This window comes from Triticum urartu, chromosome 6A (assembly GCF_056163025.1).
Source record: "Triticum urartu cultivar PI428250 chromosome 6A, HENAU_Tu73, whole genome shotgun sequence".
In the NCBI taxonomy this organism is placed as follows: Eukaryota; Viridiplantae; Streptophyta; class Magnoliopsida; order Poales; family Poaceae; genus Triticum; species Triticum urartu.
This window is the reverse complement of record NC_141878.1, coordinates 576,170,720-576,314,898: the sequence shown is the minus strand read 5'-3', so window position 1 is coordinate 576,314,898 and position 144,179 is coordinate 576,170,720. Positions and strand designations below refer to the sequence as shown.

The window sequence follows — 144,179 nt, the reverse complement described above, 5'->3', positions numbered from 1 at the left end:
GTCCCTTTATAAAGAGGGTGAATATCAAGCGTCCTCTCTGTGTCCGTTTGGACTTGCCTATAATCTAGGAGTCCTAGAAGCGGTTGGGTTACCCACGCCCGTATTGATGAGAATCCAGGAATAAGGGGACATGATCTCTGCTTTAAGAAGACGTGCCAAGGAAACCGCCTCGCATGACGCGCTGAGGTGGGATAATAAAATGACTCGGATAAAAGCTTGGCCGTGGTGTGTCACACTACGGAATACGTCGGAAGATTAGATTTGTGTAAATGTTATTCTCTCTATGGCGATATGTGGAAACTTATTTTGCAGAGCCGGACACTATATTTGTGTTCAAAATCTTCTATGAAGTACTTGGAGGAGGAACCCGCCTTGCAATGCCGAAGACAATCTGTGCGCCGGACTCATCGTCATTGAAGCCTAGTTCAGGGGCTACTGAGGGAGTCCTGGATTAGGGGGTGTCCGGATGGCCGGACTATACCTTCAGCCGGACTCCTGGACTATGAAGATACGAGATTGAAGACTTCGTCCCGTGTCCGGAAGGAACTTTCCTTGGCGTGGAAGGCAAGCTTGGTGATACGGATATCCAGATCTCCTACTATTATAACCGACTTTGTGTAACCCTAACCCTCTCCGGTGTCTATATAAACCGGAGGGTTTTAGTCCGTAGGACAACATACCCAACAACAATCATACCATAGGCTAGCTTCTAGGGTTTAGCCTCTCTGATCTCGTGGTAGATCTACTCTTGTACTACCCATATCATCAATATTAATCAAGCAGGACATAGGGTTTTACCCCCATCGAGAGGGCCCGAACCTGGGTAAAACTTCCTGTCCCTTGCCTCCTGTTACCATCCAGCCTAGACGCATAGTTCGGGACCCCCTACCCGAGATCCGCCGGTTTTGACACCGACAGGGAGACTGCCCCCCTTCTTCCTCTTCTTCCTTGACCTCCTCCCTAGATGGGAGAAGGGTTTCCCCTCTGGTCCTTGTCCTCCATGGCATGGGAGAGCCCCTCCGAGATTGGATCTATCTCTCTGTTTCTCTCTGGTTCTGTGTTCTGTTTTTTGTCTCTATTTCACCGTTTCGCGTATATATGGAGATCCGTAACTCCGATTGGCCTGAAACCTTCATCGTGATTTTTTTCCAAGTATTAGCTTTCTTGCGACAAAAGAAGAGCATCAACCACCTTACGGGTGGCTCACGAGGGTAGGGGGCGCGCCCCCCTACCTCGTGACCACCTCGGACACTGGTTCACGCTGATTTTCCTTCCCGATTTTCCATATTTTCCAAAAATAAGCTCCGTCCATTTTTATCCCATTTGGACTCTGTTTGATATGGATATTCTGCGAAACCAAAAACATGCAACAGACAGGAACTGGCACTGGGCACTGGATCAATATGTTAGTCCCAAAAATAATATAAAAAGTTGCCAAAAAGTATATTAAAGTTGAATAATATTGGCATGGAACAATCAAAAATTATAGATACGGCGGAGACGTATCACTTTGTTGCAATCAATAACAGCCCCCGCAGTATTCAAAAAGGGTCTTCTAAGAATAATAGACATACTATCGTCCTCGGGAATATCAAGAATAACAAAATCCGTTAGAATAGTAACGTTTGCAACCACAACAGGCACATCCTCACAAATACCGACAGGTATAGCAGTTGATTTATCAGCCATTTGCAAAGATATTTCAGTAGGTGTCAACTTATTCAAATCAAGTCTATGGTATAAAGAGAGAGGCATAACACTAACACCGGCTCCAAGATCACATAAAGGAGTTTTAACATAATTTCTTTTAATGGAGCATGGTATAGTGGGTACTCCTGGATCTCCAAGTTTGTTTGGTATTCCACCCTTAAAAGTATAGTTACCAAGCATGGTGGAAATTTCAGCTTCCGGTATCTTTCTTTTATTAGTAACAATTTATTTCATATACTTAGCATAAGGATTCATTTTGAGCATATCAGTCAAACGCATACGCAAGAAGATAGGTCTAATCATTTCAGCAAAGCGCTCAAAATCCTCATCATCCTTTTTCTTGGATGGTTTGGGAGGAAAAGGCATGGGTTTCTGAACCCATGGTTCTCTTTCTTTACCATGTTTCCTAGCAACAAAGTCTCTCTTATCATAACATTGATTCTTTGATTGTGGGTTATCAAGATCAACAGTAGGTTCAATTTCTACATCATTATCATTACTAGGTTGAGCATCATCATGGACATCTTCATTAATATTATCACTAGGCTCATGTTCATTACCAGATTGTGTTTCAGCATCAAAAATAGAAATATCATTAGGATTCTCAGGTGGTTCAGGAATAGCTTCACTAGAAGCATGCAAAGTCCTATCATTTTTCTTTTTCTTCTTTTTAGAAGGACTAGGTGCCTCTAAATTATTTCTCTGAGAATCCTGCTCAATTCTCTTAGGATGGCCTTCAGTATAAAAGGTTCCTGAGTCATTTTACCAGTTCTAGTAGACACTCTAACAACATAATCATTTTTCTTACTATTCAATTCATTGAGCAAATCATTCTGAGCTTTAAGTACTTGTTCTACTTGAGTGGTAACCATAGAAGCATGTTTAGTAATGAGTTTAAGTTCACCTTTAACTCTAGACATATAATCACCCAAGTGTTCAAGCGTATCGGAATTGTATTTCAATTGTCTACCAAAATAAGCATTGAAGTTTTCTTGTTTGACAATAAAATTATCAAACTCTTCTAAGCATTGTCTACCAGACTTATAGTGAGGAATATCACCTTCATCAAATCTATAGAGAGAATTTACCTTTACTACCTGTGTCGGGTTATCAAGACCATGATTTTCTTTAATAGGTATTGGATTAAGATCACAAGTTTTTTCAACAGGCGGTAAATTAAGACCATGTATTTCTTCAATACAAGGTAAATTCTTAACATCTTCAGCTTTAATACCCTTTTCTTTCATAGATTTCCCTGCCTCTTGCATATCTTCATGACTGAGAAATAGAACACCTCTTTTCTCTGGAGTTGGTTTAGGAATAGGCTCAGGAGCTGGCTCAGGAAGTGTCCAATTATTTTCATTTGTCAACATATTATTCAATAGAATTTCAGCTTCATCTGGTGTTCTTTCCCTGAAAACAGAACCAACACAACTATCGAGGTAATCTCTGGAAGCATCGGTTAGTCCATTATAAAAGATATCAAGTATTTCATTTTTCTTCAGAGGATGATCAGGCAAAGCATTAAGTAATCGGAGAACCCTCCCCCAAGCTTGTGGGAGACTCTCTTCTTCAATTTGCACAAAATTATATATTTCCCTTAAAGCAGCTTGTTTCTTATGAGCCGGGAAATATTTAGCAGAGAAGTAATAAATCATATCCTAGGGACTACGCACACAACCAGGATCAAGAGAATTAAATCATATCTTAGCATCACCCTTTAATGAGAACGGAAATATTTTAAGGATATAAAGGTAGCGAGATTTCTCATCATTAGTGAACAGGGTGGCTATATCATTTAGTTTAGTAAGATGTGCCACAACAGTTTCAGATTCATAGCCATGAAAAGGATCAGATTCAACCAAAGTAATTATATCAGGATCAACAGAGAATTCATAATCCTTATCAGTAACACAGATAGGTGAAGTAGCAAAAGCAAGGTCAGGTTTCATTCTAGCATTAAGAGATTGCTACTTCCATTTAGCTAATAACCTCTTGAGCTCGTATCTATCTTTGCAAGCTAAAATAGCTAAAGCAGCTTCTTTTTCCAGAACATAACCCTCAGGAATAACAGGCGATTCATATTTATTAGGGGGAGAGTCTTCATCATCACTTTCATCAATGTTATCAGTTTCAATAATTTCATTCTCTCTAACCCTATCAAGTTGTTCATCAAGAAATTCACCAAGTGGCACAGTAGTATCAAGCATAGAAGTAGTTTCATCATAATTATCATGCATAGCAGAAGTGGCATCATCAATAACATGCGACATATCAGAAAGAATAGCAGAAGCAGGTTTAGGTGTCGCAAGCTTACTCAAAACAGAAGGTGAATCAAGTGCAGAGCTAGATGGCAGTTCCTTACCTCCCCTCGTAGTTGAGGGATAAATTGTTGTTTTCGCGTCCTTCAAGTTCTTCATAGTGACCAGCAGATATAAATCCCAAGTGACTCAAGGAATAGAGCTATGTTCCCCGGCAACGACGCCAGAAAATAGTCTTGATAACCCACAAGTATAGGGGATCGCAACAGTTTTCGAGGGTAGAGTATTCAACCCAAATTTATTGATTCGACACAAGGGGAGCCAAAGAATATTCTCAAGTATTAGCAGTTGAGTTGTCAATTCAACCACACCCAGATAACTTAGTATCTGCGGCAAAGTATTTAGTAGCAAAGTAGTATGGAAGTAACGGTAACGGTAGCAAAAGTAATATTTTTGGGTTTTGTAGTGATTATAACAATAGCAACGGAAAAGCAAATAAGCAAAGAACAATATGTGAAAATCTTGTAGGCATTGGACCAGTGATGGAGAATTCTGCCGGATGCGGTTCATCATGTAACAGTCATAATATAGGGTGACACAGAACTAGCTCCAATTCATCAATGTAATGTAGGCATTGATACGTCCATTTTGCATCATGCTTTTATATCGATATTTATTGCATTATGGGCTGTTATTACACGTTATGTCACAATACTTATGCCTATTCTCTCTTATTTTACAAGGTTTACATGAGGAGGGAGAATGCCGGCAGCTGGAATTCTGGGTTCGAAAAGGAGCAAATATTAGAGACCTATTCTGCACAACTCCAAAAGTCCTGAAACTCCACGAAAGTTATTTTTGGAAATAATAAAAAATATTGAGCGGAAGAAGTATGTCAGAGGGGGGCCCACCTGGCCACGAGGGTGGGGGCGCGCCCTACCCCCCAGGGTGCGCCCCCTGCCTCGTGGGCCCCCTGTTGGCTCTCCGGTGGCCATCTTCTGCTATATGAAGTCTTTCGTCAAGGGAAAAATCATAAGCAACCTTTTGGGACGAGACTCCGCCGCCACGAGGTGGAACCTTGGCGGAACCAATCTAGGGCTCCGGCAGAGCTGTTCTGCCGGGGACACTTCCCTCCGGGAGGGGGAAATCATCGCCATCATCACCACCAACACTCCTCTCATCGGGAGAGGGCAATCTCCATCAACATCTTCACCAGCACCATCTCCTCTCAAAACCCTAGTTCATCTCTTGTATCCAATTCTTGTCTCCAAGTCCAGGATTGGTACTAATAGGTTGCTAGTAGTGTTGATTACTCCTTGTAGTTGATGCTAGTTGGTTTATTTGGTGGAAGATTATATGTTCAGATCCTATATGCATATTAATACCCCTCTGATTATGAACATGAATATGCTTTGTGAGTAGTTACGTTTGTTCGTGAGGACATGGGAGAAGTCTTGCTATTAGTAGTCATGTGAATTTGGTATTCGTTCGATATTTTGATGAGATGTATGTTGTCTATCCTCTAGTGGTGTTATGTGAACGTCGACTACATAACACTTCACCATTATTTCGGCCTAGAGGAAGGCATTGGGAAGTAATAAGTAGATGATGGATTGCTAGAGTGACAGAAGCTTAAACCCTAGTTTATGTGTTGCTTCGTAAGGGGCTGATTTGGATCCATATGTTTCATGCTATGGTTAGGTTTACCTTAATACTTTTGTTGTAGTTGCGGATGCTTGCAATAGAGGTTAATCATAAGTGGGATAGTTGTTCAAGTAAGAACAGCACCCAAGCACCGGTCCACCCACATATCAAATTATCAAAGTACCGAACGCGAATCATATGAACATGATGAAAACTAGCTTGATGATAATTCCCATGTGTCCTCGGGAGCGCTTTTCTCTATATAAGAGTTTGTCCAGGCTTGTCCTTTGCTACAAAAAGGATTGGGCCACCTTGCTACACTTTATTTACTTTTGTTACTTGTTGCTTGTTACAAATTATCTTATCACAAAACTATCTGTTACCACTTATTTCAGTACTTGCAGAGAGTACCTTGCTGAAAACCGATTATCATTTCCTTCTGCTCCTTGTTGGGTTCGACACTCTTACTTATCGAAAGGACTATGATAGATCCCCTATACTTGTGGGTCATCAAGACTCTTTTCTGGCGCCGTTGCCGGGGAGTGAAGCGCCTCTGGTAGGTGGAATTTGGTAAGGAAAAATTTATATAGTGTGCTAAAATTTACTGTCACTTGTTACTATGGAAGGTAATCCTCTGAGGGGCTTGTTTGGGGTATCTTCACCCCGACCAGTAGAACAAAGAGTTGCTCCTCGACCTACTGAACCTACTGAAAATGAAAATGTTCCCTTTGAAGTTCCATCGGGTATGTTAGAAAAACTGCTAGCTAATTCTTTTGCAGGAGACAGAACGACATCCTGATGAGCACCTAATCTATGTGGATGAAGTTTGTGGATTATTTAAGCTTGCAGGTATACCCGATGATGTTGTTAAGAAGAAGTTCTTCCCTTTATCTTTGAAGGGACATGCATCGACATGGTATAGGCTATGTGATGATACGGGGTCATGGAACTACAAACGATTGAAATTGGAATTTCATCAGAAGTTTTATCCTATGCATCTTGTTCATCGTGATCGCAATTATATATATAATTTTTGGCCTCACGAAGGAGAAATCATCGCTCAAGCTTGGGGGAGGCTTAAATCAATGTTATATTCATGCCCCAATCATGAGCTCCCAAGAGAAATAATTATTCAAAGTTTTTATGCTCATCTTTCTGAAAACAATCACACCATGCTCGATACTTCTTGTGCTGGCTCTTTTATGATGAAGACTATTGAATTCAAATGGAATTTATTGGATAGAATTAAACGCAACTCTGAAGATTGGGATCTCGACGAAGGTATGGATTCAGGTATGACACCTAAGTTTGATTGTGTTAAATCTTTTATGGATACCGATGTTTTCCGTAAATTTAGCACTAAAATATGGACTTGACTCTGAGATAGTAGCTTCTTTCTGTGAATCTGTTGCTACTTATGTTGATCTTCCCAAAGAGAAGTGGTTTAAATATCATCCTCCCATATAAGTAAAAGTAGCTGCACCTATTAAAGTTGAAGAAAAGACTATCACTTATAATGATCCTGTTGTTCCTACTTCTTATGTTGAGAAACCACCTTTCCCTGTTAGGATAAAGGATCATGCTAAAGCTTCAACTGTGGTTCGTAAAAGCAATATTAGAACTTATACACCTCCTGAGCAGATTAAAGTTGAACCTAATATTGCTATTGTTAAAGATCTCTTGGCTGATAATATTGATGGGCATGTTATTTATTTCTGCGGTGAAACTGCTAGAATTGCCAAACCTTGTGCTAAAGATAAACATAGACCTGTGGTAGGCATGCCTGTTATTTCTGTTAAAATAGGAGAACATTGTTATCATGGCTTATGTGATATGGGTGCTAGTGCTAGTGCTATACCTCATGACCTATACAAAGAAATTATGCATGAAATTGCACCTGCTGAGATAGAAGGTATTGATGTTACCATCAAACTTGCTAATAGAGATACAATATCACCCATTGGAATTGTTAGAGATGTTGAAGTCTTGTGTGGGAAAACTAAATATCCTGCTGATTTTGTTGTTCTTGGTTCCCCACAAGATAGCTTTTGTCCCATTATTTTTGGTAGACCCTTCTTGAACACAGTCAATGCTAGGATAGACTGCGAAAAGAGTGTTGTTACTATTGGCTTGGGTGATATGTCTCATGAGTTTAATTTCTCTAAATTTAGTAGACAACACCGTGAAGAAGAATTACCTAGTAAGAATGAAATTATTGGTCTTGCTTCTATTGTCGTACCTCCTAGTGATCCTTTAGAACAATATTTTCTAGACCATGAAAATGATATGTTTATGAATGAAAGAAGGGAAATAGATGAAGTATTCTTTAAACAGGAACCTATCCTGAAACACAATTTGCCTGTTGAAATCCTAGGGGATCCTCCTCCACCCAAGGGTGACACCGTGTTTGAGCTCAAACCTTTACATGATACTCTTAAATATCCTTATCTCGATGAGAAAAAGATATAACATGTTATTATTAGTGCTAACCTTTCAGAGCATGAAGAAGAAAGACTATTGAAAACTCTGAAGAAGCACCGTGCTGCTATTGGATATACTCTTGATGATCTTAAGGGCATTAGTGATACGTCTCCAATGTATCTATAATTGTTGATTGCTCCATGCTATATTATCTACTGTTTTGGACCATATTGGGCTTTATTTTCCACTTTTATATTACTTTTGGGACTAACCTATTAACCGGAGGCCCAACCCAGAATTGCTGTTTTTTGCCTATTTCAGTGTTTCGAAGAAACGGAATATCAAACGGAGTCCAAACGGAATGAAACCTTCGGGAACGTGATTTTCTCACCGAACATGATCCAGGAGACTTGGAACCCACGTGGGTGGGGGCGCACCCACCCCCCTAGGGCACGCCCCCTGCCTCGTGGGCCCCTCGTTGCTCCACTGACATACTCCTTCCTCCTATATATACCTACGTACCCCCAAAAGATCAGATACGGAGCCAAAAACCTAATTCCACCGCCGCAACTTTTTGTATCCACGAGATCCCATCTTGGGTCCTGTTCCGGAGCTTTGCCGGAAGGGGAATCCACCACGGAGGGCTTCTACATCATCGTAGCCACTCCGATGAAGTGTGAGTAGTTTACCTCAGACCTTTGGGTCCATAGTTAGTAGCTAGATGGCTTCTTCTCTCTTTTTAGATCTCAATACAATGTTCTCCCCCTCTCTCGTGGAGATCTATTCGATGTAATCTTCTTTTTGCGGTGTGTTTGTTGAGACCGATGAATTGTTGGTTTATGATCAAGATTATCTATGAACAATATTTGAATCTTCTCTGAATTCTTTTATGTATGATTGGTTATCTTTGCAAGTCTCTTCGAATTATCAGTTTGGTTTGGCCTACTAGATTGGTTTTTCTTGCCATGGGAGAAGTGCTTAGCTCTGGGTTCAATCTTGCGGTGTCCTTTCCCAGTGACAGTAGGGGTAGCAAGGCACGTATTGTATTGTTGCCATCGAGGATAACAAGATGGGGTTTTTATCATATTGCATGAATTTATCCCTCTACATCATGTCATCTTGCTTAAGGCGTTACTCTGTTTTCTTGAACTTAATACTCTAGATGCATGCTGAATAGCAGTCAGTAACAGTACTAGATGCAGGCAGGAGTCGGCCTACTTGTCTTGGACGTGATGCCTATATACATGATCATACCTAGATATTCTCATAACTATGCTCAATTCTGTCAATTTCTCAACAGTAATTTGTTCACCCACCGTAAAATACTTATGCTCTTGAGAGAAGCCACTAGTGAAATCTATGGCCCCCGGGTCTATCTTTACCATATTAATCTCCCAACACTTTATTATTGCTTTTTGATTTTTACTTTGCTTTTATTTTACCTTGCATCTTTATACCAAAAATACCAAAAATATTATCTATCATCTCTATCAGATCTCACTCTCGTAAGTGACCGTGAAGGGATTGACAACCCCTAATCGCGTTGGTTGCGTGGAGCTATTTGTTTTGTGTAGGTACGAGGTGAAGGAAATATGCCCTAGAGGCAATAATAAAGTTATTATTTATTTCCTTATATCATGATAAATGTTTATTATTCATGCTAGAATTCTATTAACCGGAAACATAATACATGTGTGAATACATAGACAAACAGAGTTTCACTAGTATGCATCTACTTGACTAGCTCGTTGATCAAAGATGGTTATGTTTCCTAACCATAGACATGAGTTGTCATTTGATTAACGGGATCACATCATTAGGAGAATGATGTGATTGACTTGACCCATTTCGTTAGCATAGCACTTGATCGTTTAGTTTGTTGCTATTGCTTTCTTCATGACTTATACATGTTCCTATGACTATGAGATTATGCAACTCCCATTTACCAGAGGAACACTTTGTGTGCTACCAAACGTCACAACGTAACTGGGTGATTATAAAGGTGCTCTACAGGTGTCTCCGAAGGTACTTGTTGGGTTGGCGTATTTCGAGATTAGGATTTGTCACTCTGATTGTCGGAGAGGTATCTCTGGGCCCTCTCGGTAATGCACATCACTTAAGCCTTGCAAGCATTGCAACTAATGAGTTAGTTGCAGGATGATGTATTATGGAACGAGTAAAGAGACTTGCCGGTAACGAGATTGAACTAGGTATTGAGATACCAACGATCGAATCTCGGGCAAGTAACATACCGATGGCAAAGAGAACAACGTATGTTGTTATGCGGTCTGACCGATAAAGATCTTCGTAGAGTATGTAGGAGCCAATATGGGCATCCAGGTCCCGCTATTGGTTATTGACAAGAGAGGTGTCTCGGTCATGTCTACATAGTTCTCGAACCCGTAGGGTCCGCACGCTTAACGCTTGTTGACGATATAGTACTATGAGTTATGTATGTTGGTGACCGGATGTTGTTCGGAGTTTTGGATGAGATCACAGATATGAGGAGGAACTCTAGAATGGTCCGGAAGTAAAGTTTGATATGTGGATAGTAGTGTTTGATCTCCGCAAGGGTTCCGGAATTCACCGGAAAGGGTTCCGGATGTTTCCCGAAATGTTTGGGCACGAGAACACTTTATCTGGGCCAAAGGGGAAAGCCCACGAGGCTTTTGGAAAGTGCAAAAGGAAGTTTTGCGGAGACCAGAGGCTAGACGCCAGGAACCCTGGCGTCTAGGGGGTAGACGCCGGGAACCCTGGCGTCTAGCCCTGGAGTCCGAGAAGGACTCTTGCCTTTCGGGTGAAACCGACTTTGAGGAGGCTTTTACTCCAAGTTTCGACCCCAGGGCTCAACATATAAATAGAGGGGCAGGGCTAGCACCAAAGACACATCAAGAAACACCAAGCCGTGTGCCGGCAACCCCGTCCCCTCTAGTTTATCCTCCATCATAGTTTTCGTAGTGCTTAGGCGAAGCCCTGCGGAGATTGTTCTTCACCAACACCGTCACCACGCCGTCGTGCTGCCGGAACTCATCTACTACTTCGCCCCTCTTACTGGATCGAGAAGGCGAGGACGTCACCGAGACGAACGTGTGCAGAACTCGGAGGTGCCGTGCTTTCGGTACTTGGATTGGTCGGATGTGAAGACGTACGACTACATCAACCGCATTGATATAACGCTTCCGCGAACGGTCTACGAGGGTACGTAGACAACACTCTCCCCTCTCGTTGCTATGCATCACCATGATCTTGCGTGTGCGTAGGAATTTTTTTGAAATTACTACATTCCCCTACAGTGGCATCCGAGCCTAGGTTCTATGCGTTGATGTTGTGCACGAGTAGAACACAAGTGAGTTGTGGGCGATATAAGTCATACTGCTTACCAGCATGTCATACTTTGGTTCGGCGGTATTGTTGGATGAACCGGCCCGGACCAACATTACGCATACGCTTACGCGAGACTGGTTCTACCGACGTGCTTTGCACACAGGTGGCTGGCGGGTGTCAGTTTCTCCAACTTTAGTTGAACCAAGTGTGGCTACGCCCGGTCCTTGTGAAGGTTAAAACAGCACCAACTTGACAAACTATCGTTGTGGTTTTGATGCGTAGGTAAGAACGGTTCTTGCTTAAGCCCGTAGCAGCCACGTAAAACTTGCAACAACAAAGTAGAGGACGTCTAACTTGTTTTTGCATTGCATGTTGTGATGTGATATGGTCAAGACATGATGCTAAATTTTATTGTATGAGATGATCATGTTTTGTAACCGAGTTATCGGCAACTGGCAGGAGCCATATGGTTGTCGCTTTATTGTATGCAATGCAATTGCGCTGTAATGCTTTACTTTATCACTAAGCGGTAGCGATAGTCGTGGAAGCATAAGATTGGCGAGACAACAACGATGCTACGATGGAGATCAATGTGTCACACCGGTGACGATGGTGATCATGACGGTGCTTCGGAGATGGAGATCACAAGCACAAGATGGTGATGGCCATATCATATCACTTATATTGATTGCATGTGATGTTTATCTTTTATGCATATTATCTTGCTTTGATTGACGGTAGCATTATAAGATGATCTCTCACTAAATTTCAAGATAAAAGTGTTCTCCCTGAGTATGCACCGTTGCCAAAGTTCGTCGTGCCCAGACACCACGTGATGATCGGGTGTGATAAGCTCTACGTCCATCTACAACGGGTGCAAGCCAGTTTTTGCACACGCAGAATACTCAGGTTAAACTTTACGAGCCTAGCATATAACAGATATGGCCTCGGAACACTGAGACCGAAAGGTCGAGCGTGAATCACATAGTAGATATGATCAACATAGTGATGTTCACCGGTGAAACTACTCCATCTCAGGTGATGATCGGACATGGTTTAGTTGATATGGATCACGTGATCACTTAGAGGATTAGAGGGATGTCTATCTAAGTGGGAGTTCTTAAGTAATATGATTAATTGAACTTAAATTTATCATGAACTTAGTCCTGGTAGTATTAGCATATCTATGTTGTAGATCAATAGCTCGCGTTTAGCTCCCCTGTTTTATTTTTGATACGTTCCTAGAGAAAACTAAGTTGAAAGATGTTAGTAGCAATGATGCGGATTGGATCCGTGATCTGAGGTTTATCCTCATTGCTGCACAGAAGAATTATGTCCTTGATGCACCGCTAGGTTACAAACCTATTGCAGGAGCAGATGCAAATGTTATGAACGTTTGGCTAGCTCAATATGATAACTACTTGATAGTTTAGTGCACCATGCTTAAACGGCTTAGAATCGGGACTTCAAAGACGTTTGGAACATCATGGACCATATGAGATGTTCCAGGAGTTCAAGTTAATATTTGAAGCAAATACCCGAGTTGAGAGATATGAAGTCTCCAACAAGTTCTATAGCTAAAAGATGGAGGAGAATAGCTCAAGCAGTGAGCATGTGCTCAGATTGTCTGGGTACTACAATCGCTTGAATCAAGTGGGAGTTAATCTTCCAGATAAAATAGTGATTGACAGAATTCTCTAGCCACCATCACCAAGTTAGTGGAACTTCATGATGAACTATAATATGCAAGGGATAACGGAAACGATGCCCAAGCTCTTCGTGATGCTGAAATCGACGAAGGTAGAAATCAAGAAAAGCATCAAGTGTTGATGGTAAACAAAACCACTAGTTTCAAGTAAAGGGACAAAGGGAAGAAAGGGAAACTTCAAGAAGAATGGCAAGCAAGTTGTTGCTCAAGTGAAAAAACCCAAGTCTGGACCTAAGCCTGAAACTGAGTGCTTCTACTGCAAAGGGACTGGTCACTGGAAGCGGAACTACCCCAAGTAATTGGCGGATAAGAAGGATGGCAAAGTGAACATAGGTATATTTGATATACATGTTATTAATGTGTACTTTACTAGTGTTTATAGCAACCCCTCAGTATTTGATACTAGTTCAGTTGCTAAGAATAGTAACTCGAAACGGGAGTTGCAGAATGAACAGAGACTAGTTAAGGGTGAAGTGACGATGTGTATTGGAAATGGTTCCAAGATTGATATGATCATCATCGCACACTCCCTATACTTTCGGGATTAGTGTTAAACCTAAAATAAATGTTATTTAGTGTTTGTGTTGAGCATGAATATGATTGGATCATGTTTATTGCAATACGGTTATTCATGTAAGTTAGAGAATAATTGTTGTTCTGTTTACATGAATAAAACCTTCTATGGTCATACACCCAATGAAAATGGTTTGTTGGATCTCGATCGTGGTGATACACATTTTCATAATATTGAAGCCAAAAGATGCAAAGTTAATAATGATAATGCGACTTATTTGTCGCACTGTCGTTTAGGTCATATGGGTGTTAAACGCATGAAGAAAATCCATGTTGATGGGCTTTTGGAATCACTTGATTATGAATCAATTGATGCTTGCGAACCATGCCTCATGGGTAAGATGACTAAGACTCCATTCTCCGGAACAATGGAGTAAGCAACAGATTTGTTGGAAATCATACATATTGATGTATGTGGTCCGATAAATGTTGAGGCTCGCGGTGGGTATCGTTATTTTCTGACCTTCACAGATGATTTGAGCAGATATGGGTATATCTACTTGATGAAACACAAGTCTGAAATATTTGAAAAGTTCAAAGAATTTCAGAGTAAAGTGGAGAATCATCATAACAAAAATAAAAAGTTTCTATGATACGATCGCAGAAGTAAAATATTTGAGTTACGAGTTTGGCCTTCAGTTAAAACAATATGAAATAGTTTCACTACTCACGCCACCTGGAACACCACAGTGTAATGGTGTGTCCAAACGTCGTAATCGTACTTTACTTGATATGGTGCGATCTATGATGTCTCTTATAGATTTAGCGCTATCATTTTGGGGTTATGCATTAGAGACAGCTACATTCACGTTAAAAAGGGCACCATCTAAATCCGTTGAGGCGACACCGTATGAACTGTGGTTTGGCAAGAAACCAAAGTTGTCGTTTCTTAAAGTTTGAGGTTGCAATGCTTATATGGAAAAGTTTCAACTTGATAAGCTAAAACCCAAATCGGACAAGTGCGTCTTCATAGGACACCCAAAAGAAAATGTTGGGTACACCTTCTATCACAGATCCGAAGGCAAGTTATTCGTTGCTGAGAATGGATCCTTTCTAGAGAAGGAGTTTCTCTCAAAAGAAGTGAGTGGGAGGAAAGTAGAACTTGATGAGGTAACTGTACCTACTCCCTTATTGGAAAGTAGTTCATCACAGAAATGTGTTCCTATGACTACTACACCAATTAGTGAGGAAGCTAATGATGATGATCATGTAACTTCAGATCAAGTTGCTACCGAACCTCGTAGGTAAACCAGAGTGAGATCCGCACCAGAGAGGTACGGTAATCCTGTTCTGGAGGTCATGTTACTTGACCATGACGAGCCTACGAACTATGAGGAAGCGATGATGAGCCCAGATTCCGTGAAATGGCTTGAGGCCATGAAATCTGAGATGAGATCCATGTATGAGAACAAAGTATGGACTTTGATTGACTTGCCCATTGATCGGCGAGCCATTGAGATTAAATGGATCTTCAAGAGGAAGACGGACGTTGATAGTAGTGTTACTATCTACAAAGCTAGAATTGTCGCAAAAAGGTTTTCGACAAGTTCAAGGTGTTGACTACGATGAGAGTTTCTCACTCGTATCTATGCTTAAGTCTGTCCGAATCATGTTAGCAATTGCCGCATTTTATGAAATCTGGCAAATGGATAAACAAAAATGCATTCTTTAATGGATTTATTAAAGAAGAGTTGTATATGATGCAACCAGAAGGTTTTGTCAATCCTAAAGGTACTAACAAAATATGCAAGCTCCAGCGATCCATCTATGGACTGGTGCAAGCATCTCGGAGTTGGAATATACGCTTTGATAAGTTGATCAAAGCATATAGTTTTATACAGACTTGCGGTGAAGCCTGTATTTACAAGAAAGTGAGTGGGAGCACTACAGCATTTCTGATAAGTATATGTGAATGACATATTGTTGATCGGAGATAATGTAGAATTATTCTGCAAAGCATAAAGGAATGTTTGAAAGGAGTTTTTCAAAGAAAGACCTCGGTGAAGCTGCTTACATATTGAGCATCAAGATCTATAGAGATAGATCAAGACACTTGATAAGTTTTTCAATGAGTACATACCTTGACAAGATTTTGAATTAGGTCAAAATGGAACAGTCAAAGAAGGAGTTCTTGCCTGTGTTACAAGGTGTGAAGTTGAGTAAGACTCAAAACCCGACCACGGCAGAAGATAGAGAGAAAATGAAAGTCATTCCCTATGCCTCAGCCATAGGTTCTATAAAGTATGCCATGCTGTGTACCAGACCTATTGTATACCCTGCCCTGAGTTTGGCAAGGGAATACAATAGTGATCTAGGAGTAGATCACTAGATAGCGGTCAAAATTATCCTTAGTGGAATAAGGATATGTTTTTCAATTATGGAGGTGACAAAAAGGTTCGTCGTAAAGGGTTACGTCGATGCAAATTTTGACACTGATCCAGATGACTCTAAATCTCAATCTGGATACATAATGAAAGTGGGAGCAATTAGCTAGAGTAGCTCCATGCAGAGCATTGTTGACATAGAAATTTGCAAAATACTTACGGAGCTGAATGTGGCAGACCCGTTGACTAAACTTCTCTCACAAGCAAAACATGATCACACCTTAGTACTCTTTGGGTGTTAATCACATAGCGATGTGAACTAGATTATTGACTCTAGTAAACCCTTTGGGTGTTGGTCACATGTCGATGTGAACTATGGGTGTTAATCACATGGTGATGTGAACTATTGGTATTAAATCACATGGCGATGTGAACTAGATTATTGACTCTAGTGCAAGTGGGAGACTGAAGGAAATATGCCCTAGAGGCAATAATAAAGTTATTATTTATTTCCTTATATCATGATAAATGTTTATTATTCATGCTAGAATTGTATTAACCGGAAACATAATACATGTGTGAATACATAGACAAACAGAGTGTCACTAGTATGCCTCTACTTGACTAGCTCGTTGATCAAAGATGGTTGTGTTTCCTAACCATAGACATGAGTTGTCATTTGATTATCGGGATCACATCATTAGGAGAATGATGTGATTGACTTGACCCATTCCGTTAGCATAACACTTGATCGTTTAGTTTGTTGCTATTGCTTTCTTCATGACTTATACATGTTCCTATGACTATGAGATTATGCAACTCCCGTTTACCGGAGGAACACTTTGTGTGCTACCAAACGTCACAACGTAACTGGGTGATTATAAAGGTGCTCTACAGGTGTCTCCGAAGGTACTTGTTGGGTTGGCGTATTTCGAGATTAGGATTTGTCACTCCGATTGTCGGAGAGGTATCTCTGGGCCCTCTCGGTAATGCACATCACTTAAGCCTTGCAAGCATTGCAACTAATGAGTTAGTTGCAGGATGATGTATTACGGAACGAGTAAAGAGACTTTCCGGTAACGAGATTGAGCTAGGTATTGAGATACCAACGATCGAATCTCGGGCAAGTAACATACCAATGACAAAGGGAACAACATATGTTGTTATGCGGTCTGACCGATAAAGATCTTCGTAGAGTATGTAGGAGTCAATATGGGCATCCAGATCCCGCTATTGGTTATTGACAAGAGAGGTGTCTCGGTCATATCTACATAGTTCTCGAACCCGTAGGGTCCGCACGCTTAACGTTCGTTGACGATATAGTACTATGAGTTATGTATGTTGGTGACCGAATGTTGTTCGGAGTTTTGGATGAGATCACAGATATGACGAGGAACTCCGGAATGGTCCGTAAGTAAAGATTGATATGTGGATAGTAGTGTTTGATCTCCGGAAGGGTTCCGGATGTTTCCCGAAATGTTTGGGCACGAGAACACTTTATCTGGGCCAAAGGGGAAAGCCCACGAGGCTTTTGGAAAGTGCAAAAGGAAGTTTTGCGGAGACCAGAGGCTAGACACCAGGAACCCTGGCGTCTAGGGGGTAGACGCCGGGAACCCTGGCGTCTAGCCCTGGAGTCCGAGAAGGACTCTTGCCTTTTGCGTGAAACCGACTTTGAGGAGGCTTTTACTCCAAGTTTCGACCCTAGGGCTCAACATATAAATAGAGGGGCAGGGCTAGCACCAAAGACACATCAAGAAACACCAAGCCGTGTGCCGGCAACCCCGTCCCCTCTAGTTTATCCTCCGTCATAGTTTTCGTAGTGCTTAGGCGAAGCCCTGCGGAGATTGTTCTTCACCAACACTGTCACCACGCCGTCGTGCTGCCGGAACTCATCTACTACTTCGCCCCTCTTGCTGGATCGAGAAGGCGAGGACGTCACCGAGCCGAACGTGTGCAAAACTCGGAGGTGCCGTGCTTTCGGTACTTGGATCGGTCAGACGTGAAGACGTATGACTACATCAACCGTGTTGATTTAACGCTTCCGCGAACGGTCTACGAGGGTACGTAGACAACACTCTCCCCTCTCGTTGCTATGCATCACCATGATCTTGCGTGTGCGTAGGAAATTTTTTGAAATTACTACGTTCCCCTACACGAGGGACTTGCGCGTAGCCTCCTACTGGAATGATACCTTGGTTCTCAAAAACTGAGGGAAATACTTACTCTACTCTCCTGCATCACCGTTTCCTCTTCAAGGAAATCCAACGCAGTGCTCAAGAGGTAGCAGGAAGGATTTTTGGCGCCGTTGCCGGGGAGGTCTTCGCAAAAGTCAACATACCAAGTGCCCATCACAATCCCTTATCTCTCGCATTACATTATTTGCCATTTGCCTCTCGTTTTCCTCTCCCCCACTTCACCCTTGTCGTTTTATTCGCCCTCTCTTTTCCGTTTGCCTTTTTCTCCCTTGCTTGTCGTTATGTCTGAATTTGGGGAAATTATTGCCGATATGGACAATAATAATATCATGAAAAATTCTGATGCTCCTACTGAAGAACCCCCTACCTTGCACACAAAAAAAATTCGAGTTGGTAGTGGTAATATTATTGGAAAAGGAGTTATTCAAGATTTCTTTACTTGTGCCGGTGCTTTGCCTTCTATGGGCGGTTCTATTCTTCATAGAACTAGTAGTCTTGTGGACGCTATTGCTATGCTTATAGTTGAACTTGAAAGGCAATTTATGCACATGCATCCTTGCATACAAAGAATTTTCTTAGAATTTTCTAATAATGAGCATTCTTCTATCAAGCGTGCCGCCACTATCTTTTTGGCTCATGAGTTTAGATTTATAATAAAAGAGGCCAAAGAAATCTTTGCGCATTATAGGGTAGATGCTAGTCATCCTCCCATTGAAGCTATCCTTTTTAATCAAGAAGACATGATGGGTTTACAATCTTTAGATCATATTGCTTATAGTGAAAATCTTAGGAAAAAGGTTCCTGCCGATGTTCTAGTCGATAAAATTTCCAAGCTTAATGATGATTTTGCTATTCAGAATAATGGACTAGGTTTTCCTCTTGAACGAAGGCTTGTATTCCAAAAGAATGCTCTTAATGATGAATTGGTCGTGCAATACAAAGGGCCTAGGGAGGAACCCATACCTCCCGATATTGATCTTGGGGACTTTTGTCCCATTAAATTTAGCCCTTTTGATTATTTTTGCTTGCCTCAAAGAAAACTTGCTGCTGAATGTAGAGAATATGAGAGAAGTTTTCATGATTTGCCATACCACTATTATGGCAATACCTGGATCTATCCTTGCTTTTATGCCTAGCTAGGGGCGTTAAACGATAGCGCTTGTTGGGACGCAACCCAATTATTATTTTTTTGCTTTTGCTTCTGTTTAGGAATAAATAATCCATCTACCTTCTATTTAGATGTGGTTTTATGTTTTAATTAGTGTTTGTGCCAAGTTAAACCTATAGGATCTTCTTGGATGATAGTTATTTGATCTTGCTGTAATTTCCAGAAACTTTCGGTTCACGAAAAAATTGTTAAAAATCACCAGAACGTGATAAAATAGTGATTCCAATTGCTGCTGATCAATAAACAAATTTCCTAGGTCTTACTATTTTTGCTGAATTTTTGGAGTTCCAGAAGTTTGCGTTAGTTATAGATTACTACAGACTATTCTGTTTTTGACAGATTCTGTTTTTCGTGTGTTGTTTGCTTATTTTGATGAATGTATGGCTAGTAAAATAGTTTATAAACCATAGAGAAGTTGGAATACAGTAGGTTTAACACCAATATAAATAAAGAATGAGTTCATTACAGTACCTTGAAGTGGTCTTTTGTTTTCTTTCGCTAACGGAGCTCACGAGATTTCTGTTGAGTTTTGTGTTGTGAAGTTTTCAAGTTTTGGGTGAAATCTTTTGATGGATTACGGAACAAGGAATGGCAAGAGACTAAGCTTGGGGATGCCCATGGCACCCCCAAGATAATCTAAGGACACCAAAAAGTCAAAGCTTGGGGATGCCCCGGAAGGCATCCCCTCCTTCGTCTACTTCCATCGGTAACTTTACTTGGAGCTATATTTTTATTCACCACATGATATGTGTTTTGCTTGGAGCGTCTTGTATGATTTGATTATTTGCTTTTTAGTTTACCACAATCATCCTTGCTGTACACACCTTTTGAGAGAGCCATTCATGAATTAGAATTTGCTAGAATACTCTTTGTGCTTCACTTATATCTTTTGAGCTATATAGTTTTGCTCTAGTGCTTCACTTATATCTTCTAGAGCACGGTGGTGGATTTGTTTTATAGAAACTATTGATCTCGCATGATTCACTTAGATTATTTTGAGAGAATTAAATAGCATGGTAATTTTCTTAATAATAATATGCTTGGTATTCAAGATTTGTAAGACTTTCTTTTGAGTGCGTTGAATACTAAGAAAAGTTTGATGCTTGATAATTGTCTTGAGATATGGAGGTGATAATATCAAAGTTGTGCTAGTTGAGTAGTTGTGAATTTGAGAAATGCTTGTGTTGAAGTTTGCAAGTCCCTAGCATGCACGTATGGTAAACGTTATGTAACAAATTTGAAACATGAGGTGTTCTTTGATTGTACTCCTTATGAGTGGCGGTCGGGGACGAGCGATGGTCTTTTCCTACCAATCTATCCCCCTAGGAGCATGCGCGTAGTGCTTTGGTTTTTGATGGCTTGTAGATTTTTGCAATAAGTATGTGAGTTCTTTATGACTAATGTTGAGTCCATGGATTATACGCACTCTCACCCTTCCATCATTGCTAGCCTCTTCGGTACCGTGCATTGCCCTTTCTCACATTGAGAGTTGGTGCAAACTTCACCGGTGCATCCAAACCCCGTGATATGATTCGCTCTTTCACACATAAACCTCCTTATATATTCCTCAAAACAGCCCCCATACCTACCTATTATGGCATTTCCATAGCCATTCCGAGATATATTGCCATGCAACTTTCCACCGTTCCGTTTTTTATGACATGTTCATCATTGTCATATTGCTTAGCATGATCATGTAGTTGACATAGTATTTGTGGCAAAGCCACCATTCATAATTCTTTCATACACGTCACTCTTGATTCATTGCATATCTCGGTACACCGCCGAAGGCATTCATATAGAGTCATACTTTGTTCTAGTATCGAGTTGTAATAATTGAGTTGTAAATAAATAGAAGTGTGATGATCATCATTTAATAGAGCACTGTCCCAAAAAAAGAAGGGAAGGCCAAAGAAAAAAAAGAAGGCCCAAAAAAAGGGGCAATGCTACTATCCTTTTTTCCACACTTGTGCTTCAAAGTAGCACCATAATCTTCATGATAGAGAGTCTCTTGTTTTGTCACTTTCATATACTAGTGGGAATTTTTCATTATAGAACTTGGCTTGTATATTCCAACAATGGGCCTCCTCAAGTGCCCTAGGTCTTCATGAGCAAGCAAGTTGGATGCATACCCACTTAGTTTCTTTTGTTGAGCTTTCATTCATTTATAGCTCTAGTGCATCCGTTGCATGGCAATCCCTACTCCTTGCATTAACATCAATCGATGGGCATCTCCATAGCCCATTGATTAGCCTCGTTGATGTGAGACTTTCTCCTTTTTTGTCTTCTCCACATAACCCCTATCATCATATTCTATTCCACCCATAGTGTTATATCCATGGCTCACGCTCATGTATTGCGTGAAGGTTTATAAAGTTTGAGATTACTAAAGTATGAAACAATTGCTTGGCTTGTCATCGGGGTTGTGCATGATGAGAGCATTATTGTGTGACAAAAATGGAGCATGACTAAACTATATGATTTTGTAGGGATGAACTTTCTTTGGCCATGTTATTTTGAGAAGACATAATTGCTTAGTTAGTATGCTTGAAGTATTATTATTTTTATGTCAATATTAAACTTTTGTCTTGAATCTTTCGGATCTGAATATTCATACCACAATTAAGAAGAATTACATTGAAATTATGCCAAGTAGCATTCCGCATCAAAAATTCTTTTTTATCATTTACCTACTCGAGGACGAGCAGGAATTAAGCTTGGGGATGCCTAATACGTCCCCAACGTATCTATAATTTTTGATTGCTCCATGCTATATTATCTACTGTTTTGGACCATATTGGGCTTTATTTTCCACTTTTATAGTACTTTTGGGACTAACCTATTAACCGGAGGCCCAGCCCAGAATTGCTGTTTTTTGCCTATTTCAATGTTTCGTAGAAACGGAATATCAAACGGAGTCCAAGCGGAATGAAACCTTCGGGAACGTGATTTTCTCACCGAACATGATCCAGGAGACTTGGACCCCAGGTCAAGAAAGAAGGGAGGCGGCCACGAGGGTGGGGGGCGCGCCCACCCCCCTAGGGCGTGCCCCCTGCCTCGTGGGCCCCCCGTTGCTCCACCGACATACTCCTTCCTCCTATATATACCTACGTACCCCCAAACGATCAGATACGAAGCCAAAAACCTAATTCCACCGCCGCAACTTTCTGTATCCATAGGATCCCATCTTGGGGCCTGTTCCGGAGCTCCGCCGGAAGGGGAATCCACCACGAAGGGCTTCTACATCATCATAGCCCCTCCGATGAAGTGTGAGTAGTTTACCTCAGACCTTCGGGTCCATAGTTAGTAGCTAGATGGCTTCTTCTCTCTTTTTGGATCTCAATACAATGTTCTCCCCCTCTCTCGTGGAGATCTATTCGATGTATTCTTCTTTTTGCGGTGTGTTTGTTGAGATCGATGAATTGTTGGTTTATGATCAAGATTATCTATGAACAATATTTGAATCTTCTCTGAATTCATTTATGTATGATTGGTTATCTTTGCAAGTCTCTTCGAATTATCAGTTTGGTTTGGCCTACTAGATTGGTTTTTCTTGCCATGGGAGAAGTGCTTAGCTTTGGGTTCAATCTTGCGGTGTCCTTTCCCAGTGACAGTAGGGGCAGCAAGGCATGTATTGTATTGTTGCCATCGAGGATAACAAGATGGGGTTTTTATCATATTGCATGAATTTATCCCTCTACATCATGTCATCTTGCTTAAGGCGTTACTCTGTTTTCTTGAACTTAATACTCTAGATGCATGTTGGATAGCGGTCGATGAGTGGAGTAATAGTAGTAGATGCAAGCAGGAGTCGGTCTACTTGTCTCGGACGTGATGCCTATATACATGATCATACCTAGATATTCTCATAACTATGCTCAATTCTGTCAATTGCTCAACAGTAATTTGTTCACCCACCGTAAAATACTTATGCTCTTGAGAGAAGCCACTAGTGAAATCTATGGCCCCCGGGTCTATCTTTATCATATTAATCTCCCAACACTTTATTATTGCTTTTTGCTTTTTACTTTGCTTTTATTTTACCTTGCATCTTTATACCAAAAATACAAAATATTATCTATCATCTCTATCAGATCTCATTCTCGTAAGTGACCGTGAAGGGATTGACAAACCCTAATCACGTTGGTTGCATGGAGCTATTTGTTTTGTGTGGGTACGAGGGACTTGCGCGTAGCCTCCTACTGGATTGATACCTTGGTTCTCAAAAACTGAGGGAAATACTTACTCTACTCTGCTGCATCACCCTTTCCTCTTCAAGTAAATCCAACGCGGTGCTCAAGAGGTAGCAATTAGTCCCACTCTATGTCAACATAAAATAAATCTGGAATAAGATGCCAAACCGGTTCGTGATCATCAACGAAGGCTGAATCCTAAGATAAAAGAAGTGGTAAGAAAAGAAATACTAAAGCTCCTTGAGGCAGGTATAATTTATCCCGTTGCTGATAGTCAGTGGGTAAGTCCTGCCATTGTGTCCCTAAGAAGGGAGGTATTACCGTCGTTCCTAATGATAAAGACGAACTGATTCCGCAAAGAATTATTACACGTTATAGGATGGTAATTGATTTCTGCAAATTAAATAAAGCTACTAAGAAAGATCATTACCCCTTACCTTTTATTGATCAAATGCTAGAAAGATTATGCAAACATACACATTTTTGCTTTCTAGATGGTTATTCTGGTTTCTCTCAAATACCTGTGTCAGCCAACGATCAATCTAAAACTACTTTTACTTGCCCTTTTGGTACTTTTGCTTATAGACGTATGCCTTTTGGTTTATGTAATGCACCTTCTACCTTTCAAAGATGCATGATGGATATATTCTCTGACTTTTGTGAAAAGATTTGTGAGGTTTTCATGGACGACTTTTCCGTCTATGGATCTTCTTTTGATGATTGCTTGAGCAATCTTGATCGAGTTTTGCAGAGATGTGAAGAAACTAACCTTGTCTTAAATTGGGAAAAGTGCCACTTTATGGTTAATGAAGGTATTGTCTTGGGGCATAAAGTTTCTGAAAGAGGTATTGAAGTTGATAAAGCCAAGGTTGATGCTATTGAAAAGATGCCATATCCCAAGGACATCAAAGGTATAAGAAGTTTCCTTGGTCACGCCGGATTTTAGAGGAGGTTCACTAAGGACTTCTCAAAAATTTCTCGGCCTCTGACTAATTTATTACAAAAAGATATACCATTTGTCTTTGATGATGATTGTGTAGAAGCATTTGAAATACTTAAGAAAGCATTGATCTCTGCACCTATTGTTCAGCCACCTGATTGGAATTTACCCTTTGAAATTATGTGTGATGCTAGTGATTATGCTGTTGGTGCTGTTCTAGGGCAAAGAGTTGATAAGAAATTAAATGTTATTCAATATGCTAGTAAAACTCTAGACAATGCTCAAAGAAATTATGCTACTGAAAAAGAATTCTTAGCAGTTGTATTTGCTTGTGATAAGTTCAGACCTTATATTGTTGACTCTAAAGTAACTATTCACACAGATCATGCTGCTATTAAATATCTTATGGAAAATAAAGATGCTAAACCTAGACTTATTAGATGGGTTCTCTTGCTACAAGAATTTGATTTGCATATTGTTGATAGAAAGGGAGCTGAGAACCCCGTTGGAGACAACTTGTCTAGGTTAGAAAATGTTCTTGATGACCCACTACCTATTGATGATAGCTTTCCTGATGAGCAATTAAATGTCATAAATGCCTCTCGTACTACTCCATGGTATGCTGATTATGATAATTATATTGTTGCTAAATTTATACCACCTAGTTTCACATACCAGCAAAAGAAAAAGTTTTTCTATGACTTGAGACATTACTTTTGGGATGACCCACATCTTTATAAGAAGGAGTAGATGGTGTTATTAGACGTTGTGTACCTGAGCATGAACAGGAACAGATCCTACGCAAGTGTCGCTCCGAAGCTTATGGAGGACACCACGCTAGAGATAGAACTGCACATAAGGTATTGCAATCCGGTTTTTATTGGCCTACTCTCTTCAAGGATGCCCTTAAGTTTGTCTTATCTTGTGACGAATATCAAAGAATTGGTAATATTAGTAGACGTTAGGAAATGCCTATTCACTTGTTATTGAACCATTTGATGTTTGGGGCTTTGATTATATGGCACCGTTTCCTGCCTCTAATGGATACACACATATTTTAGTGGCTGTTGATTACGTTACTAAGTGGGTAGAAGCTATTCCAACTAATAGTGCTGATCATAACACCTCTATTAAGATGCTTAAAGAAGTTATTTTTCCAAGGTTTGGAGTCCCTAGATATTTAATGACTAATGGTGGTTCACATTTTATTCATGGTGATTTCTGTAAAATGCTTGCCAAGTATGATGTTAATCATAGAATTGCATCTCCTTATCACCCACAGTCTAGTGGTCAAGTAGAATTGAGTAATAGAGAACTCAAATTAATTTTGCAAAAGACTGTCAATAGGTCTAGAAAGAATTGGTCCAAGAAACTTTATGATGCATTATGGGCCTATAGAACTGCATATAAAAATCCCATGGGTATGTCTCCGTATAAAATGGTGTATGGAAAAGCATGTCACTTACCTCTCGAACTAGAACATAAGGCATATTGGGCTATTAAAGAGCTCAACTATGATTTCAAACTTGCCGGTGAGAAGAGGCTATTTGACATTAGCTCACTTGACGAATGGAGAACCCAAGCCTATGAGAATGCCAAGTTGTTTAAAGAAAAAGTTAAAAGATGGCATGACAAAAGAATACAAAAGCATGAGTTTAATGTAGGTGATTATGTATTATTATACAACTCTCATTTAAGATTTTTTGCAGGAAAACTTCTCTCTAAATGGGAAGGTCCTTACGTTATCGAGGAGGTCTATCGCTCCGGTGCCATAAAAATCAACAACTTCGAAGGCACAAATCCGAAGGTGGTGAACGGTCAAAGAATCAAACATTATATCTCAAGTAATCCTATAAACGTTGAAACTAATATTATTGAAACCGTAACCCCGGAGGAATACATAAGGGACACTTTCCAGAACGTTTTAGACTCCGAAAAGGAATAGGTATGTGGTACGGTAAGTAAATCGACTCCAAAACAGTTCTAATGGCAAATTTTCTCCGTTTTGGAATATTTAGAAAAATAGAAAAATGAGAAGCAGATCGGGAAGGACACGAGGCCTCCATGAGGGTGGAGGGCACGCCCTACCCCCCTGGGTGCGCCCCCCTGCCTCGTGGACTCCGTTTTCTTGCATGATACGTATTTTGGTCGGTAAAAATTCATTATATAATCTCCCAAAGGTTTTGACCACCGTATCACGCAATTATCCTCTGTTTTTGTTTCGAGCTGTTTTTGTAGCAGATTTGGAGCAAGATGTCATCTCAGGATTCTGACGGAGAGAGCTATGTATCACACCTCATTGCTGACCCAAAGACCTAACGGGATCTATCTCCTTGTGGTCGAACTACGGATGAGGAGGAGGATGCTCATTTGATGAGGATCAATGATTCAAGTTCGGAGGAGGAGGATGTCCCTCTACCTCAACCTGGGGATATGTACGTGAAGTTCAAGAAATCTAGTCTCCCTAAGAGGGCTAAACTATCTAACAACCGATCTATTCCTTCTCGTTTTCGGCAGAAAAGCAAAGGAGATTTATGTGACAAGATCTTGAAGCTGGAATCGAAGGTCGATGATTTAAAGGAGGAAATTGCCCTTCTCAATTACAGTATGAAGAAGCTAAAGACACAACTGTCATCATCAACAACTCCATCATCACCTCCTCCAAAAAAGGAAAACTAAGTATCTGGTATGGGCACTCCCCTTGGCAACTGCCAAGCTTGGGGGAGGTTCCCCGGTATCGTATCACCATCACACTCCTATCTTTACCGTTTTTTTCTTAATTTGATCCTTTTAGTAATATCTTGATCTAGCAGAATAAAGTTTTTGGTATGATTTAGTTTTGAGTTTTGCTTTATGATCTCTCTATGTAATCGAGTCCGTGAGCTATATAATAAATATTAGTGTTAAGTTGAGGGCTTGATTATCTTGCCATGATCTTGAGGGAATAAAAGAAAAAGAAAGAACAAAAAGAAACAAAGAGATCATATTGATCTTATGGAGAGTAATGACTTCACATAGAAAGAGTATGATGATTAAAAGTTGTTGAGAGTTGACGAACATAGTTTTAGTCATTGTTGCAATTAACAGGAAGTAATAAAGAAAGAGAGGTTTCACATATAAATATACTATCTTGGACATCTTTTATGATTGTGAGCACTCATTAAAATATGACATGCTAAAGAGTTGGTGTTGGACAAGGAAAACAATGTAACGGGTTATGTTTTCTTACATCTGAAATAAAGTATATTGTCATGGATCATCCAACATGTTGAGTTTGCATTTCTCCCTCATGCTAGCCAATTCTTAGCACCAAGTAGAGATACTACTTGTGCTTCCAAATATCCTTAAACCCAGTTTTTCCATGAGAGTCCACCATATCTACCTATGGATTGAGTAAGATCCTTCAAGTAAGTTGTCATCGGTGCAAGGAATAAAAATTGCTCTCTAAATATGTATGACTTATTAGTGTGGGAGAAAATAAGCTTTATACGAGATATGGAAGAAATAAAAGGGACGGACTGCATAATAAAGGTCCATATCACAAGTGGCAATATAAAGTGATGTTCTTTTGCATTAAGATTTCGTGCATCCAACCATGAAAGCGCATGACAACCTCTGCTTCCCTCTGCGAAGGGCCTATCTTTTACTTTTGTCTCTTACACTTATGCAAGAGTCATGGTGATCTTCAACTTTCCTCTTTTTACATTTTATCCTTTGGCAAGCATAGTATGTTGGAAAGATCCTGATATATATACCCAATTGGATATAAGTTAGCATGAACTATTATTGTTGACATTACCCTTGAGGTAAAAGGTTGGGAGGCGAAACTATAAGCCCCTATCTTTCTCTGTGTCCGATTAAAACTCTGTAACCATAAGTATCGCGTGAGTGCTAGCAATTGTGAAAGACTAAATGATAGTTGAGTATGTGAACTTGTTGAAAAGCTCTTGCATAGACTCTTTCTGATGTTATGATAATTTGCAATTGCCTCAATGACTGAGACTATAGTTTGTTAGTTCTCAATAAAGTTTCTGATTCATACTTGACATTGTGAATAGATTATTACTTGAGCATAAGAAATCATATGACAATATCCATATATGTTGTTGTTACAAGAATGATCATGATTCCCTCATGTCCGTATTTTATTTTATCGACACCTCTACCTCTAAACATGTGGTCATATTTATCGTTATCGGCTTCTGCTTGAGGACAAGCGAGATCTAAGCTTGGGGGAGTTGATACGTCCATTTTGCATCATGCTTTTATATCGATATTTATTGTATTATGGGTTGTTATTACACATTATGTCACAATACTTATGCCTATTCTCTCTTATTTTACAAGGTTTACATGAAGAGGGAAAATGCCGGCAGTTGGAATTCTAGGCTGGAAAAGGAGCAAATATTAGAGACCTATTATGCACAACTCCAAAAGTCCTGAAACTCCACGGAAGTTATTTTTGGAAATAATAAAAAATACTGAGCGAAGAAAATACCAGAGGGGACCCACACCCTGGGCACGAGGGTGGGGGGCACGCCCTACCCCCCTGGGCGCCCCCCTGCCTCGTGGGCCCTGTTGGGGAACGTAGTGATTTCAAAAAAATTCCTACGCACACGCAAGATCATGGTGATGCATAGCAACGAGAGGGGAGAGTGTGTCCACGTACCCTCGTAGACCAAAAGCGGAAGCGTTAGCACAACGCGGTTGATGTAGTCGTACGTCTTCACGGTCCGACCGATCAAGTACCGAACGCACAGCACCTCCGAGTTCAGCACACGTTCAGCTCGATGACGTCCCTCGAACTCCGATCCAGCCGAGTGTTGAGGGAGAGTTTCGTCAGCACGACGGCGTGGTGATGATGATGATGTTCTACCGACGTAGGGCTTCGCCTAAGCACCGCTACGATATTATCGAGGTAGACTATGGTGGAGGGGGGCACCGCACACGGCTAAAAGATCAATGATCAATTGTTGTGTCTATGGGGTGCCCCCTCCTCCGTATATAAAGGAGTGGACGAGGGGGAGGGCCGGCCCTCTCTATGGCGCGCCCTAGGAGGAGTCCTACTCCCATCGGGAGTAGGATTCCCCCCTTCCAAGTAGTAGGAGTAGGAGTCAAGGAAAGGGGAGAGAGAAGAGAAGGAAGGAGGGGCGCAGCCCCTCCCCCTAGTCCAATTCGGACTAGGCATTGGGGGAGCGCAGCCTCTCCTCTCTCTTTCCCCTAAAGCCCAATAAGGCCCATATACTCCCCGGCGAATTCCCGCAACTCCCTGGTACTCCGAAAAATACCCGAATCACTCGGAACCTTTCCGATGTCCGAATATAGTCGTCCAATATATCGATCTTTATGTCTCGACCATTTTGAGACCCCTCGTCATGTCCCCGATCTCATACGGGACTCCGAACTACCTTCGGTACATCAAAACACATAAACTCATAATATAACCATCATCGAACTTTAAGCGTGCGGACCCTACGAGTTCGAGAACAATGTAGACATGACCGAGACACGTCTCCGGTCAATAACCAATAGCGGAACCTAGATGCTCATATTGGCTCCCACATATTCTACGAATATCTTTATCGGTCAAACCGCATAACAACATACGTTATTTCCTTTATCATCGGTATGTTACTTTCCCAAGATTCGATCGTCGGTATCTCAATACCTAGTTCAATCTCGTTACTGGCAAGTCTCTTTACTCGTTCTGTAATACATCATCCTGCAACTAACTCATTAGTTGCAATGCTTGCAAGGCTTATAGTGATGTGCATTACCGAGTAGGCCCAGAGATACCTCTACGACAATCGGAGTGACAAATCCTAATCTCGAAATATGCCAACCCAACAAGTACCTTCGGAGACACCTGTAGAGCACCTTTATAATCACCCAGTTACGTTGTGACGTTTGGTGGCACACAAAGTGTTCCTCCGGTAAACGGGAGTTGCATAATCTCATAGTCATAGGAACATGTATAAGTCATGAAGAAAGCAATAGCAACAAACTAAACAATCAAGTGCTAAGCTAACGGAATGGGTCAAGTCAATCACATCATTCTCTAATGATGTGATCCGGTTAATCAAATGACAACTCATGTCTATGGTTAGGAAACATAACCATCTTTGATCAACGAGCTAGTCAAGTAGAGGCATACTAGTGACACTCTGTTTGTATATGTATTCACACATGTATTATGTTTCCGGTTAATACAATTCTAGCATGAATAATAAACATTTATCATGATATAAGGAAATAAATAATAACTTTATTATTGCCTCTAGGGCATATTTCCTTCAGTCTCCCACGTGCACTAGAGTCAATAATCTAGTTCACATCGCCATGTGATTTAATACCAATAGTTCACATCACCATGTGATTAACACCCATAGTTCACATCGACATGTGACCAACACCCAAAGGGTTTACTAGAGTCAATAATCTAGTTCACATCGCTATGTGACTAACACCCAAAGAGTAATAAGGTGTGATCATGTTTTGCTTGTGAGAAAAGTTTATTCAACGGGTCTGCCACATTCAGATCCGTAAGTATTTTGCAAATTTCTATGTCAACAATGCTCTGCACGGAGCTACTCTAGCTAATTGCTCCCACTTTCAATATGTATCCAGATTGAGACTTAGAGTCATCTGGATCAGTGTCAAAATTTGCATCGACGTAACCCTTTACGACGAACCTTTTTGTCACCTCCATAATCGAGAAACATATCCTTATTCCACTAAGGATAATTTTGACCGCTGTCTAGTGATCTACACCTAGATCACTATTGTACTCCCTTGCCAAAATCAATGTAGGGTATACAATAGATTTGGTACACAGCATGGCATATTTTATAGAACCTATGGCCAAGGCATAGGTGAGGGAGTCCTGGATTAGGGGGTGTTCGGATAGACGGACTATACCTTCAGCCGGACTCCTGGAGTATGAAGATACAAGATTGAAGACTTCGTCCCGTGTCCGGAAGGGACTTTCCTTGGCGTGGAAGGCAAGCTTGGCGGTACGGATATGTAGATCTCCTACCATTGTAACCGACTTTGTGTAACCCTAACCCTCTCCGGTGTCTATATAAACCGGAGGGCTTTAGTCCGTAGGACAACATACACAAAAACAATCATACCATAGGCTAGCTTCTAGGGTTTAGCCTCTCCGATCTCATGGTAGATCTACTCTTGTACTACCCATATCATCAATATTAATCCAGCAGGACGTAGGGTTTTACCTCCATCGAGAGGGCCCGAACCTGGGTAAAACTTCGTGTCCCTTGCCTCCTGTTACCATCCGGCCTAGACGCACAGTTCGGGACCCCCTACCCGAGATCCGCCGGTTTTGACACCGACATTGGTGCTTTCATTGAGAGTTCCTCTGTGCCATCGCCATCAGGAAGGATGCCTCGCCCCGTCTTTAAAGACGGCACCATTGCTAAGGGAGCTTTGGCTGTCGGCCAAACCCTCCAGCTAGGTGGTTTTCTTATGACCACCTGTTCGGCTTTTGCGCCGACGGTGACCTCTCGAGCCATCAAAAACAATCTTCATGTCAGCTCGGAACTCGCCGAGCAGTTAGATCCAATGGAGCTCTCCTCAATAAACGAGCTCTTGGATCGCATCGCCGCCCTGGGAGTCGCTACGGATTATGACCAGATTGGGCCTAAACCCGATCTGAGAGAGATTAACTCTCCCCAAGTCACCCATCACGTTGCCGTGGTAGAGGGACAGTGCGGCGACCCTTCATCTATCTTAAGGACTAGCTACGTCCGGATTCCCGATCCCTCCAAGCCGGATACCCGCGGAGGGGAGGATATCACTCAAGACCTGAACTTAGAGTCATGCGACGGGCTGGATTCATTGGACAGCATCCAGGAATCCAAATTTTCGAGTTCGGAAATTCCTCGGCCTCTGAGCGTCAGATGGGGTGAGGCTTCGGATTTAATTCCGCTCACCCACCCGAACATAAGCGATCTATCCCAAATTAGGCAAGAGCTCGATGAAATAGTACATCATTACTGGGCCAGATTCCTCCTGGTTAAGAACAGGATAAAGGACTGCCGCGAGGAAGACGCGATCTCAATCGTTTGCAATAATTGCACGGACAAGGGAATCCTCAACGCCATAAGTCGCCGTGATATTACACGCTTTGCTGACTTGGCATCCATCGTATGAAAGTACTGTGCGATGGAAAGCGCCTGGAAAACCGAAATAAAATTTTGGGACGATCCGGCCCTGAATACAAACCCAGTCCGAAATAAAAGGGTGCATCATCGCCAGACACCCGGGTCAAACACCAAAAAGCAAAAACCCTCTACAGGGCATGGAACCGTACTGGAAGGGTGGCTTAATGGACCCTGTAAGATTCACAGTACAGAGGACGCTACACCAACTCACAGCCTTAGAGCATGTTGGATACTCCGGCAGGTGGCCAAAATTGGCGAAAATCTCCTAATTCCGCAGGCCACAGAAAGCCACCCTAGAGACACCAATACGGTATTAACTGTCTTCGAGACTTTCGCATCAAATAATATGCGAAAAAGGACACTCCGCAGCCTTGCCGAAGTCTACCAAGTAGCAACAATAAACCCATGGAGTGACACGGCTATTACCTTTAACGCCAGTGACGAACCTAAATTACGAACAGCCCGAGCACCAGCCGCATTGGTCCTCAGTCCAATAGTGGACGGCTTTCGTCTTACCAAGGTACTCATGGACAGCGGCAGCGGATTGAACCTCATTTATGAGGAAACCCTTCAAAAAATGGAAATAGACTGGAACCGCATTGAGCGAAGCAGCACAACCTTTAGAGGAATAATCCCCAGTCGGGAAGCGCGCTGTACAGGTAAAATCACACTAGATGTGGTGTTCGGCACGCCGGATAATTACAGGTCCGAAGAGATCACGTTCCATGTGGCTCCGTTCAGCAGCGGTTATCATGCTCTGCTAGGGCGGGAAGCGTTTACAATCTTCCAAGCAATACCCCATTACGGGTACAAGAAGCTCAATATGCCTGGGCCTAACGGGATCATCACTCTCGCTAGCGATCCGGACATAGCACTCCGCGCCGAAAACAAGACAGCCGCACTAGCCCTCGAGGCACTATTCGAAGCCCTAGCGGCTGAGGAACTGACTGCGCTGCGCTCCACGGTGAATAGGGATGATGTGGTACTCGACAAAAGATCCAAGTCCACCTCCTTTAAACCGGCAGACGAAATAGTCAAATTCCAAGTCCATCCAACGGACCCCAATAAAACAGCTTCCATCGGGGCACAATTAAACCCTGATGTAGACGTCGCACTGCGAGAGTTCCTACGAGAGAACTGGGACATTTTTGCCTGGCACCCTTCAGATATGCCAGGAATCCCACGCAGGCTGGCCGAGCACAGCTTAAATATCCAAACAGGATTCAAACCTGTCAAACAGGCTCTTCGGTGTTTTTCCGAACCTAAGATACAGGCCATGGGAGAGGAGCTAGCAAAGCTATTGGAGGCCGGATTCATCAGAGATATAAAACATCCGGACTGGCTAGCAAACCTGGAGATGGTACCAAAGAAGGACAAATCCTGGCGCCTGTGTGTTGATTTTAAAGACCTTAACAAGGCTTGCCCAAAGGATCCCTTCCCCCTCCCCCGCATCGATCAAATTATCGACGCTACCGCAGGACACGATTCGTTGTGTTTCCTCGACGCATATTCCGGCTACCATCAAATCAAGATGGCAGAACCAGACCAAGCCGCAATGGCATTTATCACACCATACGGCCCATTCTGCTTCAACACGATGCCCTTTGGGCTCAAAAACGCCGGCGCAACATATTAGCGCATGATTCAGACATGTGTGGCAAACCAGATCGGCAAAACAGTGGAGGCATATGTAGATGATGTGGTCGTCAAAACAAGACATGTCGAATCTCTAGTAGACGACTTGAGGCTCACATTTGATAACCTCCGAACATACGACATCAAGCTCAACCCGGAAAAATGCGTTTTCGGCGTTCCAGCCGGAAAGCTCTTGGGCTTCATTGTATCCGGTAGAGGAATTGAAGCAAATCCAGCCAAGATCCAAGCTCTATCGCAACCGGATATCCCAAAGGACCTCAAACAAATACAAAAGTTAACCGGATGCGTGGCGGCTCTAAGCCGCTTTATCTCCCGCTTGGGAGAAAAGGCCCTACCCCTTTACCGCCTCCTTCGGCGCACCAAACACTTCGAATGGACGGATGCAGCCACGGCCGGACTCGACGAAATAAAAGTCATACTGGCAACAAACCCAGTCCTGGCCCCGCCAAACATTGGCGAACCAATGCTATTATACATTGTAGCAACACATCAGGTTGTAAGCGCAGTGCTCGTTGTCGAACGAGAAGCGGACGGACACAAATTCCCCCTTCAAAAGCCGGTCTATTATGTGTCCACTATCCTCACTCCCTGCAAATTACGGTACCCGCATTATCAAAAGATTGCGTACGCGGTATTCATGGCATCCCGGAAGCTACGACACTACTTTCAAGAGTGTTCAATAACAGTAGCCTCGGAAGTACCACTTAACGATATTATAAACAACCATGACGCAACGGGCCAGATTGCAAAATGGGCCATTGAGCTCCTCCCGTTCGACATAACTTATAAGCCACGGCAAGCCATCAAGTCGCAAGTCTTGGCCGACTTCGTCGCAGAATGGACGGAGGCCGAACTCCCTAAAGAGTACGGCACATATTCAAATTGGATCATGCATTTCGACGGCTCCAAGATGTTGGCCGGACTGGGGGCTGGCGTCGTTCTGACGTCCCCCACAGGAGACACAGTTCAATACATACTCCAGATTATGTACACGGACTCCAACAATGCAGCCGAATATGAGGCCCTTTTAGGGTGTGTTTGGTTGCGGAACGAAGTAGAATGGAATGTAATGGTTCCATGACATTCCATTCCACTAGAATGGGTAGGTTTCGTTCTTATGTTTGGTTGAGGTAATATATGGAATGGAATGGTTACATTTGAGTGTTTGGTTGGTGAGACAGAATAAAATAAATTTGGTCATTTTAATAACATGTATACACAAGCATGGTAGATAGATGATATCAAACATATCTTCCGAATATTTCTCCTGCACCAATACATTTCTATAAAGAAAAAGAAGCAATTTACACAGAAGAACCAAGAATGTATGAAACCTACGATCTGCTACCGCTCATGTGCCTCCACGAAGAAAAAGAAGATGCATATCATCACTAAGAAGAAGCCATCTACAGAGAAGATGCTACCCCAGCAGGCCAGGCGGCCACGCACCAGTAGATCAAGCCGCCGGTGTAGCCGCCCCTCCCCCCGCAGATCAAGTCACCGACGCTGCCTCCCAACAGATCAAGCCGCCGGCGCTGCGTCCAAGCAGATCACGCCCCGTCGCCGGTGCAGCCGCCCCTCCCCCCACAGATCAGGCCACCGGCGCTGCCTCCCAGCAGATCAGGCCGCCGGCGCCGCGTCCAAGCAGATCACGCCGCCACCGCCGCAGGAACGGGTCCTAGGAACGACGCTGCTGCCCCGCAGGTCAGGCCATCGCCCTCTAGTGGCTCGGCCGCCTCACCTGCTCCTCTTCAGATCGAGAAATGGAGGGACGAGGGAGAGGCGACAAAAGAGGGAGAGGCGATAGGATTTCTCAGGAGTGACGGGCGAGCGAGACCCAGACCGGTTCCACGTGATTCCTCAGATTTGGAGGTATCGGCGCGTTCCGGATATGGGAGGAATATTCCCTCGGTGGGAACGAGTTGGTTCTTGTTCCACTTATGTACCAAACGCAGGAACGAGGCCTCGGGACGGGTCCGACCCATGCCATTCTAGTTGGTGACAGAAACCAAACACACCCTTACATGGTCTCCGGATGGCAGTATCCATGGGCATTCAACGCCTAGAGGTGCGCGGGGACTCGAACCTTGCAATATCCCAAATAAATGGAGACTTCGATGCCAAGGATCCAAAAATGGCAGCTTACCGCAACGCCGTCCTAAAAATGTCAGCTCGGTTCGAGGGGCTTGAATTTCACCATATAGCCCGGGAAAATAATCAGGCGGCAGATGTCCTGGCACGCATCGGCGCAAAACGCGATGTAGTCCCCCCCCCCCCAACATCTTTTTGGAAAGGCTGTTCAAGCCATCCGTAGTATGGGAAGGGGAGCCGAACAATAATAGCCCGGACCCAACCGCACTGCCCGACACCGAACATTCTGACACAATCGGAGGCTCTGCCAATGAAATAACACCTTCAGCCCACGTAATAATGGTCGTCATCGCCCTGTGGACAGAACCATTCCTCGCCTACCTTACTAGGCAGGAACTCCCCGAGGACCAAAATGAGGCACGTTGCATAGTGCGGCGATCCAAAGCCTACAGAGTCCACGAGGGAGAGCTTTATAAGAAAAGCACTACCGGAGTCCTTCAAAGGTGCATCTCCGAAGAGGAGGGGCGGAACCTCCTGGCTGAAATTCATGCCGGACTCGGCGGTCTTCACGCTGCAGCTCGGTCCCTTGTAAGCAAGGCCTTCCGTACAGGCTTCTATTAGCCGACGGCCCGGGCAGACGCTCAGGACTTAGTCCAACGATGCACCGGTTGCCAGCTCTTTGCAAGCCAAAGCCATATGCCACCCACCGCCCTCCAAACTATCCCCATTACTTGGCCCTTCGCGGTCTGGGGGCTTGACATGGTTGGACCCCTTAAAGGCGGAACCCACAAGCAAAAATAATTACTGGTCATGGTGGATAAGTTCACCAAATGGATAGAAGTCAAGCCTATTAAGACGGCCGAATCCGGACCAGTGATAGACTTTATATCCGGGGTTGTACACCGTTACGGCGTCCCCCACAGCATCATCACTGATAACGGCACGAACTTCACGGCCGACGAGGTAAAACTCTGGTGCAAAAACATGGGCATCAAGCTCGATTATGCTTCCGTCTATCACCCACAAACTAACGGCCAGGTCGAACATGCAAATGGTCTTATCATGAGCGGTATCAAACCTAGATTAGTGCGGTCCCTCAAGGAATCTAACACGCACTGGGTAGAGGAGCTCGACTCCGTACTCTGGGGGCTGCGGACCATGCCGAATCGCACCACCGGATACACACCATTCTTTATGGTGTACGGCGCAGAGGCAGTTTTGCCTTGCGACATAATTCATGACTCACCTCGAGTGCGCATGTACAAAGAAAGAGAAGCCGAGCTCGATCGGCAGGACAGTTTGGACGCATTGGAAGAGGAGCGCGACGTGGCAAAAGCCCGTTCCGCATTCTATCAACAGCAGGCTCGAAGATACCAGAGCAGAGAAGTACGGGCCAAAAATTACAACGTTGGCGAATTAGTTCTACGCCTGCTGGACAAGAAAAAGGATAAACTCAAGCCCAAGTGGGAAGGTCCCTTCATAATTGACCAAGTCCTGACTGGTGGAGCGTACCGCCTGCGAGATGCATCGGATAACCGACTCGAGCCGAACCCATGGGACGCAGCTCGTCTCCGAAGATTCTATGCCTAGCGTCGGACTCTGTGTTCATCTCCTTCCTCTGTCCATTTTTATATATACTGTCTGTCTTACATTTCTCCCCTTCACCCCTTCCTTTCTCTTATAACCTTTAAAGGCTCATCAAATGACGTGCTATTCGCACTCATTAAACCTGGGGGCTTCTTTTAACAGAAGCTTATTTATACGGGCTTCATGCCCAACACATGTGTCACACTTCCGCATGTACATTTTATTCACCATTATATGCATCGATATGACTTAAGTTTTGGCCAAGCTGGGTTGCCTGGCTCCTGTGCTTACCCCTACGTTCCCGATTGTTTGGCTAGGTGGTAAAGGGAGCACCTCTGCGATTGTTACTGCCGGGTCAGCCGGACGTGTACCTCAGACTGGGTGAAGCCGAAAGCTAGCGTTCTTAAGGGAATATTCGGTTGGTGAACTAAAGATGATCCTTTTTATTATTTATCTATACGCCTGTTTTTCCTATGTTTCTTTTCGCAGCATAGACATGCACTTTAGGGCATGCCTCCCAGGGAAAGGAACCCCTAACGGAACTATTCTCCCTGGAAGATGTTTCTTACTAACCATGTAATATAACATAACTAGTCGGGCACTTGTCTGTTCATGCACTAATGACCCCTACGCCTGGTCTCCATGCATTCCCCGGTTCCTATATAACCGCATGGGAATTCGGACACACTCCGGACCGTCAGGTCCCGAGGCTGAAGCGAAAAGGTCGGCCATGACAAATGATCTACAATCCGGCTAGAAGGCATTATAAATGTCAATTAAATTACATAGTCATTTTAACTGTTTGTATTCCTCTTCAATACCATCTAACAGGTTGTCTAATTTACAGTCCTGCTGGGAATACTTTGCGGCCAACTCTAATTGGCTGTATACTAAGCTTACAGGGATCTCCTTCCCATCGGGCCCTACAGGACCGACCTCGGCCATGTGGTTGGGGTCAGCCTTTGTGTACCGCGTCTTCACCATGGCCCAGGCCTCCCTAGCGCCTTGACGGCAGGCCGATATCTTCCACAATCGGAAGCGCCGCCGTGCTCCCTTTAGCTTCTTCGCAAGCTCTCCAAGACCTTCGGGCATGGAGATGGATAGCCACAGGGCCTGGGCGACGCCTTGCATCGCCTGCCGAACTTGATCGAGCAGTTGCGAGAGCTCGGGAAGAAGGTCACCCGTAGAACCGGGCATCTCCTCTGCAGGACGACCTGTTAGCACACCTACAGACATTGCTCTGTTAGTCGACTTCCCCGCCGAACTTTCTTTCAAAGGTTCGTTCAAGCACTTACTAAATATGTCGCGCTGAAGCCGTTGATTCTCCTTAACGGAGTCTGACAGCTGGGCACGAACATCTTTCAGCTCGACGCCCAGCTTGGTGTTGGCATCTTAGAGATCGTTCTTCTCCCGCCTCACCTTTGTCAGCACCTTCTCACCAGCCTTTAACTGGCGTAGGAGGTGTTGCCTTTCCGGATTCAATCTGGTGCCATCTGTAATTTCATTTGTCAGATTCGCACCCATGCCGTGCTTCGCAAAATACTTATCTTTCGAAGTGTATATTACCAGAGGGGGTCTCCTTGGGCTCCCCTGACGCGGCTAGTGTGGCCTCAAGTTGGGCTCTGCACTCTTCCAGCTCCTTGGACGGTAGGGAATTCTTTTCTGTAAGAACCTGCATAACAAATGATCCTTAAATCAGTTTTTCTAACTGTTTCAAGTCTCGGGGGCTACTGGTATATATATATAATTACCAAAATTTTCTTACCCGTATGTCTTTTACATATTGCTCCGTGGCTCTGGCTAGACCATTTTGAGCGGCACGGAGGTACGCATCTCCCGAATTGAAGGCATCTAACGCCCCTTGGGAGAAACAAGCGTCGCGAAGGATTGTCCGGCGACGCCTGTGGTTCATGGCACTCTCCACCTCAGAGTTGGTGGCAGACAACCCGTCCACATCCTCCGTTGGAGGAGCGTCTGGAGCGCGCCTTGCGTTCGCCTCCGCCTCTGGACCAGGCTTTGGAGCCTGGCTGGTGGAAGCGCGATTGGCAGCCTCTCCGGATATAGTCCGGCGAGGTCTCTTTGTCCTGAAGAGAGCACGAGTGTCAATGTGCCTCGAAGGTATAACACCTGGGATAAGGGGGCGCGCCATACCTTTGCGCTGACGCCTCGGTCCGGACTGCACTTCTTTTCTGCCCACGGGGCCCTGCGGCCCCTCGTTGGCTTGTCGCCGCAGGTTCGGCCTTCCGCCTCAAAAACCTCCCCTGCAAAGTTCGGTTGTAATCAGGAAACTGAAAACACGAGAGGGCGGACACCTATTCAGGGTACTGGGACTTCGATCTCAGTTACCTGGGAGGCCGGGATTAGCCCTGGGTAATCGGCCGTAATGGCCACCAAGGCGTTGTCCTTGCTCAATTGATGGAACACTCCATCAATCAGCTCCACAGATATGTCCGGATCCTCTTGAGAGGCCGGGTCGAGGGACCGTCCTGGGTCCTCGGGTTGTGGAGGAGGGCTGCTTATTTCCTTAACAGCCCGGCGCAGTTCCTGCGTTGAAGTCGTCAGACTAAATATTTAACAATGGGAATACAAAACGGATGGGCAAGTAAATGCGACCGCTTACCCAGCTTGGGGGATTGTGCATAGAGAATCCACCCTGTGGGTTGACGCGGAGAAGTTCCTCCTCTTCTCCCTTATACAAAGTGGACAAGATCTTTAGTAGAGCGGCAGCTGAATCCGGCCCCTTACGGCCGTAGAGGGTGGCGTCGTCCTCCCCGTTGAAGTCCCACATGGGGTGGCTTCTGTACTGAAGCGGTTGCACCCCCCGCATGATGCATTCGGCCATAACCCCGATCATGGTCAGTCTGGAATGGGCTAACAATCTTATTCGGCCCATCAGGTAAATGATGTCCCTGTCACTTTCCCTCTGAGGGCTCCGTGGACGCCAGCTTAGGCGCTTCTTTAAGGGAGCACTGTCGAACTCAGGTAGGCCGATCCGAACAGTATCCGGCAGCGGGACATCTTCTATATAAAACCATTCCGAAGGCCAGTCTTCGGACGCCTTCTTTGGGGTTCCGGATAGATATCCGGTCCCGGCGATGCGCCACACTTCGGCTCTGCCCACTTGATACATTGACCCCTCCTTAGAGCGGGGCACAAGGCAGAATAACCTTTTCCATAGCCCGAAATGAGCCTCGATACCCAAAAACAGCTCGCAGAGGGCTACGAAGCCCGCGATATGCAATACGGAGGCAGGCGTGAGATTGTGTAGCTGGAGGCCATAGAACTCCAGGAGCCCCCGGAGAAATGGATGGATTGGAAATCCGAGCCCCATTATTAAATAAGGGACGAGGCACACCCGCTCTCCTTTGGAGGGATTAGGGGCACTCTCCGCTTGCTCTCCGCCATTATAGATGGCAAGGCCGGCTCGAACCAGGACCATATAGGCCGGGGGGAGAAATCCCTTGGTCTGGAGCGTCACTAGCTCGCTATGCGGGATGGAGCATCTCTCCCAATATCCAGGCTGAGGGCTGGAAGGGCGAAAGGAGGAGTTGCGATGGCTGGCAATGGTGGAATGGACCTTTGTCGGATGCGCTCTAATGAACACTCGCGAAGGGGGGAAGATGTGGTTTGGATCTAAATCCTCGTCCCCTTAAATAGGACAGCTCATTTACGCGGCTAGGGGTGTGAATGTAAAAACACTCAGACTTTTCATATTCGTTTGACACGTGGGAAACGGCCATTATTGGGCATAGAAGCCAAGGAGCGCAACATCTACAAGAAACCGGACTTTATTCAACAGGTACACGGAATTTGGAGGAGAACCCTCCTTGCAATGTCAAAGACAATCTGCGCGCCGGACTCATCGTCATTGAAGCCTGGTTCGGGGGCTACTGAGGGAGTCCTGGATTAGGGGGTGTTCGGATAGCCGGACTATACCTTCAGCCGGACTCCTGGACTATGAAGATACAAGATTGAAGACTTCGTCACATGTCCGGAAGGGACTTTCCTTGGCGTGGAAGGCAAGATTGGCGATACGGATATGCAGATCTCCTACCATTGTAATCGACTTTGTGTAACCCTAACCCTCTCCGGTGTCTATATAAACCGGAGGGTTTTAGTCCGTAGGACAACATACACAACAACAATCATACCATAGGCTAGCTTCTAGGGTTTAGCCTCTCCGATCTCGTGGTAGATCTACTCTTGTACTACCCATATCATCAATATTAATCCAGCAGGACGTAGGGTTTTACCTCCATCGAGAGGGCCCGAACCTGGGTAAAACTTCGTGTCCCTTGCCTCCTGTTACCATCCGGCCTAGACGCACAGTTCGGGACCCCCTACCCGAGATCCGTCGGTTTTGACACCGACAATAGGGAATGACTTTCATTCTCTTTCTATCTTCTGTCGTGGTCGGGCTTTGAGTCTTACTCAGTTTCACACCTTGTAACACAGGAAAGAACTCTTTCTTTGACTGTTCCATTTTGAACTACTTCAAAATCTTGTCAAGGTATGTACTCATTGAAAAACTTATCAACCGTCTTGATCTATCTCTATAGATCTTGATGCTCAATATGTAAGCAGCTTCACCGAGGTCTTTCTTTGAAAAACTCCTTTCAGACACTCCTTTATGCTTTGCAGAATAATTCTACATTATCTCCGATCAACAATATGTCATTCACATATACTTATCAGAAATGTTGTAGTGCTCCCACTCACTTTCCTATAAATACAGGCTTCACCGCAAGTCTGTATAAAACTATATGCTTTGATCAACTTATCAAAGCGTATATTCCAACTCCAAGATGCTTGCACCAGTCCATAGATGGATCGCTGGAGCTTGCATATTTTGTTAGCACCTTTAGGATTGACAAAACCTTCTGGTTGCATCATATACAACTCTTCTTTAATAAATGCATTAAGGAATGCAGTTTTGTTTATCCATTTGCCAGATTTCATAAATGCGGCAATTGCTAACATGATTCGGACAGACTTAAGCACAGATACGCGTGAGAAACTCTCATCGTAGTCAACACCTTGAACTTGTCAAAAACCTTTTGCGACAATTCTAGCTTTGTAGATAGTAACACTACTAGCAGCGTCCGTCTTCCTGTTGAAGATCCATTTAATCTCAATGGCTCAGCGATCATTGGGCAAGTCAATCAAAGTCCATACTTTGTTCTCATACATGGATCTCATCTCAGATTTCATGGCCTCAAGCCATTTTGCGGAATCTGGGCTCATCATCGCTTCCTCATAGTTCATAGGTTCGTCATGGTCAAGTAACATGACCTCCAGAACAGGATTACCGTATCACTCTGGTGCGGATCTCACTCTGGTTTACCTACGAGGTTCGGTAGTAACTTGATCTGAAGTTACATGATCATCATCATTAGCTTCCTCACTAATTGGTGTAGTAGTCACATGAACAGATTTCTGTGATGAACTACTTTCCAATAAGGGAGCAGGTACAGTTACCTCATCAAGTTCTACTTTCCTCCCACTCACTTCTTTCGAGAGAAACTCCTTCTCTAGAAAGGATCCATTCTCAGCAATGAATATCTTGCCTTCGGATCTGTGATAGAAGGTGTACCCAACATTTTCTTTTGGGTATCCTATGAAGACACACTTCTCCGATTTGGGTTTGAGCTTATCAGGTTGAAACTTTTTCACATAAGCATTGCAACCTCAAACTTTAAGAAACGACAGCTTAGGTTTCTTGCCAAACCATAGTTCATACGGTGTCGTCTCAACGGATTTAGATGGTGCCCTATTTAACGTGAATGTAGCTGTCTCTAATGCATAACCCCAAAACGATAGTGGTAAATCGGCAAGAGACATCATAGATCGCACCATATCTAATAAAGTACGGTTACGATGTTTGGACACACCATTACACTGTGGTGTTCCAGGTGGCGTGAGTAGTGAATCTATTTCACATTGTTTTAACTGAAGGCCAAACTCGTAACTCAAATATTTTACTTCTGGGATCATATCGTAGAAACTTTTATTTTTGTTACGATGATTCTCCACTTCAGTCTGAAATTCTTTGAACTTTTCAAATGTTTCAGACTTGTGTTTCATCAAGTACATATACTCATATCTGCTCAAATCATCTGTCAAGATCAGAAAATAATGATACCTGCCGCGAGCCTCAATATTCATCGGACCACATACATCAGTATGTATGATTTCCAACAAATCTGTTGCTCGCTCCATTGTTCCGGAGAACGGAGTCTTATTCATCTTTCCCATGAGGCATGGTTCGCAAGCATCAACTGATTCATAATCAAGTCATTCCAAAAGCCCATCAGCATGGATTTTCTTCATGCGCTTTACACCAATATGACCTAAACGGCAGTGCCACAAATAAGTTGCACTATCATTATTAACTTTGCATCTTTTGGCTTCAATATTATGAAAATGTGTGTCACCACCATCGAGATCCAACAAACCATTTTCATTGGGTGTATGACCATAGAAGGTTTTATTCATGTAAACAGAACAACAATTATTCTCTAACTTACATGAATAACCGTATTGCAATAAACATGATCCAATCATATTCATGCTCAACACAAACACTAAATAACATTTATTTTAGGTTTAACACTAATCCCGAAACTATAGGGAGTGTGCGATGATGATCATATCAATCTTGGAACCATTTCCAATACACATCGTCACTTCACCCTTAACTAGTCTATGTTCACTCTGCAACTCCCGTTTCGAGTTACTATTCTTAGCAACTGAACTAGTATCAAATACTGAGGGGTTGCTATAAACACTAGTAAAGTACACATCAATAACATGTATATCAAATATACCTATGTTCACTTTGCCATCCTTCTTATCCGCCAATTACTTGGGGTAGTTCCGCTTCCAGTGACCAGTCCCTTTGCAGTAGAAGCACTCAGTTTCAGGCTTAGGTCCAGACTTGGGTTTTTTCACTTGAGCAGCAACTTGCTTGCCGTTCTTCTTGAAGTTTCCCTTCCTTCCCTTTGTCCCTTTACTTGAAACTAGTGGTTTTGTTTACCATCAACACTTGATGCTTTTCTTGATTTCTACCTTTGTCGATTTCAGCATCACGAAGAGCTTGGGAATCGTTTTCGTTATCCCTTGCATATTATAGTTCATCATGAAGTTCTACTAACTTGGTGATGGTGGCTAGAGAATTCTGTCAATCACTATTTTATCTGGAAGATTAACTCCCACTTGATTCAAGCGATTGTAGTACCCAGACAATCTGAGCACATGCTCACTGCTTGAGCTATTCTCCTCCATCTTTTAGCTATAGAACTTGTTGGAGACTTCATATCTCTCAACTCGGGTAGTTGCTTCAAATATTAACTTGAACTCCTGGAACATCTCATATGGTCCATGATGTTCCAAACGTCTTTGAAGTCCCGATTCTAAGCCGTTTAAGCATGGTGCACTAAACTATCAAGTAGTTATCATATTGAGCTAGCCAAACGTTCATAACATCTACATCTGCTCCTGCAATAGGTTTGTAACCTAGCGGTGCATCAAGGACATAATTCTTCTGTGCAGCAATGAGGATAAACCTCAGATCACGGATCCAATCCGCATCATTGCTACTAACATCTTTCAACTTAGTTTTCTCTAGGAACGTATCAAAAATAAAACAGGGGAGCTAAACGTGAGCTATTGATCTACAACATAGATATGCTAATTCTACCAGGACTAAGTTCATGATAAATTTAAGTTCAATTAATCATATTACTTAAGAACTCCCACTTAGATAAACATCCCTCTAATCCTCTAAGTGATCACATGATCCATATCAACAAAACCATGTCCGATCATCACCTGAGATGGAGTAGTTTCACTGGTGAACATCACTATGTTGATCATATCTACTATGTGATTCACGCTCGACCTTTCGGTCTCAGTGTTCCGAGACCATATCTGTTATATGCTAGGCTCGTCAAGTTTAACCTGAGTATTCCGCATGTGCAACTGTTTTGCACCCATTGTATTTGAACGTAGAGCCTATCACACCCGATCATCACGTGGTGTCTCAGCACGAAGAACTTTCGCAACGGTGCATACTCAGGGAGAACACTTGTACCTTGATAATTAGTGAGAGATCATCTTATAAAGCTACCGTCGAACTAAGCAAAATAAGATGTATAAAAGATAAACATCACATGCAATCAAAATATGTGACATGATATGGCCATCATCATCTTGTGCCTTTGATCTCCATCTCCAAAGCATCGTCATGATTTCCATCGTCACCGGCATGACACCATGATCTCCATCATCTTGATCTATATCAATGTGTCGTCACATGGTCGTCTCGCCAACTATTGCTCTTGCGACTATTGCTATGCATAGCGATAAAGTAAAGCAATTATTTGGCGCTTGCATCTTATGCAATAAAGAGACAACCATAAAACTTTTGCCAGTTGCCGATAACTTCAACAAAACATGATCATCTCATACAACAACTTATATCTCATCATGTCTTGACCATATCACATCACAACATGCCCTGCAAAAACAAGTTAGACGTCCTCTACTTTGTTGTTGCAAGTTTTACGTGGCTGCTACGGGCTGACCAAGAACCGTTCTTACCTACGCATCAAAACCACAACGATAGTTTGTCAAGTTGGTGCTGTTTTAACCTTCGCAAGGACCGGGCGTAGCCACACTCGGTTCAACTAAAGTTGGAGAAACTGACACCCGCCAGCCACCTATGTGCAAAGCACGTTGGTAGAACCAGTCTCGCGTAAGCGTACGCGTAATGTCGGTCTGGGCCGCTTCATCCAACAATACCGCCGAACCAAAGTATGGCATGCTGGTAAGCAGTATGACTTGTATCACCCACAACTCACTTGTGTTCTACTCGTGCATATAACATCTACGCATAAAACCTGGCTCGGATGCCACTGTTGGGGAACGTAGTAATTTCAAAAAAAAAATCCTACGCACACGCAAGATCATGGTGATGCATAGCAACAAGAGGGGAGAGTGTGTCCATGTACCCTCGAAGACCGAAAGCGGAAGCGTTAGCACAACGCGGTTGATGTAGTCATACGTCTTCATGATCCGACCGATCAAGTACCGAACGCACGGCACCTCCGAGTTCAGCACACGTTCAGCTCGATGACGTCCCTCGAACTCCGATCCAGCCGAGTGTTGAGGGAGAGTTTCGTCAGCACGACGGCGTGGTGACGATGATGATGTTCTACCGACGCAGGGCTTCGCCTAAGCACCGCTACGATATTATCGAGGTGGACTATGGTGGAGGGGGGCACCGCACACGGCTAAAAGATCAATGATCAATTGTTGTGTCTATGGGGTGCCCCCTCCTCCGTATATAAAGGAGTGGAGGAGGGGAAGGGCCGGCCCTCTCTATGGCGCGCCCTAGGAGGAGTCCTACTCCCACCAGGAGTAGGATTCCCCCCCCCTTCCAAGTAGTAGGAGTAGGAGTCAAGGAAAGGGGAGACAGAAGAGAAGGAAGGAGGGGGCGCAGCCCCTCCCCCTAGTCCAATTCGGACTAGGCATTGGGGGGGCGTGCAGCCTCTCCTCTCTCTTTCCCCTAAAGCCCAATAAAGCCCATATACTCCCCGGCGAATTCCCGCAACTCTCCGGTACTCCGAAAAATACCTGAATCACTCGGAACCTTTCCGATGTCCGAATATAGTCATCCAATATATCGATCTTTACGTCTCGACCATTTCGAGACTCCTCGTCATGTCCCCATCTCATACGGGACTCTGAACTACCTTTCGTACATCAAAACACATAAACTCATAATATAACCATCATCGAACTTTAAGCGTGCGGACCCTACGGGTTCGAGAACAATGTAGACATGACCGAGACACGTCTTTGGTTAATAACCAATAGCGGAACATGGATGCTCATATTGGCTCCCACATATTCTACGAATATCTTTATCGGTCAAACCGCATAACAACATACGATGTTCCCTTTATCATCGATATGTTACTTGCCCGAGATTCGATCATCGGTATCTCAATACCTAGTTCAATCTCGTCACCGGCAAGTCTCTTTACTCGTTCCGTAATACATCATCCCATAACTAACTCATTAGTTGCAATGCTTGCAAGGGTTATAGTGATGTGCATTACCGAGTGGGCCCAGAGATACCTCTCCGACAATCGGAGTGACAAATCCTAATCTTGAAATACGCCAACCCAACAAGTACCTTCGGAGACACCTGTAGAGCACCTTTATAATCACCCAGTTACGTTGTGACGTTTGGTGGCACACAAAGTGTTCCTCCGGTAAATGGGAGTTGCATAATCTCATAGTCATAGGAACATGTATAAGTCATGAAGAAAGCAATAGCGACAAACAAAACGATCAAGTGCTAAGCTAACGGAATGGGTCAAGTCAATCACATCATTCTCCTAATGATGTGATCCCATTAATCAAATGACAACTCATGTCTATGGTTAGGAAACATAACCATCTTTGATCAACGAGCTAGTCAAGTAGAGGCATACTATAGTGACACTCTGTTTGTCTATGTATTCACACATGTATTATGTTTCCGGTTAATACAATTCTAGCATGAATAATAAACATTTATCATGATATAAGGAAATAAATAATAACTTTATTATTTCCTCTAGGGCATATTTCCTTCAGGCCCCCTGGTGGCCCTCCGGTGCCCAACTTCTGCTATATGAAGTCTTTCATCCGAAGAAAAAACATAAGCAAGCTTTTGGGATGAGACTCCGCCGCCACGAGGCGGAACCTTGGCGGAACCAATCTAGGGCTCTGGCGGAGCTGTTCTGCCGGGGACACTTCCCTCTGAGAGGGGGAAATCATCGCCATCGTCATCACCAACTCCATTATCCCATGAATTGTTTAGTTGAACAATTCATTATCCCATGAACAGTTCACAAAGATGATAGCAACATTGTGGGCGATCTAGTCAGCATGATAGAGAGCTATGCACGAAGCAGTGTTCCAGAGCCCATACTCCACAAATAGGTTTGGTCATATCTATCTGAGTTGCATGCCCTAGCTACCTACTCCTAAAATAAGTGCAGCAAGGTTGGACGAGATAGTGCTCATCGTTGGTTGCCTCCCCTAAGAGACTTGGTGAAAGTTAATGTTGATGGTGTAGTGGGAAGCGAGAGGGGTGGAGTCAAATTAATATGCAGATATCATATGGGAGATTATTTGGCTATTCGGTTGTCGTTTTCAATGAAGTGATGACCCCACGACACTTGAAGCTCTTGCATGTAGAGAGGTTCTCGCCTTGTCAGCCAAACTAGGTTGCAGAATATCGATGTTGCGTTGGACTGATACGTCCATTTTGCATCATGCTTTTATATCGATATTTATTGTATTATGGGCTATTATTACACATTATGTCACAATACTTATGCCTATTCTCTCTTATTTTACAAGGTTTACATGAAGAGGGAGAATGTCGGCAGCTGGAATTCTGGGCTGGAAAATAAGCAAATATTATAGACCTATTCTGCACAACTTCAAAAGTCCTGAAACTCCACAGAAGTTATTTTTGGAAATAATAAAGAATACTGAGCGAAGAAAATACCAGAGGGGACCCACACCCTCGCACGAGGGTGGGGGCGCGCCCTACCCCCCTGGGTGCGCCCCCTGCCACGTGGGCCCCCTGGTGGCCCTCCGGTGCCCATCTTCTGCTATATGAAGTCTTTTGTCCGAAGAAAAATCATAAGCAAGCTTTCGGGACGAGACTCCGCCGCCACGAGGCGGAACCTTGGCGGAACCAATCTAAGGCTCTGGCGGAGCTGTTCTGCCGGGGACACTTCCCTCCGGGAGGGGGAAATCATTGCCATCGTCATCACCAACGCTCCTCTCATCGGGAGGGGGCCAATCTCCATCAACATCTTGACCAGCACCATCTCCTCTCAAACCCTAGTTCATCTCTTGTATCCAATTCTTGTCTCTAAGTCTGAGATTTGTACTTGTAGGTTGCTAGTAGTGTTGATTACTCCTTGTAGTTGATGCTAGTTGGTTTATTTGGTGGAAGATCATATGTTCAGATCCTATATGCATATTAATACCCCTCTGATTATGAACATGAATATGCTTTGTGAGTAGTTACGTTTGTTCCTAAGGACATGGGAGAAGTCTTGCTATTAGTAGTCATGTGAATTTGGTATTCGTTCGATATTTTGATCAGATGTATGTTGTCTCTCCTCTAGTGGTGTCATGTGAACGTTGACTACATGACACTTCACCATTATTTGGGCCTAGAGGAAGGCATTGGGAAGTAATAAGTAGATGATGGGTTGCTAGAGTGACAGAAGCTTAAACCCTAGTTTATGCGTTGCTTCGTAAGGGGCTGATTTGGATCCATATGTTTCATGCTATGGTTAGGTTTACCTTAATACTTCTTTTGTAGTTGCGGATGCGTGCAATAGGAGTTAATCATAAGTGGGATGCTTGTCCAAGTAAGGGCAGCACCCAAGCACCGGTCCACCCACATATCAAATTATCAAAGTACCGAACGCGAATCATATGAACGTGATGAAAACTAGCTTGACGATAATTCCCATGTGTCCTCGGGAGCGCTTTCCTCTATATAAGAAATTGTCCAGGCCTGTCCTTTGCTACAAAAAGGATTGGGTCACCTTGCTGCACTTTATTTACTTTTGTTACTTGTTTCTCTTTACAAATTATCTTATCACAAAACTATTTGTTACCTATAATTTCAGTGCTTGCAGAGAATACCTTGCTGAAAACCGCTTATCATTTCCTTATGCTCCTCGTTGGGTTCGACACTCTTACTTATCGAAAGGACTACGATAGATCCCCTATACTTGTGGGTCATCATGGACTACAAGAATTTGGTTAATGATATCAAAGAAGGCTCGCTTGGGAGGTATAGGGCCATCATCAAGGAGATTAAGGAATGGTCATCAAATTATTCTCGATGCTCTTTCATCCATGATTTGAGGAATTTTAACTTCAAAGCTTACAATCTTGCTAAATGTTCTCTTTCGTTAAGCGTCGGACGCCATGTTTGGCTTGGCAAGCCTCATGATCCGGTTACTGCACCCATGAAATTTTTGAATCAATAAATCTTAGTAGGATTGTCTCAAAAAATGCAAAAGAATTATTTTGTGTTGATCCTTAATCAATTGTCATTATTCCCTTACTCCAAGTACCCACACCTTATTCCCCTTACTCACCCCTTCACGGCACTTGATGTGGCCAAGGTGTTCATGCAGGAGATTTATAAGTTACATGGTTTGCCATTAGGTATCATATCAGACCGAGATCGCATCTTTACCAGCCAAGTGTGGCAGAAACTATTCCACCTGTGTCATACCGAGTTGAACATGAGCTCTTCCTATAATCCGCAAACGGACGGACATACATAGAGAGTTAATCAGTGTCTCGAGACATACTTGTGCTGCTCAGTGCACTCGTGTCCACGGAATTCGGCTAAATGGTTGGCCTTAGCTAAATACTGGTATAACACCTACTTCCACTTGGCTCTTCGACGGACCCCATTCGAGGTAATCTATGTGTATTTGTTAAGAGAGTTTGGCATTTCCCAAGTGGAAGATGCCACTTTGCCAGACCTAGCATCATGGCTCAAAGAGCGAGAATTTCTGATGGAACATTTGTAGTAGCAGCTGAAGAACGCCCAAGACACGTGAAGGCTCAAGCTGATAAATATCACACCAACATATCTTTTGAAGTTAGTGATGCGGTGTTACTCAAACTACAACCGTTCATTCAGACTTTCGTGGCCCGACGTTCGTTTCAGAAGCTTGCATTCAGGTACTACAGATAGTACACAGTTCAAACCAAGATTGGAGCGTCGACATACCGTCTGAATCTGCCAGCAACTAGCAGGATACATATTGTGGTTCATGTTTCTCTGCTCAAGCGTGTAGTGGGCGCCATTGTGCCGGTAAGCGCCTATCTGCCACTGATACGTCTCCAACGTATCTATAATTTTTTATTGCTCCATGCTATATTATCTATTGTTTTGGACAATATTGGGCTTTATTATCCACTTTTATATTATTTTTGGGACTAACCTATTAACCGGAGGCCCGGCCCAGAATTGTTGTTTTTTGCCTATTTCAGAGTTTCGCAGAAAAAGAATATCAAACGGAGTCCAAACGGAATGAAACCTTCGGGAGCATGATTTTTGGAATGAACATGATCCAGGAGACTTGGACTCTACGTAAGAGAAGCTTCCAGGAGGCCACGAGGTAGCCCCCCCCCCCCCCCGGGCGCGCCCTCCATCCTCGTGGGCCCCATGTTGCTCCACCGACGTACTTCTTCCTCCTATATATACCTACGTACCCCCAAACGATCAGATACAGAGCCAAAAACCTAATTCCACCGCCGCAACCTTCTGTACCCACGAGATCCCATCTTGGGGCCTGTTCCAGAGCTCCGCCGGAGGGGGCATCCATCACGGAGGGCTTCTAAACCATCACCATAGCCTCTCCGATGAAGTGTGAGTAGTTTACCTCAGACCTTCGGGTCCATAGTAGCTAGATGGCTTCTTCTCTCTTTTTGGATCTCAATACAATGTTCTCCCCCTCTCTCGTGGAGATCTATTCGATGTAATCTTCTTTTTGCGGTGTGTTTGTTGAGACTGATGAATTGTGGGTTTATGATCAAGATTATCTATGAACAATATTTGAATCTTCTCTGAATTCTTGTATGTATGATTGGTTATCTTTGCAAGTCTCTTCGAATTATCAGTTTGGTTTGGCCTACTAGATTGATCTTTCTTGCAATGGGAGAAGTGCTTAGCTTTGGGTTCAATCTTGCGGTGTCCTTTCCCAATGACAGTAGGGGCAGCAAGGCACGTATTGTATTGTTGCCATCGAGGATAACAAGATGGGGGTTTTATCATATTGCATGAATTTATCCCTCTACATCATGTCATCTTGCTTAAGGCGTTACTCTGTTTTCATGAACTTAATACTCTAGATGCATGCTGGATAGCGGTCGATGAGTGGAGTAATAGTAGTAGATGCAGGCAGGAGTCAGTCTACTTGTCTCGGACGTGATGCCTATATACATGATCATACCTAGATATTCTCATAACTATGCTCAATTCTGTCAATTGCTTAACAGTAATTCGTTCACCCACCGTAAAATACTTATGCTTTTGAGAGAAGCCACTAGTGAAATCTATGGCCCCCGGGTCTATCTTCATCATATTAATCCTCCAACACTTTGTTATTGCCTTTGTTTTTTACTTTGCTTTTATTTTACTTTGCATCTTTATCATAAAAATACCAAAAATATTATCCTATCATATCTATCAGATCTCACTCTCGTAAGTGACCGTGAAGGGATTGACAACCCCTTATCGCGTTGGTTGCGAGGATTTATTTGTATTGTGCAGGTGCGAGGGACTCGCACGTAGCCTCCTACTGGATTGATACCTTGGTTCTCAAAAACTGAGGGAAATGCTTACGCTACTTTGCTGCATCACCCTTTCCTCTTCAAGAGAAAACCAACGCAGTGCTCAAGAGGTAGCAGCCATCTACTAACGCTTTTCTACAGGCTGAACACACTCTGACCCGTGTCTTGGACCAGCAAACAAGTCGTAGCGCAGTCTCGCATCTTTGTGCAGTGGGAGGATCTCCTTGCATCGCTGGTGACCTGGGAGGATCCCAAGCAACTACAACAGACATTTCCCACAATGTCGCCTTGGGGGCAAGGCGGCTTACAAGGAGGGGAGAATGGCACGACTACTACCGTGTGCCACAGCCGCAACGAGGACACTGACGCAACGGGCCCACGTGATAGCGAGAAGGGCGGAGAGAGAGAGAGAGTACGGAACCCTGACAAGGGAGGCCCACCAGCGCGCGTCAAGATGGCAACGGGGATGAAACCCATCGGGTTTTGCCTTTCCAAACCCATCACCACGAGAAAATCGTAAACCCGTCCCCATCCCCGTCACCGTGCGCGGGGCTAGGTTTTCGCCCGTCCCCTAAACCCATCGGGTTTTCTAAACCCACGAGAAAATCGACATATATAAGGAAACATAGAACCAACAAAGTGTAATATTTCGACAACAAAACGAACATATTTCAGCAGCATAACTTTAGCAAGTTTTAACACAAAACAATAGTAGATGGTTCAACAGCTATAGGGAGGTGGGAAGGAGCGAGCGATACCGGCCACCCAGCGAGGGGTTAGTTTGGCCTTCGACGCTGGGGGTGGGGGGCTCGGTCGCTTAGGCTCGGTAGCTTTGGGTTGGGCCGCGCCGGATCAGTGCTTCGTAAAAAAAAATTGCCAGGTTTACCGGGTTTCGGGTTCAGGGACTACTGAAACGGGTGCAAACCCACGAAACATGTCGGGTTGTATAATGTGCTCAACAACAGCCCCGCGGGAATGAAAAAACGCCTATCTCCATCCCCTAATAGAGTAAAAACCCGCGGTGATGCGGGTTTCGGGACCTCATTGACATCTTGAAGCGCGCCTGTGTGTGGTGAGTGACCTGCGAGCCGAACGAGTGGTGTTAAGTGTGTGGGCTAAGTCCCGTGGGAATCATCGATCACTACTTGCAACCAAACGAACCAAAGAAAGCTGATCTTCTCGTTCCTATTGTACACAAACGAGTTTAATTCTCTAATAGTGTCACAAAACAGTTTAATTCTCTCACGTGACCCACTGCTGTACACAAACGACATGAGAAATAAAATGATTACACTCTTCAAGAGCCAGGTCATAAGCATATACGTATGAAAGAGAATCCAAGTGACAAGAGCACATCTAGAAGTTTCGATTCATGCATGGCAAAAAGTTTAACGGAACCACTAGGTCGAACCGATTTGTTATTCACATAACTCTTTTTTTGAAAATCTATTCACATAACTTTGTAAGCAACTCTTCGTTATCCATAACTCACAACTTACTTATCTCCCATCTCCATTTAGGTACGAATACATGAGTTTGTCACACCAGGGTTAAACGTCCATGTGATTTTTTTTAAAGAACTATAATTGCTAGGACAATATGCAACACATAATTTCTTTTTTTTTCGGGAAGCAACACATAATTTCTGAAAGTAAAGAGAAAAATTATGAATTGACATAAACTCTAAAAAGACTTGTCTCGCAAAAAAAACCTAACACGAGTTACACAAAATAGAGATGGTTATATTAGCCTACCCGCCATTTTCGTGATTCGCTGAAGAGGCCCGGCCCGTGGCCTGGCGGGATTTATCACTTTCAGGCTAGGCTTGGGCCCAAAAAATAGGCCCAATGGCTGGGCCGGGCCAGGCTCGGGCCTAGGTTTTCTGCCTCCGGCTTTGGTAGTCCCGGCCCGGAGATGGCCGGGTATGCTCCCCTGTAGTAGAAAGCCGAAATAACTGCCGCCGGCAGCGCCCCGACTCCCTCTTCGGTTTCCTGGCCTCCAGCAGCGCCACGACTCCATCCCCGACTCGCTGGTCGGCGCAACGGCTGCGTCCGGAAAGCTCCGTCCCGCCACCACGCCGCCACCAGTGCAGCACAGGTTCGTTCCTCCCTCAACTTTTTCTCAGATCCAAGCAAAATAGAGAACCTAGGGGACGGAGAGATGGAGCCGCCGGGCAGTGGGTACAGGGGGTGGCGGCGCCGTCGTCGCTCAAGACGGGGAGGCACTCCCCGCTTCTGCTCTAGGGAGCGGGGCATGCTCGCTGGAGGGGATGACGATGGGGTCAATCTGTGACGTGGAGAGAGAGGGAGAGAGAGAGAGAGTTCAGATTCTGATGAACCAATATGTTATTGTGAGTGCTAGGTGTTTAGCCTGCTTGTATATGCTACTCAAAATTGGTGATGTCTAGTTGTTGACCAGATATGCACGCACTAGATTCAGAGTGGTGGTGTTCTTAGGGCCTGTTCGGCAGCTCGCCAGCTCCCAGATTCAGCGAATCCACGAGCGGAGCTGGCCCGAACGGTGTGGCTCCAGGAGAGATCAGGTGACATGCACCGTGTGCCTTGCAGCCTGAATTTAAATTTAAATATTGCAAAAAAATCTGAAAAAAAATCATGCATGTTCACAATACATATTAAGATAACCCCTAAAAAATCAGATCAAAATTCGAGAGAAGCAAAAAAGAGAAACTCAAGTATGAATATTTTAAGGATCTACCCGTCGTTCATGTACAAAAACGTGGAGCCGCAGCTTTGCCGATCCCAGGAATTGAGAAAACTGGAGTTCGGGGTATTTACACAAACCTGCCACCGCGAAGTTGCTTACCTCTTCGATAGAAAGCCTATTAGCCAGATCCCCAATCTCCTCCGTCCTCACCCGCTCGTCAACCCTAGCCGCCAGCGACGGACGAGGCCATCCCGCCGCCGCCGGCCAACTCGTCCGGCCACCCCGAAGATAGTCTCCTCCTCGAGCCGCCCCTTCCCCGACACCGCGAGTCCTTCCTCTGTCTCGCCACCCCAACCTGTCAGCAGCCGGCACCGCCTAAGGTCGTCGGCCTTGCTCCTCTGCCCCGCCGGCGCCGCTCCAGAAGCTCAAGGTGAGCTTGTGCGTATGCACAACCCCTCCCCACCTCCATTCAGTTCATGTTACATGCAGTCAGACCATTTGGTTCAGAGTTTAGGATGTGCAGATGAGGCCATTTGGTTCAGATTTTAGGATGGCCAGATGAGTCCCTTTGGTTCATATTTTTGGATGTCCCCTGCACCGATTTCTATATGACATAGTTGAGGTAGTCCATCTACCGTTTTAAATATGTTCAGATGACATAGTTTAGGTAGTCTCCCTCCCACACTGTTTTTTTTCATGTTCATAAATTCAGATGACATGGATGAGGTTCAGATTTATATGAGAGCATACAATCTTTTTAGAGGAAGTAGTCGCTGTACAGATTTATAAATGAGTGCATACAATCTTTTTTAGCACACACAGTGACATGAACTTCTATATAGAATTGTCCAACATGGTTGCTGAATGGAACATTGAGAATACAAGGATTATCACCGAGTTGTTTGTCAAGCAAGCGAGAGCTGGAAATAGGCCAAATACTCACTTGACCTCCAATGCATATGATGAGGTGGGGAGGGAATTCAAACTAATAACAGGGCTGGAGTACATCAACAGGATCCACTCGTCCAAACACAATTGCATAGAGAGGGCCTTTGGAGTTTGGAAGATGAAATGGCAAATTCTTTTGAAGATGCCGAGCTACTCAATTGAAACCCAGAAGATGATAGTTTGTTGTTCCTACAAATGCATCGGATACGTCAACTTCGGAGGAAAATGGTGTTGACATGGATCTGGTTAGGAACCAACTTGCTACTGACATTGCTCTAGGTTGGTGAAGATTACTTTAGGAATATGTACCACTTTGGTGAAGATTACTTTAGGAATATGTACCACTTTTGATTTGCAGAACTTATGCAAATATTATGCTTTTGTTGAATGAAATATGCGTGCACTGTGTTGATCCTTAAAATATGAAATATGCGTGCACTGTGAATGAAATATTATGCTTTTTTAATGCCTCTTGTATTGTATGATGCTACTGATTGCTGCACTGGACTGTATTGTTTTTCGCTGCTGATGCTATTGCTAGTTATTTGTAATTAAGCTCCATGTACCTTTGTTTTTGTTTCAGATTTTGGTGAGATCTCCTCTCCACCGCCGTCACTCCCACTGCTGCACGGATCCATGGCGGAGTCCGCAAGTCTCCTCCATGGCCTCCAGGATGAGATCTTCATGTTTGAGATCCTCGTTCGCCTGCCCCCCAAATCCCTCCTTCGCTGCCGTGCCGTCTGCCACGCCTGGCGCGGCGCCACCTCCGACCGCGACTTCCTTGTCGCCCACCACGCCCGCCAGCCCTCACTCCCTCTCCTTTACACTGAAATTGATGACCCGCCATCCATAGACATCATCACCCCCTTCCCCTGCGACCACCGGGCAGACGACAAGCTCCAGTCCGTTGCCCAACTCAGTGGTGCCCATGACTTCTTTCCCGTGGCCTGCTGTGACGGCCTCCTTGTCTTCACCACCTGCGGGGGTGAACGCCTCTCCATCTGCAACCCGGCCACTCGTCAGTATGCTCGTCTCAACCAGCTTGATGACTTCAGGGTTTTGGGGATGTACCCACACAGCCCTACCAGCGAGTACCGACTACTGCTCTGCGTCTGCCCGGAAACTGATGCTCAAAGTGGCTTCTACGTCTTCACATTAGGCTCTGACCAGCAGCCGAGGCACATCGGAGCGCATGCCAAGGGACTGTTGCAACACCAACCTGTCCTTTTCCGTGGTAGCCTGCATTGGCACACAGAGCGACTGATAATGGTATTTGACACCACCGCTGAGTTGTTCCGGCAGATGCGCTCTCCGATTGATCCCGGCCATGCCGAGGCTGACCTGTTTGAGATGGGTGACTTGCTTGGCATGTACAGTCTTAATGAAGAAAATACCATTGTTCATGTCTGGGTGATGCAGGACTACGAAGGCCAAGTCTGGGCCTCCAAAGCCTGGCGGGTTCAATTGCCGATTGCAGAGCTAAGGGTGCTATTAAAAAACTTTCGCGGTTTTTGGTGTGTGGATGTTGCATATTGGGATGGTGATGTCCTCGTGCTGGTCGATATTGACAAGGACTCGCTACTTCAGATTGACATTGATGGCAAGTTGGTTGCTAGTCTCCATCGCAGATTTCTCTGCTAGTGGACTTCGGCTCAAACAATCTCTAGTTTCACATACCTGCTTTCCGGCACCAGAGGATTATGTTCACCTTTCATCTGACCAGATTGTTATGTTGTGAATATTATTTAGCTTTTTCTCTGAGCTGAAGAATTGCCTTGGTTTTTCTGTATCAAGGTCTTATTTCTTGAAGATCATCTTGTGGTTTTCATAATACTAAATATTTAGCCAATATACATATGTTTCCTGTTTCCAAGTATTGTTTTAGCTGACGATAAAATGTGGCAGATCATCCTCTCAATTTGTTCACTTTGCCCCCCCCCCCCCCTGTGTAGTGGTCTACTTAATACTTAACCGTTAGCAATCTAGATGCCTCTTGGTGTCTGTTCATTGAACCGAATAATTGACCTGCCCTTTTTGTTGAGGTCTTCATTTTTAGAGGTTACCCAGTTATCCTTTTAATACTAAATATTTAGAAAATGTACAGTTGGTTCATGTTTCTTTGTTTTGTTTTAGCAAATGGTGAAATAAGGCAGATTATCCTCCTTGTTGACTAGCTAGTTGCACCTGATTTCAGAAGAGTTTGCAACACTACTTAAATTGAATGATTGCATGATAGTTAACTTTCAACTCAATATTCTGTTGCAGTTCATTCATGTTCATGATTCCATTAACATCTGGTCAGGTATTGAAACATAGTGTTATATAATTCTGCCTTTGTGTTGTATCGTTTAGAATTACATATATGACTTCACTTTAACTGCTAACCACTTTTAAGGAATCATTGCTTCATGTGATCTTCGATCTTAACATATGCTCGAGAAATGGAACTTGGTACTAATGAGCAGAAGATTAAAAACTGAGTCCACCATTAGCCGACTAGTTTCATTTTGATGTATATACGAGTTATGATCAATGATCTCTGAATGTTTCATGGTTGCTTGAAATTTATACTTGTGTGAATATCCTTTTGGGATGAAGTAGCTAGCATGATGATGCCACAACTATTCACTCATTTTGGCCGACATTCGAAATTGTTGCTAATTGACTTGCACCATGCCTCTGTTTTTCTATCTAATGAATTGACTTGGATTTTTTATCAGTGTCTTCTTCTTTCTTAGAGATCATCCAATGATTTTCTTATAATACTAAATATTGAGCCAATATACATCAGTTTCCTGTTTCCAAGTATTGTTCTAGCCCACTATTAAATGTGGCCATCATCCTCTCAATTTTTTCAGTAGCAACTAGAACCTCATTGTTAGAGGAACTTTATGCGCTGATCGTTAAATTGAATGCAATGATCACATTACAGTCAGCTTGTCAGTGAAATTTTTTGTTGCAGTTCATTCTTCTTCATCCGGCCATTGCATCTGGTTCGGTATTAATTGCCGTTATTGATCACAGATCATATGATGTGCCATTCCTGCAGGGTAATTCCTTAGCTGTTCACATTAGTTGTAGGCTACTAAGATATTATAAATAGTGGATAAATTCTTTGGAGTGCGGTTACAGTTTACAATGTTGATTCAGTATACAAGTTTAACACCTGTGATCTGAAACCAGTGAACAGCTGAAACTGGAGTTATAGTTCTTGTACCAGAGCAACAACGCGGGCATCCTTGACTGTATTCTTTGCTTTGCGGAGCTAGCTTCTTTTAACCAATTCTGTGGTACCCTTAGCTTAAGAACGGGAAAAAAGCTATAAGTAAGGCCATTGGTTTAGTAGCTGATAGCTGGGGTGAGGTTAACTTAAGCTGAGAGTCAGTTAAGAACACCCAGCCAAAACAGTGAAACATGTGTGAGAAACAACAGAACCAAACCAAAAGGAGGAAGACCAGGGAGAAAAATGGTTCAAACACTGGGTGGAAAGAATAGATAGAAAATACTAGGTGAAAAATCAGATGCAAAATGGTGGGAAACAAAAAAATGTAGATTGGAAAATAAACAAAGAAAAAACTAGCAGTACTTTAAAGTTCCTAGGATTGTTCAGCAGTACTTCCTAGGAGGTTTTCACCCTGTTTCTTGAGTAAATGTGTACCTAGCAAAAGAAGTACCTATCATCCAAATTAACATGCCACGGTCCAAATTAACTTACATTCGCTTTCCTAGTTATCTAGAGGCCCGAATTAACATGTACCTAGTTTTTATTGAGGTTTACTTTTCTAGAGATTACCCAGTTGTCTTTTTAATACTGATTATTTAGCAAATGCAAATTCGGTTCCTATTTTGTGTTTTGTTTTAGCCGACGGTGAAATGAGGCAGCTTATCCTCCTTTTTAGCTAGCAAGTTGCACCTGATTTTTATAAGAGTGTGGTGCGCTAGTTAAATTGAATGATTGCATTATAGTCAACTTTCAAGTGAAATGTTCGGTTTCAGTTCATTCTTGTTCATGATTCCATTGAATCTGGTTTATTGAAACATGTTATATAATTCTGCCTCTGTTGCATCATTTGGAACTATATTTATCATTTCACTTTAGCTGTTGATAAACATTTAAAGGAATCACAGCTTCATGTGATGTCTAATCTTAACATATGCTCGAGAAATGAAACTTGTGTGCAGAGCCATGTTCTTTTTTTTGTGACTGGTGTCTGGTGCAATGCTCCACTATGAGATGGCTAGTTTCTTTTTGATGTATGCAAGTTATAGTCAAGAAGCTCTGGCTGGTTAATGATTTGCATGAACACTTGTGTGAATATTCTTTTGAGCTGAGGTGGCTAGCATGTTGATGCTTAAATTATGAAGTAGTTTTGGTCAATGTTCGAAATAGTTGCAAATTGATCTGCCTCATGTCTTTGTTTTTCTTTGAACTGGAGAATTGCCTTGGTTTTTTATCGATGTCTTCTTCTTCTTAAAGGTCATCAAGTGGTTTTCTCAATAATATGAAATGGTTAGACAATATACATCAATTTCCTCTTTCTATGTACTGTGTAACCGACGATTACATGTGGCTGATCATCATCTTGATTTGTTCAGTTTGACCTGATTGTCAGGGGCGGAGCCCATTGGGCTGATCCGTATGCACAGGAATACGGGTCCAAAAAAGTGCTAGTAGTACCTATCAAATAAAAAGGCCCAGTGCATCAGGGTAGCCCAATAGCTGTGCATCAGGGTCTGTTCTTTCCAGCACGCCTCGGCAGCCCACACTGGCCCATATCCTTAATCGATCCACGCACGGGACACGGGGGCAGTGCCCTAACCTAAATCCATCGATCAAACTTCCACCTAAGAAAAACTAGATTAGGTTTGTGTACACGCGTACCGTACGGAGCCAGCCTCCATACCATACGCCTCGTCCGCTCGCCGTCGCGTACCCAAGCGGTAGGGCGATGGACGCCGTAGGCCACCGGCCACGCAGCCCGAGTCTTCACCGGCGAGTCGACGCTGCACGTCGGTCCGCCGGTCCGGCTCTCGGTAATTCGGCAATCTTTTCAAATTCCAATCTTGAGTCTTCCGCTGTGTCTTCCATGCGTCCATAGATTACAAGTTTTACAACAGACCACACTTGCGGCTAGTCTTTTCTTGCTTTTCCTATTTTGTTTACAAACTGCAACAATTATATATAAATTTGTAGCAAATAGAATAAATCACTATGTTTTGACAAAGCATGAGGGCATTTCCTAGGGTTATAACTTCTAATTAAGAGTATATTCCATTTGTCTATATAGGTGTTCATGTCTCATTTCTAATTTGTATTTGTCAAATAGAGATACTATGGACAAGTTTTTCTCAAAAGAAAGGTACTATCACAAGATGTTCCAAAAGACATAAATTGGGAAGAGGAGTTTCAATATGATCCTGGCAAGAGAAAATTAATAGAACATTTTCATCCTAATTTGAAAGATCTAGTGAGAAGATAATATATTGTACTTGTAAGTTTAATTCTATTTGTATGTTGTAGGTTACTGAACCTTGTTGTGCGACGATGTATTTTGGAATTTGGAAATGCAAAGCATCCTTTTCAAGTAATTTTGTCCCCTGTTTTATCATTACATTAAGAATTTTGATGGCTGCATTTTGTTTTCACAAATTGTCTTTTGTTATATCCAATAATATGTGTGCTAGAAGCTATGGAACACACCTATATCCAATACACCGTTGCCTGAAAAATTTATGCCTGGTCAAAGTGGTGCATCGGGTAACATTTGCTCCAGCTCCGCCCCTGCTGATTGTTAGAGGAGTTTGGACACTGCTTGTTAGATTGAATGGAGCGATTGCATTACAGTCAACTTGTGAGTGAAATGTTTATATCGCGATTTATTCTCCATGTGTGAATTGCATCTGGTTAGGTATTGAATTGCCCTGTTATAGACTTATAGTTCCTTTTCTCTCTGTATCTGGTGCAGGGCCATGTCGAGTACCATTTCTCGAAAGTAGATTGCACAATTTGTCACTGCACGTATGGTGTGTCATTCCTGCAGGGTGATTCCTCAGTTGCTCACATCACTTGTAGGTCCCATTATCTGTTGCATGCATGCCCCCTCTGGCATCTGCACGCGTGTGTGATAAATATACCCATTGTGGCTGCAATATGTTTGAATGATATCCACTATGAGCCTGTTAGTTTTTTGTACAAAGTTATGATCGAGAAGCTCCAACTGTTAATGGTTGCATGAAATTCATATTTCTGTGAATATCCTTTTGAACAGAGGTGGCTACTATGCACGTTGATGCTGAAATTACTAAGTCGTTCTGGTCAGCGTTCTGAGCAGAGGTGGCTACTTTGCACGTTGATGACTGCAAAATGGTCTTATATTATGGGACGGAGGGAGTATTTGTCAAGCTGACCCGCCTGTTGTTTCTTAGAGACTACAGGTGGTCTTCTTAATAATTCTACAAATTTAGCAAAGTTACTTGTTTCTGTTTTTTGTTGTAGCCGATGATGAGATGAGGCAGTTTTTTCACTTCTCTGACTAAGCAAATTGCACCTGGTTTTTAGAAGAGCTTGGAGCACTACTTGTTAAATTGAATGATAATGTTACAGTCAACTTTTGAATGCAATGTTGTGATGCAATTCGTTCTTGTTCATAATACCATAGCATCTGATTAGGCATGTAAATATCGCATCTGTCTGTCGCATCATTTGGAATTATATTTATCATCCCACTTCATCATTTAGGACTATGTTTAACATTTCACTCAGCTGCTAACCATTGTAAGAATCAATGTTTCATGAGATGTTGATTCTGTACAAAACTTGTAGTGGTAAGCACGGGAAGGTTTGTCATGGTCATTTACTAATTGCCGGGCATGTTTCTGGGAGAGCTGTAGGAGATTTAGTGAATGCCGTACAACTTGATGAGAGTGTCGAGGATGGCATTATGTGGAAACATTCAAACAAATGAGCTCTACTCCGCGGCCTCTGCCTACAAGGCGCAATTCCTTGGCATGACCTTCTCCTCTTTGGACCAAATGGTGTGGAAGGCTTGGGCGCCGCAAAAGGTTAAGTTCTTCGCATCGTTGGCTATTCAAGATCGCATTTGGACCGCCGATAGGCTGGACAAGGGGGGATGGACAAATTGTGGGCTTTGTCCTCTTTGCAAGAGAGTGCAAGAGTGCGGCATGCACCTCTTTTTCAAGTGTCGCTTCACTTTGAGGCTTTGGGGCTTGGTCAAGTCGAAATTACGACTTGAGGACTTTGATGTCATTTCTTGGCACTTGGAAGATTCCGTAAAAAAGTGATGGGAAAGTCGTGCCGGCGTGGGCACCACACAGAGGAAGGCCATGGCTTCGCTTACCATGCTTGTCTCATGGACCGTATGAAACGAAAGAAACGCAAGGGTCTTCCGCAACAAAAGCGTGCCACCAACCATTTTGCTCAACAACATCATGACGGAGGCAAATCTGTGGGTCACCGCCGGTGCTAAAAATCTAGGGTCACTCATGTCGCGAGAGTAATAATCCATGCCGTTGTTTTGGGTCGATTGTAACAAACTCTATCTTCTTCTTAATTAATAGATGAGGCAAATCTTTTGCCTTCGTTTCGAAAATATACCTATCCCTTCTAGTAATGGAACGGGGTCCAAGCGCCAATGCCTTCTCACGCTAGTGTGTACTCGTTCTTGGTGCCTCGCAATCCTTTCTAAGGGCATTTCCAAGCGGATCTATAAACTTCCCGCAACCGTCCGGATAGTTGAAGTCATCCAACGTCGATCTGTATCGGTTCACGGGCCGGTTCGGACGCAATTTGTCCCGTTTACGGAGACAAAACTCGGGGAGCTTTGCGGGAGTCTGGACACGCGAAATGTACGAATCCGATACCCCAGACTCACCCAAAACTCTTCCTCGACCCGCAACTTCATCCTCCCCATTTTCTCTCCTTCCTTCTTTCTTTTTTGCCATCGCCGCCGCTCCACCACCCCGTCCACCATGCCACACCTTTGCCGGAAATTTGCGTCTCCGTCACCTCCGGTGATCCAGCAGGGCTCCCCGCCGCTTCTCCTCCGTCTCCGTTCAACCCCCTGTCCTCCGACCATCCCGCCAGGTATCATCCTGAAAGTGCTAGTGATCGACTAGAGGGGGTGAATAGGCGATTTTTATGGAAGTCTTCAAAACATGTAAGTTTCGAAGACAAACAATAGAAATAAACCTATTACCATGCAGCGGAAGGTAGACTACACTAGGCAAACCATAGTCACGTATTCAATGAAGTGAAAGCACAATGACTAATAGCAGCTAGGCAGTAAGGATCAGGTAGGAAGATATTGAGAAGCCAATCAGTACACGTAATCACTTAGTGAAGTCGAATGGTGATACTATCGTACAATGACTTCACAAGAACCAACAGTAAATAAAGGGAAGGGAAGGATCAAACCAGTGACTCGTTGAAGACAATGATTTGTTGGACCAGTTTCAGTTGCTGTGGCAACTGTACGTCTGGTTAGGGAGGCTGAGATTCAACTCAGAAGACCTCGTCTTCACCTTATTTCCCTTTAGCTAAGGACACCCAGTCCTCGCCCAATCACTCTGGTAAGTTTTCAAGGTAGACTTCCAAACCCTCACAGATTTCGTTCACCGGCGATCCACAATGACTCCTGGATGCTCAGAACGCGACGCCTAACCGGCTAGAGGATTCACAGTCCTTAAGTATAATAAGTCTTCAGCTCACACAGACAAGAAGACTTAAGTGATGCCTAACACTCTTTGGCTCTGGGTGGTTAGGGCTTTATCCTCTCAAGGAATTCTCTCTTAAAGGCTTCGAGGTGGGTTGCTCTCAAACGACAAATGCCGTACTTTAACTCTGAGCAGCCAATCGTTTATGGTTGTAGGGGGTGGGCTATTTATAGCCGCTAGGCAACCCGACCTGATTTGTCCGAAATGACCCTGGGTCACTAAGGAACTGACACGTGTTCCAACGGTCAGATTTCAAACACACATGGCAACTTTACTTGGGCTACAAGCAAAGCTGACTTGTCCAACTCTGAACAAGATTCACTCTCATAGTCTTCACTCGAAGACATAGGATTTTGGTTAAGCATCACTTCAGTCATTCTGACTGGTTCTCTTGGACCCCACTTAACAGTACGGTAGTTCCTATGACTCAACAAAGAAGAAAAAGAACTACGAAAGGTCTAAGTCTTCGCACTCCATAGTCTTCATGCGATGTCTTCTCTTGTCATAGTCTTCAATGTGAATGTCTTCACATACCACCTTTGACTTCAATGTCTTCATACATTTTTAGGGGTCATCTCTGGTAGGAAAACCGAATCAATGAGGGACTTCTACCTGTGTTATCCTGCAATTCTCACAAACATATTAGTCCCTCAACTAGGTTTGTCGTCAATACTCCAAAACCAACTAGGGGTGACACTAGATGCACTTACAATCTCCCCCTTTTTGGTGATTGATGACAAACTAGTTGAAGTTTTCAACGGGGAATATAATATGTGAAATTGTAAAGGATAAGGAATTGTCTTCATAAGTTGCAAGGGCTCCCCTGAAGATGTGCATATAAGTAATTTGCTTTTGGAATGCAAATGCACATGGCAGGTTGTATGATGACAATTCATCATGCATGAAAAGTATGTGAAGATAATGACATGCATAATGAAAAATGGACGTCTGCAAAATGATCTAAGTGCGGAATTTATCGTCGCTCATGCGGAATTTATCATCGCATCACAGAATAGCAAATAAGTAGCAGACGACCATCGAGTTTAAGTGTTACAACTCAAAGAACCAAATGTATCAAAACGAGAGTTGTAAACACTAGGCAAAACATAAAATAACCGCCCATATGGACCGAGAGTTGTAAACACTAGGCAAAACATAAAATAACCGCCCATATGGACCCGCTTGAAGACTATCAAACTCATATGCTTCTCCCCCTTTTGTCAGTAAGGACCAAAAAGGTTTGAAGACATAGAGCATCTACTCATTCCCATGAGGAGTAGACAAAGCAGCAAGGTCGTCGGTGGTGTTCGGCGGTGCAGAAGAACTCGAAGCAGTGTCGATGCATGCAGAAGGAAGGGGCGGTGAAGTGGCATCATCTTCGTCCTCGATCACTCTGGCATTCACAGTTGCCGCAGAGGAAGAGAACTCAGAGTCTTCAAGAGATGGAGTTCGTCGCAGCACAGTCCTTCGGGGAGGTGTGGAGTCAAACTTGAAACGTTCAGAGAAGTCATCCTCTTGAAGATCATCCTCAGAACACATAAGCGTCAGCCCTTTCCATGTACGCCGACAGGTTTCATGGGCAACAAAGGCATTCTTGGTGGCAAGATTTCGAATGCGGTTGACATCCACCAAGAGGCTTTGCATTTGGCGCTTCAGCCAGTCATGATGTCGATCCTATTTCTGATGAAGAGCTACTAGAAGCTCTCGGTCATTGAGAACATGAGATCGCTTCTTGGGCCATTGGGCAATGGTGCTTTCAGTGGCTTCAGTGAGGGCACGATGAGGTGCACGTGTAGTACCAGCCAGAGGATAAACACAAGTGACTTCTTCAACTCCTTCAATGTTCTGAGAGAAACTTTGATGCTCAGCATTCTGAAGACCAGTGAGCTCAATGATATCAAAGGCTTTGGCTTCGTGATGAACATTTCCAGTCATCCAGTCAAGGACCCAAGTCTTCGGATCTCTGTTGTAGCCTCGTATGTGAAGAGTGGCATAAAATTGGAGCAGCAACTCTTCGTTCCAGTGCTCTTGGTCGGTGACGAAGGGCAACAATCCAGCCTCATGACTGGCTCTGTGGGAGCAGCCTGTTCCTTCTTGGTCTTCCGCTTCTTCTTGGAGGGAGCAGCATCAGAGGCTTCAGGATGTTTCCTCTTTCTGGCTTCAGCCTCAGCAGTCCTCGTCTTCTTCAGTTCTGAAGCGGTTGACCTGGCCTTTGGCTTCGAGCCAGTCATGCTGGCTGGGAAGACAATGGGATGTGCTTCCTGCCTTGGTGCGTCGGGTTCGGCCACAGCGGGCTTCTTCTTCTTCTTTGCAGCCATCCTGGGGTCGATGCCGGGACGACCAAGGGCCTTGCGCTTCTCAGCCTCATTGTAGGCTTGCACACACTTGTCAGCCAGGCTCTTCATGCGCTCACGAGAACCTTGAGCTTCTTCATACTTCTTGAGAAAGGCTTCTTTGAACTCGTGTAGCATGATCTTAAAGTTCTTGACCTCTTGTACGCTGAGCTTGGCCATATGCTTCTTGAACTGAGCTTTCTCAAAGTCGATCTTTTGCTTCAGTTCAACGATGCGCTGAGCTAAAGCTAGCTCTGAAGCAATGGCGCCATGGAAGGCAACACTGAGGCCAATCGGAAGTTGCAGATCTTCAAAGCTGAGGTTGGGCGTGTCAAACCACTCATCAATGAAGTTATGGATGATTGCCACGTCAAAGAGAGGCAAATCATTGAAGATTTCAGCTTCTTCTTTGCTCTTGATCAGTTGCTCAAGAGCGTCATCTGCTAGATCTTCATCGCTGGACAGATCAATGGTGTCGTTGCGCAAAATAGCAGCAGCAGTCAGTTCTTGGCTGGTGTGTTGCAGAGGCATCTTGACTTTTGAGGGCTTGGAGATGCGTGACAAATCTTTAGACTGCACACTGTCTTTAGGAGGTGCAGTAGCCAGTGGCTTCACCGAATTCTGGGCAAACTGGAAGTTGCGCTTGAACAGATTGTCGTCATGATACCATAGCAATGACGATGGCTCAGCATCCGCAGGCTGTGGTCCATGGACCATGCAGGGATAGAAGCCTTGTTCAATGGCTTCATCTCTGGACCTGGGTTGAAGATTTCTGTATAGGATGTCTCCCCATGGTCGCTTGATGGCATTCTTCTCGGCATATTCCTTGGTCACAAACCTGTACTTGAACCACTGTTCTGCCCAATATCGTCGAATCCATTGGATTCGTGTCTTGCGCTGATTGTAATCCTCTTCTGGATCTGTCTTGTACAGCTCTGAGAGGTCATCGGGCAGATCTCTTGATGTTTCACCTCGACGCTTTCTGCCACCCTTCCTTGCTGATTTCTCTGCAGCCATGAACTTTAAACTGAATGGCTTCAATACGTTTAAAGGCTTCAAAGGCTTTCGCTTGCTGGACAAACAGGAACTGGCTTCGGGAGAATTTATATGATGTTGTAAGAATTCTGCAAATGAATGCAGACTATGAGAACCAAGGGATTCTCCCATGGACATGTACCTGTGATAGCATTAAGGTGCGAGGGAAGGGGAAGATGTCATATGCATTCTCAGAAGATTTTGAAGATAAATCAGTTTAGAATACATTGACCTCATCGTGCGAAGACATTCACTCATAGATAAGGAGTTGGTTCCAGATTTGTATGAATCCACGGATCAGTACAAGTGAGGAATCTAACTACTTTGTGAAGCATAAGTGAACATACTAGGCATATTATGAGATGCAGTATGAAATAGATCGAACTTGTGTGAACAGAAACTGCTTGTGGTAGAAAGTGACGAATCTATAGGATCAAAAAGGCCGTAAAAAGGAAGTTTTATTTACCACACAAAGAACTGCTAGACGGAGTGATAGAGGAGGCCGAGCAGTTCGATCGTCCGTGCCCTAACTTGGCGACGGAGGACACCTACGGCGGCGGTGGAGAAGACAATGTCCGCGGCCGGCGTGAAGACGGTGTCAAAGAGGTCGCGGCAGCTAAGCGCTTCGTCGCCGGCGTCATCGAGGGCTAGCAGTGGCGCTAGGGTTTGAGCGAGAGTGGAAGAAAGGATAATGACTGTGGTGAGGCGTGTATTTATAGGGACAGGGACGACACAGTGTTATTACACAGGTGCCCCTGGCGCTTCACATCTGAAGGACACATGGCCATCATGCAACATATCGGAGGTTGTTCCACGTTCCCACGCACGCCTGGATTGTCGGGTGGTCGTTCCTACTTCTTCGGGTTTCATGTGAAGGAATTAGCATTGAAAACGGACTTAATGTTTGTCTCTGTATCTTCTGCTAACAAGGACGCAGAGAAGACATTCGACAGTTTCAAGAGAATGCATATGATTTGGAGAGATAGAGTTTGAGATAGAAAGCATAGAGAGGTTAGGGTCCAATCACATTCACTTAGTTCAAAAGATTCAACAAGAAGACATAGCTATAAGTGAATGCTGTAGAGGATAGAACACTAGTATATATATATGTATATATATGTGAAAAAGACAATCAAACCAACATAGTGAAGATAATCATGAGGACAAGTTGAGAATGAAGACAAACAAAATGTGAAGACATAGCAAATGTAACGTCATGGGTAAAATACTTCAAACAGAAGAATTTGGTGGTGGCGTTACCCACCGTATAGGAAGTATTAGACCCAGACACGGCGCATAATTTCGTGGCGCTCCGAAGTCAAATTCCACATTAATGTATTCACACTTAGAATGTATGTCTTCATTGATTGAAGATATACTTTACTTGGTGTGTTGCACATCTAAGTCATCAATATGCATAAGTGTTAGGATGTGTGCCTGATCACAGGACATTTGAGGATTCCAAGATATTTAGCTCACACCGTAACTTGCAAAATCTCTTCTCATCCAAGGGCTTGGTGAAGATATCTGCCAATTGCTCTTCAGTGTTGACGTGTATGATATCAATATCTTCCTTCACAACATGATCTCTGAGAAAGTCATGACGAATTTCAATGTGCTTTGTCTTCGAGTGTTGAACTGGGTTGTTGGCAATCTTGATAGCGCTTTTGTTGTCGCAGTAGAGTGGCACTTGCTTCAGATGAATGACATAGTCTTTGAGTTTTTGCTTCATCCACAGAAGCTGAGCGCAGCAAGATCCAGCAGCAATGTATTCAGATTCAGCAGTGGAGAGAGATACACAGTTCTGCTTCTTTGAAGACCAACATACAAGTGATCGTCCCAGAAAATGACATGTGCCTGATGTAGACTTGCGATCCACCTTGTCACCAGCATAATCAGCATCCGAGAATCCAACCAGATCAAACTCTAAGCCCTTTGGATACCATAATCCTAGAGTTGGGGTGTAAGCCAAATATCGAAGAATTCACTTCACAGCTAAGTGATGCGATTCCTTTGGTGCCGCTTGGAATCGAGCACACATGCAAACACTAAGCATAATATCTGGCCTAGATGCACATAGATAAAGTAAAGAACCAATCATGGAGCAGTATACCTTTTGATCGAACTCTTTACCATTGTCGCCGGGACCAAGATGATGTTTGGCTGGCATTGGCGTCGTGAAGCCTTTGCAGTATTACATACCAAACTTCTTCAGGCAATCTTTGAGATACTTCTCTTGAGATATAAAGATGCCGTTGCGTTACTGACGTATTTGAAGACCAAGGAAGAACTTCAGCTCACCCATCATGGACATCTGATATTACTCTTGCATCATATATCCAAACTCTTCACTGTATTTCTGATTGGTGCAGCCGAAGATAATGTCATCCACATATATTTGGCACATAAACAGTTCACCATCATATGTCTTCATGAAGAGAGTGGGGTCGAGGGAACCAGATTTGAAGCCTTTGCTCTTCAGGAAGTCTTTGAGTGTGTCATACCAAGCCCGAGGGGCTTGTTTGAGGCCATACAGTGCCTTGTTGAGCTTGTACACCATGTCAGGATGTTTTGGATCTTCAAAGCCAGGCGGTTGTGCAACATACACTTCTTCTTCAATCTTGCCATTAAGAAAAGCGCTCTTCACATCCATTTGATATAGAAGTATGTTATGATGATTTGCATGGGCCAGCAGTATGCGTATGGCTTCAAGTCTAGCCACAGGAGCAAATGTTTCATCGAAGTCAATCCCTTCAACTTGAGTGTATCCTTGAGCAACGAGACGAGCTTTTCTTCTGACAACTTGACCATGCTCATCTTGCTTGTTGCGATATATCCATTTGGTGCCTATTATATTGTGCTTCCGAGGATCAGGACGCTTAACCAGTTCCCATACATTATTCAGCTCAAACTGTTGAAGCTCTTCTTGCATAGCTTGAATCCATTCAGATTCCATGAAGACTTCTTCAACTTTCTTGGGTTCAGTTATTGAGACGAATGCGAAGTGCCCACAGAAATTTGCTAGCTGTGTTGCCATTGAACGAGTGAGTGGACCTGGTGCATTGATGCTATCAATTATTCTCTCAATTTGTACTTCATTTGCAACACGGGGATGTACAGGACGAAGATTTTGCTCTTGCTGATCATTGTCATTGTTAGAGGGATTGTCTTCAGGCTGAGCATTGTCTTCAGGTTGATCAGGTGCGGAGATGATAAGTTCCTCTTCAGGTTGAGCTTCAGAAGGTATGATTTCTCCAGTTCCCATAAGTTTGATTGATTCATTGGATGGAACTTCATCTAGCACATTTGGTAGGTGCTCTCTTTGTGAGCCATTAGTCTCATCGAACCGCACATCCACTGTTTCAACCACTTTATAATGAAAGAGATTGAAGACTCTGTAGGAGTGCGAATCCTTTCCATATCCAAGCATAAAACCCTCATGTGCTTTTGGTGCAAATTTTGAAGTGTGATATGGATCCTTGATCCAGCACCTGGCACCAAATACTCTGAAGTAACTGACATTTGGCTTCTTGCCAGTAAGGAGCTCATAGGATGTCTTGTTCAGAAGCTTGTGAAGATAAACATAGTTGATGATATGGCATGCAGTGTCAATGGCTTCAGGCCAGAATTTTCTTGGAGTCTTGTATTCATCAAGCATCGTCCGAGCCATCTCAATAAGTGTTCTGTTCTTGCGTTCAATAACGCCATTCTGCTGTGGCGTGTACGGAGCTGAGAATTCATGTGCGATGCCCAAAGTATCAAGATATGTATCTAGGCCAGTGTTCTTGAATTCAGTGCCATTGTCACTTCTGATGTGCTTTATCTTGGTGCCATAGTTGTTCATTGCTCGATTGGCGAAGCGTCTGAAGACATCCTGCACTTTAGTCTTGTAAAGGATTATATGCACCCAAGTATATCTTGAATAATCATCAACAATGACAAAGCCATAGAGACAAGCAGTAGTAGTAAGATTTGAGTAATGAGTGGGACCGAAGAGATCCATGTGTAGCAGTTCGAAGGGTTGAGTCGTTGTCATGATTGTCTTCGAGGGATGCTTGGCCCTCGTCATCTTTCCTGCTTCATAGGCACCGCATAAGTGATCCTTCTTGAACTTGACGCCCTCGATGCCTATGACATGCTTCTTCCTTGCAAGGGTGTGGAGGTTCCTCATGCCAGCATGCCCTAGCCTTTGATGCCAGAGCCAGCATTCAGAAGCTTTTGCTAGAGGACATACTGCAAGTTGTGGTCCTGCTGAGAAATCTACCACGTACAAATCATCTTTCCGATACCCTTCAAACACTAGAGACTTGTTAGATTCCATTAGTACAAGGCAACGATATTTTCCAAACATCACAATCATGTTTAAATCGCAAAGCATTGAGACAGACATTAAGTTGAAACCAAGGGATTCAACAAGCATGACTTTATCCATGTGTTGATCCCTTGAGATTGCAACTCTACCTAGACCCAATACCTTGCTTTTACCAGTGTCAGCAAATGTGATGTGACTTTTGTCAGATGGACGTAAAGTTGAGTCCATGAGAAGGCTTCGCTTGCCAGTCATGTGATTTGTACACCCACTATCAATAATCCATTCTGAAGCAGCTGGTGTCATACCCTACAGTGCAGTTAGGGGGATAGGCTTCACGAAGAGAATTGTGAAGCAAAAACATTTGACGAACCAGTGGATTATTAAAGTTTAGATCGAGATTAGGACTGATAGGGCAAGTTGCAAGCGATTCAGGAACAAAGTACATAATAAGACCATTTGGGCATTTGATCTTGCGCCCTACAAGATGTTTAAGGTCCCCAACAATAGTGTCAGACGATTTTGGTTTTCGGCTGGAGACCTTTCCCTGCAAAAGAGAGTTAAGCTTTCTTAGCCACCCACATCTTCAGGGGTGGCTTCGAAGCAATAAGTCTAAGTGCAGCATCTGAGAACTTTGGCTTTGGAGCCCTAGCAAAAAGTCTTGCAGGTGGACAATAGTACTCATAAGAATAAGCAGAATAGTTCTTGGTCTTATGAACATGGCGGTTTGATGGACTGCGCTCATATTCATAGGCCTGAGTATGGCTTCCCTGCAAAACATTTGTGTTAGTGTGACTCAGGTGAGTCCTCTGTCTGTATGAAGCCTTTGGACCGTATGAAGCCTGTGGTCTGGGGTTTGTCTTTTTCACTTGTGGTGTCATGATGACATTCACAGGGAGATTCTCCAAACACCTTTTCGGCACCCAGATCTTCTTCATAGGCGGTCCATTCCTGCAGTTAGTACCAATATACTTGGCAAACACTTCACCATTCTGATTCTTAAACAGTTTATAGTTTGCATCAAAGGATTCATCAATAACAATGGGGTTAGCACAAGTGAAGCCAGATAGGGTGGATGGATCTGCTGAAGGTTCCTTTGCAGCAACCCATGTGGTTTTGGGGTACTGCTTAGGTTTCCAGTAAGAGCCATCAGCATTCATTTTCCTTTCGAACCCAACACCCTCTTTCCTAGGGTTTCGGTTCAGGATCTGCCTTTTGAGGACATCACATAGTGTCTGATGCCCTTTGAGACTTTTGTACATCCCTGTTTCAAGCAGTGTCTTCAACCTAGCATTCTCATCAGCAATAGCAGTGGTATCCTCAGCAGAGGGGTTAGTTACCACATCAACAGTTGAAGATATTGCAATAGTAGCAACAGTAGAACATTCAGCAACAGAAGTAGTGTTATCACGCTCAATGCATTTAAGACATGGTGGTTCAAATCCTTCCTGAGCTGAACTGATCTGTTCGGCACGAAGTGACTCGTTTTCCTTTTGAAGATCTTCATGAGCCGCTCTCAATTTCTCAAGATCTTGCTTCCTTTGAAGATAATCATAGGAAAGCCTTTCATGAGTTGTTGAGAGCGTTTCATGACGACTTTCAAGTTCCTCATACTTAACGTGAAGATTTTTTATGTCTTCAATTAAGGACTGAGATCGAGTCATTTCAGCATCTAACAGATCATCGCTTTTGTCTAACAGTTTTTGAATGTATTCCATAGCTTTCTGTTGTTCAGTTGCAATTTTAGCAAGTGTTTTGTAGCTGGCTTTGGAACCACAATCAGAGTCATCGTCACTAGATGTTTGATAGTGAGTAGTGCGTGTGTTTACCTTGGCACCGCGTGCCATGAAGCAGTAGGAAGGAGCGGAGTAGTCCTTATCATTTGCATCGGTGTCGGTGATGAAGTCATTGTCTTCAGTGTTGAAGATGGACTTGGCAACGTATGCTGTAGCCAGACTTGCAACGCCAGAATCAGACTCCTCCTCAGACTCCACCTCCGCCTCCTCAGAAGCGGACTCCTCCTCAGAGTCCATTTCCTTGCCAACAAACGCACGTGCCTTGCCAGATGAGCTCTTCTTGTGTGATGAAGACTTGGAGGAAGACTTGGAAGAAGATTTTGAGTATTTCTTCTTCTTCTTGTCGTCAGAGTCATACTCCTTGCTCTTCTTCTTCTTGTTGTTTTCATTGTCCCACTGTGGACACTCAGAGATGTAGTGGCTAGGTTTCTTGCACTTGTGACATGTTCTCTTCTTGTAGTCATGAGAAGAAGCTTCATCATTCCTTGAGCTTGATCGTGAAGACTTTCTGAGGCCTTTCTTCTTGGTGAATTTTTGGTACTTCTTCACAAGCATAGCAAGCTCCCTTCCAATGTCTTCAGGATCATCAGAACTGCTGTCAGATTCTTCTTCAGATGAGGAGACAGCCTTTGCCTTCAAGGCACGAGTTCGCCCATAGTTGGGACCATAGATGTCTCAGAAAGCTGAAATTCGTGTGTGTTGAGCCTCTCAAGTATGTCAGACGGATCGAGTGTCTTGAAATCAGGACGTTCTTGAATCATCAGGGCTAGGGTGTCAAACGAACTGTCAAGTGATCTCAGGAGTGTCTTGACGACTTCATGCTTGGTGATCTCAGTAGCGTCGAGGGCTTGAAGCTCGTTTGTGATGTCAGTGAGTCGATCAAACGTGAGCTGGACATTCTCATTGTCATTTCTTTTGAAGCGGTTGAAGAGGTTGCGAAGGACACTGATTCTCTGATCTCTCTGGGTTGAGACGCCTTCGTTGACCTTGGATAGCCAGTCCCAGACTAGCTTAGATGTTTCCAAAGCACTCACGCGGCCATACTGTCCTTTGGTTAGATGACCACAGATGATATTCTTGGCAATAGAGTCCAGTTGAACGAACTTCTTGACATCAGTGGCAGTGACACCTTCTCCAGCCTTGGGAACGCCATTCTTGACGACATACCATAGGTCGACATCAATGGCTTCAAGATGCATGCACATCTTATTCTTCCAGTAGGGATATTCAGTTCCATCGAAGACGGGGCACGCAGCGGAGACTTTAATTATCCCTGCAGTCGACATAACTAAAACTCCAGGTGATTAAACCGAATCACACAGAACAAGGGAGTACCTTGCTCTGATACCAATTGAAAGTGCTAGTGATCGACTAGAGGGGGGGTGAATAGGCGATTTTTATGAAAGTCTTCAAAACATGTAAGTTTCGAAGACAAGCGATAGAAATAAACCTATTACCATGCAGCGGAAGGTAGACTACACTAGGCAAACCATAGTCACGTATTCAATGAAGTGAAAGCACAATGACTAATAGCAGCTAGGCAGTAAGGATCAGGTAAGAAGATATTGAGAAGCCAATTAGTACACGTAATCACTTAGTGAAGTCGAATGGTGATGCTATCGTACAATGACTTCACAAGAACCAACAGTAAGTAAAGGGAAGGGAAGGATCAAACCAGTGACTCGTTGAAGACAATGATTTGTTGGACCAGTTCCAGTTGCTGTGACAACTGTACGTCTGGTTAGGGAGGCTGAGATTCAACTCAGAAGACCTCATCTTCACCTTATTCCCCTTGAGCTAAGGACACCCAGTCCTCGCTCAATCACTCTGGTAAGTCTTCAAGGTAGACTTCCAAACCTTCACAGAGTTCGTTCACCAGCGATCCACAATGACTCTTGGATGCACAGAACGCGATGCCTAACCGGCTGGAGGATTCACAGTCCTCAAGTGTAATAAGTCTTCAGATCACACAGACAAGAAGACTTAAGTGATGACTAACACTCTTTGGCTCTGGGTGGTTAGGGATTTATCCTCTCAAGGAATTCTCTCTCAAAGGCTTCGAGGTGGGTTGCTCTCAAACGACAAAAGCCGTACTTTAACTCTGAGCAGCCAACCGTTTATGGTTGTAGGGGGTGGGCTATTTATAGCCACTAGGCAACCCAACCTGATTTGTCCGAAATGACCCTGGGTCACTAAGGAACTGACACGTGTTCCAACGGTCAGATTTCAAACACACATGGCAACTTTACTTGGGCTACAAGCAAAGCTGACTTGTCCAACTCTGAACAAGATTCGCTCTCATAGTCTTCACTCGAAGACATAGGATTTTGGTTAAGCATCACTTCAGTCATTCTGACTGGTTCTCTTGGACCCCACTTAACAGTACGGTGGTTCCTATGACTCAACAAAGAAGAAAAAGAACTACGAAAGGTCTAAGTCTTCGCACTCCATAGTCTTCATGCGATGTCTTCTCTTGTCATAGTCTTTAATGTGAATGTCTTCACATATCACCTTTGACTTCAATGTCTTCATACATTTTTAGGGGTCATCTCTGGTAGGAAAACCGAATCAATGAGGGACTTCTACCTGTGTTATCCTGCAATTCTCACAAACACATTAGTCCCTCAACTAGGTTTGTCGTCAATACTCCAAAATCAACTAGGGGTGGCACTAGATGCACTTACACATCCTCTACCATGCCCGACAATTGTTCGATGAATCACCGGAGCTGAAACAGTTGTCCCATCTTCTTTGTAGTAATGGATTCTGCTTTGGAGTACATATATGAGCAGTATGTTGAGTCATCCGACGACTCGTCGGACAAGGAGGAGTACTCCAATTAGATGTTGATAATGCTAGCGGTCCTTGAAGACGCGGAGCGTGCGGAGGAGCATGTTCTCAATTTCAAGGGCTCGATCAAGGGTCGTCGAGTGCTCAACCGCAACAGGGCGCGCATCCATTTGACACTGATGGCTGACTACTTTGCCTCTGATGCACTATTCGCCGACCATTTTCGCCAGCGTTTTCGGATGCACAATACTGTCTTCAATCGTTTGTCCCAAAAACAAGAACCAGCTAAAAAGGATGTCGATGGGGCATTTAGAGTTATTCAGGACCGTTTTGCAGTTGTTCATGGACCTGCAAAACAATGGGATCCGGAGACCTTGTGGGAGGTGATGACATGTTTGTGTGATCATGCACAACATGATCGTCGAGGATGAGGATGACGATGCTGTCACAACTCTGAAATTTGAGAACATGGGTGATCATATCCAACTTCCGGACTAGAATCGAACCACATTTGAGGAGTTTATTGAAATGCATCAATAAATTCGCCATCGACCAACTCACGAGCAGTTGACGGAAGATCTGATTGAGCATCAGTGGGCGGTGAAAGGGGACAACAATGTTGGGATGTAATATTTGAACTTTTTTAAAATTTGAACTTGTGCTGCATGCGGCTATTTGAACGTCTGTGCCCTTTGCATGCGGCTATTTGACCGTGCGGACTTGGAAAAAAATGAGGAAGACCGGATGTACTCCCGCCATTTCCTTTTAGTCTGCATATAAGATTTGGTCAAAGTCAAGCTTTATAGAGTTTGACTAACTTTATATTAAAAATATAAACATTCAAAATATGAAATCAATATTATCAGATACACCATGAAACGTATTTTCATCCTATATAGTTTTAATATTGTAGATGTTTACATTTTTTATATAAATTTGGTCAAACTTTGTGTAGTTTGACTTTGACCAAATCTTAGGCCAACTCCACCACGCGACCCCAAACGGACGTCCGGTTTGGCCGGATTTTGTCCCTTTGGGTAGGGAGATGGGGTCGTGTCCGGGCCTGTCCTGGGATGCGGGGCGCACGGCCGCATCCTTTTGCCCCATCCTGTCCGTCTAGGCCAAAAATGCCCATATTTTCATATCAAAACTAGTTTGCACGTCCAAATATTTGTCTGAAAATAAAAATAGTTTTACAACCCAATTGAAATTATCTCTAATAAAATAGTTTTACAATCAAATCGAAATTGTTTTGACTGAACATAAAATGAGCCAATACATCTATTGGTTGCCAATGTGATCCCACACGTGCTCAACCAAGTCATTTTGAAGATCCAAATGAGTGTGCCAATCACGCAGCTCACGGTGGAATTGGACAAAGTGTTCAAATGTGGCCGGTTCTTGGTGCAGGGGCTCAACATTTTCACCTTGATAATCAAATCCTTGGTCGAAGATACTCTCATCACGCTCGTTCTCGACGATCATGTTGTGCATGATCACACAAGCAATCATCACCTCCCAAAGCTTCGTTTCATCCCATGACAGTGCAGGGTTTCGAACGATACCCCACCGGGATTGAAGCACACCAAAAGCACGTTCCACATCCTTTCTAGCACTCTCTTGCATTTGGGCAAATCTCTTTCTCTTCTCACCTTGGGGTTTCGAGATTGTCTTCACAAAAGTTGACCAGTGAGGATATATATCATCAGCTAGATAGTATCCCTTGTTGTACTGGTGGCCGTTGATCTCAAAGTTGACAAGTGGGGAGTGGCTTTCTGCAAGCCTTGCGAAGACTGGAGAACGCTGCAGCACGTTGATATCATTGTGAGAACCTGCCATGCCGAAGAAATAATGCCATATCCAAAGATCCTGCGAAGCCACCGCTTCTAATATGACAGTGCACGCCTTGACATGCCCCTTGTACCGGCCTTGCCAAATAAATGGACAGTTCTTCCACTCCCAGTGCATACAATCTATACTGCAAAGCATGCCTAGAAAAGCCTCTAGCTGCGTTGGTCGCCAACAATCTCTCTGTATCAGCGGCAGTTGGCTGCCTCAAGTACTCAGGGCCAAACACCTCGATCACAGCCTGGCAGAACTTGTACATTGACATCAGACATGTTGTCTCACTCATACGCACATACTCATCCACCAGATCGCCTGGAATTCCATATGCAAGCATGCGGATGGCCGCGGTGCATTTCTGATAAGAGGAGAATCCAAGCTTGCCAAGGGCATCCGTCTTGCACTCGAAGTATGGGTCATGAGCAACCACTCCCTCTCAGATACGATTGAACACATGCCTTGCCATTCGAAAATGGCGACGGAATTTATCCGGCTTGAAGAGCGGGGTGTTGAAAAAGTAATCGACATAGAGCAGGGCGTGGCCTCTCTCCCTGTTGCGGTTCAGGTTGGGAGCACGGCCAGGGACTGATCCCCTGTACCGAGGAAGCTGTCGTTGAATGTGGTCGTGAACGACCAATGCAGCCACCACAAGATCTTCATCATCCGACGATGAATCGTCCGATGAACAAATGAAGTGGTGGTAGAAAAACTCATCTCCACTGTCCATACCTTTGTGGGCAAAGTGTCAAACAAATTGCGGTCGTGATGGCAAAAAGGCCGTAATGATCACCTCGACGCGGCAGGGGTGGTTGCCGACCGGCTACTAACCGCTCTGGAGCTCTCATCGGAAGCTGCCGCGGCCGCCGTGGTATGTCGCCGGCGGTCGTATCCCCTCTACCGGCAGCAATGACGGCGATGGCCAAACCTCCTCTGATCGACGGCCAAAACTACGGTGAACGTGCGGGCATGGTTTGGTATGGACGGCCGACGGCTGCGCGGTGAGGAGGCGGCCGGAGAATAGCGGCGGCGCCGACGGCGGGGCGGGGCAAGGAGAGGGGGTGGAGGCACTGGAAGCGAAGGGACTGCTAGTGTCCCTGACAGGCGGGCCACGGTAGGACAAGGGCGTGTGGCGAGCCCGTCCGCGCGATGTCCGTTTCACCTCAAACTCGGCGCAAATTTGGGTCGGGGATGGGTCGAAAACGGACGTAATCCGGACATTTGTCCGTTTGGGGCCGCGCATTGGGCCGCGCTATTTGTCCGTTTTAATCCAAACGGACGCACCCGGATAAGATGGGGTCGCACGGTGGAGTTGGCCTTATATGCGGAGTAAAAAGAAATGGAGGGAGTACACGGCGGCGTCCTCTCGCATTCATGTCCGCAAACTGTTCTCCCCCGTCCGCGGATGGATGCGGGAGGACTTTTAGAGCAACTCTAGCAGACCCCGCATCCCGCCGGCCCGCAAAACGCATTTGCACTTCACGCAAAATCGCTTTTACGGGCTGGCGCAGGCTGACACAGATGCAGACCCCCCAAACGGATTCGTAAAAAAGTATATTCGCGGAATATGCCTTTCTACGGGTCGGCTTCTGCGGGATCTGCTCGGGCACCACTGCAACGACCCGCAAACAGATAAACTGCAAATCTCGCATTTGACATAGGATTTCACAAACAAGTTCAAATTCAAATGACATAAACAGTTTTATGCGCAAATAGAAGCCAAGTTCATTACGGCTAACGCAAAAGAGGACCCTACAAAAGGTTTGCGCCCATGCCCGGCGTCATCTTGATCGATCTTCACTCCGCACCATCGAGTCCACCTTGAAATTCATCGGCGCCACCGAATCCACCTCCGGCGCTTGTTCCAACTCCCGCACTGAAATCATCCACATTGCCACCATATGGAGCGGAGAAAACATCACCGGAACTGTAGCACGGACCGGCCGGCGCCACCATTCTTCTCTTCAAGATTTCTCTCCTTGCCATATCATGCCATGTTTTGGTGAGGTCGTCCATGTCATTGTGGTTCATTGACATGATCTTGTTCTCTTCGGCGAGCAACATGGACATGGATTTGTTTTCAGCGGCGCGTGCTCTTCTCTCCTCGATGGCAGCTTTGCGCAGCCCCACTTCTTTGAGCAACTGCCACTTTTCTTGCTTCCCCTTCGCCTTCTTCTCGGCCAACTCTTTCTTGATCTCCAACGACTTCAACAACATCGACTCGTTGGATTGCACCATGGCATCAATCTTCTCCCTCAAGCTCGACGCTTCTTGCTCTCTCTTCATATGCTCCTTAGTCTTCTTGTCGTCATCGGACTTGTGCAAATTTCTTGGGCCATCATCATCCTCATCTTCATCCATGTTTGTAAGTGAGCCTCTCTTTGGTGGGGATTCTTTGTCGATCAACTTTCACTTCTCGCACTTTTGGAGAAACTCCCAACAATGCTCTAGTTTGAAAATTTTGCCTTCCGAAGCTTCCATGTCCTTGTATCTATGTTGAGCAATCTTGTCCTACACAATGTGAACAAAGTGATCCAATCATTTCCCATGATGCAATATGATGATGCACAATTTGAACAAAGGCAAAACAAACTCACATAGTCAGACTCCACGGTGCCACTTGGAGGTGCATTGCGTACTTGCTCCAAGCAAGCTGCCCAACGGCTGCACATAGGCTTGATATTCTCCCAACGCCCTTGAAGCGACCGAAATGTGCGTGGAGTCCTATTGGGATACTTTGTCATAATGCGGAAGTATTGATCTTCGATCCTTTACCAATATCTCTTGGATGTTTGAGAAGTACCCGTGCATGCATCAAGAGACACCGCACTCCATGCTTGAATCAAAGCTTGATCTTCCAAAATCGTGTAGTTCTTCGATCTTATGTTTTTTCCAGATTTTGCTTGTGATTGCTCAAATGATTCCGCTTCGATCTCCTCCAATTCGTCCGCACAACCATGATCATCCACGCTGCCCTCCGTTTCATTATAGTCGAATGGTTTGAAAGGGGCTTGATCAACGTCAACCGCGTTCGTGTCCAACAAGTTCACGAACTCGGTTGTTGCATTGTTCGAACCACCGCTATAGTGAACGATAACAAGTCACGCGCTATCGAGAATAATGGCGAAAAATGAAAGGGGATCGCCAAGACCGAAGACGCATACCTTCCGGCCATTTCGTCAAACACCTCGCTCGCGAGGGGAGCAGCACCGTTGAACGGCATCGCTGGAGCACCTCCTTGCGGGGGGATGGAGCGAGAGGTTGAAGAAGGTGGCTTCTTTGAAGCCGGAACCTTCCTCCGCTTTACGCCCGCGACCTTGCCGACCTTCTCCGCCGCCGGCCGGGATCGCGCTGCCGCGTTGGCGCCCGGAGCGCGGGCCATCTTGGCAGGGGCAGCCGGATTCCCGCCCTGCACGACCACGTTGCCCTGCCGCTTGCGGGCAGGCGCGGCGTGGGCTTGGGCGACGGCGGCGGGGCCAACATGGCCGGCGACGAGATCCGCCCGAGGGGAAGGGGCGTGCGCGACCTCGACGGTGACGGGGGACAGCATGGGGTCGTCCATGGCGGCGAGGGACGGCCGGGGAGGAGCAACCAGAGCTTGCGGAGGGGGGACAATGGTGGCGGAGGGTGCGGGGAGCGGGAAAGGACGCGCAAAAATGTCCCTCCCGCCAAATCTCGCGCGGGATAAGGGTTGAGCTCGGGTCGGCCTCCCAGCCCGTGAAGATAGAGGTTGGGGGAGAAGATTTGCCGCGCCACGCAAAAAATTTTGCGGGACGGGACGGGATGCGTGTCTGATCGTATAGATTTTCTGACCCCGACCTGTAATTTGACGGTTATTTTACGGATCAGGTCATTTTGCAGGATCTGTTAGTTAGAGTTGCTCACGGGTTGCCGTCGGATGCCCTTATTTTACCTTGGCTCGAACCAATTTTACCCCGAGAGCCCACGGTAAATCCGAAATGCTGGCGCAGATCAAACCGGTCCTGGTGGATGGAAAAGCTCCCCTTCAACGTCACGTCCCAGCACCGACTGCACAGTGCGCGGAAGGCGAGTACGCTGACGGCTGACCGAGGCCACAGTGCCCCCGAGCAGCGCAGCGCAGCGCAGGACTGACATGCACGTACGCACGCCCGCGATAGATCCTCTCTCTCGTGCAATCCGCAGCTGCGCGAGGTCACGAGGCGAGACTGTTGCGCGTTGAGCCGAGCACGGCACGCCATTGATGGCCCCCGCGTAAATGCGGCGCGATGATGCAGCGTACGCGGACGGACGACGCGGCAGCCGAACCCAGCCAGCAAACCACCTTCATCAATGCGCCTGCGAGTTGCGATGTCCCTCCCTCCTCGTCCCCGTCCTGGTCCTCGAGAAAGAGAGAGAGAGCTGTGGGGGAGGGTGAGGGAACCGAGGTGGAGGAGGAAGCCCGGAGCCTGCGTGAAAAGAAAGGACCTCAAAAGGCAGGCTCTGCGTAGCAGCTGCAGCTTTTTTCCCGGGAAAGGAGAGCCAGAGCACGCCCGTGCGGTCGCGCTCGCGGCATGGGCTCTCCCTCCTCCTCGTGAGCAGCGGCGCCGAACAGTTGCTGGGCTCCTTTTCTTGGCTCCTTCTCGGTTCTGGCAGCGGCGGACCAGTAGTCTTACGGCTCGTGGCGAGCTCTCCTCTCCTCTCCTGGTCACCAGTGCGGCGCTGCGACGGTCGCCGGCGCGCCATGATGGACCAGGAGCACCTGGACTTCATCATGCGCCACCACCACCACCAGGGCGGCATGGGGTTTGTTCCCGCCGACCGCGGCGACAGCGAGGTCAGTAGCTCAGTGCAGTGCGTGGGTGGGTGGCCGCCTTCGGAATCGCTTGCTTGCCAGGCGCGGTAACGAGCTTTCGGTCGACTTTGATTGCAGGAGGCGCTGGGGTCGTCGGAGTCGGAGCCGGCGGGGAGGCCGCGCGGCAAGAGGGCCCGCGCCGCCGAGGTGCACAACCTCTCCGAGAAGAGGCGGCGGTGCAAGATCAACGAGAAGATGAAGGCGCTGCAGAGCCTCGTGCCCAACTCCAGCAAGGTCCGTCCGTGCATCACACCCAAGAATCATACTGCTGTTCCCTCCTCTCTGTTTTTTTGCTGGAAGCTAATTGAGGCGATGTTGTATGGCCGGCGGCGACTGCAGACGGACAAGGCCTCCATGCTCGACGACGCCATCGAGTACCTCAAGCACCTCCAGCTCCAAGTGCAGGTCAGCAGAATGCTGCTCCCCTGAATTTTCTCAACAGAAAAGTTTATGCTTCGTCATCGCTACTGCTTGTCTAAACTTTTGATACCTAGTGAAAAATTCATATGTGCTCACCTAAAATGGTCAACGCTGAACGAAAAATGTGAATATAGCTGCCTGGATTTAAAGCCCTTAATTTGGCAACAACAAAAGAAACAAGAAACTGGACAAGACATGTTTGATTTAGCTGGGCTGTTGCGGCAGTAGGTTGAAGTCAGAATTATTTGTTTTGCCCTTGAATATAATGAAAACCAAACATCGGTTTTCAGTCTCATTGTTGTGCTGTGATAATCAAGTAGCTGCCCATTTCTGCGCCTCTATTGACTAGGGAAAAGTGGGCAAAAATGCTGCTCCACTGAATTTTCTCGACAGAAAAGTTTGTGCTGCATCGCTACTGCTTGTCTGAATGTTTGATACCTAGTCAAAATTTTATATGTACTGGTCAACACTGAACGAAAATGTGAATATATCTCTGAGTTTAATGCCCTTAATTTGGCAATAAAAAAAACTGGACAAAACATGTTGATTTAGCTAGGCTGTTGCGTCAGTAGGTTGAACAAGGAACTATCTGTTTTGCCCTTGACTGAATGAAAACGAAACATCGGTTTTCAGTTTTGTTGTTGTGCTGTGATAATAAAGTAGCTGCCCATTTCTGCGCCTCTATTGACTAGGGAAAGCACCAATGCATCAATTTGAGTTCGATTGCTATGCTTTGTCGCATTTCGATTTGTGTTCTGATTGCTATAACTCTTCCAGATGCTGTCCATGAGGAATGGCATGTATCGTCCCTCAGTGAACTTACCAGGAGCAGCTGGCCATCTGCCAACATCGCAAATGTGCGCCGCACTTAACCAGAACAGCGTCGACGCATCATCAAACCCACCAGCTGCCATGCTGCCTATGAATCATTTCTTAGGAGCAATGTCAGGGGCTCGACCTTCATTTGATCATCCCAATCAAGACCGACCGCGTCACGAACCTCTTGTGTTGTCAAGTGTTCCGTGCACGACAACTCGAGAGCCTCCGTTCCTTCTCGGGCCATCGCAGGAGTCCCCCCTTCGATCCCTTCAGTTGACCTTACCGGCCGAGGTAACTGTTCTGTTGAGTGCAGAGCATAAGCTCCCCCTCCTCTGCAAATGCAGAAAAGCAAACTGTCAGTACTTCCCATATACAGTACATCTTTTCACTTGTTTTCTTATCCATGCCAGATGATCTTTCAAGAGGAGGCAATGCTAAAGCATTGGCTATGTTCAACTCAAGAGACCGCCTCCGTGCCAGGTTAGAGATCTTTCAAATGACAACTAGTTAGAACTTAACCTCTATCATCTAGTATCATCTTCAGCCTTTTGGTCAACTGTTGTACATATTTGTCTTCTTTCTGACTTTACTGTATGTTTCTATAACAGGCCATGAAATGAAGCCTGTTAGGCAGGAAACACCTGCAGCAAGGGCTGGTCATTTCGATACATGTTCAATCTGGAAAAATCAACCACAAGACATGGTGCCGAATAATACAGAAAGCATTTTGTTTGTGCCTCACTTGCAGAGGTAATTTTGCATCCTGGCATTGTACACATTCATGGTGGGAGAGTTTTTTTTTTGTTTTGTTAGTCATGCTGCTATTTAATTATTTTGTAAGCATTTTTTTACGGATTTAAGGAGTCGAATACTTGAAGTATGATCCAGCTGCTTGCTGTAACATGTAGGAGTACTTCAGTAGCAAAGATTACAGCAAGATTTCTTGGCTCAAGCTAGATATTTTTAGGGAATGTGTCATATATACCTGTTTGAGACTCCTAAAAGATTGTGTTGGGAGTCATTAATTCTGATCTACTAGTAAATTTTACTTTGGATTATGCCAGCCTTTAAACTACCTGTCCTACAAGCCATCTTAAGCCTGCCACTTCCATTAACAGTCTACTTAAGTTTCTGAAATTATATGGACCGTTAATAGTATCTTTTCTGTCGGATCAACTTGGTATTTGATACATTTAGTGCTATTCTACAAGATTCTTATCCCTTGTTGGTATTTATCATTTAAATGATTGACAGTTACCTTCACAATCCTTGACAGATTTCAAAACAGTAATGCTGACTCGGGTCTGAGGGCGGAATCGAAGTAATTTCGCGATCAAATTGACAGCTGAGCTGGAATTGCTGGTGCTCCAGTTTGGCAGACATGCACTAGGATAGTGAATGGTGATCGCCAAGATAGTAATGGTCTTCATCAGATGAAACCTGTCTAATACTAGCAGTAGCAGTTATGTATCAGCCAGACTGCATTCTTGATATGAAATCAAAGAAATGCTGATTATGTGAATATGTAGCGTTAAGACCATCGCCGAACCCGCAATGAACTCAAACCAGCTACTAGTACAAATGATTGTGAGTGTCTGCTGCCAGTAACTAGTCCAGGAAACTTGAAACCCTTTGCTTTTTTTCCTTCTCTTTTTGTTATGAAAACGAAGGTTAAACCTCTCGGCCGTAAATGGCAGATCACGGATTTTCATCCAAAATGTGAAGTGGTGTTCTAGTCACCATCTTGATAGCGGATCTTTTGAGAGCTGTTTAGTTGTAGTTGTGACATGCAGTGCTCTGTTGCATAAAACGACACCGTAGTTCGGTAGCTGTGCCATGCAGTACTTCGCATAAAACTACATCATAGTGTACATCATAAAACCACATCAGTGTCCAACTTGAGCAAATCCGCCTTCTGTTTTTATTTTGAAAAATCATGACAGCACCTTCTAAGAATTATTTAAAAATTTATGGAGCAACTTTGAGTTAGTCAGACTGCACCTTTGATGACATCAAGAAATGTTGTTCCTGTGGATATGAATTGTTAAGGGCTTGGGACACCTTATCACGGCGAGAGTAGCAATTTTTGGACTGTCAGCATTCAATCTATGAAAAATTGGAACATAATTAATGAATGTTATGCTAATTTGCGGATGTGTAGTATGTTTCTAGAAGATCTGCCCATTGGGTTGTTTCATTTTGGCAACATGCACTAGCCAACGCAACAAAAGTCCGAACTGGAAAGGCTAGACAATCCACGCATACACTTCAACATCCATGACACCAGTGAAGTAAAGCAAATGGTGAGCATCAGATGCACCTTGTCTACACTAGTACAAGTAGCAGCCAAGTCATACTGTCAGCAACTAACCAATGAATACTTGAAACTCCGTTGATGAGAGTATTGTGCTATTTTCTGACTGAAACTCCGTTGATGAGAGTATTGTGCTATTTTCTGACTGCGTAATTCACGGCCTCGGAAACAGGATTGACATATTCACAGGGTTTAGTTATAGGACTAACCATGGCATCTATGCGGATCTGGTGAACCAACACCAGACCGGCCAACGACTAAAATGATACTGCTAGCTGACACTAATCAGACTGTAAAAGATGGATTGCCAAGAAAATCAGTACAGGCAGCTAGAAATTATGGTTTCTTGTTTCCACGCAGCCCTACAAATCCCTGACAAGGAAAAATGCTAAATCTAACCATGACAGCACTGGTGTAACATGGACAAGCATAATTCACTAATCTAACATTCATCACTGGAAATCCAGATACAAGAGTAGCTAAAACAAGCATAACATCCTTTTTGCTTACAAACAATAGTTAAGCAAACGACAGTTTAAACTAGTAGGGAAAGTAGGCAAGATAAGCATATCCTTGAAACACAATCATGCCTTCATTTCCTCATCCTCTTCGATCTTGGGCGCAAGATAAAACCTAATGTATCCCATCTCTCCAATCTTGTACTCGACAACCACCGGCAGCTCAGAAGAGAGGCTGATGGTGACTTGGTCCGACAGTGGGCTTGCCTTGGTGAAGGAGTTCATGTACCTCAGAGCAAAGGTGAGTGACACCGGCTCTTGCATCTCTATAATGGTTGATTGCTCAGGCTGCATCATGACAAAACAATCATTAGCTATCATATTGATACATCAGTAAAATGGTACCCAATATGAAACCAGTGCTCAAACTGAAGTAAATTTTGCAAGTGTGAAATACAGGTGAGCCGGATACTCCACACAGGCCTCGTGCTGAATATAAATCTACTTTTCGTTCACTGATGTCACTGTGACCATCTCAGCCGCGATATCAAAATGGTATTCTGATAGTTTACACTTGCAACGATGACTTCAGTTGTGAGGCTCACCAGCTCAAAGGACTAAAGATTACAGGGCTCATCAAAATTAGTTTGTGTCCTGATAAATATCATTTCAGAAAAGATGTAACAGCAGCTTAACATTTGGAAGCAATATAATTATACCTAGCGGTACATCATCACTTTAGGTTCTGTAAACAAATACTAGTAGGGTAGTGTGCATCTATGAACTGCAGATAAGACATTTTTTGGGTCAATCTACCATAAATAAACTACAATATCAACATAACTACCAAATCGTCCAGATATAAAAACTGAGTAACCAGTAAACAAGCAGATTGAGAACAGTTCAGTTGGGGTTCTTAACTTTCACTATGCAGCATATCTAAGAAATCACACTGTCTAAATGCCTAGAGGGAATCGATTCACACTGCTAAGCAGGGGAGAAGCAACACGAGATACCTTGTCAACAGTATTGTTCTGCCTGCAAACGATGTTTGCAGTCCCAATGTCTCCAGCAGTGGAGAACTTGACACCCTCCTTGGTGACAGAGATAATAACTGCAACGCACGGACCAGAAGCCGCCGTCAGGCATGTAAGAAACAGAGACGGCAAGTGCATCAGATTTTTTTTTCAGGAAACTGGTATTCAGCATACCAGTGTCGCCGATGCTGCTGAGGTCCTTGCAGATCCTGGAGAACTCGGAGGACGGCATGCGGACGATGGCCTGGTACTCGGAGTCGGGGATGCCGAGGTGCTCGCTGTCGATGTCCATGAGCTTCATCTCGAAGTCCGCGATCTTATCCTGATCTGCCCATCCATCCATCCAGACCAGGGTCACCGACGGATCCAACAGCGAGCCACGAGGAGCAAAGGGGGGAAATCGGATCGGGGGGGAAGGGTCTGCTTACTGGGCGACTCGAACATGAAGGTGACGGTGTCGGAGCCGTCGTCGGCCTTGATGGTGATGATGTCGTCGTTGCCGGCGCAGCGGAGCATCTTGGCCATGTTGCCGAGGTTCATGCCCATGGAGAGGTTGCGGTCGCAGCGGTAGTGCTCGAAGCCCTCGGAGCGGAGGAGGAGGGCGACGAGCGCGACGTGGGACGAGTCCATGGCCTGCAGCGAGAAGCCGGTCCCGGAGCAGTCGAAGTTGGCGTCCGTCACCAGCTCCTTGATCGCCTCCAGCACCTTCTTCAGCAGGCTCCCCTGCACCAGCCGCAGCTCCAGCATCTTGGCGTCCGGCGGCGGGCGGGGGACGGCGGCGGCGGCGGCAGGGTCGAGGAGAAGCGGGGTGGGGAAGAGTTTGGGGGAATGGGAGGGAGAAATCGGGCGCGAGCCGCGATTTATTTTCCCGCTCGCGCCTCCTTCCGTCGGAAGATTGGCCTGCCGTGTGGGCCCCTGCGAGGCTGTGGGCCCACGTGTCGGTGGGGAGAGGGGTTTCGCTTTCCCGCCATCTCCCTCGCTGCCTGGGGGTGGCTTCCCTCCATCGATTTTGGGCTTGGGGTTTGGAATTTCGATTTCGTTTACACGTTCTCCGAATTTCGAAGCATGGAAAAATGGAAGTGGCGAAAGGTAAAGTGCCCCGGTGGTCTGTGTGTCATGACATTTTTGAAGTGTATATCAATTACTCCCTCCCTCCGCTCCGTATGGTCGCAAAATTTTAAACTAACCAGTTTAAAACTGCGACGTTATTTTGGATCGGAGGAAGTATTTTTCTTTTCGGAAACATACCAATTGCTTGATCTGCAGCACTCAACGCATTTTTAGTAATAAATAAGTAAAAGTGTGTTTTGACCTTTTTTTGGCTATCGTTTTTCCAACCAAAAAATAATTGGCCAAACGATTTACAAACCGGAGTTGAATGGAAAAGCAGACTAGTAAGAGCATCTACACACAGGCCCCTCAAAACAACCCTATACGTTGAGGCTATCCGGCACCCCTCAAGATCAACTCATATCTGGGCAAATATGGGAGGCCTTGGCTCACCCATAAGCGTTCGTCACGTCGGATCCGACAGAACGTACGTATGCCAAATCCCTTCAAATTGAACAAGTCAACCAAAATAAGCCGCCCTCCTCCCGCCTTCGCCCTCCACTTCCCGCATTCGAGCCATCGCCACCGTCCACCCTTGCTACCCATCCACGTAGATGCCCGCGTCTGAGTTGGAGTTGACATAGATGTCATCGCCAAGTACCCCATCTCCTCCCAGCGGCATGGATGATGCCTCGGCGGCGACCGTGGGAGTCCTAGACGCGTGTGGACATTTTTCATTTTCGTAATGACATTAAACAAATAGTAAATTAACTAATTGTTTAGGTATACATGTATTTAGAAAATCTCAAAATATAAATAAAAGTAAAAGAAGAAGTGAAAAAAACAATGGAACTGTTACCGGGTCGGCCCACTTACCAATACAAGCAACACAAAGACGCGCCCTACCACAATGGACGGAATATGTTATTCCTTGCTCATAGGGAAGGATATCAATATATTGGTATTAATCCCACCACCTAGCTTAGTTTGGGCATTGGCTAATTTACCTTTTAGTCTCTTCTGCGACACCAATAATAGTGGATTTTGTTGAAAAGAATTCGGGGTTTCTATAGGCATGGTTTTTCCTTTTTTTTTCATCTTTTCAGTTTTCTTTCTTTTACCTTTTCTGTTTTCTTTATAAATTCCTGAATCTATGGATATTTTCAAAATTTAATGTCCTTTTCTTGAAAACAGAAGCTAGTTTCTAAATACCTGATTTAAAAAAACAATGAACTTTTATTTTAAATAGAATATAATAATTTTTTGAATGGAATTTCTGAAACACATGAATAATTTTCAAATTTTTGGAATACTTGAATATTTGTTTATTCTTGACTACTTTAAAAATACATGAATATTTTTTGAACTGGTGACCATTTTTAAAAAATGCACATTTTTTATTTCGTGAATATTCCGCGAAATAAAAAATGTGCACTTTTTCCGACAAAAAATAAGAAAAGTGCACTTTTTTATTTCGTGAATATTTTCTTTAACATTTTGTTCCTGAATTAAAAATGGTCAGAAACAATTGAAATCCAATGAAAAAAAATGACTGAAATCATAACAAAAATTGTTTGTCTCGACATTGATAGGGAAGCGCACGAATTGCTAGGAGGGCGCCCACCTACCCGTCTTAGCGAGTAGCGACAATTTATAGCCTACAGTGTATAGTAGGAGGTCTCGCTATGGCCGCCTACGCCGGGAGGACGGTGCTACTTTCACCCCCCAAGATGCTTCCAAACGTGGGGAGCTCCTATTCATCACTCCTAGAAATGGATAGTCGGTAAAACCGCAACAGATCAACCCATTTAGCTCCCTTGTGCCTTGTTTGCTCCCAAATAAACTAGCTTCACCTGGTAGAGCTGTAGACATAGAAAATCGATGTGAAGAGCTGTGTGATTTCTTGTTTTGTCATTGTGTGTTATTTGTATTCTTGCATCTTGATCTGGTGAGTTGTTAGGGAAAACCCGTCATTTTAGATTATTATTTTTGTCACAAGCCACAATCATCTAATTTTCTTTTTTCAGATTCCAACTCCTTATGGTGCATGGTTATTGTTACTTGTCGAATTTATAAGATAGGCACAACTCGTGCAAGTTTATTTCGAAAGTTTCTTCATCAAATGCTTGGAGAAAACGTTGAGACACGGGAAGTAGACTGGGGTTTGTTTTTATGCCAACATAAATAAATTACTTGTTTATTTTTCTTCTAGCTATTGAATACTCTCTGTCTATTTATTTTCCTTTCATTTAATGTACAAACTGTCTTTTTTTGCCTCGTCCATTAATTAAGAAGAAGAATAGAGTTTGTTAACACGCCGTCCTTTTTACACAAAGATTATTACTCTCTTGGCATGATATTCCTATTTTTTATGCACCCGCTATGACCCAAATGTTTGCTTCCTTCTTGATGACTTCGAAGATGATTGGCGGTGGGGTGGATTTGTGACTGAACACATGTGCATTCCAATCTTTAACCAAGTTCCAAATCCTAATAGTGAATCGACATTTGAAAAAAAAGGTGAGTCCCACTTTCTTGTACTCTTTGGCATAGAGGTTTTGCCAACCTCGCCTCGCCAACCGATCGGCTATCCAAATTCTATCTTGAATAGCAAGCCAAACAAATAATTTAGCTTTTGGTGGAGCCCAAGCATTCCAAATGGTACACCTCAAGGTAGTGCTCGTGGACCCTATGAATTGTGCTTTGTACGCCAAAACCAAGGAGTAAAGCCCGCTCGCCTTGTTATGGCACACAATGTCATCCTCAACATCCTCCGGAAGGTGAGTATCCCGAAGGAGCAGCCAATGGGAGTCAAATTCTCGTAGGTGTTGCTTAGAGGCTATGTGATCGAGATTGATGTTGAGAATCCAAACGTTGTCCTTCAAAGGTTCACGAACCTTTCACTTTTTACACGTTGAAGCCATGTAGATTAGCCCTAATGTTATCTGGCGACCATTTACCAGGAGGAAAAGCCGAGCGAACCCCCTCGTAGCCACATGATCAAGATCTGACGGTGACAGTTTTCAGATAAAAATACACTAAAATAAGCGAAATGCCATGATTTTTGGGGTCAAAATGTCATTCCCCAAACACTAAAAGTCTAAAACTGCCAGGCACGCCGTTCACAAATGCCATCCCCGCCAGCGAACGGTCGCTGGCTATTGCAGTCCTAGATTAGAGAGGCGATGTCCTTAGACTATTTCCCATCCAACCAAGGGGAGTCCCCAAAGGGTGCGTACTGTCTTTGTCTATCTACTATGGTTGATCAAAATCGGGAAGACTGAAGCTTTCTTCCAAACCCAACAGTGTCACAACACAACACAACGCAAAAGCGAAGTTGGTTGCCAGCAAGCCACACCGATCCTCCTTTCAGAGCAAACATTCCCCCGTCAGGTCACATTCATGTCCAGTGTTCGTGCAGAATCTGACCGAGCATAATATATGCTTGTCTGTCAGCATCTGTAACAGCTGCTTACCTGCAAAAACTGCTGACCGCTGAGGCTTTACAAATCGAGCCTGCCTGCTTCCATCGAGAAAAGAAATCAGCTGGGAACGAATGAAATAAAAAAGGATCTCATCTGACAGAGCATCGATCGAACATAGTAACAGAGTTGAATTGGCCCTTTTCGATAGGGTAGACAGTTTGACAACTGACACTGTATTCTGGTTGGAAAAACATACATATAGCCGCAACATGTTTACACGTTCTGGGAGAGAAAACGGGAAAATGATACGAGGAAATGTTGTAGTAGTATATTATAAGTATTTATAGTATTACAAGATGTCTGCAACATGAGCAGCCACTGAAGTTGCATAGCTGAAATCTCACAGAAGAGAAAAGAAAAACATTTCTCAAAATCTAGCAGTGCCGTTCTGTTTGTTTCTTCAGAGCAAAATCTTGAGGCGTTTCACCGACCGCGCGAAATCCCTGCAGAAAAGACATCAAAACACCAGGATGTCAGTTATTCAGTTATACTAACACTCAGTGATGCAGTAGGATTTTGTGTTCTTTGAAATGGAAATTGGAGATGATGATGATGGACTTACTCCCACGGCACGTCGCCGACCAGCATCCAGTCGCCGTCGGCGTCCTCGTACGTGACCACCATCTCGCCCTCGCCCTTGCCGGCAGCACCACCGAGGCAACCCGCCCTGTCGCCGGCGGGGTCGGGGAACATGCGGGCGAGCGTGGCGAGGAGGTCGGCGTAGGAGCCGTGGAAGGGCAGGTACACCTTCCGCCCGATGGCCGCGCCCTCCTTCCACACCTTCACGTGCCTGCCGCACGCCCTGCTGCGCGCGGAGCTCACCGGCGGCCACCCCACCAGCGCCTTCTTGCTCCCCCCAACGCCGCCGCCGCTGCCGCTGTCGCAGCTGCTGCTACTGCTGCCGTCGTCGAAGAGCGGCAGCGTCGTGGTCGACGTCCTGCGCTGCTCCTCGTCCTCCCCGAACGCCTCGCCGAAGCCCCTCTTCCCGCTGCCGAGTGGGGGGCGGCCGGCGTTGGTCGGCGGCGCCAGCCCGAGCTCCAGCTCCATGCCGCGTCGATCCGGGCCAGCTAGAGCCGAGTAGTTGTCAGCTGCGATTCTTGCAAAGGCAGAATAACTCTGGATTGGTTGGTTGATGGAGTCGTGGTGGGAGGGAATGCGATGCCGGCCGGCGGGTGCGACTGGGCATATATATACGCGCACCATCGGCGGGATCGGCGAGAATCGGCGGGAGGGGGACAGGGTGTTGGGGGTGAGGCGGGCCGCCTGTCTGCTTGCCGGCCGCTTGTCGGCCGAGTGAGTGAGAGGGAGTCCGCGGCTTTGCTTGGGTTTCCCGTGGCAGGCCGACACGCGCGTCCGCCGCTTTGAACTAATCAATCTCCCGTGTCCTCGTGGTTGGACGATTACGTGCATGAAACCGGCAGCGATCTCGCTCGCTTGATTTCTTCTCGCTATTCTTCCCCAGGTGAGCCAGGGATCGACCGATCATTTTTGAGCCCTGAGTGGCGGGTCAGAGTGGGCGTGCGCGTCGATCGGGTGGTCACCGTGGAAGGCGCCACGCATGTGGGCGTGGCCTCCCGGCCGGTCGCGGTGGGCGTCTCCTGTCGATGGCGAACAAACCGCTGCTGCTCTGCTCTGCTCCTTCCCGGTAACGACATGGCAATGGCTACCCGCAATCCATGGACCCGACGGGGAAAAATCGTGTTAGCCTAGGGTAAGAGTTTGGAAAAATAAATACCCATGAATTTATAAATGAGAAAAAAAAATATCTATCGGGTAAGCTGGGTATGGGTAAGGGAAGGCAACACCCATACCCGTGTACCCGCATACCCACATATCTATGTAATTTTTTCTGAGAGTAGGCTCCATGAGTCATTCATTAAATCAACCTATCTTTTTTGCGGAGGTAAAAGTGTTTTATTCCATAGATGCAAAGTCACAGTTAGCTGGCTAATACAAGGTGGGCAAATCTGTAGCCAAGAAGCCGTGCTACACCTCTACTCTCCCATTGTACCCTAGGCTAACACAACCATTAGCCTCCACCCAAAATTCTCTCCCCTTAAGCATGATCTTGTTTAAATGTGTTGATCTTTGTGAACTCACGATTTTGTTGATTATTATAGTCTCTTTCGTTTGATTATTTCGAAATAGGAGCTTCAGAAGTACCTTAAATAATAGAAAATTAGAGAAAATTGTGTCCCTATTGTTTGTCTTGTAATTGTAAAAAAGAATAGATGTGAATGTTTCTCTAAATGTCCACTTACATGCTACTCATCCATGTATATGACTGGACATTGTTTAGTGCAATCTATTTCGGGCTTATTGCTATCCATTTCTGGAAATTAATATCATCTTTTTATTCCATCGCAAAGCAAATCATCATCTGTATGTGCACAAATGCTAAAATGTGGTATATATGTACTGAAATGTTGTGTGTATATGTGTAGATATTGAAAAATATACAGTGAAGTGTGAATTGGGTAGGGTGGCCGATAGGTATTTTTACCTACGGGTATTACCCACACCCGATCGGGTACGGATATGAAAACTATTTGAAACCCTAGATGCGGGTATAGTACGGGTTTGGGCGAAAAATAATGAGACATGTACGGGTTGAGGTGACCATTACCCGCACCCGAATCCAGCATGTTGATCCCGGTTCCGGATGCTGGTTGCCCATGCACACATTGCGGATCCGTGCCTGCTGGTCGGGGGTCTTGTTTCCTGTGTGATCAGCTTAGGTGCAAAGTCTCCGTTCCAAGCTATCCGACCCACTTGTTATGCTGCTCATCTGCTGCCACACACCTCAAATGGGAAAAAGTTGAAAATAAACCTTAAATCAAACCCAAAACTCTCAATCTCTAAAACCAGCACACTAATCTCTCTGATCCCGGTCTATTTTGAACCTTGAGAGGACTTAGCTGGTATTCGCTGAATTGGGCCGGCCCATTAGCGTAGTTGCTCGCGCTCCTCTGTTTTTTTATAGTTCTGAAAAAAATGTTTTTCTGTTTATTTTTCTTCAGTTTTATTCTGTTTTTTCTTCGTTATACTTTGCTTTTTCTCTGGGTTTTTTCTTTCTTCGTTATACTTTTGTTTTTTGATTTTCTCATATTGTTTGTTTTTTGCTTTTATTTTGTTTCTTTACCGGTAACTGGTTTTTGTTTTTACAAAAGTCTAATTATTCTCAGTATTTTTAGTGCAAACATGAAATATGAAAGTGCTGCCGTGGTTCAAAAGGAGAGGCAGGCCTGAACATAGTTCAAAGACGAAAAAAACACATCACACCCAGATGCTCTGCTTGTTCGCTCGACAGCCACGTTGCAGCAGCCCATGGCTAACTCGCCACCTCGCTCGACAATACGCAATGGGACGTTGTTTAAGCACACGAGACGAGATATTCGTCGCCATCCACTGCCTGCCTATGTGCCTTGCCGTGGCGGCTTAGCATCAACAGACAAAGATCTCTTTCTGCAACAACATTTTCTTATTTCATCCGTCCACTAACGCTCGGCGTGACTTCTTTAATCCCCTTAAACCTGCCGTAACTAAGTACGAACTCTCTTTTGGCTCTGTCAAAACCGAGTGCTAATCTCGAGTTACTGCCGCAGACTTGATGGGCCATGTATTGTTGCTGTAGGCCGTGTCCGTATTTTCAGCGTAAACTATTTCGTTTACCGGACGCTCGCTGGTCTGGTAAGTGCACCGATCTGAAGCATTACCCCTAGTGAAAGTTAACCACTGTAGTGCAGTGATCCATCCTTGTTATAAAAGCCTGAGCTGAGTGGCGGGCGAGGTGCGAGTGACGATGTGAGGTCAGAGCGCACGGCCGGCAGCCAGGATGCTTCGCCTCGCCCCGCGGCCGTGGGCATCGGCTGGCCTGGTCACCGTGGAGCGCGGCGGCGGTCGGCGTTAGGCAAGCCGGTCCTGCGCCTCCGCGTGCCCATAAAAATAGCACGGTCTATGAAAAACGGGTAAAAAAGCATAGCCCGCCACGACTGCAACGTCATTAGCTGTTTGCCACCATATCACAAAAATTAGACCAAAACCATCATTGACAACGCTAAATTTTCAGCGAATGCATTGACCGAGCGCGGAGTATGTTTTGACCCTGATTGTGACACCCGGGTCAACCTGTCAGTGTATACTCATCCCTATCCAACCTACTATAACTGGTTTTCCAAAAAACCCTACTAAATGCGTCTTTAATAAAAAGAGAAAATCCTAGTACTTTTTATCCCTCAAATCTTGACGGAGTCTATATTTGGTCACTCAACTATGAAATCAGACACCTTCCACCCTCAACTCTTGATAATCAGAGAACTTTAGTCCCTCCTCTAGGTTTTGACCAGTTTTGGTGCTGACTCACCCGGTTTTGACTGGTCCATGTTGATGTGGCAAAGAAGACCCCCCGATTTACCCCCCCCCCCTCTCTCTCTCTCTGTCTCCCCCCATCTCTCATGTGGCGTCTGCGGGCAGGGGACACAGGGAGGAGCAAGTTGGCAGCGATGGTGGTCTCGGCAACTTAAGTGCGGCGACAAGAGCGGGATGATCGTCCTGGCTCGACCTGCTCGTCGCCAAGATGGAGCATGTCGCCGCCGTGATCGGGTTGGGGCACCATGCAATTGTGGTGGTGTTCGCCGTCATCAGTGGTCTCCATGCGCGGGGCTACCGCTTGGATCCGACAGCGTGCTATCCCTCTGCTTCTTATCCATAGACCATGCCCCCGCCCCTATGTCTCTTCTCCATGGACCGCGGCATCGCTCTCCTATCCACCTAGGGGCCGCTCTTGCTACATGTCTCCTTTTCGTTTCCAAAATCAAGAGAAAAAAAAAATCAATCGGCGGCGGCGCTTACCAAGTGGATCCACTCTTCCACGACGAGCAACAATGGTTGTGCTCATCGCGGCCACGCTGCCTCGCAGTGTTCAGCAGGAAGGGCAGGCGACAGTCAAGATTGAGCAAAAACAAGGTCCGACGGCGAGGGGCAGTAGATGTGGCAGCAAGGTACAGCATCGAGGAGCATGTGCGGTAGGCATGGTCAATCTAGGGTCTCCTTTGCCACCTTGGCATGGACTGTTCAAAACCGAGAGAAGGGATGAAACTTGTTCGGTTTCATGAGTTGAGGGTGTATGTAAGTTGTCTGGTTTCGTAGCCGAAGATCAAACCTAGACTCTTCCAGGAGTTTAGGGACAAAGAGAGTACTTTTCTTCTAATAAAACTAAGCGCTAATTCTCTGTATTCAAGATTTCAAGCTGCCTTTGACTGTGTCAGTTCAGAGTGGCGAGCGCACCACCGGCGGCTAGGGTGGCCGTGGGCATCGCCGATCAGTTGGTCCCGACGCCCATGCGGCGCAAGTAGGGTGGGGCAAACAAACCGCTGCTGCTCTTCTCCGTCCCGCCCCGGGGTGCTTGCTTGTCCATGTACTGCAGCACGTTACGTACTGCCCGGGGACCTGTCTCCAAGTGACCCGACCCCGCTTGCTGCACTGCTCATCTGCCGCCACACATGCCAAATGCGCCAATAACAAAGTGCTCAGCAGGACTAGACGCCGAAAAACACGTCACGCCCGGCGCGATTCTCTGCTTGTTCATTGTCCTCGACAGCCACGTCACAGAAAACGTCTAGGCGCGTGGCTAACTCGATCGCCACCCCGCTCGACAATGCGCGATGGGCCACTGTTTTTGTTTATTAAGCACACGAGATATTCGTCCGAGTCGTCTACATCCATCCATCCTTTGATGCCTTGGCACGAACAGACAGATTTGATGGATCGTGGTATATCGGATTGTAGGCCGTGTCAGCAAGCTCAGTGCAAAACCGTTTTGTTTGCAGTGCGTTCTGAGGTGAGTGGCAGGCGAGGTGTGGCGCTGTCAGTGTCAGGTCAGAGCGGCCGAGCGCACGACCGGATGCTTCCTCCTCCTCGCGGCCGTCGGCATCGGCTGGTCTGGTCACCGTGGAACGCGGCCACGGTCGGTGAGCTGAGCGATCTCCGAGCCAGAGCCATGTGCGTGCGCGCGCCGGCCACGCGGAGCAGAGAAAGTCAAGGCAAACAAACCGCGCGCTGATGCGCTGCTCCCCCCTTCGCCAGATAATGGTTAAGCATTCCAGACATATCTTTTGAATGTGTTCAAGGAAGAATAACTGTCCTGCTTAGAATTTTAAGGTGAGAGTGCCTTAAAACTTATTTCCCCTATGGCACATGCGGTGCACATGAAATCTGTTGATTTGGCAATTTGTAACTTGATAAGTTATGACTAACAGGATTGTCAATAATTTTCTAATCATCCCTAGAAAATTATTGTGTACGCAACAATATTGAGTATGACTTGATTCATACATTCAAAAATTATCGAATATCATGTCCGAGAAATGAGATATTGGACACCGCACTACTTGTACAACAAATATAGGCTAATAATATTTTGGGATAATTAAGAGGTTACATGAGGTCTCCAATATTATTGAAAATTTTATTACGCAAACATATCAGCATTGCAATGGAATTCACCATTCTTTTGTTGCACTAAATTTTTGGTTCTCACCTTCTGATGAAGATTTGAGAACAATCATTTACCAGAATATTTACTGGTTGCAAGTTTGCAAATTTTAAAATTTATCCCAAATATGTGGTGTGGTTTGACTATGTATTTGAGGGTTTGGTAATCATAGGTATAATCTTTGTATAACCATACATTTGACAAACTTAAGAGTTGTCTCTGTGATCGTTTAAAAACAATATATTCCCTATTAAGAGGTAATTTTGTCTTTTAGCCTACACTTTACTTTGAATTCCTCGTGGTTCATTTGAGACCACTGATGTAACACCCTCGATGCGACTATATCTCCCACGTGTCGAGGCACGACTTAGAGGCATAATCGCATTGAAGGCATATGTCGCAAGTTAGGCAATCTTCACAACAACCCATGTAATATAGATAATAAAAGGGGAGATAACATAGTTGGCTTACACTCGCCACGTCAATCAAGTACATAAATAACAATACATCATCTGAACACTCATGGCCCGACTACGGCGCCAAAATAAAAGATAACCCAACATGCAACACGGTCCCGATCAACCCCAACTGAGGCACCACTACTGATCATCAGGAAAGGAAACATAGTAACGTTGAGAGTCCTCGTCGAACTCCCACTTGAGCTCAAACGCGTCTCCTGGAGCGGAATCATCAGGCCCTGCATCTGGTGTAATAGTAATCTGTGAGCCACAGGGACTCAACAATCTCGCACCCTCGCGATCAAGACTATATAAGCTTATAGGTAAGGCAAGGTAAATATGTGGAGCTGCAGCAAGCGACTAGCAAATATGGTGGCTATCCTGTTCGCAAAAGAGAGCGAGAAGAGGAAGCAAAGCGCGAGCGAGAAACTAGAGAGCAACCTGCGCAAACATTACTCCAACACCGTGTCCACTTCCCGGACTCCGCCGAGAAGAGGCCATCACGGCAACACACTCAGTTGATTCATTTTAGTTAAATTAAGGTTCAAGCTATCTACAACCGGACATTAAAAAATTCCCATCTGCCCATAACCACGGGCACGGCTTTTGAAAGTTCAAATCCCTGCAGGGGAGTCCCAACTTAGCCCATGACAAGCTCTCACGGTCAACGAAGGAATAGACCTCCTCCCGAGACGTTCCGATCAGACTCGGTATCTCGGTTCTTCAAGACACTTCGACAGGTTAAAACAAGACCAGCAACACCGCCCGAATGTGCCGACAAATCCCGATAGGAGCTGCACATATCTCTTTCTCAGGGCACAATCGGATAAGCAATCCGTACAACTAAAACCAGCCCTCGAGTTTCCCCGAGGTGGCGCTGCAAGGGGCTCTAGGGTGGACCAACACTTAGAGGAGCACTGGCCCGGGGGGGGGGGTTAAAATAAGATGACCCTCGGGCTCCGGAAACCCAAGGGAAAAGAGGCTAGGTGGAAAATGGTAAAGCCAAGGTTGGGCATTGCTGGAAAAGCTTTAATCAAGGCGAACTATCAAGGGGTTCCCATTATAACCCAACCGCGTAAGGAACGCAAAATCCGGGAACATAACACCGATATGACGGAAACTAGGGCGGCAAGAGTGGAACAAAACACTAGGCGAGAGGCCGAGCCTTCCACCCTTTACCAAGTATATAGATGCATTAAGATAACATGGCAATATAATGATATCCCAACAAGTAAATAATGTTCCAACAAGGAACGGTCTCCAATCTTCACCTGCAACTAGCAATGCTATAAGAGGGGCTGAGCAAAGCGGTATCGTAGCCAATCAACGGTTTGCTAGGACAAGGTGGGTTAGAGGTTTTGACATGGCAATTTAGGAGGCTTGAAAGCAAGTGGTAGGCATCGTAGCATTGGCATAGCAAAAGAGCGAGCAATCTAGCATAACAAAGATAGTAGTGATTTCGAGGGTATGATCATCTTGCCTGCAAAGTTGTCAGAGTTGACTGGATCCTCGAAAGCAAACTCAACGGGCTCCTCGTTAGCGAACTCGTCTCCCGGCTCTACCCAAACAAGACAAACAAGCAACAAGGACACAATCAATCACGTGCAAGGATCAAACAATATGATGCAAGGATGGTATGCTATGCGGGATGCGATGCGGGATGCATATGCAAGATCTGACAAAGGATGCATGAACCTGGCCTCAACTTAGGAATCCAAGTGTGCCACTGGAAAGATGAGATGAAATCGCTTGAAAACGATATAAAGAACGCCGGAATCGGAGTTACGGTTTGGAAATGGCAAGCAATTCAAATATGACACCGGTCTGCAATTTACAGCAAGTAGCCATCTAAATGCAATGAGATGAGCATGCTACAGCACCCAAACATGACAACACAATACATGGCAGGGATGCATTCATGATGCTTAACAAAAGTCTAGCACTGAGCTACGGCCAATTCATCCATTAACAGGTTCAAACAAGCATGGCAAAAATGCATATGGCAAACAGATCTCAGACTTAGTGAAATTAACACTTGTCTGGAATGTCAGATCAGGTAGCACTCTTCGGAGCAACAAAACTACATGCTACAGGACCTGAACATGGCAAAGTAAAGCATGGCATGGAGCTACTCAAATATCTTAACAAAAGTCCCTTAGTGACCTTGAGCCAAAAGGGATCAGAAAATACAATTGCAAGCATGTGAACATAGCAAAAGCATAATCACTTTCCAGACTTAGTGAAAACTGGAGCATGCTGAAAACAGATATCAAGTAGGCATGTTTACGAGCTCGATGCACTCACTACGGAGCAAGCCATGATAATCTAAGCATACACCCATCAATAATACACAAAATACAAGCTAGACATGTCAAGATCAATAACATAGCATGTATGGATCAACTACAACATCATCGGCAAAATCGCTAACAAGTAGACAATCTGCCCAGATTCACAAAGTAGCAAAAGTAGAGCTCGATTGACTCAAGCTAGGGTGCTCCATAATTGCAAACAAAGATATGGATGGATAGAGCACTACAAGATTAATAAAACATCCTTACTGATCATCCTCAAAAGAGGCACGGATCACTAGGAAACAACATGAACATATGGCCATATGAGATAAACAGCTCAAGGACTTAGTGGAAATGCTAAGTCCCTGAAATCAGAATTACCAAGTGCCTCTCTTTGCAAGCTCGTGCTAGTCACCACACACATCACAAAAATACATGGGTTGCACCTCTGGAAATATGACAAAACCCTTAACAAAACATATGCAGAGCTCATGGGCATAACATGCACACAAAAATCATGGCAAAAATGTCAAATATCTAAATGGAGTAGCAGATCTGACAAATATCTCAAGTAGCACTCTTCTAACAGCATTTCGGGAATCAAGATGAACTCAAATGAAAATGATGCAATGGAATCAAATGATGTACTCTCTGAGATGAACATTTTGATATGCTATATGCCAAAAACGGAGTTACGGATGCGGAGATACGACACGATGAACATGAGTATATGGATCTGGGATTTTTGGGACTTAGAAGAAAAACCACCTCCCAGATCTAGGGTTTGCACGTGCCCCGAGGTTCACCGGGGTCTTGCCGGCGTCGATGGCCGTGCGGCGGCCGGAGTAGAGGGAGGAAGAGGAGGCCGAGGGAAGGAGAGGCCGGGGCGGCGCCGGTGGTGGCGGGCGGCGCGAGACCGGAGCGGTGGCCGGGCGGGGCGGCCACGGCGATGGTGGCGGCGGCCGGAGTGGCGGAGCCGCGGCGGAGGCGGCAGAGCGCGGCGCCGGCTCGGGAGGAGAAGCGGAGCGGGCGCGGGCGGCGGTCGGCGGCAGTCTGGGCCGGGGAGGGCCTCCCGCGGGCTCGGGCGGCGGCGGTGATGTGGGGCTCGCCCGGCCACGTGGCGAGCGCGGGTTGGCGGAGGCGGAAGCGTCCGGCCCGGACGGACGTGTCCGGCCGGCGCGGAGACGATTTTTTTTAGGGTTTTGGACGAGGGGGATCCGGATTTTTCGAGGAGGACCTATTTATAGGCATAGAGGGAGCTAGGAGAGTCCAAATGAGGTGCGGTTTTCGGCCACGCGATCGTGATCGAACGATCTAGGTGATGGAGAAGGCTTAGGTGGGTTTTGGGCCAAATTGGAGGGGTGTTGGCCTGCAACACACACGAGGCCTTTTCGGTCCCTCGGTTAACCGTTGGAGTATCAAACGAAGTCCAAATGATACGAAACTTGACAGGCGGTCTACCGGTAGTAAACCAAGGCCGCTTGGCAAGTCTCGGTCCAATCCGGAAATGTTTAATTCCCACACACGAGAGAAAGGTAGAAATGACCACCGGAGGGGAACGAAGCGCCGGAATGCAAAACGGACAACGGGGGAAATGCTCGAATGCATGAGAAGAACACGTATGCAAATGCAATGCACATGATGACATGATATGAGATGCATGACAACGACCACAACACACGGAGATAAAGACCCGAACCCGAGAAAATATAATAACTTAACGCCGGAAACGGCAAGAGTTGGAGTACAAATCGGGAAAGTCATATCCGGGGTGTTACAACTGACTTGCATAGTATTCTCAGTACTAGCAAATATTTCAAATAATGATATATCAGCTGTTGTGTGAATCTGATGATTTTAAGATATTCTATGTCTCTTCATCATGGAAAATTGTAGTAGCACCATAAGAGGATGTAAAGTGTATTAAGGGCATATGAAAATATTTGATCACGAGATCTCAACTTGAAGTTGATTAAGTGACAGAAATGTGAGCTGCGATAGACTTGAGGTCTTGAAAAACGAATGGGTAATCATTCGCGATGTGCTCAAGGCATCATGTTTATATTAAGGGGAATATTCAGGATGAATCTCAATTCATCCATTATCTATTTAGTTTGAGAACTAAGTGAAGTTGGGACAAACAAAATGCATATGAGCGTTGCAACTTTAGAGTCACCGCCAAAAACATAGACGTTGCTTGTTTGACATTGGTTAGTCACTGTGAAACTATAACCACAATGTGATGTGGACATTGCAAAAGTGCTGATACACTCAATCATTGCCATAATTATGGAATCCATCTTGATGGATGGCAACACTAAAATTATAAATAGTGACATAGGCTTCACTCCCATGTATTTTACCAAGGTAATATATAGAAGTCAATCACTATTATATGCAAATATTTATGTAGTTTCTTATGACATATTCAAGCAAAATGAGGCTTGTTGATATTACAACACAATACCATTTCGGTATATAGCTAGTGTGCAAGAACTATATTTACTATGAGAGTAAAATATTTTAGTGAACAACAACAAATGCTCAAGAGGAGCAAATTTTATAAATATCTGGTGCTTTATAACCATATGTGTAGACCTCAAATTATATAGGATAACACTTTGAAGATAATCGCCAATGGTGTAGATCTCACAGTAATAGAAAACATAATCTGACTTTTGTCAATAGATGTTCATAATTCTATTACCTTATGTTATTCTAAATTTATGAAATCACTTTGAAGGTAATCATCTGTCAAAGTGACATGATGTAGACCTTGTAGTAATAGTGGATAGTCTGCAAAATCTTGCAGTAGATGCCAGTATTACCTTACGATATCTTGAGGTAGTCACATCAAATATTAATATTTGGAAGAGCACTTCGAAGGTAGTCATCTTGTTAAAATGGCAAGATGTAGACCTCACAGTAGTGATGGATAATCTGCAAATGATACAGTAGATGCCACCAATACCTTGTGATTCACAAATAAAATTTGGGCTAGTCATATTAAGTATGACACTATATAATTCTTAAGGTTTGCAAGGAAAAAAATATTTCCATGCAAAAAGTTGTTGTCCTAAGGTCGCATGTCATAGGTAAACTTGCTGGTGAAGATATAGATGATGTCTTGAATTTTGGAGAAATAGGATCTCGAATGTAAGGAAAACGCACTTCTGCAATAGTATTAATGTGGTAACACATATATGTGGAAAAAAATTCACATACTTATGCAAATGTATGAAGACATGAGGTCTTCAAATCAAAATTTTACCCATTGTGAAATGGTGTATAAGTATGTTATATATATAATTTGGGATGAACTGGGGGTTAAACCGTAAAGTTTTGTTAACCTGGTGGCTGAACAGAAAACTTAACGAGTTATATGGGATCATCACATAACTTGAGGGTTAAATTACAAATTTGTCAAAGAAATAAGAAATTCCCAATTTCTTTCTGTGTGGCTAGGGATTAGACACCGCCACCGGCCGGAGGGCCTGCCGTGTCGGCCATTGTTGTGCGCCGGAGGGCGCCGTTGGAGCGTGTCGCGTGCCGGAAGACGTTGCGGCCGTGGCTGAGGGCCTGATGCCGCGGGAGTCGCCGTGTCTGCTAGCAGCCACGCCGGAGGGCGCCGTGTTGGAAATATGCCCTAGAAGCAATAATAAATTAGTTATTATTATATCATATTTCATTGTTCATGATAATCGTTTATTATCCATGCTAGAATTGTATTGATAGGAAACTCAGATACATGTGTGGATAAATAGACAACACCATGTCCCTAGTAAGCCTCTAGTTGACTAGCTCGTTGATCAATAGATGGTTACGGTTTCCTGACCATGGACATTGGATGTCGTTGATAACGGGATCATATCATTAGAAGAATGATGTGATGGACAAGACCCAATCCTAAGCCTAGCACAAGATCGTGTTGTTCGTTTGCTAAAGCTTTTCTAATGTCAAGTATCATTTCCTTAGACCATGAGATTGTGCAACTCCCGGATACCGTAGAAGTGCTTTGGGTATACCAAACGTCACAACGTAACTGGATGACTATAAAGGTACACTACAGGTATCTCCGAAAGTGTCTGTTGGGTTGGCACGAGTCGAGACTGGGATTTGTCACTCCGTGTAAACGGAGACGTATCTCTGGGCCCACTCGGTAGGACATCATCATAATGTGCACAATGTGACCAAGGAGTTGATCACGGGATGATGTGTTATGGAACGAGTAAAGAGACTTGCCGGTAACGAGATTGAACAAGGTATCGGGATACCGATGATCGAATCTCGGGCAAGTACAATACCGCTGGACAAAGGGAATTGAATACGGAATTGATTGAATCCTCGACATCGTGGTTCATCCGATGAGATCATCGTGGAACATGTGGGAGCCAACATGGGTATCTAGATCCCGCTATTGGTTATTGGCCAGAGAGTTGTCTCGGTCATGTCTGCATGGTTCCCGAACCCGTAGGGTCTACACACTTAAGGTTCGATGACGCTAGGGTTATTAGGAAGACTTGTATGTGATTACCGAATGTTTTTCAGAGTCTCGGATGAGATCCCGGACGTCACGAGGAGTTCCGGAATGGTCCGGAGGTAAAGATTTATATATGGAAAGTTGTTGTTCGGGTTTCGGGAAAAGTTCGGTTTTTCCGGTATTGTACCGGGAAGTTTCCGTAAGGTTTCGGAGGATTCCGGAGGTCCGGAAAATGTTCCACCACGTCCAATACAGAAGCATGGGCTGTAGGGGGACGCCCTAACCTTAATGGCCCAAGGGCACCAGCCCCCCCAAGGCCCATGCACATGGGAGAGGGGAAACCCTAAGGAGGAGGGCCTCCACTTGACTTGGGAGGCACTCCTCCCCCCTTGGCCGCCGCCCCCAACCCTAGATGAGATCTAAGGGGGGCCGGCCCCCTCTCTACCCACCTATAAATAGTGGAGTGGTGGGAGGGCGGCTACAACCCTTTGAACCTGGCGCAGCCCCTCCCCTCCAATACCTCTCCTCCTCCGCGTGAGCTTGGCAAAGCCCTGCCGGAGAACTGCCACTCCATCACCACCACGCCGTCGTGCTGCTGTTGGACTCTCTTCCTCAACCTCTCCTTCCTCCTTGCTGGATCAAGGCGTGCGAGACGTCTCCGTTCCGTACGTGTGTTGAACGCGGAGGTGCCGTCCGTTCGGCGCTAGGATCATCGGTGATTTGGATCACGGCAAGTATGACTCCATCAACCCCGTTCACTTGAACGCTTCCGCTTAGCGATCTACAAGGGTATGTAGATGCACTCTCCTTCCCCTCGTTGCTAGACTACTCCATAGATTGATCTTGGTGATGCGTAGAAAATTTTAAATTTCCGCTACGATCCCCAACAATGGCATCATGAGCTAGGTCTATGCGTAGTTTCTATGCACGAGTAGAACAAAGTTGTTGTGTGCGTCGATTTTGTCAATTTACTTGCCGTTACTAGTCTTATCTTGATTCGGCGGCATCGTGGGATGAAGCGGCCCGGACCGACCTTACACGTACGCTTACGTGAGACTGGTTCCACTGACTGACATGCACTAGTTGCATAAGGTGGCTAGCGGGTGTCTGTCTCTCCCACTTTAGTCGGATCGGATTCGATGAAAAGGGTCCTTATGAAGGGTAAATAGAAATTGGCATATCACGTTGTGGTTTTGGCGTAGGTAAGAAACGTTCTTGCTAGAAACCTATAGCAGCCATGTAAAAACTTGCAACAACAATTAGAGGACGTCTAACTTGTTTTTGCAGCATGTGCCGTGTGATGTGATATGGCCAAAAGGATGTGATGAATGATATATGTGATGTATGAGATTGATCATGTTCTTTTAATATGAATCACGACTTGCATGTCGATGAGTATGACAACCGGCAGGAGCTATAGGAGTTGTCTTAATTTATTTATGACCTGCGTGTCAACATAAACGTCATGTAATTACTTTACTTTATTGCTAAAGCGTTAGCCATAGTAGTAGAAGTAATAGATGACGAGACAACTTCAAGAAGACACGATGATGGAGATTATGATAATGGAGATCATGGTGTCATGCCGGTGACAACGATGATCATGGAGCCCCGAAGATGGAGATCAAAAGGAGCAAAATGATATTGGCCATATCATGTCACTATTTGATTGCATGTGATGTTTATCATGTTTTACATCTTATTTGCTTAGAAACTGTGCATCGTTGTGAAGGTTCGTCGTTTCGAAGCACCACGTGATGATCGGGTGTGATAGATTCTAACGTTCGAATACAACGGGTGTTGACGAGCCTAGCATGTACAGACATGGCCTCGGGACACATGCGAAACACTTAGGTTGACTTGACGAGCCTAGCATGTACATACATGGCCTCGGAACACGGAAGACCGAAAGGTCGAACATGAGTCGTATAGAAGATACGATCAACATGAGATGTTCACCGTTGATGACTAGTCCGTCTCACGTGATGATCGTACACGGCCTAGTCGATTCGGATCATGTATCACTTAGATGACTAGAGGGATGTCTATCTGAGTGGGAGTTCATTGAATAATTTGATTAGATGAACCTAATTATCATGAACATAGTCTAAATTGTCTTTGCAAATATGTTGTAGATAAATAGCTCACGTTGTAGCTCCCTGTTTGAATACGTTCCTAGAGAAATACCAAGTTGAAAGATATTAAGCAATGATGTGGACTGGGTCCGTAGTCCGAGGAGTGTCCTCACTGCTACACAGAAGGCTTACGTCTTTGATGCACCGCTCGATGTGCAAACCCCTACAACGTCGTCTGTGGATGTTGTGAACACCTGATAGACACATCCTGATGACTACTTGATAGTTTAGTGCACCATACTTTACGGCTTAGAATCGGGATTCCAATGACGTTTTGAACGCCATAAGACATATGAGATGTTCCAAGAGCTGAAATTGGGATTTCAGGCTCATGCCCGTGTTGAGAGGTGTGAGACCTCTGACAAGTTCTTTAGCCAACAAGATGGAGGAGAATAGCTCAACTAGTGAGCATGTGCTCAGAATGTTTGGGTGCTACAATCACTTAAATCAAGTGGGAGTTAAACTTCCAGATAAGATAGTGATTGATAGAGTTCTCTAGCCACTATCACTAAGCTACTAGATCTTCGTGATGAACTATGACATGCAAGGGATGGAGTTGATCCCGGAGCTATTCGCGGTGCTTAATACCGCAAAAGGTAGAAATCAAGAAGGAGCATCAAGTGTTGATGGTTTAACAAGACCACTGGTTTCAAGAAGGGCAAGGTCTAGAAGGGAAACTTCATGGATGGCAAACCAGTTACCGCTCCAGTGAAGGAACCCAAGGTTGAACCCAAACCCGAGACTAAGTGCTTCTATTGTAAGGGGAACGGTCACTGGTAGCGGAATTACCCCAAATGCATGGTAGATAAGAAGGTTGGAAACTTCAACAAAGTATATACATGTTATTAATGTGTACCTCACTAGTACTCCTGGTAGCACCTAGGTATTGGATACCGGTTCAGCTGCTATTATTGGTGACTTGAAACAAAAGCTACGGACTAAACGGATACTGGCTAAGGGCGAGGTGACGATGTGTGTTGGAAGTGTTTCCAAAGTTGATGAGATCACCATCGCACGCTCCATCTGCCTTCGGGATTAGTATTGAACCTAGACAAATGTTATCAGGTGTCTACGTTGAGCATGAATATGATTAGATCATGTTCATTGCAATACTGTTATTCATTTAAGATAGAGAATAATGGTTATTCTGTTTACATGAATGATACCTTTCATGGTCATCCACCCTATGTGAATGGTTCATTGAATCTCGGTCGTGGTAATACACATGTTCACACCAAAAAGGATGTAGAGTTAATAATGATAGTACCACTTTCTCGTGGCACTGCCGCTTAGGTCATATTGGCATAAGATGCATGAAGAAACTCCGTGTCGATGGATGTTTGGAGTCACTTGATTTTGAATCACTTGACACATGCGAGCCATGCCTCATGGGCAGGATGACTAAGACCCCGTTTTCAGGTACAATGAAACGGGCAAGTGACTTGTTGGAAATCATACATGCTGATGCGTGTGATCCAATGAGAATTTAAGCGTGCGGTGGATATCGCTATTTTCTCATCTTCACTGACGATTTTAGTAGATATAGGTATATTTACTTAATGAAGCACAAGTCTGAAACATTTGAAAAGTTCAAGCGATTTCAGAGTGAAGTTAAGAACCATCATAACAAGAAGATCAAATTCCTACGATCTAATCGATGAGAATTTCTGAGTTATGAGTTTGGCAATCACTTAAGACATTGTGGAATTGTTTCACAGCTGAAGCCACCTGGAACACCACAAGGTAATGGTGTGTCCGGGCGTCGTAATCGAACCCTATGAGATATGGTGCGATCTATGATGTCTCTTACCAATCTACCATTTTCATTTTGAGGTTATGCGTTAGAGACAGCTACATTCACTTTAGATAGGACACCATCTAAGTCCGTTGAGACGACGTCATATGAACATTGGTTTGGCAAGAAACCAAAGTTGTTGTTTCTTAATGTTTGGGGATGCGATGCTTAGGGCTTCAGCCGGAGAAGCTCGAACCCAAAGCGGACAAACACATCTTCATAGGATACCCAAGGGTGACAATTGGGTATACCTTCTATCTCAGATCCGAGGGCAAATTGTTTGTCGCTAAGAACGGGTCCTTTTTCGAGAAGGAGTTTCTCTCGAAAGAATTGAGTGGGAGGAAGATAGAACTTGATGAGGTTGTCGAACCTTTACTTCAACCAGAGAGTGATGCAACATAGAAGGATGTTTTCTGTGGCACCTGCGTCTGTTGAATAGGAAGTTAATGATAGTGATCATGAAGCTTCGAATCAAGTTGCTATCGAACCTTGTAGGTCGACGAGGATATGTACTACTCCTGAGTGGTACGGTAATCCTGTCTCAGATATCATGTTGTTGGACAACAATAAACCTACGAGCTATGGAGAAGCGATGGTGGGCCCGTATTCCGACAAATGGTTAGAAGCCATGAAATCCGAGATAGGATTCATGTATCAGAACAAAGTATGAACTTTGGTGGACTTTCCCGATGATCGGCAAGCCATTGAGATAAATGGATCTTTAAGAAGAAGACGGAAGTGGGCGGTAATGTTACCGTCTATGAAGCTCGACTTGTGGGAAAGATTCTTCTCACAAGTTCAAGGAGTTGACTACGATGAGAATTTCTCACCCGTAGCGATGCTTAAGTCCGTCAGAATCATGTTAGCATTAGCTGTATTTTTCAATTATGAAATCTGACAGATGGATGTCAAAACAAGTTTTCTTACCAGTTTTCATAAGAAAAAGTTGTATGTGATACAATAAAAGGTTTTGTCGATCCTAAGGATGCTACCAGGTGATGAGCGGCTTTCTTCTGGTCCCTCCTGATCCATCCAATCTTGTGAGATCTGAACACACTCAACACAGATTTGATATCTGGAATGATTGGAAAAATGGGTGATCTATTCGTGGATCCTGGAGACAGCGCGTTGGCCAGGGAGAGGCAATCCACCTCTACCTCGACATCTCCATTCAAATGTTTCGCAAGTTCACCCAGGCCAATCGGCATAGACTTTCCTTCTGCCTCCTCTACTGATGTACACTGATTCAACGTCTGTCCCATCGAGAAGAGAACCCGTCCCTGAGAGTTTCTTGCAATAGCTCCACACGCACTCACTCCAGCTGCAACCACGAATGCAGCATCTGTGTTTAACTTCACCATTCCCGCTGAAGGGGGAGTCCAGTGCAGTGTGGTAGGTTCAGACTGAGGCGGTTTTGTTGGAAATATGCCCTAGAGGCAATAATAAAAGCATTATTATTATATTTCCTTATTCATGATAATTCTCTTTATTCATGCTATAATTGTGTTATCCGGAAATCGTAATACATGTGTGAATAATAGACACCAACATGTCCCTAGTAAGCCTCTAGTTGACTAGCTCGTTGATCAACAGATAGTCATGGTTTCCTGACTATGGACATTGGATGTCATTGATAACGAGATCACATCATTAGGAGAATGATGTGATGGACAAGACCCAATCCTAAACATAGCACAAGATCGTATAGTTCGTTTGCTAGAGTTTTCCAATGTCAAGTATCTTTTCCTTAGACCATGAGATCGTGTAACTCCCGGATACCGTAGGAGTGCTCTGGGTATACCAAACGTCACAACGTAATTGGATCTCCTAGGGCCGGCGCCCCCCCTTGGACTCCCTATATATAGTGGGGAAAGGAGGGCCTCTCATAACACGCCTTTGGTGTCTCCCTCTCCCTCTCCAACACATCCTCCTCCTCCATAGTGCTTAGCGAAGCCCTGCCGGAGTACTGCAGCTCCATCACCACCACGCCGTCGTGCTGCTGCTGGAGCCATCTCCCTCAACCTCTCCTTCCCCCTTGCTGGATCAAGAAGAAGGAGACGTTACGCTGACCGTACGTGTGTTGAACGCGGAGGTGCCGTCCGTTCGGCGCTAGGATCTCCAGTGATTTGGATCACGTCGAGTACGACTTCCTCATCCCCGTTGTTTGAACGCTTCCGCGCGTGATCTACAAAGGTATGTAGATGCAATCCAATCACTCGTTGCTAGATGAACTCATAGATGGATCTTGGTGAAACCGTAGGAAAATTTTTGTTTTCTGCAACGTTCCCCAACAGTGGCATCATGAGCTAGGTCTATGCGTAGTTCTCTTGCACGAGTAGAACACAATTTGTTGTGGGCGTTGATGTTGTCAACTTTCTTGCCGCTACTAGTCTTATCTTGCTTCAACGGTATTGTGGGATGAAGCGGCCCGGACCAACCTTACACGTACGCTTACGTGAGACCGGTTCCACCGACTAACATGCACAAGTTGCATAAGGTGGCTGGCGGGTGTCTATCTCTCCCACTTTATTTGGAGCGGATTCGATGAAAAGGGTCCTTATGAAGGGTAAATAGAAGTTGACAAATCACGTTGTGGCTTTCACGTAGGTAAGAAAACGTTCTTGCTAGAACCCTATTTCAGCCACGTAAAACTTGCAACAACAAATAGAGGACGTCTAACTTATTTTTGCAGCAAGTGTTCTGTGATGTGATATGGCCAAAGTTGTGATGAATGATGAATGATATATATGTGATGTATGAGATGTTCATGCTATTGTAATAGGAATCACGACTTGCATGTCGATGAGTATGACAACCGGCAGGAGCCATAGGAGTTGTCTTTATTTTTTGTATGACCTGCGTGTCATTGAGAAACGCCATGTAAATTACTTTACTTTATTGCTAAACGCGTTAGCCATAGTAGTAGAAGTAATAGTTGGCGAGCAACTTCATGGAGACACGATGATGGAGATCATGATGATGGAGATCATGGTGTCATGCCGGTGACAAGATGATCATGGAGCTCCAAGATGGAGATCAAAGGAGCTATGTGATATTGGCCATATCATGTCACTATTATTATTTGATTGCATGTGATGTTTATCATGTTTTTGCATCTTGTTTGCTTAGAACGACGGTAGTAAATAAGATGATCCCTCATAATAATTTCAAGAAAGTGTTCCCCCTAACTGTGCACCGTTGCGACAGTTCGTTGTTTCGAAGCACCACGTGATGATCGGGTGTGATAGATTCCAACTTCACATACAACGGGTGTAAGACAGATTTACACATGCAAACACTTAGGTTGACTTGACGAGCCTAGCATGTACAGACATGGCCTCGGAACACAGAAGACCGAAAGGTCGAGCATGAGTCGTATAGAAGATACGATCAACATGAAGATGTTCACCGACGTTGACTAGTCCGTCTCACGTGATGATCGGACACGGCCTAGTTAACTCGGCTCATGTTATACTTAGATTACAGGAGGGATGTCTATCTAAGTGGGAGTTCATTGAATAATTTGATTAGATGAACTTAATTATCATGAACTTAGTCTAAAATATTTACAATATGTCTTGTAGATCAAATGGTCAACGTAGTCCTCAACTTCAACGCGTTCCTAGAGCAAACCAAGCTGAAAGACCATGGCAGCAACTACACGGACTGGGTCCGGAACCTGAGGATCATCCTCATAGCTGCCAAGAAAGATTATGTCCTACAAGCACCGCTGGGTGACACACCTGTTCTCCCTGCAGAACAAGACGTTATGAACGCTTGGCAAGCACGTACCGATGACTACTCCCTCGTTCAGTGCGGCATGCTTTACAGCTTAGAGCCCGGGCTCCAAAAGCGTTTTGAGAGACACGGAGCATATGAGATGTTCGAAGAGCTGAAAATGGTTTTCCAAGCTCATGCCCGGGTCGAGAGATATGAAGTCTCCGACAAGTTATTCAGCTGTAAGATGGAGGAAAACAGTTATGTCAGTGAGCACATACTCACTATGTCTGGGTTGCATAACCGCTTGACTCGGCTGGGAGTTAATCTCCCGGATGACGCGGTCATTGACAGAATCCTTCAGTAGCTTCCACCGAGCTCAAGAGCTTTGTGATGAACTTCAATATGCAGGGGATGGAAAAGACCATTCCTGAAGTATTTGCAATGCTGAAATCAGCAGAGGTAGAAGTCAAAAAGGAACATCAAGTGTTGATGGTGAATAAAACCACTAAGTTCAAGAAGGGCAAGGGTAAGAAAGCCTTCAAGAAGGACGGCAAGGGAGTTGCCGCGCTCGGCAAGCAAGCTGCCGGGAAGAAGCCAAAGAATGGACCCAAGCCCGAGACTGAGTGCTTTTATTGCAAGGAAAGTGGTCACTGGAAGCGGAACTGCCCCAAATACTTAGCGGACAAGAAGGCCGGCAAAATGAAAGATATATGTGATATACATGTAATTGATGTGTACCTTACCAGTACTCGTAGTAGCTCCTGGGTATTTGATACCGGTGCAGTTGCTCACATTTGTAACTCAAAGCAGGAGCTGCGGAATAAGCGGAGACTGGAGAAGGACGAGGTGACGATGCGCGTCGGGAATGGTTTCAAGGTCGATGTGATCGTCGTTGGCACGCTACCTCTACATTTACCTACGGGATTAGTTTTGAACCTCAATAATTGTTATTTAGTGCCAAGTTTGAGCATGAACATTGTATCAGGATCTCGTTTAATACGAGATGGCTACTCATTTAAATCCGAGAATAATGGTTGTTCTATTTATATGAGAGATATGTTTTATGGTCATGCTCCGATGGTGAATGGTTTATTCTTAATGAATCTCGAGCGTAATGCTACACATATTCATAGTGTGAATACCAAAAGATGTAAGATTGATAATGATAATCCCACATACTTGTGGCACTGCCGCCTTGGTCACATAGGTGTCAAACGCATGAAGAAGCTCCATGCAGATGGACTTTTAGAGTCTCTTGATTACGAATCATTTGACACGTGCGAACCATGCCTCATGGGTAAAATGACCAAGACTCCGTTCTCAGGAACAATGGAGCGAGCAACCAACTTATTGGAAATCATACATACTGATGTGTGCGGTCCAATGAGCGTTGAGGCTCGCGGTGGCTATCGTTATGTTCTCACCCTCACTGATGACTTGAGTAGATATGGGTATGTCTACTTAATGAAACACAAGTCTGAGACCTTTGAAAAGTTCAAGGAATTTCAGAGTGAGGTTGAGAATCAACGTGACAGGAAAATCAAGTTCCTGCGATCAGATCGTGGAGGAGAATACTTGAGTCACGAGTTTGGCACACACTTAAGAAAATGTGGAATAGTTTCACAACTCACGCCGCCTGGAACACCTCAGCGTAATGGTGTGTCCGAACGTCGTAATCGCACTCTATTAGATATGGTGCGATCTATGATGTCTCTTGCCGATTTACCGCTATCTTTTTGGGGCTATGCTTTAGAGACTGCCGCATTCACTTTAAATAGGGCTCTGTCGAAATCCGTTGAGACGACACCGTATGAATTATGGTTTGGGAAGAAACCTAAGCTGTCGTTTCTAAAATTTTGGGGATGCGATGCTTATGTCAAGAAACTTCAACCTGAAAAGCTCGAACCCAAATCGGAAAAATGCGTCTTCATAGGATACCCTAAAGAAACTATTGGGTATACCTTCTACCTCAGATCCGAAGGCAAGATCTTTGTTGCCAAGAATGGGTCCTTTCTAGAGAAAGAGTTTCTCTCGAAAGAAGTAAGTGGGAGGAAAGTAGACCTTGATGAAGTATTACCTCTTGAACCAGAAAATGGCGCAACTCAAGAAAATGTTTCTGAGGTGCCTGCACCGACAAGAGAGGAAGTTAATGATGATGATCAAGATACTTCCGATTAAGCTCCTACTGAAATTCGAAGGTCCACAAGGACACGTTCCGCACCAGAGTGGTACGGCAACCCTGTCTTGGAAATCATGTTGTTAGACAACGGTGAACCTTCGAACTATGAAGAAGCGATGGCGGGCCCGGATTCCGACAAATGGCTAGAAGCCATGAAATCCGAGATAGGATCCATGTATGAAAACGAAGTATGGACTTTGACTGAGTTGCCCGTTGAGCGGCGAGCCATAGAAAATAAATGGATCTTTAAGAAGAAGACAGACGCGGATGGTAATGTGACCATCTATAAAGCTCGGCTTGTCGCTAAGGGTTATCGACAAGTTCAAGGGGTTGACTACGATGAGAATTTCTCACCGGTAGCGAAGCTAAAATCCGTCCGAATCATGTTAGCAATTGCCGCATTCTATGATTATGAAATATGGCAAATGGACGTCAAGACAGCATTCCTTAATGGTTTCCTTAAGGAAGAATTGTATATGATGCAGTCGGAAGGTTTTGTCGATCCTAAGAATGCTGACAAGGTGTGCAAGCTCCAACGCTCGATTTATGGGCCGGTGCAAGCATCTCGGAGTTGGAACATTCGCTTTGATGAGATGATCAAAGCGTTTGGGTTTACGCAGACTTATGGAGAAGCCTGCGTTTACAAGAAAGTGAGTGGGAGCTCTGTAGCATTTCTCATATTATATGTAGATGACATACTTTTGATGGGAAATGATATAGAACTCTTGGACAACATTAAGGCCTACTTGAATAAAAGTTTTTCAATGAAGGACCTTGGAGAAGCTGCTTATATATTAGGCATCAAGATCTACAGAGATAGATCAAGACGCCTCATAGGTCTTTCACAAAGCACATACCTTGATAAGATATTGAAGAAGTTCAATATGGATCAGTCTAAGAAGGGGTTCTTGCTTGTGTTGCAAGGTGTGAAATTGAGCTCAGCTCAATGTCCGACCACGGCAGAAGATATAGAAGAGATGAGTGTCATCCCCTATGCCTCAGTCATAGGTTCTATTATGTATGCCATGCTGTGTACCAGACCTGATGTAAACCTTGCCGTAAGTTTGGTAGGTAGGTACCAAAGTAATCCCGGCAAGCAACACTGGACAGCGGTCAAGAATATCCTGAAGTACCTGAAAAGGACTAAGAATATGTTTCTCGTTTATGGAGGTGACGAAGAGCTCGTCGTAAAAGGTTACGTCGACGCTAGCTTCGACACAGATCTGGATGACTCTAAGTCACAAACCGGATACGTGTATATTTTGAATGGTGGGGCAGTAAGCTGGTGCAGTTGCAAGTAGAGCGTCGTGGCGGGATCTACATGTGAAGCGGAGTACATGGCAGCCTCGGAGGCAGCACATGAAGCAATTTGGGTGAAGGAGTTCATCACCGACCTAGGAGTCATACCCAATGCGTCGGGGCCAATCAAACTCTTCTGTGACAACACTGGAGCTATTACACTTGCCAAGGAGCCCAGGTTTCACAAGAAGACGAGGCACATCAAGCGTCGCTTCAACTCCATTCGTGAAAATGTTCAAGATGGAGACATAGATATTTGTAAAGTACATACGGACCTGAATATAGCAGATCCGTTGACTAAACCTCTCCCTAGAGCAAAACATGATCAACACCAGAATTCCATGGGTGTTTGATTCATCACATGTAACTAGATTATTGACTCTAGTGCAAGTGGGAGACTGTTGGAAATATGCCCTAGAGGCAATAATAAAAGCATTATTATTATATTTCCTTGTTCATGATAATTGTCTTTATTCATGCTATAATTGTGTCATCCAGAAATCGTAATACATGTGTGAATAATAGACACCAACATGTCCCTAGTAAGCCTCTAGTTGACTAGCTCGTTGATCAACAGATAGTCATGGTTTCCTGACTATGGACATTGGATGTCATTGATAATGAGATCACATCATTAGGAGAATGATGTGATGGACAAGACCCAATCCTAAACATAGCATAAGATCGTATAGTTCGTTTGCTAGAGTTTTCCAATGTCAAGTATCTTTTCCTTAGACCATAAGATCGTGTAACTCCCGGATACCGTAGGAGTGCTTTGGTGTGCCAAATGCCACAACGTAACTGGGTGACTATAAAGGTATACTACGGGTATCTCCGAAAGTGTCTGTTGGGTTGACACGGATCAAGACTGGGATTTGTCACTCTGTATGACGGAAAGGTATCACTGGGCCCACTCAGTAATGCATCATCATAATGAGCTCAAAGTGACCAAGTGTCTGGTCACGGGATCATGCATTACGGTACGAGTAAAGTGACTTGCCGGTAACGAGATTGAACGAGGTATTGGGATACCGACGATCGGATCTCGGGCAAGTAACATACCGATTGACAAAGGGAATTGTATGCGGGGTTGCTTGAATCCTCGACATCGTGGTTCATCCAATGAGATCATTGAGGAGCATGTGGGAGCCAACATGGGTATCCAGATCCCTCTGTTGGTTATTGGCCGGAGAGTCGTCTCGGTCATGTCTACATGTCTCCCGAACCCGTAGGGTCTACACACTTAAGGTTCGGTGACGCTAGGGTTGTAGGGATATGTATATGCAGTAACCCGAATGTTGTTCGAAGTCCCGGATGATATCCCGGACGTCATGAGGAGTTCCGGAATGGTCCTAAGGTAAAGAATTATATATAGGAAGTGCCATTTCGGGCATCGGGACAAGTTTCGGGGTCACCGGTATTGTACCGGGACCACCGGAAGGGTTCCGGGGGTCCACCGGGTAGGGCCACCTGCCCCGGGGGGCCACATGGGCTGTATGGGGTGCGCCTTGGCCTATATGGGCCAAGGGCACCAGCCCCAAGAGGCCCATGCGCCTAGGGTTCAAGGAAGGGAAGAGTCCCAAAGGGGGAAGGCACCTCCTAGGTGCCTTGGGGAGGAGGGATTCCTCCCTTGGCCGCACCCCCCTAGGAGATTGGATCTCCTAGGGCCGGCGCCCCCCCTTGGACTCCCTATATATAGTGGGGAAAGGAGGGCCTCTCATAACACGCCTTTGGTGTCTCCCTCTCCCTCTCCAACACATCCTCCTCCTCCATAGTGCTTGGCGAAGCCCTGCCGGAGTACTGCAGCTCCATCACCACCACGCCGTCGTGCTGCTGCTGGAGCCATCTCCCTCAACCTCTCCTTCCCCCTTGCTGGATCAAGAAGAAGGAGACGTTACGCTGACCGTACGTGTGTTGAATGCGGAGGTGCCGTCCGTTCGGCGCTTGGATCTCCGGTGATTTGGATCACGTCGAGTACGACTTCCTCATCCCCGTTCTTTGAATGCTTCCGCGCATGATCTACAAAGGTATGTAGATGCAATCCAATCACTCGTTGCTAGATGAACTCATAGATGGATCTTGGTGAAACCGTAGGAAAATTTTTGTTTTCTGCAACGTTCCCCAACAGGTTTCAGGTCCCCCAAAAGACTCTGACAGCTTGCAGTTTTCCCGGTTACTATTGTGTCGTATGCTGATCTAATTTCTTCCTCGTATCCGATTAGGAACGCCACAGACCTCGAGATTGTTTCTTTCCCATTTCCATGAACTATATTCTTCCTTAGGTGCCATGCACGCCAAAGCAGGAGGAGGATTTTGTTTCGCATGGCCTCGTCGCATACATTCAGCAGGCCCTGTAACCAGTCCTCACCCGTGTACCAGAAAACATTTTCCTTCGGTAGTCCCCAGTGGGATCTCATTGCTTGCTGGAGGCCAATGCTCTTCGTGCATGACACAACCGCATGGTATTCATTCTCCTCCGCATTTCCACAAATGTCACAAGTATTATCCGTAGCTAGCGTGCGTTTGCATTTGTTTATCTTGGTTGCCAGAGTATTGGTGGCCACCCTCCGTGCAAAGATTTTTATCTTTTCTGGGATTCTAGCTTTCCAAATGAGGTCCCAACTGCTTCGATCATCGATACTTGCAGTTGAGCTAGATGTTTGAGGCCCGGTACCCTTATCCCGCATAGCTAGCTTGTATGCACTTCTCACTGTGAATGCACCGGACTTTTCATAGTGCCACGCGACACAGTCCTCCACTTCTACATTTGGGATTCTGATGTTGAGGATCTCCGCTGCATCAAAGGGGCTAAAAATCCTATTTATAAGCGCCTGGTTCCAACTCCTATTTATGGGGTCAATGAGCTGGTTAACCCACCTGAGTCTTGATCTGCTTGTTAAGTTGTCCACTTTGAGGCCCTCATCTCTCGGTATCCATTGGTCCCTCTGGATCTAGATACTCTTGCCATTTCCCACTCGCAATATTAGGCCTTTTTTAAGAAGTTCAAGGCCGAACTCAATACCTCTCCATGACTGGGAAGCGTCTGTTGTAAATACCGTGTCCAAGAGTTCCCCTTTAGGGTAATATTTTGACTTGAGCACTCTCGCACATAAACTATCCGGGCACTGGATCAATCTCCACCCTTGTCTGGCCAACAAAGCCTGATTGAACAGATGCATGTCCCTAAAGCCAATTCCCCCTCCTCTCTTCGGTTTCGTCATTCTATCCCATGCCATCCAATGGACCTTTCTCTGCCCCTCTTCCTCACCCCACCAGAACTCTCTCATTAGCTTTTCATATTTCTCACAAAACCCTACTAACATTTTGAACACGCCCATAGTGAAAGTTGGCAGAGCCTGGACCACTGATTTTACGTGCACCTCCTTAGCCGCAAAGGACATGTGTCTCCCCGATCCGTTGTTGCACCTTTTCATGAACCTTTCCATTATTGGTTGGAAGTTCTCATCCTTCATCCTGCCTTCCGGTGTGGGCAAACCAAGGTATTTGCTTTCAAAAGTAGAGGATTCCACCTCCAATACTTCTTTGATGCCATCTTGGGTGACGCTCGGGCACTTCTCACTGAAAAGCAGAGAGCACTTGTTTGTACTTAATAGCTGGCCAGTATCATTCTGGAAGAAGTTCAGTGCTCGCTTTATCACCTTCGCTTGATCAATCGAGGCTTTGAAAAACAGTAAGCTATCATCCGCAAACAGTAGATTCGATATACCTGGGCTCCCTCGAGCTATTTTAATTGGCAATATATTTCCATCAACCACCTCTTTCTATAAGATTCGTGATAAGCCCTCAGCCACAAACAAAAATAAATATGGGCTCAGAGGGTCACCTTGGCGGAGGCCTCTCGATGGCTTAAAATGCTCCAATATTTCCCCGTTGAATTTCACAGATCGCACACACACCATGACCCAAGCAATCCATTTTTTGCTAAACCCATACTTCTCCAAGACTCCCTCAAGGAAATTCCAATCAACTCTGTCATACGCTTTGGCGAGGTCCAGTTTATAAGCACAGTGCGTATTTTGTGAGATTTTACTATGTTGGATCTTATGAAAGCACTCGAATGCAATCAAAGCATTGTCCGTGATCATCCGGCCTGGGATAAAGGCACTTTGGGTTTCCGATATGAGTTCATCTAGGAGGGGTCGTAGCCGGTTTACCAAACATTTCGAGATCACCTTGTAGATGACATTGCACAAACTGATGGGCTGGAAATCTTTTAAATTTGTTGGGTCTTTACTTTTTGGGAATAGAACAATGACTGTGTCGTTCAGCCCCTCCGGCATTGAGCCATCCATAAAAAATTTCTTTACTGCTTGCACTACCTCTTCTTTTAGTATGCCCCAGTTTCTCTGATAAAATCTTGCATGGAAACCATCCGGGCCAGGGGCTTTCAAGGGGCCAATCTGGAACAACGCATCGCTAATTTCTTTTTCCGTGAATTCCCTTTCGAGATCGTCGTTCATTTCCTGACTGACTCGTTCAGTGAACATGCTTAGCAGCTCTTGCGGATTAACACTATTGTCCTCTGCAAATAGTTCTTTGAAAAAGTATGTTGACATTTTCTGTAGCTCATCCTTTTGCTTTACCCACTGTCCGTCCTCTTTCATCAGCTTCAGAATGGTGTTTTGTTTTTTCCTCCAGGTAGCTTGGCGGTGAAACCATTCTGTGTTTCTGTCCCCTTCCCGCAAATACGTAGCCCTTGAACACTGGCGCCACCAGATTTCCTCCCTTAGAAGTAACTCATCTAGTTCTGTAGTTAATCTCTTGATTTCCCTGTCGTTTGTAGCACATACATGTCTGTTCATGAGAGTCTGAAGTCTCTTGCGTAGGCTACTTGACCGTTTTGTGATTGACCCAACTCTCTCCTTACTCCAATTTCTTAGGCATTTTTGCATAATACAAAGTTTGTCCTGGATACCTTGTAAACATGTAGCTTGACCTGTACCTTTCCAGTTCTCCTATACCATAGACTGCAAGGTTTCTTCTCTTTTCCAAAGAGCTTCGTACCTAAACTCCTTCTTCCTTCTATACTCAAGTTTCTTTCCAAAGCAGAGCAACACCGACAGGTGATCAGACCTGGTAGAGCAAATATGCTCGACATACGCATTCTGAAATCGGTTGTTCCAACATGGTGTGGCTACTACCCTGTCCAACCTCGCCTTGACATTTTTTATGCCTTCCTGTTTATTGTCATAAGTCCAGCCGGGGCCCCGGTATCCCAGATCTTGCAGATTGCACCAGTCAAGCACCTCTCTGAAAGCGGCCATATTCCTCGCTGACCTCTTAGATACAGAGAAGTGCTCGCTTTGCCAAAGTGTTTCATTGAAATCCCCAATTGCAAGCCATGGTGCATGAGAGTTAAACCTAATTCTCCTCAAGAGGTTCCACATATGGACTCTCTCATGCGCCTTTGGTTCCCCATACACAAAGGTGCCCCTCCACCATTGCTCATTTGGGTTATTACGAATCAACACATCAATATAGCGCGGGCCAACTGACAACTTTTTTATTTCAACTGATTCATCCCAGTACAGAGCAATTCCTGCTCCTTTTCCTATAGCATCATGCAACATGCAGTTCTTAAGGCCTAGCCTCTGCCTAAGACTGCTAACCCGCTCTTTATTTTGCCTAGTTTCAGAAATAAAGACGATCGATGGACGATGTGTGCTCACCAAGCACACTAGCTCTTGAACTGTTCGGGCTTGTCCCAGCCTCCGACAGTTCCAGCTGAGGATTTTCATGGCTCCTGGCGGACGCCGACAACCGCGTCCGTCAGTTTCCCGGGAGCCCCTCGCCCGGTTGCTTCCAATTCTTTCACTGGCCCAATTCCCACCTGATCCTTTAGTTCATCACCGCCCCTCTTCTTCTTATGTATGTCTGTGCCCCATTCAGCGAGCCCATCCTCTGCACTAGAGACCCCATCGTGTTTGCGTTCTCCTCTCTTGCCCAACACTGATTCAGTTGATTTGTTTTTCTCCCCATGTTTCTTCCTTCCCTGCTGCTTCTTTGCCACGTTTGACTCGTCCTTAACTGGCTCAGTTTTGTCAGTTTTACTAGGCAGCTGAACTTTGGTGTTCAGCATATCTTCCTGTGTTGCATCGCCCTCCTGATGCTTTACACCCACAGTCCCAACCCCAGCAGCCGGCAACACCACACAGTCTACCTTATTGTCAACAGGCACCTTCTCGTAAACTGACGGATCCCGGCCTTGAGCAATCATCATGGGTTTGTTGGTCCTGGGATAGGTTCAAACCCAGGTGGAAATTCTGGGGTGTTGGTGCTGCCCTTTCCGTCATGTCCAGCGGTGTGCCTCTTATCTGCATCCATTGTGGGTGTACTGACTGCTTGGTTCCCAACTCCTTGTCCCAACTGTGCAGTTACTTCAGGTGTAGGCGTCTTGAGCATCTGGTTTGGCTTGGTTCTGCCCTCTTTCTCTGGGCCAAGCTTGATGGCACTCACTGCAACGATTGCTTCTTGTACAAGTGGATCAGCTAGGATTTCTTCAGGTATCACCCCATACTTCTCTGCAGCGAGCTTCGGTGGTGCTGATCTTGCTTCCCCGTTGGCCTCAGAGTCAAAGTGCAAGAAGCGTCTGGCACTGGCTGTCTCAGGGACGACGAAACCCCCTCTACTACTACTTCTCTTGAAAGGGGAGGCACGCAGCGCCGCCGAGAACCTCATCTCCTGGAGGTTCGCCGGTAGCTTACATTCGCGTTGACCATGCCCAAGAAGCCCACAAAAACTACAGAAACGGGGGAGCCTCTCATATTTTACATTGAGGCGGTACACAACATTCTTCCCATAGTCATGGAATTCTAGGTTGCTACGTAAGGGCTCATCAACATCATGCTTAACTCTAATTCTAATGGATTCACCCCAGATTCTACCTTCACTATCCGCATCAATCTCGATCACCTCTCCCAGCTTTTTCCCCAGCTCACGGGCCACCTTCTCGAAGAACATGATCGGGGGCGCATCAAAAATGCGAGCCCAGATCGGCATGTAGGCGACCTCCACGTCTCCTGGCCTTGCGCTCCCATCCACGGCTACCATCAGGAACGCATCGCCCCGATGGGTCCAGGGCCCGTTGTTGAGGATGAACCGGAGGTCTCCCTCGCGCTCGAACTCCAGGAGAAACCTATTGTTCTTGAGCGGAGAGTAGTTCAGGCGTCCTCTCAGCCCCCATTTGTTCTTCAAGTCCTGGAAGAGCCCACCAACGCTGAATAGCTGCACAGAAAAGAACAGACCAATAGCGATCCATCTCGATCTCATGGCGGCCCTCTCTCTGGTTAGGTCTAGGGTGACCATGTGGGGGATTCGCTCCTCCATGCTCACCGGGAACATAGGGGCAACACCATTCGCTGGAGTGCGGTACATGTCCCCGCGGTCACGGGACGAACCTCCCTGCACCAGTGGCCCGGCGCCTAGGCCGACCTTGTCGTTCGACGCCACTCCCTCGCTGCCGCCCATGATCGCCTTGTTCTTCCTGGCATTTTCTTTTACAAAGATGATATGGTACTCGTGGCAAATACTTGTTGCTTGTTTGTGAAGATATGATACTCGTACAAAGAAGTTGTTTACTTTAGATGAGAACATGTCTTCTTTCTTTTTCCGCATCCTAGTAGTCAACTCGATCACGCCCGGATTCTTCAGGACATATGTCAAGCATTTTTTGTTTGTTTGCTCATTCATTCAACGGCCACGTCACGATAATCGTCTAGGCCATGACTAATTAACCCTGCACGCCGGTGCGAATCAACCTATGATTGAGTTGGTTAGGTGGACAGTGGTATCCCCGACCCATTAGGATTCAAATTCTGGTGCTCGCATTATTCCTGAATTTATTTCAGGATTTTCAGCGATGCGCTTTCAGTGGGAGGAGACGTTCCCGTCGACGACGAGGCGCCTACGGTGACTTCGTAAATCTCAAGATGATATGCCGGCTCAGTCTCTCGGAGGTGCTCATAGGGATAGAGTGTGTGTGTGCGCGTTCATAGGGATGAGTATATGCGCGTGTATATAAGCGCTTGTGTTTGTACTGATGCTAAAAAAAAAAACCCTCCACGCCGGTCACCACCTCGGCAAACAATAGTAGCGGGCCATTGTTTAAGCACGTTGCTCCTTAGAACAACTCGTCTGCATGCACCCACTGCTTATGTGCCCGTGCCCTCCCCCGATGCCTTGGCATGCATTAACAAACCAACACTTTTCTCTACTCTCTCGCTCGCTAGCGTAAAGGGCACAAATAGATGGGCCAATATCCTTTCATTTACGCGTCCGTACGTACGTACGAGCAGCAAAGTGCCCGTGGCTTGGGGGAGAAGGAAGGGAGACGATCGATCGGAAGCTGGTCGCTACCGTATCCCCGGGGCACGGCGGATCTCGTGGACGGCTTTGTCCCTCACCACTCACATATCATGTCCTGTCGGTGTTCTTTCATGCGCCGCATGAATCCAGAAAATCGTGAACGTGGGTTATCTATGGGTCGCTCCATTTTGCTCTCCCATTCGAGTACGGTAAGTAAGTAATCTTTCTCTTAAGGAGTAAGGGCATCTCTGACGGCAGCCCGTAAATTTTCTTCCGCATCCGTCCGTGGACAGGGGGTACCAGTCCGCGGACATGGATGCGGGAGGAGTTCATTCAACCGTAACTGCATACATTTCAAACTTTTTTTAATAAACCGGATGAAATTCGTGCAAACAAGACGGATTTGGTATAAACATGACGAATTTTACACAAAACGGACAAAAACGGTTACATTTTGGACATATTTTTAACTAAAAAGCCGAAACTATGTACACATATGGTCGTGTAGAGCTCCACTCCCACGACACAGATACACTACAGTAGTCTACAGTCAGCAGCAGCGGATCCCTTTGTCTTCGTCATGTCCGGCAACCCGCTAACCGGACTGTCGAGAGCCCCAGAGGCATATTCTTCCCTCATATATTCCCTATTTCTGGCTGCGCCGCTCATCGGAGCGACAAAGAGGGTGCTTTAGCCAGAGGGGAAGGGTGCTTCCGTAGAGCTCAGGCGGGTGCCCGGGATGGTCTTAGATAAAGGAGAACCGGCCAGGTCACTGGCGGTGGCCTCCATGGAATACAAGCGACGGCGGCCTCCCGTGTTCTACTTTTCCTCGATGATGGCGGCTGGCGCGGATGTGTGGGCGCCACCTCGTCGACATCCGCGCAGTCGGCTTCTTTCTTTGTGTGCATGGCGTGGCTATAAGCACGTCGACAGCGGATGGTGCGGTCGCATGGGTGCGTTGATGCCCGTGCCGCCATGCTCCCCGCCGTGCCGTGATGGAGCAACTTGCAACTCCTCGGCTTGGGGCGGCAACTGGGTCTGTCGGACTAGACGAGGAGGGTGAAGCAGCGAGTTGGCTCGCTCGTATCGGGCGGCTCGGCGGGCCAGCCGGCCAGCTTTTATAGCAAATAATCCCCCCGTTTTTATTTAGTCTGCATATTAGGTTTGACTGAAGTCAAACTTCGTAAAGTTTGACCAAGTTTATAGAAAAAAATATAGACATTTACCATAGCAAATCTATATGATATGAAAGTACATTCAATAATGAATCTAATAGTATTGATTTGTTATTGTATATGTTAATATTTTTGTTTATAAACCTGATCAAAATTTACAAAGCTTGACTTTGATCAAAATTAATGCGCGAATTAAATAAAAACGGAGGGAGTACATCATTGACAAAACTAAATTTTCATAGAATGCATTGACCGGGCGCAGAGCATGTTTTGACCCTGATTCTGACGCCTGGGTCCTGGCTATTAGGCCGGCCTGTCACAAAAATCAATGCCATTAGTGTGCACCGTAAATCTATGTGTACGGCCTACATGTCAGTTTATGCCCATCCCTTTCAAACCTACTAAAACTTCAGCAAACCACCCTGTGATTGTATGGTTTGGAGTACAATGGTGTCTAGCTGGTTTTCCAGCGTCTATAATAAAACCAGGCGCTAATTTTCCGTATTCAAGATTTCGAGCTGCCATTGACTGTGCAGAGTGGCGAGCGCACAAGGCGGCGGCTACGATGGCCGTGAGCATCGCGGATCAGCTGCCCCCCGTGGAGGGCATGCATGCATGTGGCGTCCCGACCGGTGATACCCATGCGGCGCAAGCAGGGAGGGGCAGACAAACCTCTGCTGCTCCGCCCCGCCACGAGGAGCTGGTTTGCTTGTCCATGCATCGCAGTTCCCTAGCTACGTACTGGCTCATCTGCCGCCGCGTGGCTAACTCGATCGCCACGTCGCTCGACAATGCGCGATGGGCCATTGTTTTTGTTGTTTAAGCACACGAGATATTCGTCTCCATCCACTCGTGCACGTCCTTTTTCTGTCTTGGCATGAACAAACCAACACTTTCTTTTCTGTACCTTCGGGCCTAGACAATTGTAGATGGCGGATTCTTTTTGGTCGATGGACAGACTAGGAAGCTGCCGTCTCAACCTCTCAATCGTGGCGTCGTGAAGGCTTTGCTTTGCTAATCCCCCGGCCCTGGAAGTGGAACCTGCTCTCTTTTCGCTAGGTCGAGATCGAGTGCTGATCTCAGTTGTCGCGTTGCTGCAGATTTGATGGACCGTGGTACAGTATATTGTAGGCCGTGTATAAGTAAGCTCAGTGTAAAGCCATGTATTTACAGTGCGCCGGCTAGCCTGATACCCCGATCTGAGCTGGGTGGCAGGCGAGATGTGACGCTGTCAGGTCAGGGCGCCCGAGCGCACGACCGGCGGCTAGATTCTCCCTCCGCCTCGCGGCCCCTTGCATTGGCTGGTCTGGTCACCGTGGGACGCGGCGGCGGTCGGCGCGCGGGCGTGCGGGCTGGGTGTTTCTCCGCGAGGGATCACCGAGCAAAAATCCAGGGAGCCCGCAGGGCTGCTACTTGCACTAAGATAGCAGTACCTTCTTTCCGGATATATGATCTGATGCGTACTTTTTTCCTATAGGTTGAACCTTTTTTGTATACATAAGAAACATTGTTACTATACATGTTTAACTTATTTAAATGCACGATTAATATTTCTTCAGATATATGTTTTGATGCCTACTTTTTTTCATACAGATTTCATATATTTTTTTGTTTACATAAGAAACAGTTTTCTTATACATGTTTAACATTTTTCTTAGACACGTTTAACATTTTTCAAGTGCATGATTAACATTGTTCTTACACACGTTTAACAAGTGATCAGCAGGACTAGACGTCGCAAAAATACGTCACACCCGGCGCGATTCTCTCACGCTCATTGTCACGACAGCCACATCACAGAAAACGTTTAGGCGCGTGGCGCTAACTCGATCGCACAATGCGGGATGGGCCATTGTTTTTGTTGTTTAAGTACATCCATCTTTTGATGCCTTGGCACGAACAGACAGACCCTTTTTTATGTACCTTGGTCCTTGGGGCATAGATGGCGGATTCTTTTCGGGCGATGCACAAGCTCGGAAGCTGCCGTGGTGTCGTAAAGGCTTGCAAATCCCCTGGAACCTGCGGCAAGTAAGCAGCTGCTGGCTCCCTTTTGGCCTTGTCAAATGTCAAGATCGAGTGTTGATCTCAGTTGTTGCTGCAGATTCGATAGACCGTGTGCTATTGTAGGCCGTGTCAGCAAGCTCAGTGCAAAACCGTTTTGCTTGGGGCATCTCCAGCCGTTGGCCCCTAAGAGCATCTCTAACAGCCGCGCTAAGCGCCGTGCGTAAAAAATCTGTTTATCGCGCGCGCTGCGGCTGGTTTTGCGCGCCCGTCTGCGCTGGCTCCAGCAGCCGCGCTATAATGCAGCGCGCGCGCGTCGCTTCAGCAGAGCGTAAAAATACAGCGCGCGTGACTCACCGGGCATTTTGCATATATGATATTTTGAAAAAAATGAACATGTGAAATTTGACACAAACAAGCTGATGAATAAAAGTTCATGCCCACAAGTTCAAAATCATGCCCACAAGTTCATCCAACCAAGTTCAAATGCAAACTAAAGTTCAAGACATGAAAGACACATCAATCTTCATTTTTCTCGTCTTTGTCTTCGTCCTCATCTTCCAAAGACGACTCTTCCGCCTCCGAAGATGAATCTTCCTCCCTCTTCTCATCACGCACCGCATCATGTGAAGCTCCGACGGTGTTGGCAAGATCTTCAACGGCATCTTCATGGGAATGTGTGTGAGAAGGCACATCGAAAGACATTGCACCCATGGCGGCCGGAGGTGCACCCATGCCTCCCATGAGAGAAGCAAAACTCATGCCTCCCATGGCGGCCATAGCGTCGGAGGGTGCTCCAAAGCCGCCCATGCCTCCCATGACGGCCGGAGGTGCACCCATGCCTCCCATGGCGGCCGGATGTGCACCCATGCCTCCCATGGCTCCGAAGCCACCCATGCCTCCCATGGCGCCGAGGCCACCGCCACCCATGGCGCCGAAGCCACCGCCACCCATGGCGCCGAGGCCACCGCCACCCATTGCACGAACCAAGGCTCTTTTTTGGATCAAGACTTCTTGTTGGGCAAGATTGACATACTCTTTTTGCGCCGCATTGAGGTTAGATGTGTCCAAGAAGAATAAGTGCTTCTCCCATTCCAACAATTTAGCTCGCTCCTCGTTGCTCACTTTCCTCTCCTCCAAAGCCACCTTTCTCTCCTCGGCCGCCACCCTTCTCTCCTCGGCCGCCAACCTCCTCTCCTTGGCCACGGCATCTTGGTTCCTTGCCATTTTCCTCACCTCATTGGCTTCGACCCTTGCCTTCACAATAGCTTCCATAGCATTTTTGAGCTCATCATCTCCTTTCCTCTTCTTCTTTTCGGTTTTGTCTTTCTTGCACCCATCCGGTCGTTTTGGCTTCGAGTATGAAACCGAGTTGGGTGTGGGGCTTCTCTTGCCGTCATCACTTGATGCATCATCCTCCTCCTCATCATCATCATTCATCTCAATTGCTCGCTTTCGTTTGTTGCTCAAATGCAAATCCTCCAAACCATCACGCTTCTTCCATTTCTCATCATCCTTTAACACTTCATAGCAATGAGGCAAGGTAAAGACCCTGCCTTTCTTGATCTTCCCCTTCTTGGTTGTCCTTGTCTCTTCTTTGAACAAGTTTTGTGCAATGTTGTACTACAAGAAAAACAAAACAAGTTAGCACTTCGGTCACCAAAAACAAGTATGATGAACATATATGAGATGCCACTTACTCAATCATCCTCATTTGTGCCACTTGGGTTAATCTTGTCAACTGCCTTTTGTACGGCCGCCCACTTTTGACAATCCGAGTTGATTGTCGACCATCGGGACCGAAGTTATCTCTCGGAGCGGTCAATTCCACTCAAGTTGTGAGCATCAGAGTGTTCTTTCATTCGCCCCCAATACGCGTCTCTACTTTGATCACCTCCAATGGATGGATCCCTCGACACTTGCAAATAAGTATGGCATAGTAACTTGTCATCGTTGGTTGAGTAATTGCCCGCTCTTCCTTTCGGTGCCTCGACAATTCCCTCACCCTCCTCGTCCACCTCAAACTCATGGGCTTCGAAATGGATGTCATTGGTTTGAGACCAATGCGAATTGTTGGACCCAACACCCATAGTGGACATGTATGCATCATCGTTGAGACTACAAAGTTTTTTGAACAATGCAAATAAGCTATCTATATGTGATGATGATGCATTGAAAAAATAAGAAGAAAAGAAAAGTTAGAAAATTTTCCACCTTGGGGGCATTTCGTCGAACACGTGGTGCGCGTCGGCGGCCGGCTCAATGAGTGAGCTCGCCGGCGCTTCGGTAGCCGCCGCGGCCGTCGAACGCCCTGCAAGCTTCTTTCCCCTCGCCTTCGTGGTGCCGGAGCCGTCCGCCGCCTTGTTTTTCTTCGCGGATGTTTTGCCCTTCTTCGTCCGCGCCGCATTGGGGACCTTCTTCGACGGTGCGGCGGCGGCACGGGACGGCGCCGGCGCGACGCCACCCGCCGTCGTGGTCATCCGCGGCGGCAAGAAGAGGCTGCGCGCGAGGCCGACGCTCGACGGAGCTCCGGCGGTGGCGACGCCAGCGCTTCCCGCGCTAGGGTTTCCGGCGGCGGCGGCGGCTGCGGCGGCGGGAGGGGGGGGTCGCGGCTGTACAGCGGGGTGAGCGGGGCGCCGATGTGCGCGTCCATGGGTGGGTGGCAGGGCGCCGGCACCGGCGCGCGCGGGGCGTAGGACGAGGAGAGGAGAGAGTGCGGTGCGAGCGCTCGAGTGTGCCGCGCGCTGTAGCTGGCGCCCGAAATACGCCGCGCGGGTAAGTGTTTTCAACCGCGCGCCCAACCCGTTATAGCGCGCGCGCCGTTTTTGCGTGTCCGCTGGAGCGACCCGCCGCGTTGCGCGCGCGCTAAAACGGCCTAATTTGCGGCGCGGCGCTAGTTTAGCGCGGCTGTTGGAGATGCTCTAAGGGGGCGTCTAAAAGCGCCGCCTGGGGGTGAGCCGGCGCAAAAAATGACCCTGGGGGCGAGTCGGTCCCCAGCCGTCGGCTCTCAGGGCCGCCCCCAGATGCGTATTTTTTTTAAAAAAGAACCGTTCGGCGAAGTTATGATAAAAACTAGTTAAATTTCGACCAAACATGGCAAATTTGCATTTTCATTACATTAACCTAATCTAAAAAAGAAAAGGGATGAAGTCGTCGCCGCCATCGTCATCGTCGGCCTTCTCCTCCTTGACGCGGGCGCCCCTGCTGGACCCCTGCCCGGCGTCACCATGGCGGACTGGCGGCGGCGCGTCGTCGTCGTCGTCGCTGTCGCATAAGACGACGACCCCGTCTTCAACGCGGCCGCGTCGGCGCTCCTCGAAGCGGCGCAGGGCGGCGCGCTGGCGCTCCTTCTACTTCTCCCGACGCGCTTTCTCCATCGCAATGGAGTCCTGACGCGCCCATTCTAGGGCCGCGTCGTCGTCGTCGAACTCCGCCTCCACCGGCGCCAGCCCCGGCTCCGTCTTCACCGGCGCCAGCCCCGGCTCCATCTTCGGCTTGACGAAGCGCGGAGGAGCCGACGAGGAGGGGGCGCGCCGGCCGCCCTCGTTGATGACGATGCCGACGCTGCGAGTGCGCCGACCGATTGGCGTCTCCGCCGCGGGCTCGGCCTTGACGCCGAGAAGCGCCGGAGAACTGAATGAGTGGGAAGATGAGCGAGAGGAGGAAGACGAGGAGGAGGCGAACCTCCTTGGCGCCCATGCGCGTCGGTGTTGCGACGGGGCGGCCCCCGTCGCAGGATAGGTCAACGGCGGGTTGTTGCCGCCGTCGAGGTGCGTCAGCAAGCCCTCCAGCATGCGGCCCGGGACGCCCCACCACAGATGGCGCCCCACGTTGTTCTTCACGCCGCCGACCACCGGCGCGCCGTTGGTGGAGGCCAGGCGCAGCTGCTGGCGGCGCTGGAAGTACGCCGCCCAAGCCGCGTGATTGCCGGCGGCGTACTGGGGGAGGAAGCGCTCGTCGTCGGTCAGGGAGGCGTGCGCGACCTCGACCTCCTCGGCGAAGTACGTGGGCTTCGCCACGGCGTCGGGTAACGGGGGAACAGGCACTCCCCCGACGCTGAGCCGCCACCCCGTCGGCCCGGCGCGCATGTCCGGCGGCGCCGGGATGTTCGCCTGGAACAGGAGCCAGGACTCCTGTTCGCGGAGCGAACGCCGGCCGAAGCCGTTCGTCGCCGCCTCGTCTCCGGGGAAGCGCTCTGCCATGGCAACGGGCTCGGCGGTGGTAGAGAGGGAGAGAGAGGGGTTGCCGGTGGCGCTCGGGAGAGGAAGACGGAGACGGAGAGAGAGGGGCTGGGCGGCGGCGAGGGGCGAGTCTGGTGTGGGCACCGGCGAGAACCGCCGGCTTTTATAGCCGCTCCGCGCCCGTGTGTACGCGTGCGAGGGAGGGGAGGCGTCGGCGCGCCGTCCCGAGACGCGCCGCCCGTGAGGAATCAATGGCAAGGCTGACCGGCGGCAGCCTTGCCATTGATTTCCCGCGGGAATCGAGACAGTTGGGGGGAAGACGAGCCGCCGTGTCCCTGACGCGGCTGGCCCGCAACTTTTTCGCGCCAAAACAGTTCGCCCCGACGCCCCCCGGGCGCCCCCCAACGCGCCGGGATCGGCCTGGGTCCGCCGGCGCTGCTTTCCGCACAGGCCGGCAAAAATCGGATTCCTGAGACGCAATTGGGCCGTTTTTTCAACGCCGGCGCAAAAAAAAGTCTGAGAAGGCCTTCCTGAAACACGGCTGGAGATGCCCTTACAGTGCGATATTGAGCTGAGTGGCAGGCGAGGTGTGTCGCTGTCAGTGTCAGGTCAGAGCGGCCGAGCGCACGACCGGCGGCTAGGATGACCTCCGCCTCGCGGCCGTCCGCATCGGCTGGTCTGGTCACCGTGGAACACGGTCACGGTCGGTGAGCGATCACTGAGCCGGAGCCATGCATGTGTTCGCGCCGGCCACGCCGAGAAGAGAAAGTCAAGGCGAACAAACTGCGCGCTGATGCGCTGCTCCGCCTTGGCGCGTCCGCGGGTTTAATTTCCCACTGAACAGACAAGCGAGTCGTCGGTAAAAATGGTTTCAGAGGATTTAGAAAGCGGAATTCGTCTTGGTATTTCTTTTTAAAAGACGATACAGGACTCGTGGCAAATACTCCCTCCATTTCACAATATAATGCTTCCTTTATTTCTGTGCTTTAACTTTGACCATAAATTTAACTACCAATACCAATTGCGGCGGGAGTAAAAATTATATCAATGAATTCGTATTTGAAAAAAGTTTTTTATTATATAATTTTTTCCCGCCGCAGTTTGTCTCGTTGGTTAAATTTATGGTTAAAGTTGGATCTCGGAAAACGCGGGCGCACTATATTTTGGAATGGAGGGAGTATATACTACTTCTTGCTTGTTTACAAAGATACGAGACGCGTACAAAGAAGTTGTTTGGTTTAGATTTATTAGATGAGAACATATCTTCTTTCCTTTTATGCGATCCTAATAATTAATTGGATCACGCCCGGATTCTTGAGGACATGCCAAGCATCTTTTGCTTGTTTGTTCATTCATTCGACAATAATCGTCTACGCCATGATGACTAATTAAGCGGCCACTTCCCTCGGCGCCGGGCGCCACCTCGACGAGCAATACTGAAACGGACCATTGTTTAAGCACGTGCTCCTTAGCACGAGAGATTCCACTACTCTACATCCACGCTCTGCCCCAACTCCGCAACTCGTATGCATCCACTGCTGCTAGTGCCGTTCCCCCCGATGGCCTGGCATAAACAAGCCACCACTTTTCTCTACTTTCTCGCTTGCGTAGGGCATAGATAAATGGCCGATATTCTTTCATTTACGCGTAGCAAAAGTGCCCGTGGCTTGGGGGAGAAGGAAGGGAGACGATCGATCGGAAGCTGGTCGCTGCCGTATCCCCGGGGCACGGCGGGTCTCCTGGACGGCTTTGTCCCACACCACTCACATATCATGTCCTGTCGGTGTTCTTCCATGCGCCCCTCTCAGTACTGTAGCATCATTTTTTTTACCGTGTTCACTCTTTTGCATCGCTTTTTTCTTTTTTATTCGGGTTTCTTTTTTCTTTTTTTGGTTTTCATATTGTTTCATTGTTTTGTCTGGTTTCTTTGGGATTTTTCCCTTTTAGTTTACTTTTTTGTTTCGGTTTTATTTGCTTCTTTCTTTGTTTTCTTCTCAATTTTCAATATGTCCCACTATTTTTGCATTAGTTTCTTTGATTTTTTGTATCTGTTTTTCCGCTTTTTCTTGTTGGTTTTTTATCTTTTACATATACATTGTACATTTTTCGTACACAACAGGATATTTTTTATACATGTTTATTATTTTTGAAATACATGATTTATAGTTTTTTAAATATGTGTTTTGAGGTCAACTTTTTTTTCATATAGGTAGTACATTTTTTTGTATATGATAGGAACCTTTTTTATATACATTAAACATTTACAAACACATGATTAACTTTTTTTCAGATATATGTTCTAATGTGTACTTTTTTTCATACAGATTGTACATTTTTCATATACATAAGAAACAATTTTCTTATACACGTTTAACTTTTACAAATGCATGATTAATATTTAGTCAGATATATGTTTTTATGTCTACTTTTTTTCATACAGATTGTATATTCTTCGTTTACATAATTTTTTCTTATACATGTTAATTTTTTTATACATGTTTGATATTTTCGAAGGGCATGATTAACATTTTCTAAATACATGATTAATATTTTCTAAATTCATTTTTTAGTTTTTTAAGGACATGATTTAACATTTTTTTTTCAAATACATGTTTTTATGTGTACCATTTTTTCATGCACATTGTAATTTTTTTGTATACATCTGGAACATTTATTTGATATACGTTTGAAAATTTTTAAATACATGATTAATAATTTTGAACTTATATTTATGAAAATAATATAATAAGTGTTAAAAAATTCTAATGTGTGTTGAAACATATTTAAAATGCTACCAACATCTTTCTAAAGTTGTACCAACATTTTTTTAACACTGCAAAATCATATAATTTTTCAAAACTCAAGTGATTCTACGTGAAATATACGTATAATATTTGTTTTTGGAAATATAACAAAAATAAAAAAATGAGGTGAAGCGAACAAACGGAGAACGAACGAACCAACAGCGTTATGGGGCCGGCCCGTGAGCACGACACTTCAGGCCAGGCGAAGGTCTATCTCGGGGAAATTACCTAGTGCTCCCAGGCCTAGGGTGCTCCTGGTGCTCTGATGCGAAAAACATTTTTTAAAATCTTCAAAAAATTCTGAAAAAATGCAGCACATCGACGGAACATCGATGTCTTTTGCCACAAAATTTCAAATCAAAATTCGAAACATTGCTTGAGATACAAAAATGACAAATTTTTGTACATAACATAAGTTGGGCTTTAGTTTTGGCCCATTATCACATTGATGTCAAATTTGTCATTTTTGTATCTCGAGCAATGCTTCGAATTTTGATTTGAAATTTTGTGACAAGATACATTGATGTTCTGTTGATGTGCTGCATTTTTTTTAGAATTTTTTGAACATTCTAAAAATGTTTTTTGGACATTTGGAGCACCCCAAGCCTGGGAGCACTAGATACTTTCCCCGTCTATCTCGCTATAAGCGAGCTATAGATGCGCCACCAACAAGGACCATCTTGATGTCTCGCATGAGAGGAAATACCGGCCGACCGAGCTAACGCCTGAGCTTGTAACTCTTTTGCAACCACACAATTGCCCACCTCTTTGTGAGCCCTGCAAAGACTGGCTCGAGGGCGTGCACTGCACATGGACCCCAATTTGCAGGGGCCGCAGCTTGGACCACTTCGCTACGTAAGCCTTTTACTACCCGAACTAGCAACTTAAGGAGGAGGTCAAGTCAGGAAATGAAGATCCACAAGTCTAGTGCTAGCCAGCTAGGGATGTAAATGGTACATATAATTTCCGTTCCGAATCCGCATCCGCATCCGTTTTTAAGGATATAGTATGCACTTACACAAATCCGGCGGATACGGACGACGCGGATACGGATTTTGGTCAACCGGATATCCGGCGGATATGGCAGAGGATATGATATTGATAATATCCGGCGGATGTGGATTATCCGGTATTTTTTGCGGATTATCCGAGGTAGTTAAATAGGATTATTCGATAAATTTAGCCCAATTGAGAAGCCCAAATACCCACGTGGACCACTAATAAAAATCACCACATATAACTAGAATTTAACCTAACCGTAGTACGAGACCAGAATCACAATTCTCACGCAGCCGTCGACGACCGGCAGCCTCTCTCCGGCAAGTCAGCTGTCCGGCACAATCGGTAAAGATGTCGGCGCCGGTCCAAGCAACGAAGGTGAGCACTCCGACCTTTCATGTTTTTCTAGATGCAATGCAATGAATGATGGAAGTTTAGGCGTCGAATGACGAGGTAGGTATGCTGTATGCATGAATGTATCCACGGCATGCAGTGCAGGTGCAACTTCTCTTCTCTGCATGCACAGCGGATCGTGGACTCGTGGTGGTAGTCTGGTAGATCACCGTGAGCGAAATCGGTGCTGGTCGCTGCCATGATCTACTACAGACTACACTACATCCATACATGACGATGGGTAATTCACATTACGTCGCCGGCGTTCGAGACGACGCTCTGCGTACATATACGCCGCTCGCGTCGAGACGACGCTCTGCGTACATACACGCTGGCCACGCATCAGACAGAGGTCTGCGACTGCGTACATATACGCCGGCGATGCGTCCGGCCGGACCGTGGTTTGCGGACATATATACGTAGGAATACAGAGTATGAACAACAGAACAAGTAAGAACACGGGTAGTGGTTCCTTCTTCCTTGCATGCAGTCACGTACAAGTATGAACACCAAGTTAATTTGTAGTAGTCGAGTAGAGTAGGCTTCATCATAATAGACTACAAAACAGTATGAATTTGTATGTATAGTACGTGCATCGGTGCATACAATATGTGATGCTTGAGTTTATCGGTACTACATATTGTTGCTATATTGGTGTGAGTTATAACTTTAAAACACCCCTCTAGTGTTATGCGCTTGGATGGAAACATGTTTTTATGGTTGCATAGTAGAAATAAATCATGTCTCTTTGCACGTATCATATCCATATATTTAGTCCGTTTCTAGTCCGAATCTGCTCCGCCTCCGCTCCGAATCCATAGTCCGTTATAATCCGCATCCGGTCATTATCTGCTCCGCTCCGAATCTGACAAAAAAATATGATAAAAGCATTATCCGATCCGATCCGATCCGTTAACATTCCTATAGCCAGAGCACCGAAATGCTAGTTAAGGGGCATCCCTTGCAAAGGTAACTCACAGCTTTTTCGGTGATGACAAATGACACATTGAATGTGCGACTCCATAACTTGAGAGCTTTGGGCTTTTTTTCATTGATTCTTTTTTGAAAACATTATATCTCTTGAACCGTGTGTTGAAATCACAAACCATTTTCACCGCTGAGTTTCCCGCATCAAGATCTTCGAAAGTACTCCCTCCGTTCCAAAATAGATGACTCGACTTTGTACTAACTTTAGTACAAAGTTGGGTTATTTATTTTGGAACGAAGGGAGTAGATAACATGTTAATAGGTTTGAACATACTTTTTCATGAAAAACCCCAAAATCAAAATAACTAAAAATAGAAAGAAAAAAGGAAACAACAAAGGAAACAGGTGAAAATTGGAAACCGAGGAGCATAGTTATGCTTTCCATCTTTTTGGGAAGCACGCTTCCCTCTTTTGGGAAGCAAATATTTGCTTTAGGCGAAAGCACACCTGTGTTTTCACTTTTTGGGAGCACAATTGTGTTTTTTCCTTTTCAGAAAGCACGCTATGCTTCACGCGAGGAAAAAAATCTTCTAGAAAATGTAAAAGAAGAACATAATCCTCAAACCCCAAAATGCGTGCAGAAAAGAGAGAAAATCGAGCTTAGGATGCGTCGAACGCATGACATGTGACGACGGCTGAACACACGAGGTACACACTCCCCAACCCACCAAAAGTGCCTGCTGGGTTCCCCCAAAGGGTACCCTCTGATTTGCCAGTCCCTTGGAGCACGCATAAACTACATGGCATAGGCATATGGATTGGTCGGGTACTCCGCCTCGTAGCCGTGCTGGAGGCGAAGGTAACCTTTTTCTCCCCACGACTCGCACCACGAGTTCTTGAGCAGTCAGTAGTTGATGGCTCGGAGTTAGTAGTCGAGTAGAGTAGGCTTCATCTTAATAGACTACAAAATAGTATGAATTTGTATGTATAGTACGTGCATCGGTGCATACAATATGTGATGCTTGAGTTTATCGGTACTACATATTGTTGCTATATTGGTGTGAGCTATAACTTTAAAACACCCCTCTAGTGTTATGCGCTTGGATGGAAACATGTTTTTATGGTTGCATAGTAGAAATAAATCATGTCTCTTTGCATGTATCATATCCGATATATTTAGTCCGTTTCTGGTCCGAATCTGCTCCGCCTCCGCTCCGAATCCGTAGTCCGTTATAATCCGCATCCGGTCATTATCCGCTCCGCTCCGAATCTGACAAAAAATATGATAAAAGCATTATCCGATCCGATCCGATTCGTTTACATCCCTATAGCCAGAGCACCGAAATTACTAGTTAAGTAGCATCCCTTGCAAAGGTAACTCACAGCTTTTTCAGTGGTGACAATTGACACATTGAATGTGCGACTCCATAACTTGAGAGCTTAGGGCTTTTTTTCATTGATTCTTTTTTGAAAACATTATATCTCTTGAACCGTGTGTTCAAATCACGAACCATTTTCACCGCTGATTTTCTCGCATCAAGATCTTCGAAACTACTCCCACCGTTCCAAAATAGATGTCTCGACTTTGTACTAACTTTAGTACAAAGTTGGGTCATCTATTTTGAAACGGAGGGAGTAGATAACATGTTAATAGGTTTGAACATACTTTTTCATGAAAAAACCCCAAATCAAAAGTGTTGGAAATATGCCCTAGAGGCAATAATAAATTAGTTATTATTATTATTATATTTCATTGTTCATGATAATCGTTTATTATCCATGCTAGAATTGTATTGATAGGAAACTCAGATACATGTGTGGATACATAGACAACACCATGTCCCTAGTAAGCCTCTAGTTGACTAGCTCGTTGATCAATAGATGGTTACTGTTTCCTGACCATGGACATTGGATGTCGTTGATAACGGGATCACATCATTAGGAGAATGATGTGATGGAGAAGACCCAATCCTAAGCCTAGCACAAAGATCGTGTAGTTCGTATGCTAAAGCTTTTCTAATGTCAAGTTTCATTTCCTTAGACCATGAGATTGTGCAACTCCCGGATACCGTAGGAGTGCTTTGGGTGTGCCAAACGTCACAACGTAACTGGGTGGCTATAAAGGTACACTACAGGTATGTCCGAAAGTGTCTGTTGGGTTGGCACGAATCGAGACTGGGATTTGTCACTCCGTGTAAATGGAGAGGTATCTCTGGGCCCACTCGGTAGGACATCATCATAATGTGCACAATGTGATCAAGGAGTTGATCACGGGATGATGTGTTACGGAACGAGTAAAGAGACTTGCCGGTAACGAGATTGAACAAGGTATCGGGATATCGACGATCGAATCTCGGGCAAGTATCGTACCGCTAGACAAAGGGAATTGTATACGGGATTGATTGAATCCTTGACATCGTGGTTCATCCGATGAGATCATCGTGGAACATGTGGGAGCCAACATGGGTATCCAGATCTCGCTGTTGGTTATTGGCCGGAGAGTTGTCTCGGTCATGTCTGCATGGTTCCCGAACCCGTAGGGTCTACACACTTAAGGTTCGATGACGCTAGGGTTATAGGGAAAGTATGTACGCGGTTAGCGAATGTTGTTCGGAGTCCCGGATGAGATCCCGGACATCACGAGGAGTTCCAGAATGGTCCGGAGGTAAAGATTTATATATGGGAAGTCCTGTTTTGGTCATCGAAAAAGTTTCGGGTGCTATCGGTAACGTACCGGGACCACCGGGAGGGTCCCGGGGGTCCACCAGGTGGGGCTACCTGCCCCAGAGGGCTGCGTGGGCCAAGTGTGAGAGGGGACCAGCCCCAGGTGGGCTGGTGCGCCCCCCCACCAGGGCCCAAGGCGAAGAGAGAAGGGAAAAGGGGGAAACCCTAGGCTCAGATGGGCCTAAGGCCCACCTAGTGGTGCGCCCCCCCTCTCCCCCCCCTTGGCCGCCCCCTAGATGGGATCTAGGGCTGGCCGCCATCCCTAGGGGTGGAAACCTAGGTGGGGGCGCAGCCCCTCCCCTCCCCCTATATATACTTGAGGTATGGGGCTGCCCAACACACGTGATTTGCTCTCCCTGTTAGCGCAGCCCTACCTCCCTCCCTCCTCGTCTCTCGTAGTGCTTGGCGAAGCCCTGCTGGAGTCCCGCGCTCCTCCACCACCACCACGCCGTCGTGCGGCTGCTGGATGGAGTCTTCCCCAACCTCTCCTTCTCCCCTTGCTGGATCAAGGCGTTGGAGACGTCACCGGGCTGTACGTGTGTTGAACACGGAGGTGCCGTCCGTTCGGCACTAGGATCATCGGTGATTTGGATCATGACGAGTATGACTCCATCAACCCCGTTCACTTGAACGCTTCCGCTTAGCGATCTACAAGGGTATGTAGATGCACTCTCCTTCCCCTCGTTGCTAGATTACTCCATAGATTGATCTTGGTGATGCGTAGAATTTTTTTGAATTTCTGCTACATTCCCCAACAGTGGTATCAGAGCTAGGTCTATGCGTAGTTTCTATGCACGAGTAGAACACAAAGCAGTTGTGGGCGTTGATTTTGTCAATTTACTTGCCGTTACTAGTCTTATCTTGATTCGGCGGCATCGTGGGATGAAGCGGCCCGGACCGACCTTACACGTACTCTTACGTGAGACTGGTTCCACCGACTGACATGCACTAGTTGCATAAGGTGGCTAGCAGGTGTCTGTCTCTCCCACTTTAGTCGGATCGGATTCGATGAAAAGGGTCCTTATGAAGGGTAAATAGAAATTAGCATTTCACGTTGTGGTTTTGGCGTAGGTAAGAAACGTTCTTGCTAGAAACCTATAGCAGCCACGTAAAAACTTGCAACAACAATTAGAGGACGTCTAACTTGTTTTTGCAGCATATGCCTTGTGATGTGATATGGCCAAAAGGATGTGATGAATGATATATGTGATGTATGAGATTGATCATGTTCTTGTAATAGGAATCACGACTTGCATGTCGATGAGTATGACAACCGGCAGGATCCATAGGAGTTGTCTTAATTTATTTATGACCTGTGTGTCAACATAAACGTCATGTAATTACTTTACTTTATTGCTAAAGCGTTAGCCATAGTAGTAGAAGTAATAGATGACGAGACAACTACAAGAAGACACGATGATGGAGATCATGATGATGGAGATCATGGTGTCATGCCGGTGACAACGATGATCATGGAGCCCCGAAGATGGAGATCAAAAGGAGCAAAATATATTGGCCATATCATGTCACTATTTGATTGCATGTGATGTTTATCATGTTTTACATCTTAT

The 144,179-nt window shown here is 45.4% G+C and overlaps 6 protein-coding genes, 1 long non-coding RNA gene and 1 pseudogene across 8 annotated transcripts; 3 read left to right on the top strand and 5 right to left on the bottom strand.

Annotated features, from left to right (window-relative positions):
• Positions 1–56,220: 56,220 nt before the first annotated feature.
• Positions 56,221–58,781, top strand: LOC147966554 (F-box protein At1g52495-like). The gene is made up of 3 exons (XM_087528952.1): positions 56,221–56,474; positions 56,887–57,271; positions 57,576–58,781. The coding sequence occupies exons 2-3, from the start codon at positions 57,229–57,231 to the stop codon at positions 58,631–58,633; spliced, it is 1,101 nt and encodes a 366-aa protein (XP_087385078.1). The 5' UTR covers positions 56,221–56,474; positions 56,887–57,228; the 3' UTR covers positions 58,634–58,781.
• A 148-nt stretch (positions 58,782–58,929) lies between these two features.
• Positions 58,930–63,600, top strand: LOC147966553 (uncharacterized). 2 transcript variants are annotated; one of them, XR_015608979.1, is made up of 4 exons: positions 58,931–62,026; positions 62,514–62,577; positions 62,681–62,844; positions 62,959–63,600. It is a non-coding gene; the product is annotated as an uncharacterized LOC147966553 (long non-coding RNA). The 2 variants fall into 2 exon arrangements; XR_015608978.1 differs by having other exon boundaries at positions 58,930–62,026; positions 62,514–62,844.
• A 15,669-nt stretch (positions 63,601–79,269) lies between these two features.
• LOC147966552 (uncharacterized) lies at positions 79,270–79,827 on the bottom strand. Its single transcript, XM_087530870.1, has one exon. It carries the CDS (start codon positions 79,825–79,827, stop codon positions 79,270–79,272), a length of 558 nt encoding a protein of 185 aa, XP_087386996.1.
• Positions 79,828–84,158: 4,331 nt separating this feature from the next.
• On the top strand, positions 84,159–87,486 carry LOC147966551 (transcription factor PIF1-like). The gene is made up of 7 exons (XM_087528950.1): positions 84,159–84,625; positions 84,722–84,877; positions 84,983–85,048; positions 85,841–86,173; positions 86,293–86,362; positions 86,491–86,632; positions 87,159–87,486. Exons 1-7 carry the CDS (start codon positions 84,533–84,535, stop codon positions 87,205–87,207), a joined length of 909 nt encoding a protein of 302 aa, XP_087385076.1. The 5' UTR covers positions 84,159–84,532; the 3' UTR covers positions 87,208–87,486.
• Positions 87,487–88,611: 1,125 nt separating this feature from the next.
• Positions 88,612–90,540, bottom strand: LOC147966550 (DNA sliding clamp PCNA-like). Its single transcript, XM_087528951.1, has 4 exons — positions 90,120–90,540; positions 89,866–90,018; positions 89,671–89,768; positions 88,612–89,002 (listed from the first exon to the last, which is right to left on the bottom strand). The coding sequence occupies exons 1-4, from the start codon at positions 90,436–90,438 to the stop codon at positions 88,781–88,783; spliced, it is 792 nt and encodes a 263-aa protein (XP_087385077.1). The 5' UTR covers positions 90,439–90,540; the 3' UTR covers positions 88,612–88,780.
• Positions 90,541–94,469: 3,929 nt separating this feature from the next.
• LOC147966549 (auxin-responsive protein IAA9-like) lies at positions 94,470–95,496 on the bottom strand. The gene is made up of 2 exons (XM_087528949.1): positions 94,789–95,496; positions 94,470–94,669 (listed from the first exon to the last, which is right to left on the bottom strand). The coding sequence occupies exons 1-2, from the start codon at positions 95,427–95,429 to the stop codon at positions 94,627–94,629; spliced, it is 684 nt and encodes a 227-aa protein (XP_087385075.1). The 5' UTR covers positions 95,430–95,496; the 3' UTR covers positions 94,470–94,626.
• Positions 95,497–125,316: 29,820 nt separating this feature from the next.
• On the bottom strand, positions 125,317–126,567 carry LOC147966548 (uncharacterized). The gene has a single exon (XM_087530869.1). It carries the CDS (start codon positions 126,565–126,567, stop codon positions 125,317–125,319), a length of 1,251 nt encoding a protein of 416 aa, XP_087386995.1.
• Positions 126,568–132,778: 6,211 nt separating this feature from the next.
• Positions 132,779–134,668, bottom strand: LOC147966547 (uncharacterized; annotated as a pseudogene).
• Positions 134,669–144,179: the final 9,511 nt, after the last annotated feature.

Bases quoted from the DNA above. Each gene is read 5' to 3' on its own strand.
- LOC147966554 (XM_087528952.1), top strand. From the start codon at position 57,229: ATGGATCTGGTTAGGAACCAACTTGCTACTGACATTGCTCTAG. The intron at 57,272-57,575 runs GTTGGTGAAGAT...TTTTTGTTTCAG, and splicing joins TGCTACTGACATTGCTCTAG to ATTTTGGTGAGATCTCCTCT.
- LOC147966552 (XM_087530870.1), bottom strand. From the start codon at position 79,827: ATGGCAGGTTCTCACAATGATATCAACGTGCTGCAGCGTTCTCCAGTC.
- LOC147966551 (XM_087528950.1), top strand. From the start codon at position 84,533: ATGATGGACCAGGAGCACCTGGACTTCATCATGCGCCACCACCACCAC. The intron at 85,049-85,840 runs GTCAGCAGAATG...TAACTCTTCCAG, and splicing joins ACCTCCAGCTCCAAGTGCAG to ATGCTGTCCATGAGGAATGG. The intron at 86,363-86,490 runs GTTAGAGATCTT...TTTCTATAACAG, and splicing joins AGAGACCGCCTCCGTGCCAG to GCCATGAAATGAAGCCTGTT.
- LOC147966550 (XM_087528951.1), bottom strand. From the start codon at position 90,438: ATGCTGGAGCTGCGGCTGGTGCAGGGGAGCCTGCTGAAGAAGGTGCTG. The intron at 90,019-90,119 runs GTAAGCAGACCC...ATGGATGGGCAG, and splicing joins CTTCATGTTCGAGTCGCCCA to ATCAGGATAAGATCGCGGAC. The intron at 89,769-89,865 runs GTATGCTGAATA...CGTGCGTTGCAG, and splicing joins CAGCAGCATCGGCGACACTG to TTATTATCTCTGTCACCAAG.
- LOC147966549 (XM_087528949.1), bottom strand. From the start codon at position 95,429: ATGGTGCGCGTATATATATGCCCAGTCGCACCCGCCGGCCGGCATCGC. The intron at 94,670-94,788 runs GTAAGTCCATCA...TCTTTTCTGCAG, and splicing joins GTCGGCGACGTGCCGTGGGA to GGATTTCGCGCGGTCGGTGA.
- LOC147966548 (XM_087530869.1), bottom strand. From the start codon at position 126,567: ATGGGCGGCAGCGAGGGAGTGGCGTCGAACGACAAGGTCGGCCTAGGC.